The sequence below is a fragment of the Nicotiana tomentosiformis genome, chromosome 9 (assembly GCF_000390325.3).
Source record: "Nicotiana tomentosiformis chromosome 9, ASM39032v3, whole genome shotgun sequence".
NCBI classification, from domain to species: Eukaryota; Viridiplantae; Streptophyta; class Magnoliopsida; order Solanales; family Solanaceae; genus Nicotiana; species Nicotiana tomentosiformis.
In genome coordinates this window covers 65,424,879-65,569,057 of record NC_090820.1, presented here as the reverse complement: position 1 = coordinate 65,569,057, position 144,179 = coordinate 65,424,879, and the positions used below count along the sequence as shown (strand labels likewise).

At 39.2% G+C, this 144,179-nt stretch overlaps 2 protein-coding genes and 2 long non-coding RNA genes across 5 annotated transcripts; 1 reads left to right on the top strand and 3 right to left on the bottom strand.

Moving 5' to 3' along the window:
- Positions 1-59,793: 59,793 nt before the first annotated feature.
- Positions 59,794-60,741, bottom strand: LOC108947514 (uncharacterized). The gene is made up of 3 exons (XR_001971990.3): positions 60,101-60,741; positions 59,952-60,009; positions 59,794-59,847 (listed from the first exon to the last, which is right to left on the bottom strand). It is a non-coding gene; the product is annotated as an uncharacterized lncRNA (long non-coding RNA).
- An 8,405-nt stretch (positions 60,742-69,146) lies between these two features.
- Positions 69,147-69,683, bottom strand: LOC138898907 (uncharacterized). Its single transcript, XM_070185015.1, has one exon. It carries the CDS (start codon positions 69,681-69,683, stop codon positions 69,147-69,149), a length of 537 nt encoding a protein of 178 aa, XP_070041116.1.
- An 11,108-nt stretch (positions 69,684-80,791) lies between these two features.
- Positions 80,792-96,156, bottom strand: LOC117275770 (uncharacterized). The gene is made up of 3 exons (XR_011410872.1): positions 95,287-96,156; positions 92,851-95,212; positions 80,792-81,094 (listed from the first exon to the last, which is right to left on the bottom strand). It is a non-coding gene; the product is annotated as an uncharacterized lncRNA (long non-coding RNA).
- Positions 96,157-97,878: 1,722 nt separating this feature from the next.
- LOC104092193 (nuclear matrix constituent protein 1-like) lies at positions 97,879-119,883 on the top strand. 2 transcript variants are annotated; one of them, XM_070185584.1, is made up of 8 exons: positions 97,879-98,449; positions 98,594-98,803; positions 108,392-108,645; positions 108,756-109,026; positions 109,130-109,213; positions 116,302-118,316; positions 118,911-119,133; positions 119,231-119,883. In XM_070185584.1, exons 1-8 carry the CDS (start codon positions 98,186-98,188, stop codon positions 119,474-119,476), a joined length of 3,567 nt encoding a protein of 1,188 aa, XP_070041685.1. In that variant the 5' UTR covers positions 97,879-98,185; the 3' UTR covers positions 119,477-119,883. The 2 variants fall into 2 exon arrangements, with proteins under 2 accessions (XP_070041685.1, XP_070041686.1); XM_070185585.1 differs by lacking the exon at positions 118,911-119,133 and having other exon boundaries at positions 119,193-119,384.
- Positions 119,884-144,179: the final 24,296 nt, after the last annotated feature.

The following is a 144,179-nucleotide window of genomic DNA, read 5'->3' as shown; positions in this document are numbered from 1 at the left end:
TCTACATTTGTTGTAATAATAACATTTTTCTATAAATAATTGCATTTATTATATTAGTTATGCCAAAATAGCATTCTATATTTTTATAATGTTGAGTTATTAATTTTTAAGCACTTTATTTCATATATAATTTTTTTTATTATTTAGTAAACGTTTTAATACATTTGTTTTAATTATTTTAGGATATTTGAAAGGATGGCCCAGGTCATGCTATTATTGGACCAAAACAGTGGCCCAAAACCACCAAATCCTTAGCCCAGCAGCCCAAACTAAACAACCCTTTTAATTCAACCGGGTCGCAACTCATTAACAACTCGCCCCGCTTCCCCTTTTGATCATGGCCGTTGATCTTAAATGATTAACGGCCCATAATAAACTCCTCACTGGACTTATATCCCACCCCACTAAACCCTAGATATATTTTCCCTACCAATCACCTCTGCATTCTCTCTATCTCTCTCCTCTCTTCTCAAAACCCTAGTCGCCTTATCCCCCAAGTCCTCTCTGAATCCTACTATACTATGGAATCCTTTCATGATTTTCTTACCTTATTCAACTACTACTCACGCATTCATGGTGTTACTTAGTATTTGCCAAATTTTGGCAAGTATTGCCTTTCAAAATCAGGCCTGATTGACTCTGATTTTGTGAAGATCTGGGGAATGTTTCGTCGATATACACTATACAATGAACGATTCATGGCCGTTGGACCCCACTAGGGTTTGATATTTCTTTAATCTCTTTTACCGGCTCTGTTCAAGTCCTGATATTATATCATGCATAGTTAGCTAAGTTGATTCATGGTGTTTTCTTGGTTCGTAATTAAACCTGATTGATGTTTGTTGCACCTTGTTTTGATTTCTTGCACTAAAAATCTTAGGATACTATGGTCCTGCTCAGAATTGCTTCAACGAATCTCTTCCTGCTGAATCTTTTGTGCATAACTTGTTGTTTCTCTGCAAATCATGTGACAATGTTGTCTAAATGCTTAGCCTAATATGCTCTCCTGCCATTGCCAGCCTTAATGTATGCCCATTATATGTGTCCAACCTAAATGATTTCTAACCATTATGCATTACTGGTTACTTATATTTGTTGCTTGTATGAGTCTAAAATTCCTTGTTAGGACTCATATGTCTAAAGTCCCCTTTAGGTTAATTCTGAACCATGCTTTACTTAGAAATTCTACATAACTTTGTCTTGTTATCTCTTAGACTATTTTCTGGGAAATATAACATGTGTATGTTGTGTATGCCTATTGAGACTTTCTGTAATCTTGTTTGTATGCCTTTTGTTTGGAAATCCCTTTCCCTACAGCCTTAGGGGCTAAGTGCTTAGATTTCAAAGTTGCTTAATTGGCCTAGCACATAGTTTGTCACTTGTATTATTACGACTAGTTTGGTATTCAAATCAGTAAGCAAGGCAATTGTTTAGGCCTGTTGTTGGGCCAGTTTGGTACTGAGAGCTGAAACATATCAACAACCATCCGGAGTATGGGCATGCTCACAAGCATCCCTAATTTAATTTGTATATGTATTAGGCCCAGAGTTGATTTCAGCTTGTGATCATTTATTTGAGCTTGTAGTACTATATTTGGGCCAGTAATAATTGTAAAAAATGAATAATGAGGGAGTTAGTGAAAGTGGGGGGCTGGGATACTTTAATTCATGCATGAAAGGGTAGAATACATGCCTATAAGATCTAAATGCTTTACTTGCTACTCTCTCAACATGCTCTATCTCGGTATGTTGTTAGACAACATGCCTATGGGATCTCGTTGAGTAGTCAAGAATTTCTTACCTTTTGCAATAATGTGGCTCACCTAGAAAACATGTCTATATGACTAATGAAACAAACCTGCATTAAAACAGCTTATTTCCAAATCTGACCATCCAGGGACCATGCCTACAAGACTTTGATTGAAATTACTAATACTGTTATCCTTATCATATTGTTGTCCAAATGATATGCCTATAGGAATATAATGAAAGCAGTGTATGTTCTCAGTTACTTTGTTGCCCGGATATTATTATCTAGATACCATGCCTATAGGATTTCCCTATTCATTTAGACATCATGTTTATAGGATCAAAGATAAAAAACTATGTGTTTTCTTTGATCCCCCAGTTATGTCGTGAGTCACCTAGAGATCATGCCTATAGGGTTTTAATAAACCATTTGTTAAAATCAGCAGTTTATAGGACCTAATATTAACTCTTGAATCAATCAACCATATAGAAATCTTGCCTATAAGTCTTGAACCATTCAACACTACACCACATCAAATCTGCCTACCTATAGCCGCTCACTTAATAATCCAGAACATTGTTAGCATGAGCCTATAACTATTTGCGTGCATCTGTGTCTACGTGAGGAGGCCAATTAGAGCCTTTAGCTGTTAACTATGTACAGTCATTGGGCTCTTAGTTTTTATCATTTTAGCATCCTAAGTAATGTCTAGAACCACCAAAGTAGTAGGTTCAAAGACCCTTGGATCATAGGCATGGGACGGGTAAAGCACGCATAGGATGCGACGTAGAAATGGACTACAAAGCTTTAGGTAAATAACTTTAAGATAGTAATTGGGTAGGAGGAGATGATAGTCTTTGCCCACTGATTAATTTGAGCAACCCTTACCTCTGAGGGAGTTGCGAAGTATTATTTATAATGCACTGGGTGATCCTTTAGGCTAAAAAAATTAGGACCCCCCTTATATGGTTACTACTTGTACACTTGTTTATTTGAACTTAGATCAAACTAGGTTGTACCTTGTAATCCTCAAAAGATTGTACCAATCATCTATTGATGTATAATCCATTTCTTTCATATGTGCAATCTCTTTTAACGCTTGTTTCACATTGTAATTAGATATTTAGACTTCCTATCTTTCTTTAACTTATATGATCACATAGGATAAATTATGAATCAACAATCCCACATAGCATAAAATTCGACCGGGACCCATAATTGTGGACCTTGAAGAGTGCCTAACCCCTTCTATTTGGGGTAATTTGAGCCCTTATCCAATCTTTGGTGACACAGACTAGTTAAAATAGAGTTAATTGCAAATAGGTGCCCTAACTCACCTTAACAATTATTAGGTGGCGACTCTTCTCTTTTAATACCCATTTTAAAGACTTGTCACATGTCGAAGGCGCGACATCATGGTGACTCTAATGGGTATATACTTAGGCTCTTACCATAATGAAGTTTTCGCTTGTGTGGATTGAGTGATTATTTGACTTCCTTCATGTACATCCCTCTCCCTATTTTCTTTATTTGCTTAAAATTGCTATATCATGTATCTCCCGTCCATATCTCCCTTATTTTCTTCATTTAATTACGTTCTCAAACTTTTCATAAGCTATGCTAACTTCTCTCGTTTGTCTTTCCTTTTCCCTTCTTTCTTTTGTTTATCTTTATCGCATTATTTACTATTCTTAAGTGCATTCATCATGCAAAATACCTAGCAATGTGTTATTATTTTTTTCATAAAGCATGCTTTTAACATCATACTCTACTCGTTTCTATTATAAACATAGCGGTGCTTTATGAGTGTCTGTTCATCCCTAAAAACACCCTTTTAAACCAGAAAGGCTTATTAGCGGTAGACTAGTCGATCATCGGTCCAGTCGACAATCACATGCCTTTCCCTCTCAAGTCCTCCATTTGAGAGTATCAGTCTAGACCCTTCTAGAAACCCCACTCTGATTTGAAATGTACATGTATCATGTTAATCCTAGTGTGGACTGAAACATCATTGACGCATTAATCCACTTAGATAATCCTTGTCCAATGTCCAAAGGGAATTTCACAATCCCAAAGGACACAACCATATTATGTGCATTACTTGGAGAAAACATGCCAACATGTTGACCGTTATTGCGTAAATAGTCAAATATGAGGGGCAAAGAGATAACTTTTATTTGTTTGCAGAAAATGAAGCATGAAATTCCCATGTTTGGCATGGGCCAAAATATCCCACCTCTGCTGATTGACTGGTGGAATGACCTTGCACCATATGACAGAAACCACGTGAGAAGGGTTTTGGGTAACTTTCCATCTTTGCTGAACATTCGACCAATTAGAGAATTAATTGAGGCAGCCACTATGTCTTGGGATGAAAAGAGAGCTGTTTTCCGATTTGGCAATACAAAAATGACTCCTCTTCTAGAAGAGATAGGGGATTTTGCCAAATTGCCATGGGATAGTCCAGGTTTGTTAATGCCAGAAAATCGCACTCCACGCGATTTTCTAAAAATGCTAGGGTTCAAGAAGAATGATGAGTTGGTTTTCTTGAAGAAATCCTACATCCCTTACAAGTTTCTCTATGAATAATATGGGCACAACAAGTCATACCGCTTATATCACGAGGAGTTATCTATTACCTCTTTGGGTTGGGTCCACCGCCGAGTTTATGTCTTCATAGTCTGCTTGTTGGGTTTGGTAATTTTTCTAATGCAAGGAGGGAAAATTCACACTCGCTTAGCCATGGTAGCCATGACCGTGATAGGAGGTATTGAAGGGCAAAAATACACTATCATCCCTATGATACTAGATGAGATTTACTGAGTCTTGGATCGGTGCAAACATGGGTTTGGATATTTCGAGGGTTGCAATATTCTACTACAGGTTTGGCTGCCCGAGCATTTTTAGAGGGGAAATTACTCCTAGGAGCTCGTGTGTAGACTACTGAATGACTACATCGCCAGTCATCATCGAAAGAAAATGATGTTTTCTCCAGATAGGTTTGCAACGCCTGGAAATGTTGTAGGTTGGGTACGTTTCTTCAGTAATCTAATAGACTAACAAGTGCATTGGATGTTCGAGCGGTTTCCTTATCATCGGGTCTAAAGGGACCACTCACTTAGTGCTAATTGGGTTGTGAGGCATCTACCCTTACAATCCTATAAGGGTAATGAGGCAAGCTGGGAGGAAGCAAGTCATACCTCATGTTTCCAATATGGTTCAGTATAAAGTAGACTTCAAATAAGATGTTATTCCATTCAAATTTTAGGCCCAACACATGTGGAACCAAAGGATCATCGTAGACGGGGAGACTATGGAACCAGACAAGTACCACGCTGGTCATATGTATTACTGCCTCTCATGGTTGGAAGATGACATAACCGGGGACATCAAACCGGGGGTTAACCTGAAAGAAAGAGTCATAGATGAGGTGGTTGACGCTTAGGTAAAGTACAAGAGGCTACGCAAAAGAGTGTTGGAATCTGAAGCCAAGTATTTGGAACAGCAAAAAGTGGATATGGAGGAAATCATAGAACGGAAGGAGATTTCAAACAAGTCGATAGATAGGTTGGAGCATTTAGAGCAACGGTTGATGAAGCTAGAGGGGAAGATGAGAAAGAGACTTTGGGATTGTCAAGGTATGGGCTACGATGAAGGAGGGAAGCTGGTAATGGCTTACTTACGACTCGATATGTGTGACCTGGAAAGTGTGATTGGTGTAGCCAATAAGACAATGAATGGAGAAGGTCCTTCTGGGGCCAAATAGATTAGGATACAATGTTCTTTATTTCTTTCAAGCTGGATTACATTAGATTTCGATGTAATAAGGCTTCATGCTATTAGTGGTTTCATATTATTATTTCGATTGGTTTGATTTATTTTCGCATTAATGGAATGAGGCGACGTTGGCATAAATTTTCTCCAAGTCTATTTGTTGCTTAGGCCTACCTCGGGTACAATGAGGTCCCCATTTAGGACGCGGATTATTGCATGACCTTATGTGCTACCCGCTTAAATATCGCAAACACTCTTCATTTCGTCTTACTTTTGTATTTCTTTCTTTGATTATTCCCATTCCAATGGTTGGTTCGTGCATTCTTGCATCACCAGCATACCGCACTAGAACTAGAGGTCTGCCATCTCCTCCTCCACCTAGAGACCCCAAAAGCAAAAACAAAGGCAAAGGGAAGATAGACGATTTGAGTGGTTATCGAAAAGACAATCCTCCCATAGCAGAAAATGACGAAACTTTAGAAGGAAGAAGTACGCCAGGACAAAATAAGTTTGTTCTGCAATTGGAGCATAAATCTTGTAGCTATAAGGTTAGCTTGAGCAGGTCTAAAATCTATCAAACCTTTCCCTTACTCTGAATGTCCCCAATATCTACCATCAGAATGCTACCATTCAAAATCAAACACAACCCCAAAACACAAAACATCAAAATCCACCACCCCTAGCTCTACAAAATCTTCCCATAACGCACTAATAGCACAACCATGCACCCCGTTAAAACCTTAACCCTCCACCACTACAAATACCTCATCAACACCATCATCACATGACCAATACCCGCAAACAACTACTTATCATACCCATCAGAACATGCCACAACCTACCCTCAATACACCTCAGACCTTAATCAATGATCACCCATATACTCGGGTTCCAAGAACATAACAAGGCAACCCGATATACGTAGAAACCCTACTACACACCCCACATCAAACGCTATACATACTTGAACCAACTGAGAAAGACCTGCCCATCCGGAATAGGGCTGAAGAGTTAAAGAAGTTGACAGGAAGAGTCCAGAGTGTTTAGGGTGCAATAGGTGTTGGAGGTTTGAATTATGAAGATTTGTGTATCCAGCCAGATGTGGAACTATTGGAGGGTTACAAACCTCTTAAGTTTGAAGTTTTCGATGGCACCGGTGATCCTAAGGTGCATTTAAGGACCTACTATATTAAGATTGTAGTAGTGGGCAAGAATGAACAAATATGCATAACGCTGTACATGCGAAGTCACATCGGGGACACTTTATCTTGCTACATTAGTCAAAATCCGAAGAAGTTGGCAAACTGGGTAAGTATCAGATCCGACTTCATAGATAGATTCATGTTCAACACAGAAAACTTGCCAAACGTTTTCTATATGTAGAACCTCCAGAATAAGCCAACAGTAATTGTCTGTGAGTATGCTACTCACTGGAGATCAGAGGCTGCCAAGGTGAAGCCGTCACTAAAAGAGGAACAAATGAACAAATTCTTTGTCACAGCTCAAGATCCAAAGTACTATGAAAGGTTGATGGTAATAGAGAATCACAAGTTCTCCGACATCATCACATTGGGAGAAAGAATAGAAGAGGGAATCAAGAGCGGTATGCTAACTAATATTCAGGCGCTACAAGCCACAAATAAAGCCTTATAGTCAGGAGTCATTTCAAAGAAGAAGGGAGTGAGTGCCGTGACGGTAGCCTAGGGCCCTAAGTTTCCCTTTACCTATCAGACACCTCCACCAACATATCAACCCTCACCTCCAAAATACCACTACCCCGCCACCACCTACCATACATATAATACCCAGCCTATATATTACCATTCATCTCCTCCTGCCCATCAAAACTACCAAAAACTGCGACCAAACTTCGACCGCAATACCCCAAGAAAATACACCCCTATCACCAAACCCATAGCCCAACTATATGAGAGACTGAAGGGCGCTGGATACGTCACTCCCATTCTTGTAGCTTCCATTGAAAATACATCTCAATGGGTCAACCCCAACAAAATGTGTGCCTACCATTCAGGCATGAAAGGATATACTATTGAGGAATGTCGCATGTTGAAAGAAATGATCCAGACATTGATTGACACCAAGGTTATACAGTCAAAGAAGTTCACTTCAAATGTCTGTACTAACCCTATTCTTAATCATAGAGGTGGGGGAGCGAATGTGATAGAAACTAATGAAGAATAGGACGAGGAAGGATCCATCGGGCTTATCCGAGAGAAGGACGCTCCCAAAACATCTCCTGTAACCCTCTTGCCGATTCTAGTTCAAACCAAGGCACTGTTTGAGGTCAAGGTAGCTACGCCTTTTGTCACGCCCCAAAATCGAGGAGCGCGACCGGTGCTCTACCGAGTGAACCCGACCGAGCAAGCCTATTAGATTCCTTCTACCCAAACTCATTCATGAATAAAGAGAATATATGTTTTACTTAATTAAACAATAAAGTGGTCATGTTTGCAATTACCAATTTCTTACCATAAGTTTCACCATTTTTAAAGTCTCAAATGGACAAGTAATACAACCACAACATAGCATAGTTTGTCTTTCCCAATACCAATACACAACCCACACTATGTCTACGGGGCCTCTATAGATAAAGAAGAGTACAATGATAATGCCGGCAAGAAGGCCCCGGCTATACCTCAAACAGAATACACAAAGTACAAAAGCTTTATGACCCCAGAATGAAGTGGGGCTCACCAAGTCAGCTGGAAAGAAGGTGCACTGCTATCACTGACTAATATCTCCTGCTGTGGAAACACCTACATCCATTGAAAGATTCAGTGCCCCCGAAAAAAGGGATGTTAGTACTATCGAATAGCACTAGTATGTATAACTAAACACTCTCTCAATAGAATGACAAATAAGATTATCATAATATCAATGAAAACCTTAATTAACATCAAACCTCAATTTAGGATCAAGAAAGTGTTCAAATTAATTTCCATATGTCACATTGGGAGATTTTTAGTATCTATACACCATTGTCCACAATACCAGTACCATTATTCACCATACCAATACCACTATTCACAATAGCATTATTCACAAAACCAGTATCACTGCACTCTTAGCACGGAGTCCGATCACGACCCGATCAGCTAGGCTATCACAGTAGAGATATCAACCACAACTTATCTCAATATCAATACCAACGTTTTTAACACGGAGTCCGATCACGACCCGATCGGCTAGGCTATCCATTAGGGACATCAAACACAATCACAATTTCAATTACAATTTCCAGCACAATCACCACCATGTATGTGACATGGTGTCCGTTCACGACCCAACCGGCTAGGCTGTCTTATTTGAGACATCAACCTTTTTATATCAATCGTCGCATTTCATAATACTTTTACATCTTTTCATTTCATTGGCACTAGTGGCCATAATTATAAAGATCATTCTTAGCACGTTGGCCATATTCAGTATTTCATGATCGCATTATCAATTTCAAATATCATCCTCATCATCAATAACAAACACAATTCATATCAAAGTGGGTAGTACATATGTGAGCAATTTAGAGTCTAATGTACATAGAGATATTTCACAAAATTTGGCATAATAGCCTTCATTTGAACTTGACCTAAAGTCGAAACATTATTAATGCACAACCCATATTTTAACACATCCTAAATTGGTAACATAATATGAATAGAGCATTTTGGATGCTTGTTGAACATATATCTTTCAACCCAATCTTACTCAGAATAGCCAATTTCATAATGAATCACTCGGGACTTACATAATTTACATGAATATCGTGGGATTCAATTATAAGAGAATAGTTTAGCCAACATAACTCATTTGAGCTTCCTTACATTCTAAATGTTCCAGAATTCTTAGCAACTTCAATCTATCGCAGAAATATAACAAATTGAATCAAAATTAGGAAGGTGATCATGGTTCGAGCTCATTTGAGCATTGTTTTTCAAGCACTAAGTGTGAATTAAGGTTGCAAGGTCCCTTTTATGGAGAATTCCATCATCCCACAACCCAATCTTTACCATTTTTAGCTCAACAATCTTCCTACTCCCTTTGATAACACATGCATGTAAAATAAACAACTTTGATGCCCAAAAATTATATTGCTAGTTACCCATTTTCAGAAATTTTGAAATTACGGTTTAGGGTGTAGAATCTTACCTCTAGGATGAAGACCTAGTGAGCTTCCCTTATTAATCTTCCAAAACTTGAGCAAGAATTGAATAAAAAATATTGAAGAACACCTTCTCACTCTAGGGCACTCTCTCTCACTATAAAATATCAGATTATGTCTCAAAAATGACCCAAAGAGAGTATTTAACGAAATAGGGTCGGGTTTTAAAAACCCATAAATGGAGCTCCAGAACAAGGTATGTGATCGCATAACCGATATTGGGACCGCATATCGGCCGCATAATTGGTTACAAAATGGCCAAAAGAACTGTCTGTGTATGCGGTCAATATGCAGTCCGCATAACTGTTATGCGGTCACATAATGCACCGCATAACAGTTATGTGGTCGCATAGTCGACCGCATAGTTGCTTCTAAGAGACCCAATTAACTGCCTCACTCTGCGGCCATTATGCAATCCGCAGAGTGGTTCTGCAGTCACATAAAGGACTGCAGAAATGCACTTTTCCACCAAAAAATTTCCTTTACTTTCCGGTGCATTTCTACAATCCTCTAACACGTAAGCGTATTCCGGCACCATGAAACATTATTTTCTTTGCAAACTTTACCGGGCTTTACACTTAAATACTTCAAAAATTTTCGGGGTGTTACATTCTCCCCCGCTTAGGATCATTCGTCCCCGAATGAGGGTAAAACTCCGTCATTAGCATCTTATGCAACTAAGTTTATTTCATACCATATTCGAGCAACCCCAAATTTGACTAACTCCCAAAATCTCCAAAACTTTCGCTAGAGTTTCCCCTTGTAACTAGGCCTATCCACCTGACAGAGAGCCCCAGAAACACATCCTAATAACATATACGTATTCCAACGAAGTAACATAATACAAAACAACACCAAATGTGGTCTCATAAGCCATATATATCCAGAAAGGAACACCCTTAATGCCAATTGTTCACATGATATAAAATTCATAAAAAGTAAATCTTATAATTTTTCCTAGATCACAATTTTAAATACATGGTCATTCAAACAAATAAGGATACTTTTTCTTCATTTCTTCCTCGGCCTCCCAAGTAGCCTCTTCAACCTGTTGGTTTCGCCACAATACTTTCACAGAGGCAATTTCTTTATTTCTCAATTTTCGGACTTGCTGATCAATAATAGAAACCGGAATCTCTTTGTAAGTCAATTTCTCATTTACCTCAATGGTCTCAATAAGAACAATGAGTGTCGGATCTCCAACTACTTTCTTCAACATAGACACATAAAACACCGGGTGTACTAATGACATCTCAGGTGGTAGCTCAACCTTGTACGCCACCTTACCGATCCTCTGAGTGATTTTGTATGATCCGACATACCTCGGACTCAATTTCCCTTTTTTACCAAATCGCATTACCCCTTTCATGGGGAAAACTTTCAAGAATACCCAATCATCTTCTTTGAACTCCAACTCCCTACGACGAACATCCAAATAGGATTTCTGACGACTATGAGGAGTCTTCAACAGCTCCTTAATGATTTTAATTTTTTCCACAGCCCGATGCACGAGGTCTGGCCCTATCAACTCTTCTTCCCCAATTTCGAACCACCCAATGGGAGATCTACATCTCCTACCATATAAAGCCTCGAACGGTGCCATTTGAATGCTAGCGTGATAGCTATTGTTGTAGGCAAATTCTATGAGTTGTAAATGATCATCCCAACTACCTTTGAAGTCTAGAACGCAAGCACCCAACATATCCTCAAGCGTCTGAATAGTCCTATCTGCCTGCCCGTCAATCTACGGGTGAAAGGCTGTACTAAGATTCACCTGAGTACCCAAACTTTGCTGAAATGTCTTCCAAAAATTAGCAGTGAATTGTGCCTCCCGATCAGAAATGATAACTGGGGTGCCATGCAACCTGACTATTTCTTTGATATACAGCTGAGCATACTGCTCTGCTTTGTTGGTAGACTTAACCGGCAAAAAGTGTGATGACTTCGTGAGCCGATCCACAATCACCCAAATTGAGTCAAACTTGCGCGAAGTGCGCGGTAATCCTACCACAAAGTCCATATTAATCATCTCCCACTTCCATTCGGACATCTTGCCACAAAGTCCACCATATTCCTCTTCATATCATTACACCAATAGACTTCCTTAAGATCATGATACATTTTTGTAGAACATGGATGCACGGAATACCTAGAAGTGTGAGCTTCAGTCATTATTCTTCCCCGGAGACCACCCACATTTGGAACACAGAGTCGCCCTTGGTACCTTAGTGTACCATCATTCATGCTAATATAATAGGCCATGGTCTTATGTTTATGAATCCCTCTTTCAATTTCACCAAAAATGGATTGTTATATTGCTTCTCTTTTACTTCCACAACAAGCGATGATTCAGCCCTATTTTGCATAATTACCCCTCCTTCACTAGAGTCCGCAAGACGAACTCCCAAACTAGCCAATCGGTGAACTTCTTTGGCCAATGGCCTTTGATATGCCTCCAAGTGTGCTAAGATTCCCATAGATATTCGGCTAAGAGCATCCACCACAACATTAGCCATCCCCGGATGGTATAAAATATCAATGTCATAACCCATGAGTAATTCAAGACATCTTCTCTGCCTCAGATTCAATTTCTTCTATTTGAAAATATATTGAAGGCTCTTATGGTCCGTGAATATATCCACATGGACCCCATATAAATAATGACGCCAAATTTTCAATGCAAATACCACCGCCGCAAGTTCTAAATCATGTGTTGGATAGTTCTTTTCATGATTCTTTAGTTTTCTAGAAGCATAAGCTATCACCTTCAAATGTTACATTAATACACATCCAAGCCCGATTTTTGAAGCATCACAATATACCACAAATCCATCTATACCCTCTGGTAGAGTCAACACCGGTACCATAGTCAATCTTGCTTTCATTTCCTGGAAACTCTTTTCACAAGCATCTGACCATTGGAACTTAATTGCCTTCTGCATCAATTTAGTCAATGGAGAGGAAAGAGTAGAAAACCCCTCAACAAACTTTTTGTAATATCCAGCTAAGCCTAAGAAATTGCGAATCTCTGTTGGAGTTGTAGGCCTCGGCCAATTCTTCACAGCTGAAATTTTCTGAGGACCAACCATAATTCCCTCACTAGAAACTACATGACCCAAGAATATGACTGATTCAAGCCAAAAATCACACTTTGGAAACTTTGCATATAACTTGTGCTGATGTAGGGTTTGCAGAACTACCCTGAGATGGTCAACATGGTCCTCCTGACTTTGCGAATATACAAGAATATCGTCAATGAACACTATCACAAAGGAGTCAAGGAATGGCTTAAAAACACGATTCATAAGATCCATCAAGGCCGCTGGAGCATTTGTTAGCCAAAAGACATAACTAGAAAGTCAAAATGCCCATACCGGGTTCTAAAAGCTATTTTCAGAATATCCCATTCCCTGATCTTCAATTGGTGATACTCGGATCGTAAATCGATTTTGGAGAAGTACCTGGCACCTTGCAATTGATCAAACAAGTCATCTATCCTTGGCAGTGGGTACTTATTTTTTATTGTTACCTTATTAAGCTGCTGATAGTCAATACACATTCTCAGTGACCCATCTTTCTTTCTTACAAAAAGGACCGGTGTGCCCCATGGCGACACACTTGGCCAGATAAAACCCTTTTCTAACAAATCTCTCAATTGTTACTTTAGCTCCTTCAGTTCTGTTGGTGCCATTCTGTAGGGTGGAATAGATATAAGATGCGTGTCTGGCATCATATCAATCCCAAAATCAATCTCCCTTCCTGGTGGGATCCTAGGGAGTTCATCCGGAAAGACTCCCAGAAATTCATTCACAACAGGCACACACTCAAGTGTAGGTGCCTCAGCATCAATGTTCGTAACCCGGACCAAATGGTAAATACATCCCTTGTTGATCATTTTCGTGGCCTTTAGGTAAGAAATAAACCTACCATTTGGCACTACATCATCACCCTTCAACTCAATAACTGTCTCATTTGTAAATTCGAACCTAACAGTTCTGGTTCGGCAATCAAGCTTGGCAAAACAAGAATAAAGCCAATCCATCCTCATTATCACATCAAAATTGACCATTCTCAATTCAATAAGATCGGCCACGGTGTCCCGACCACGTAACATAACAACACAATCCCTATAAACCCACGTGGCTAAAATAGACTCACCAGCCGGAGTAGATACAGAGAACGGCTCATAAAGTTATTCTGATTCTATCCCAAATTCCATAGCAACATAAGGTGTGACATATGACAAAGTGGAACCGAGATCAATAATAGCATATACTTCATGAGATTGGACAGTCAATATACATGTGACAATATCTGGAGAAGCCTCTGAATTCTGGCGACCCCTCATAGCATAGAAACCGTCGGATCCTCCCTGCTGCACCACACCCTGCGGATGTTGGAGTGCCTTGAGCTGGAGGAGGTGTTGCGGATGTAGTAGCTGCAGAACTAGTTGGCTGTGCCATGCCCCTGCCCACACCCTTATGGAACAAATGACAATCCCTATGAATGTGACTCCTCAATCCGTATTCGTAGCATATGGGTAACTCCATGTAGCATATTCCTAGGTGCATCTTTCCACACCTAGGGCATGGGGGCTTCTTCTACTTCTTGAATCTACCACCATGACGACCCTGCTCATTGGATCCCCTGTTGCCCTGACTGGGCCTGAAACGGCTCCACTGCTGCTGCTGTGATGGCCCTGACGACCCACCTCTGAATGTTGACCTCCCACCACCTGAAGAACCACCAAAGTTGCCCGTAGACCGGGACTTATTACTACCCTCTCGCTCTATTATGTTCCTTTATTTGCGGGTCTCTGTGGCTTGATAGAATGCCACCATCTTTACATAGTTCATATCAGAATTCAAGGCTACTGTAATGGCCTCATTAATTACCAAGGGACTAAGACCCTACACAAATCGGCGAACTCTAGCCTACATAGTGGGCAGCATGTAAATAGCATATTTGAACAAGGACGCGAATCTTATATGGTAATCCCACACACTCAGGCTACCTTGTCTCAAGTTCTCAAACTCAGCATCATTAGTCTCGGCATGCAAGAAATGATCAATGAAGGCATCAGAAAACACACCCCAACTCGCCGGAGGGCTCCCTTCTTCGCGGGATTCCTCCCATATTTCAAACCAAGAATATGCCACCTCTTTCAGGTGGTAGGAGGCCAATTCCACTGCATCTGTTTCAGTAGCACGCATAACTCTGAGAGTCTTGCGTATCTCATCAATAAAATCCTGGGGATCTTCCTCTGGGTTAGTACCCGTCAACACTGGATGATCCAACTGGAGAAACTTGTTCACCCTGGAACCAGTAGAACCCCCTCGCTGACTGGAAGAAGTGGGTGCAACATATGACCTCTGGGTCTAAGAAGCCAATATTTGAGCCAACATCTGTATGGCTCTCCTAAGATCAACATCAAAAACACCAGAATCGGAAGCTCGAACTGGAGGTGGAACTGGTATATTAGTTGGAGGGACTATTGCACCTTCAGTAGGTGTAGGGACAGGTGCAGTCTGATCAGTTATAGTAGAGTCAGGCAGTGTAGTAACTGGAGGAATATTCTCACTCCTCGGGTTCTCACCCGCATCATCAATTATATGATCAATTGTTACTCCTGGGGTGACATTGGCTCTTTGCCCAGTTCTTGCATTCTTCTTAGGCGCCATGTAGTGAAAATTAGAGCAACTCAGAACTTAAAGGGGGAACAATCTTACAACAAGCTTTATCGCACGATCAAGAACATGAAAGAAGGGTATTATTCCTAAATGCCCATGTAGCATCCTAATTATAGATGTGGTCGACAACATACCGATAATAAGGACTCTACTAGTCACGGCTTCGAGACATCCTAGGATTCTTTAAAACCTTAGGCTCTAATACCATGTTTGTCACACCCCAAAATCGAGGAGCGCGATCGGCGCTCAACCGAGTGAACCCGACCGAGCAAGCCTGTTAGATTCCTTCTACCCAAACTTATTCATGAATAAAGAGAATATATGTTTTCCTTAATTAAACAATATAGTGGTAATGTCTGCAATTACCAATTTCTTACCATAAGTTTTGCCATTTTTAAAGTCTTAAATGGACAAGTAATACAACCACAACATAGCATAGTTTGTCTTTCCCAACACCAATACACAACCCACACTATGTCTACGGAGCCTCTATAGATAAAGAAGAGTATAATGATAATGCCGGCAACAAGGCCCCGGCTATACCTCAAATAGAATACACAAAGTACAAAACATTCATGACCCCGGAATGAAGTGGGGCTCACGAAGTTAGCTGGGAAGAAGGTGCACTGCTATCACTGACCAATATCTCCTGCTGTGGAACCACCTGCATCCATTGAAAGATACAGCATCCCCGGAAAAGGGGCGTTAGTACTGTCAAATAGCACTAGTATGTATAACTAAACACACTCTCAATAGAATGACAAATAATACAAATAATATTATCATAATATCAATGAAATCCTTAATTAACATCAAACCTCAATTTAGGATCAAGACAATGTTCAAATTAATTTCCATATCTCACATTGGGAGATTTTTAGTATCGATATACCATTGTCCGCAATACCAGTACCATTATTCAGCATACCAATACCACTATTCACAATAGCATTATTCACAAAACTAGTACCACTGCACTCTTAGCAGGGAGTCCGATCATGACCCGATCGGCTAGGCTATCATAGTAGAGACATCAACCACAACTTCTCTCAATATAAATACCACCGTCTTTAACACGGAGTCCGATCACGACCCAATCGGCTAGGCTATCCATTAGGGACATCGACCACAATCACAATTTCAATTACAATTTCCAGCAGAATCACCACCATGTGTGCGACATGGTGTTCGATCATGACCCGACCGGCTAGGCTGTCTTATTTGAGACATCAACCTTTTTATATCAATCGTCGCATTTCCTAATTCTTTCACATATTTTCATTTCATTGGCACTAGTGGCCATAATTATAAGATCATTCTTGGCAGGTTAGCCATATTCAGTATTTCATGCTCACATTATCAATTTCAAATATCATTCTCATCATCAAGAACAAACATAATTCAAATCAAAGTGTGTAGTACACATGTAAGCAATTTAGAGTCTAATGCACGTAGAGATATTTCACAAAATTTGACATAATAGCCTTCATTTGAACTTGACCTAAAGTCGAAACATTATTAATGCACAGCCCATATTTTAACACATCCTTAATTGGTAACATAACATGAATAGAGAATTTGGGATGCTTGTTGAATATATATCTTTCAACCCAATCTTACTCGGAATAGCCAGTTTCGTAATGAATCACTCGGGACTTACATAATTTACATGAATATCGTGAGATTCAATTCTAAGAGAAGAGTTGAGCCAACATACCTCACTTGAGCTTCCTTACACTCTAAATATTCCGGAATTCTTAGCAACTTCAATCTATCGTAGAAATATAACAAATTGAATCAAAATTAGGAAGATGATCATGGTTCGAGCTCACTTGAGCATTGTTTTTCAAACACTAAGTGTGCATTAAGGTTCCAAGTTCCCTTTTATGGAGAATTCCATCATCCCACAACCCAATCTTTACCATTTTTAGCTCAACAATCTTCCTACACCCTTTGATAACACATGCATGTAAAATAAACAACTCTCATGCCCAAAAATTATATTGCTAGTTACCTATTTTCAGAAAATTTCGAAATTAGGGTTTAGGGTGTAAAATCTTTCCTCTAGGATTAAGATCTTGTGAGCTTCCCTTCTTAATCTTCCAAAACATGAGCAAGAATTGAAGAAAAACTATTTAAGAACACCTTCTCACTATAGGGCACTCTCTCCCACTCTAAAATATCAGATTATGTCTAAAAAAATGGCCCAAAGAGAGTATTTACCGAAATAGGGTCGGGTTTTAAAAACCTAAAAATGGAGCTTCGGAACAAGGTATGCGATCGCATAGCCGATATGCGGACCGCATATCGTTCGCATAATTGGCTACAAAATGGCCAAAAGAACTGTCTGTGTATGCGGTCACTATGCGGTCCTCATAACTGTTATGTGGTCGCATAATGCACCGCATAACAGTTATGCGCTCGCATAGTCGACCGCATAGTTGCTTCTAACTGACCCAATTAACTGTCTCACTCTGCATCCATTATGCGGTCCGCAGAGTGGTTTTGCGGTCGCATAATGGACCACAGAAATGCACTTTTCTAGCAAAATGTTTCCTTTACTTTCCGGTGCATTTCTACAATCCTCTAACACGTAAACCTATTCCGGCATCATGAAACATTATTTCCTTTGCAAACTTTATCGGGCTTTACACTTAAGTACTTTGAAATTTTCCGGGGTGTTACACCTTTCACTGTGATGGTAGCTCATTCGCCCTCCTACAAATCTGATGTCGTTCTATATGATTATGTAGCGTAGGCAAGGTGAAAGGGAAAAGCCAAGATGGAAGAGACGGGTGCTGCACAGGGAACGACCAGAACCGACCGGGTTTACACGCCAAAAATTCTTGGAGGAACTAGTAAAGAGACCGCACCGAAACCACTTGTTATGGAGATAGGTACTGATGATCTTTCGAGGAAGGTGCAAGCGAGGGAGTACTTTGTTCTCGGTCACCTAAACAAGACATAACGCAGACCTTTCCTGGTTCATACCCGAACCAGAATAGCACACTTGGCCCATTATTTCTCTACCATGGGGTAGAGAGACTGTTTTCGTTACATCCTCGGCTCCCTCCCTCCAAGAAATCCCCACCTTGCTCTTCGAGTCACCCCAAGAGCAAGGTGAGGATTTGTTGGAGGGAGGGAGCTGAGGGTCTATCGGAAACAGCCTCTCTACTCCAGGGTAGAGGTAAGGTCTGCGTACATATTACCCTCCCCAGACCTCACTAGTGGGATTATACTGGGTTGTTGTTGTTGTTGCTAGTAAGGGAATGTCACGACCCAAATCCCAACCTGTCGTGAAGGCGCCTATCACATTACTAGGCAAGCCTACAATCACACAATAACTATGTATTTTAAATTAAAAACACAGTTTAATAAGTTCAACAGTGAAAAATCTCATAAATAACTAATAAGAACAACTGCGACTCAACTATAACAATCCCAAAATATTGGTGTCACCGAGTACGTGAGCTACTAAGTGTCAACACAGTCTATATCTCTAATATAATTGTTTGAAAAATAGAACAATACTGAATAAACTGAAAGGAAGGAGAGCCAAGGTCTGCGGGTGTCATAGCAGCTACCTCAATAGTCTCCAAGTAGATATTTCACCAAATCTAGCAACCACCACGTCTAGATGTACTTGGATCTGCACACGATGTGCAGAGTGTAGTATGAATACAACCTATCTAATGTACACAATAAGTAACAGGACTAACCTTGAGCTGAAAGTAGTGATGAGCTCAGAAAGATACAGTCTGAATCCACATAATGACAGTAAAGATATAACATGGAATGACGGTAATAACTCATAGAGCTTCCATAATCAGTTTGTACACAGTACAAAAATTTAGACATGCTTTTGAGTTCTACAATTTAAGCTTAACACTGATAAAATATGCCGAGTACAATTAGCATGTGGAATGTTACATCTCTATCACTACATGTCAAATATGCATGTCAAATGCAATGCATCACATTGATACTCCTAGGTACTCACGCTCTCAAAGTACTCAATATGTTTGTCTCAACTCCCACTCATCACACACAATCCCCTAGCATTGTATGGTACCTACGCTCACTGCTGGTATATCACACTCCAGATGGGTGGATTCTGCCCAAGTGTAAATATAAAGCCAACATGGCCTGCTGCGACATGCAGCCCGATCCCATAATAAGTCAATAAAGCCTTTTACGGCTTGCAGCCGAATACCATAAATAAGCCAATAAAGCCTGTTGCAGCGTGCATCCCGATCCCATAAATGAGCCAATAACGCCTGTTGTGGCATGCATCCCGATCGCATAAATATCACTAATAATCCGGCTCTCAGGACCCAACTCAGTCATCAATCTCTCCAGTCTCACGGGCTCACAAATCTCACACCACTCATCCCGAACAACGATAATATGATGTAACAGTAAATGATAGCAGAGACTAAAATATGATATGAAAATAAATGAATATGATTGAGTTTATAATTTCAATTTAAGCAAATAACTCAACAAAAAAATGACCTTAGTGGGTCCCAAAAGAATAAGCATAAAGCCTAACAAGCACGTAGCATATCCTTCAATATCTGAATGGTGCGCTCGGACTGTCCGTTTGTCTAAGGGTGGAATGTTGTACTCAAATCAAACAGAGTGCCTAACTCTCGATGCGCTTCTCTCCAAAATTGCGATATGAACTACATGCCCCGATCATAAATAATGGATATTGGCACATTGTGAAGGCAAACAATCTCACGGATATGGATGTCAGCCAACTACTCTAAGGAATAGGTAGTCACAATCGGAATAAAATATGCAGACTTAGTCAACCGGTCCACAATCACCGTAATAGCATCAAATTTCTTCAAAGTCCGTGAGAGTCCAACAATGAAGTCCATGGTGATACGCTCCCATTTCCACATAGGAATATCAAGCATTTGAAGCAAACCGCTCAGCCTCTGAAGCTTGTATGTCACCTGCTGACAGTTCATGCACTGAGCTACAAAATCCACTATATCTTTCTTCATTCTCCTCCACCAATAGTGTTTCCTCAAGCCCTGATACATCTTTACGGCACCTAGATGAATGGAATACCACAAATTGATCCTCAAACTCCAAATCTTACTCTCCAATCACTGGTCCAAAATCCCCCAAATTTCACCTTAAAAAACTTATTCTAGGTATAGAAAGCAATGGCTATTCAAATATTATTGGACAAAAGTGATAAACAAAATAGCTTACCTCTTGATTTGTAGTGAAATCCCTGCCATACATCACCCTTAGCCAAACTCCCCAAGTCAAAATATGAAATAATACTCTAATCCTCATTTTTAACTTATAATTGTCTGCCCAGTTACCCGTGTTCATGAACGAGGAAATAGCTTCGCGTTCGTGAAGCACAAATAAACTTAGCTACCAAAATCCTCCTCGCAAACACGACACACCAGTCGCAAATGCGATGACTAAGAACACATCTCTTCACGATCACAACCTTGGCCACGCGATCGCATTGAACAAATCACCTGCCACATAGGCCTGACCTCCCTTCTTCACGAACGCAACCCACTACACGCGTTCATGATTTACAACTTTCAGAACTCTTCGCGATCACGGACCTTCCCCTGCGATCGCGTTTAAGGAAACCAGAACAAGACATAACAGAAGTCCTATAAGTCCAAAATGAGTCGAACATTATCCGAATCACACCCGAGGCCCTCGAGACCCTATCCAAACATATCAACACATCCTCAAATACCATACGAACTTAGTCGAAACCTCAAATAACATCAAACAACATGGAAAGCAGGAAACACAACCTAATTTAAGCCTAATGAACTAGTGAACTTCCAACTTCTAAAATCAATACCGAAACACACCAAACCCACTTCGATTGACCTCAAATTTTGCACACAAGTCATAAATGACACAACAGACCTATTCAAACTCACAGAATCAAAATCCGAGCCTGTTATCAATAAAAACAACTCTCGGTCAAACTTCTCATTTTTCCAAACCTTTAACTTTCCTACTTTCGTGAATTCGAGCCAAAACGACCAACAGACCTCTAGATAAAAATCCAAACATACTCCTAAGTCCAAAATGTTACACCCTATATTTTCTTACGTAAAAGTATGTCGTAAGCAAACTAATGTAAAACCCAAAATGGGATCATCTTTGAAAATATAAAATTTAAGTTAATCATGTTACCTCGGAGGTTACAAATATTGAAGATCATGACAACAAGTACAAATAGGGTTGGAAGGTTCAGATGCTAAAGGAATTGAATAAATAATGTTTCGTCGATAAGTTGGGAATGTTATAACATATACTTTTGGGGTGAGACTAGGGTGCTTAACATGATAAGGAGGTTATGTTATGAGTTATGTTAGTCCTATGATAGTCGTGTGTTATGTTTTGAAGTCAAGCGAGTTGTGGAACAAAAGCCGATGAAAGTCATCATAAGTTTTACTGAAATTTAGGTCAAATGTGACTGTGATTTTCTCCCAATATACTTAAGGTTACGGGGTGTTACACCCATCAAATTGAATAACTATGAGTCTATTTTCTAACGCATTAAATTGTTTGTCAATACAATATCGGAGCAGAGAGATATATGCATTTTTGCGAGACTGCTCAAGCTGCTAGGTGACAAGTAGGCGTGTCACCTACTTGCTTAAATGCGAGTCCGAAAATGGGCTAATTCAGGTCATCCAAAGAGGCCTTTTAAAGGCCTACTTCCTTCATATATTATACAGATAATAGGGCATAATAACCAAACATAAGCTTTTCAAAAATCCTCCCAAATATTGCCCACAAACCCTAATTGATTTTCTCTCCCTTTCAAGTTCTAATTGGAGGTAAAACCTTGAGTTTGAAGAACCAAGCTAGGAGCTGAGTTATCCAACAAATAAGGTAAGTTTATTGCTCTCTTTCATCCATTGTTTTCTACTGTAAATGCATGGTAAGTCGTTCTATATTTGTAAGTCATGGGACGGTGATCGGAATCCATGAATTCGAGTTATTCACTTGTAGCGGACTGTATCATGGACTGTTTTGTGTTGCTATTGGGCTGTGTGTTTGTATACTGTCTAAATCGGGCATGTCAGATTTCATAGGCATGAGGAGCTGCCTCAAGAGTAAGCTCATAATAGACTAGGCTCAGGCTCAATGGCAGAGTATGAAGTATGAAATCCGAAGTGCTCGTTGAAGATCGAGACCGAGCATGACCGACTTCGAGTAGGGCATAATATCGGAATGGCGAGATATTAGCAACCGACCGAAGCTCTCGGCAAAAATCCTAGAACAGATTGAATCAAGCGGTTATTGGCGCCAATCATGGGATTTGTTTCCGTTATTAGAACTGTACCTTATTTAGGATTCCTCTACTATATAAAGAGGGACCCCATTCATTTGTAGAGAGGATTGATTGACTGAAAAACATATACAAAAATACTGCTCTCTATTTCACTTACTATTCATTACTATTCATCATTGTTTATTTTCTGTTCTTTACTATTCTTCTTACCCGACATCGAGACCATCCCGAATCGAGGTCGAAAGCACTGCTAGAACACTGGTTTGATTTATTATTCAGATTATCTATTCAATTCCTTGTTTATCAATTGGTATTGGATTAAATCACGTATCCTTAAAACCACTAAATAAGTTTAATTGTTACTCGAATTTTAGGGTAAACAGTGTTTTACTACTATTTTTTGGAATTTTGGAGGAGTAAGGGTGTGGAGAAACACCACATAGATGTAGGGTGGTGGGTTGGTCGTTCGTCGTAACATTTTCGGGCTGTTTGACACTACTACGGTGGTCGTTTTGTGTATGAAAAGATTGGGGTATGTTCTGCTGTTTTGTAGTATTTTTTGGTGTATATAAGGTTGGAACATAATGTATATATGTTGTTATTGTTGTGTTCTTGTGTTGTTGGTGTTATCTTGAATTTGGAGTAAGTAAGGATTATAGGGGAGATGTTGCCCATTTTAATACAAAATAAGCTTGTCGTTCGTTGTGCGATAGTTGTACCTTTCGTAACTTAATGATATTATTATTATCGTTATTGTAGATTAAGGTGCGAAGAGGTGAGTTTAACTTAGTGATTGGAAATATTGTGATAAGGTAGGTTAAGGCTAACCCCTTCCTTCATTTTGGCATGATCTCGTAACTACATGTGTTTGATAACGAGGCATAAAGAGAAGTTCTTACTCCCGAATTTATATACATTATCCTAGTCTCATAAATTACAATATTCTCCCATATCGGGACTTTATATTCAATTAAGTATTTTCTTCTTCCATTCAAGAGAGCAGAGGGTCTCTATATATATATATACACTATTACAGTATTTTCACCACCATCGAGCAATAATCGCTGGGCAGGCCCCTATTGGGCAACCTCTGATCATATGGTAAGTTATATACCGAGCCTATTGTGGACGAAAGCCTATGAGCGAGCTAAAATGGCCTAGATACCAAGCCTAGTATGGTCGAGCACTTATGAACGAGCCTACAATGGCTGAGCAGTTACACGTACCGAGCCTTATAGGGCCGGACACTTACTTTACTTACTATATTGAAGGAGTTGAGTCGGTATCAGTAGGTAAGTATGTCTCCAGATCATCTTTGACTCCCAGTTACTTTCAGTTATTATATTATCAATTCAGTTTCAGCTTTAAGTTATTTTATTATCTTACACACTCGGTACATTATTTCGTACCGACGTCCCTTTTCTGGGGACGTTGCATTTCTTGCGTGTAGGTTCAAATAGACAGATAGGTAGACCTCCTCAGTAGGTGTTGCCCGAGTTCAGCCTGATCGGTAAGATCCACGTACCTCGGATTTGCCGGGTCTAGGGTTTAGTGTACATCTTTTGTACGTATGTATATATGTTATGGGTAGGTTGGGGCCATGTTCCAATCATAGTACATCCATAAGTAGAAGCTTGTGGATATATCATGTAAGTTAGTGCAGTATGTTGGGCTTGTATGCCTGGTATGTATATTTTGTTGGTTTATCAACTGTAGTAGTTATGACGGCCTTGTCGCACCAACTTTATATTAATGTTTAGTCAGCGCTAGTTTCCATTCAATTTTATAGTTTGCTTCGCAAATTGTCTTACAATGTGGCCCCATTGCCAAATTATGATATTATATGTTTAGAGTCCCTTAGTCGCAAGTTGGTACGCTAGGTTAGGTGAGGCGTCGGGTTCCGATCTCGCCCCCCATGTTTGGGGCGTGACACAAAATCACCATACAAAGCTATTGGAACCATCAAAACTCCATTCCGGAGTCGTTTACTCATAAGTCAACATCCAGTCAACTCTTTCAACTTAAGCTTCCAACCTTGGGACTAAGTGTCCCAATTCATAACTACAATTTAACATAGAATAAGCAATGAATGGGGGATTGGATCTACAATACGCAAAACGACCGGCCGTATCGTTACATTCTCCCCCTATTAAACAAATGTGCGTCCTCGAATAGGTTTAGAATCATACCAATAGGTGTGGATAGATGCTCCGCACCTCCGACTCCATCTCCCAATTAGCCTCCTCGACTGGATGACCTCTCCACTTTACTTTCAAAGAAGATATATTCTTTTATCTCAACTTTCGAACCTGCCGATGCAAAATGGCCACCGACTCCACATCACAAGCCAATTCTCCATCTAATTGAACCGTGCTGATGTCCAAAACATGACACAGATCACCGTAGTACTTCCAAAACATGCATAGATAAAACACTGGGTGAACATTCGATATACTATGAAATATGCGGACTTAGTGAGTACTTCAGTATTTATTATTTACGACTATGTGAGGCAAAGTGTTGCTATTTATAGACATTGTGTCACGCCCCAACCTCGGGAAGCGCGACCGACGCTCAACCGAGTAAACCTGGCCGAGCAAGCTTGTTAGATACTTTTTACCCAACTCGCCCGTGATCAAGAGAAGACATGATTTCAATAATTAAATAGTTGGAAGTTTATATGTGCAATACTAAATCGTCTCATTGGTTACATCATTTTAAAGTCTAAAAATACACACATTTTTGTGATTCGAGTGGAATAAGAGATCAAAACACAACATAATCTGTTTAACTTTTCTAGCACCCATGTACAACCCACTAGTGTCTACGGAGTCTCTAAAATATACAAAAGAGTGATATGATAGTGACGACAATATGGCCCCGACTATACCTCGAGATGTGATAATAATATGAACAAAAGATACAATACGTGACCCCGGAATGAAGTGGGGCTCACCAAGTCTGCGGGGAAGAGGATGTACCACTATCGCTAATCAACACTGCCTGCTATGGAAGCACCTCCATCCATTTAAAGATGCAGCGCCCCCGGCAAAAGGGACGTTAGTACTGTCGAACAGTACTAGTATGTAAAACTAAACACCATCTCAATAGAATGAATAATAATATAAGGGGGGGGATAATCAAGATTTCAATAAGAGCTTCAAATAATACTAAAACATTAAGTTAAGGATAACATAAGTTTTGAAGTCAATTTACATGTTATTAGGTTGGGTGATCTTTTAGTGCCGATATACCATAATTCACAATACCACCGTATTCTTACATGGAGTTTGATCACGACTCGATCGGCTAGGTCATCTCATTTGAGACATCAACCATAACCACAATTTCAATTATCATTTCCAGAACAGTCACCACCATGTGTGCGGCATGGCATCTGATCACGGTCCGATCGGCTAGGCCGTCTCTCCCAAGACATTACCTTTTTCAGTCAATCATCTCACATCATACTTCTTTCATATCCTTTCGATTCATTGGCAGTAGTGGCCACAATTATAAAGTCATTCTTGGTACTTGGCCGTATTTCATAATTTCAGTTCCCTTTTCCACATTCAAACATCATTATCATTATCAACAACAATAAGGCTTTCCATTCAAGACATTAAATTCACATACGACCAATTTGGGAATCTTAGGCACATAGAGGTTTTTCAAACAAGTTGGCATAACAACCTTTATTTCGGTTTTAACTTGACGTCTTAACATCCCTAACACATATTCCACATTTTGAATACATCCTCAAATAGCAAGATGATATGATGAAGCATTTAGAATAAATATTGAACATACATCCCTCAACACAAACACATTAGGAATATCCAATTCTATAATGATCAATTTGGGACTTACACCAATTACATGAACACCGTGGGAATCGATTCACAAAAGAAGGGGGTTTAGCCAACATACCTCAATTGAGCTTCCTTAAACTTTTAAAACGTTCCGGAATTCTTAGCAACTTCAATCTATTTTAGAAATATAACAAGTTGAACAAAAATTAGGAAGATGTTCATAATTCTAGCTCATTTGAGAACATTATCAAACATTAGGTGTGCATTAATGTTTTTAAGGCCCTTTTAGGAAAGATTATATCATTCCCCCAACCAATTCTCTACCATATTTAGCTCACAACCTTCCCACATACTTCAAGAATGCATGCATGCAAGATAACAACCCCCACACCCAATAATTGTCTTTCTAATTATCCCCCTTTTAGTAAATTTTTGAAATTAAGATCTAGGGCATAGATTCTTACCTTTAAGATGAGGAATTTCTTGATAATCTTCAAGGATTGAGCAAGAATTTTTGGATATTAGGTTAAAGGTTACTTCCCCACTCTAAGAACTCTTTCTCACTCTAAAAATATCAGAAATATGCTAAAAATGGACTATGGCATGTGTTTTAATGAAATAGGGTCGGGTTTAAAAACTCCAAAAATGAAGCCCCGAGACAGGATCTACAGTCGCATATGCGACCGCATAATGGATATGCGATCCGCATATTGGCCGCACAATTTGATGCCAAAAACTGGAAAAAATATGTCTACAGTCTGAGGTCGTTATGCGGCCGCATACCTGTTCTGCGATCGCATAATGCGCCGCAGAACCTCCCTCTGCAACAATTCTAAGGCTGATTATGCGGTCAAAGTATGGCCTGCGAAATGGTTGTGCAGTCGCATAACTGGCCGCGGAATTGACATCAAAAATGGCCCAAACAACTGCTTCACTCTACAGCCATTATGCGGCTTGCAGAGTGATTATGCAGCTGCATAATGGGCCGCAGAAATGCCTATTTCTGCCATATATTTTCCTTAAAATCCTAGTGCACTGTTCAATCCGAAATTTCTGAATCGTGGTGAGGTTGTAAGCCACGAAGAATTTCTACTATTATTAACCTCTACGCCTACCCCAACATCACAGAACCCCGATTTTTAGGAAAACTTTCACGGGGCCTTACACATTGGCCATGTGGTGCATGCATAGTATATTTTCTGGATGCGTGCATGTTGGTTTTAGTCTATGTATGGAAGAGACTCTGGTAAAATTTTCCAAAGTCTCTAAGAGTAAACATTCAAGGATGAATGTTCCTAAGGGGGGAATGATGTTACACCTTATATTTTCGTACGTAAAAGTGTGTCGTAAGCAAACTAATGTAGGACCCAAAATGAGATCATCTTTGAAAGTATATAAAGTAAGTTAATCATGTTACCTCGGAGGTTGCAAATATTGAAGATCATGAACAACAAGTACAAAAGGGGTTCGAAGGTTCAGAAGCTAAAGGAATTGAAGAAATAATGTTTCGTCGAAAGTAGACAAGTTGGGAATGTTATAACTTGTACTTTTGGGGTGAGACTAGGGTGCTTGACATGATAAGGAGGTTATGTTATGAGTTATGTTAGTCGTATAATAGTCGTGTATTATGTTTTGAAGTAAAGCGAGTTGTGGAACAAAAGTCGATGAAAGTCATCACAAGTTACGTTCATAAGTTTTACTGAAATTTGGGTCAAATGTAACTACCATTTTCTCCCAATATACTTAGAATTACAGGGCGTTTCACCCATCAAATTGAATATCTATGAGTTAATTTTCTAACTCATTAAACCGTTTGGAAATAGCACATCGGAGTAGAGAGATATTTACGCTTTTGCAAGACTGCGCAAGCTGTAAGGTGACAAGTAGGTGTGTCACCTACTTGCTTAAATGAGAGTCCGAAAATGGGCCTGTTCGGGTCGTACATAGAAGAATTATAAATGACTATTTCCTTCATATATTATACTGATAATAGGGCATAATAACCTGACATAAGCTCTACCAAAATCGTCTCAAAAATATTCCACAAACCCTAATTGATTTTCTCTCACTTTCAAGTTTTTATTGGAGGTAAAACCTAGAGTTTGAAGAACCAAGATAGGAGATGAGTTATCCAACAAATAAGGTACGTTTACTGCTCTCTTTTATCCATTTTTTATACTGTAAAATCATGGTAAGTCATTCTATATTTGTAAGAACTTACGGGACGATGATCGGAAGTCGTGAGTTCGGGTTATTCACTTGTAGCAGACTGTTTTGTGTTGTTGTTGGGCTGCGTGTGTTAATACTATTTTGTGGCATTTGGAGGAGAAATGGTGTGTATAAATACCACATAAATTCAGGGTGGTGGGCTGGTCGTTCATCGTAACATTTTTGGGTTGTTTGACACTACTACGGTGGTCGTTTTGTGTATGAGGAGATTGGGGTATGTTGGGCTGTTTTGTAGTATTTTGTGGTGTATATAAGGTTGGAAAATAATGTATATATGTTGTTATTGTTGTGTTCTTGTGTTGTTGGTGTTATCTTGATTTTGGAGGAAGTAAGGATTATAGCGGAGATGTTGCCCATTTTAATACAAAATAAGCTTGTCGTTCGTTGTGCGATAGTTGTACCTTTCGTAACTTAATGATATTATTATTATCGTTGTTGTAGATTAAGGTGCAAAGAGGCGAGTTCAACTTGGTGATTGGAAAGATTGTAATAATGTATGTTAAGGCTAACCCCTTCCTTCATTTTGGCATGATCTCGTAACTACATGTGTTTGATAACGAGGCGTAAAGCGAAGTTCATACTCCCAAATTTATATACATTATCCTAGTCTCATAAGTTACAGTACTCTCCCTTATCGGGAATTTATATTCAATTAAGTATTGTATTCTTCCAGTAAAGAGAGCAGAGGGTCTATATATATACAGTATTATAGTATTTTCACCACCATCGAGCTATAATCGGTCGGCAGGCCCTTATTGGGCAACCTCTGATCAGATGGTAAGTTATATACCGAGCCTGTTGAGGCCGGGCGCCTATGAGTGAGCCCATCATGGCGGAGATACCTAGCCTAGTATGGCCGAGCGCCTATGAGTGAGCCTATTATGGCCGAGCAGTTACACGTACTGAGCCTTGTAGGGCCGGACACTTATTTTACTTACTATATTAAAGGAGTTGAGTCAGTATCAGCAGGTAAGTATATCTCAAGATCATCTTTGACTCCCAGTTTCTTTTAGTTATTATATTATCAGTCTAGTTTTCACTTTAAGTTATTTTATTATGTTACATACTCGGTACATTATTTCGTACTGACGTCCCTTTTCTGGGGACGCTGCATTTCATGCGTGCAGGTTCAAATAGACAGATGGGTAGACCTCTTCAGTAGTTGTTGCCCGAGTTCGGCCTGATTGGTAATATCCACGTTCTTCGAAGTTGTCGGGTCTAGGGTTTTGTGTACATCTTCTGTATGTATGTATATATGTTATGAGTAGGTCGGGGCCCTATTCCGATCACAGTACATCCATCATTAGAGGCTTGTAGACTTATCCTGTAAGTTAGTGCAGTATGTTGGGCTTGTAGGAATGGTATGTATATTTTGTTAGTTTGTGAGTTGTAGTAATTATGACGGCCTTGTCACCCCAGCTTTATATTGATGTTTAGTCAGCGCTAGTTTCCGTTCAGTTTTATATTTTGCTTCGCAAATTGTCTTGCAATGTGGCCCCATTGCCAAATTATGACATTATATGTTTAGAGTCCCTTAGTCGCAAGTTGGTACGCTAGGTTAGGTGAGGCACCGGGTGCCAGTCTAGCCCCCCAGGTTCGGGGCGTGACACAAAATCACCATACAAAGCTATCGAAACCATCAAAACTCCATTACGGAGTCGTTTACTCATAAGTCAACATCCAGTCAACTTTTTTCAACTTAAGCTTCCAACCTTGGGATTAAGTGTCCCAATTCATACTGAAACATCCCCATAACCAAACCAACCACCCCGAAAAGTTACATAACCACAATTTAGCATAGAATAAGCAATGAATGTGGGATTGGGGCTATAATACGCAAAAGGACCGGCCGTGTCGTTACATTCCCCCCCTATTAAACAAATGTTGGTCCTCGAACAGTTCTAGAATCATCCCAATAGGTGTGGATAGATGCTACGCACCTCCTACTCCATCTCCCAATTAGCCTCCTCGACTGGATAACCTCTCCACTTTACTTTCAAATAAGCTATATTCTTTGATCTCAACTTTCGAACCTGCCGATCCAAAATGGCCACCCACTCCACATCATAAGCCAATTCTCCATCTAATTGAACCGTGCTGAAGTCCAAAACATGACACGGATCACCGTAGTACTTCCGAAACATGCATAGATAAAACATTGGGTGAACATTCGATATACTATGAAATATGCGGACTTAGTCAACCGGTCCGCAATCACCGAAATAGCATCCAATTTCTTCAAAGTTCATGGAAGTCCAAGAATGAAGTACATGGTGATACGCTCCCATTTCAACTCAGGAATCTCAAGCCTCTGAAGCAAATCGCTCGGCCTCTGATGCTCATACGTCACCTACTGACAGTTCATGCACCGAGCTACAAACTCTGCTATATATTTCTTCATTCTCCTCCACCAATAGTATTTCCTCAAGTCCTGATACATCTTTGCGGCACCCATATGAATGGAATACCACAAATCGACGCTCAAACCCCAAATCTCACTCTCTAATCATTGGTCCAAAATCCCCCAAATTTCACCTTAAAATGTATAATTTACGTGTAGAAATCAATGGGTATTCAATATTATTGGACAAAAGTGATGAAAAATAGCTTACCTCTAGATTTATAGTTAAATCCATCTAAAAAATCACCCCCAGCCGATCTCCCCAAGTCAAAATATGAAATAATACTCTAACCCTCATTTTTGCTTTTAATAGCCTGCCCAGCTGCCCTTCTTCGCAAATACGGAAATAGCCTCGGGTTCGTGAAGCAAAAATAAACTCAATTTCCAAAATCCTTTTCTCGACCGCGACATACCAATCACGAACATGATGACTAAGAACACATCTCTTTGCAATGGTGGCCCTGGCCACGTGATCGCATTGAAATAATCACCTATCGCCCTGGGCCTGACCTGCCTTCTTTGTGAACATGACCCTCTACATGCGTTCATGATGCACAACTATCAGAACCCTTCGCGAACGCGTCACTGTACTTATGAACGCGTATGTGACGACCCGATAGGGTGTTTTGTATAATTGCGCCCCGCTACCCCTTTTTATGCTTCACACATGTGCGTTTATGATTTTGTGACTTGTGGTGTTGGTTTGTTTCATTTTGGGAGGTGCTCGCGTTGATTTGGACCCTTGATTCTTGACTTATAGGTTTAAATTAGAAAATGTTGACCAAACTTTAAATTTTGTGAAAATGACTCCGAAACCGTGTTTTGATGAATCTGATAGCTTCGTATCGTGATTTTGGACTTGGGCGTTTGCTCGGAATTTTGTGTGTTGACTTTTAGCTACTAAGCTTGGAATTTGATTTTGGGACTTGGAATAGGTCTGTTATGGTATTTAGAACTTGTTCGTAGAATTTTTGTGCCGTTTGGAGTTGATTTGATAGGATTCAAACATTTAATTGAAAATTTTGAAATTCTTGAACTTTACTTTGAAATTCATGCATTTTAGTGTTCGATTCATAGTTTTAGATGTTATTTTTTTGTTTTGCTCACGCGAGCGAGTTCGTATGATGTTTTTAGACTTGTATGGATGTTTGGTTTGGAACCCTGAGGGCTCGATGAGTTCCAAACATGTATCGGAATGGTTTTGAACTGAAAATGAATTGCTGGTGTGCTGGTGCTCTGTTATCGCAATTGCAAGCACTAGCCTCGCAATTGCGAAGGCAGACAAATTTGGACTAAATTCGCAATTACGAACATTTTGTTCGCTTTTGCGAAGTACACAGCTTCACAATTGTGAAGCCTTTCTCACAAATACGATGATGACTTAGGCTGTCAGGGTTCGCAAATGCGAGCCTTGGTCTGCAATTGTGAGGGTTCACAAATGCGAACCCTGTGTCGCAAATGCGATATCTGCAGTTGGTTAAAGGGATGGGAGACGGAATGTTTGAACTCATTTCCTCATTTTTGAACCCCTAGACTCAGTAGGAGGCAATTTGGAGAGGGTATTTTCACCTACAAACCTTCGGTAAGTAATTCTAATCTATTTCTAATCATATTCCATCAACATATCTTAGATTTTAACATCAAAATCATGTGAATTAAAGTGAAAATTTGTCAAGCTTTTGAAAAATAAGAAATTGAGTTTTGAGAGTCTAATTGGACTCAGATTTTGAAACTAATCACATATATGAACTTGTGGGGTCATGGGTAGTCAGAATCTACCATTGGACCCAAGTTTTGACCGAGCAAGCCCCGGGTTGACTTTTGTTGACTTTTTATGAATATTGTAAAGATCGTAGCTTTATCTATTGCAATTGATTTCCCTAGCATTTTTTGATAATATTAAGTCGATTTTGGTTAGATTTGAGTCGTGTGGAGTAAACTTTTAAGGGAAAAGCTATTTTCGTGTGTTGAATTGGCCTAGTTGAGGTAAGTGTCTTGCATAACGTTGTGTGAGGGAACTACCCCTTAGGATTGGTATTGAGTTATTCATTTGAGCTATGTGAAACCCGTGTACGCAAGGTGACGAGTGAATACATAGGTTGTATGTGGTATTTGACCAGTTTAGGTTACGTTAATTGAGATGTCATATCATGTTCTAGTTTCTCATAGTTAATCTTTTCATATTTGTGTTAGTCTATCCTTACATGCCTTAATTAACTTGTTTAACACATGTTCTACATCCTACTTGATAAACTGCTCTCATGCTTTAGTTGAACTCGTTGCCTCTGTTATTATTACATGCTATCACTTCATTGTTAGTTATCATTATTTGAAGTTGTTGTTCATTTTATCTCCTTCATTCTTTATTAGCATTGCTTGAAATTTTTATTCATGTTATCTCTTTCCTTGTTGTTTTCGATTATTTCAAGTACTTGTTATAAGTTATCTCTTCCATTGTGAGTTATTCTTGTTTACTATCGTGGTTGTGCATTATCTCTTTGTTGAGTTGTTGGTGTTGAGGTTGTGAAAGTCGTTATCACATTGAGGCGAAATTATTATTGTTGAAATATCTTCCTTGTTGGGCATTTTACATTCATTTTATCTTCCTTGTTGGATATTTTATATTCATGTACCCATTGTGGTGGAGCCATGGGCTATTGTTGTGAAAACATCGATATTGTGATTGTTTTAAGTTGTGATATATGCGTACTTGTGGTGCGAGTGTTATTGTGATGTGATATTGACGCGGTATAAGGCTTGGAATTAATGCGCATGCGGTGGCATAAGGTGGGACTTATGTGCGTGTTGCTTGTAGGCGTGAAGCCACGCGGTGTCATAAGGTGGGCCAAAGTGCATGTAGCTATTTCTCGCAAACGGTTTTCAAAACCTATTTCAATTGTAAAGCTCGCACGGCAGTATAAGGAAAGATTGTGATTGAAATTGAGAAATGTGAATACGAGGTGGTACCTCGGTTGTGATTCTTTACTTGTATGAGGTGGTACCTCGGTTGTGATTCTTATTGTACACGAGGCGGTACCTCGTTGTGATTCTTATTGTTTATCTCATTTTGCAAGTAGTTTTGTGGGAACGTTCTTGTTGTTTGTTTTTCCATGTTTAGTGGTTGTTGTACGTATATGATAATTTTGGTTCGCTTTAGCTGCTTCTTTTATGTTACTTCCATGTCTAATTTCCGGTATTAGTTCATGTTATTATCTTGATTCGTATCAGTTATTTCTCCCTTTTCCATTATTATTCGTTCTTATCATTTTATTCGGTTTATTTATATCCTAGTAGGTATCTTGACCTGGCCTCGTTACTACTCTACAAAGGTTAGGCTTGATACTTACTGGATACCATTGTGGTGTACTCATACTACGCTTCTGCATAATTTTTGTGCTAATCCATGTGTGTCTGCCGTGCCGGATGATAGAGTTGATTGAGTTGCTTCTTTGGAGACTTCAAGGTATAGCTACTCCTCGTCTGCATGCCTTGGAGTCACCTTCCCTTTTACACTTGTTTACTATTGTAGACAAGGCCCCTCTATACCTCAAAACACTATACCTAGTGAATAAGAGATACAAGACCCCGATATGAAGTGGGGCTCACCAAGTCAGCTGAGAAGAGGGTGTACTGCTATCACTGATCGATGTCACCTGCTATGGAACCACTGCATCCATTAAAGATGTAGCATCCCCAGCAAAAGGGACGTTAGTACAAATGGAATAGTACTAGTATGTAGAGCAGACAAAATAATGTAAAAAGGTAAAGTAATCCAAAAAGAGGTAAATGAGACACACCAAGAAGCTATGAAACAAACCATATGATTGTACGCAAGTGAGCCACACGAGCCATGATATGGGATACAACCAGTATAATATAAATGTACACTATGTACCAACCAAGTACAATGAAAATGGTACCTATTGTTCGTGCTAGCTATGCGTCTCGCTAGACCGTCCACAACCGTTTCTTACTATGAACCTATGCGTTTCACAGACCGTCCATAGGGTTCATTCGTACTATATACCTATGCATTTCACAGACCATCCATAGGGTTCATCTATGCTATGCACTTATGTGTTTCATAGACCGTCCATAGGGTTCATCTGTACTATGCACCAATGCATTTCATAGACTGTCCATAGTGTTAATCTATACTATGCACCTATGTGTTTCATAGACCGTTCATAGGGTTCATCAATCCCATGCACCTATGAGTTTCATAGACCGTCCATAGGGATCATTTGTACTATACACCTACGTGTTTCAAAGACCATCCTTAGGGCTCATAACACATTATCATGCACATGACTATATGTAAGCACAAAGAGACATGAGTAACATTACATTTAAGGTAGTAAGTTCCCGGATCATTGGAATACTTCATGCTCATCATGAAGAAACATAGCTTATTACATTAGCACATGTATGTTGAATCAATGAGTAGATTTCAATGGCATATGGACCCAATTCCTTTTATTTAAGGTTCATCATCATTTAGCATAGGACATCTCTCTTTCATCTGGTTATGTACTCATTTTTCATTTTAAGGTCATTAGCAAAGTTCATGATTCTTGGGGACATAACATCAAGGTCATTTGCATTTATTATTTTAGAAGCATACCTACTATGATTAAAATCCCTGGAATGACTTAATTTTAACGTCATGCTTATTTGAAAACTTGAATCTCTTCAACATTGCCATGGGTCATCACCAAACCTTAAAGGTATTTAAAACATTAGGAATCATTGCTACAGCCACTCGAGTAATACGAGCTTGAGACAATAAGAATTTATCTAAAAGGGGGGAGCATAGGGATTGTCCTTGAAGCATGAGTTGGACTTATAAGCATTGGATAAGTTAATCATACTCGAATTATTTTCCAGCAATGAATACAGAGATGGTAATCGAATCATGACTTGAGTATGTAGACATTATGTAAGTCATCCTTTTGAGGCAATTTAAGATACTGAGAATAGGAACTTGGATAAACCATGTTTGGGGGTTCATGAGGGATTCATGGAATCAGATTCTACGGAAAAAGTTTAGCCAACATACCTTGCTTGAGATTTCCTTAGATTACAACAACGTCCCACACTCCTAACAACCTCAATTTATATAAACATAACCAAATTTAATCATAGTTAGGAGGGTGTTCATAGATTTAGCCCATTCTGACATGTCAACAAACACCTAATATGCGAAATCGATTACAAAGTTCCATTATAGAAATTTCTCTACCCTCACAATGGATTTTCAAGAAGCCAACCAATATACAATATCCCTATAACACCCATCAACCACCATATCATGACCAAAGCCGGAGGGCCACGACTGGCACCCAGGGCCTACTCAACCGAGCGCCACATACCTTATCCTTATTTACTACCATACTTGTCACAGGCCATTACAGGCCACATCAATATATATAAGCAAAAATATTAAACTTAACTCTCATAACAAATTTAAAAAGATTTATATAGATACATAGGGGCCGACAAGGCCGTTGATATGTCATACCCAAAACTATACACAAGATATTGTCTGTAAAACCTCTAAAAAAAATATGACCATAATATGTAAGTCAGGACATGGCTCCCGACACCCTCATAAAACAAAATAACATATACAGAACCCTAACTCGGCAACACTCTAGGAAGAAGTGGAGCTCACCAACCAAAAGCTGATATCTAGATGCAGTCTATAGTAGAGGGTCCTCACCTCGTATACCTACAACGGCATGGCATGAAGCACAACCCCCCCAGAAAAAGGAATGTCAGTAAAAAGAATATACCGAGTAAGTAAGGCACGAATGAAACATAACAATAAGACACTTTTACTAAGAGGGATAAGAATCAACCTACAACATCTGACCCGCCGCTAAGGGCCATAAGATGCATAATACGTTCAATCTCGTATATAAATATATATATATCTATAATACCATAGTTCTTAACACATCATTATCATGATGTTAACTGCCCAACTAATCAGTGGTAACTTCCCGAACGGGTGTAGCGCGGTGGTAAATGCATGACTGCCCGACCGGCCGTAGCTCGGTGGTTAATGGGTAACTGCCCAACCTGCCGTAGCTCGGTAGTAAATGCATGACTGTCCGACTGGCCGTAGCTCGGTGGTAAATGCATGACTTCCTAACCAGTCATAGCTCGGTGGTAAATAAAAATGCAGATAACATTATATTCTAAACATTAACATCAATATCGTATGCCTCAATAGGGACTTAGAAACGTACTTAGACATGCTTTGATTATCATTTTTTTACAGGAATAAATAACGTAGATATCTTTAATTACCAAGAGTAGAATCCCTTATACAATAATATTACATTTACGTTTTATTACTTGGATCATGCCAAAGGAAGGAATGATTAGCCTTAATATACCTTAATTACTTATACGAGCTCGTAGAAGATCGCCTTTTTAAATTTTCCCTATACCTTACTTCAATTGAGATAATTTGATAAAATGGACCTCCAATTAAGACTACTGTTCTTCTTCGCGAAAATAGAAAGATGGAACAAGACTTTACTTGTACTTCATTAAATTGAAAAGAAGAGGAATGTAAATTGCTAGTTATGGATTTATAAAGAAGGTAAGGAAAGGATATGATGCAGCATTAGTTGTCTTTGGCGGTGGAACATGACTAGTTAGATAAAGATGCAACTTTTTAAGAAAGTTGGGCACGTGTCTACTACAACAAATTTATACATATCACATTACTTCATGTAGAGGTAATGGAATATATGTAAGTGTATGGTATAAATAACATAAAATATTATACTCTACAATGCACACTACATGAATAACTTTGACTCATTAATAAAATAATGTATGACTACTTATTGACGCCTATGTAATTTTATCAAATCTAGTTTTTGTCAACCTAATATCAAGAGCACAAAATTTTTTGTACTATTAATTCTAAAATGGGTAAAAATATAACTTTTCTTATGAGAAAGTAATTTCTTTTCTTATAATACATAAAATATTCTTTAAAAGTTTCCTCGTATCATGTGTCTAACTAAAACTTATCAAAAAATATTATACTAATAACTTTTGATAATCATATGTATCCAACATTTACAAATAAATGTTTCTCTTAAAAGAAAGTACCATATCAATGCAATATATAACATTTTCGAAATTCAATAAACTTACGGGGTCTTACATCTATACCTTCATGTACGACCTTAATCTCTTCCAACTAACATGGTCCTCGAATGTTTAAACTTGCAAGATGTACATGACATACTCATCAATTACAAATACATCTACCTCCCCGGGCAATACTCCAATGAAACAAATATCAGGCTCTCACGAGGTTATGACATCGTCCCTGCTTAAAACTACTTCCTAATCCATTCGTCACCTATGGGTATGTTAATCTATCTTCTAGGCGTTGACACCTACTAGTTGTAATCTTAATAAACGGGTTCATAACTTTCTATTCCATTATACTAACATTCCCAAAATCTAGCGTACTATCTGTGCTTTCCTCCCTTGGGTATTAGAGCTATCAGAGTTCTAACTTCTTAATATCCTAGGTCACTCCCCTCTCCTCCCTTAGTCCTCTATCCTCGGGTTCTTACTTTGCTTCTAAGCTAGCCTTGGTTTCCCTCAACTCTTCAGGCGTAATGCCAACTCACTCTTATATTAATCATATTAACTGGCAATTTGCGTTAATAAGATCAAACATTACCCATACTCACAGTACCTAACACCTCATCCGGTGTAGCTTCGGGGTCCTGATGACCTACTAAAGCATACATGCAGTTCTGACTACCGTCGGAGCTAGATGCTCCACCCCTGCCTCTACCTCTACTAGCTGATGCCTGAGGGCCTCGCTCTAGAGAGCGTATTGAAGAGGAGGAGACTGTTATAGATCTGGTGGGCTGAACCAGCCCACCTCTGTCCTTCATAGGACAATCCCTCCTATAATGACTAGGGTCTCCAAAGGTATATCATACATTAGATTCTTGACGACATTGTCCAGAATGAGTTCTACCGCATTGACTACACCGTGGAGGAGGCACCCTCATAACCTTGAAAAGGTCCTATTTCCTCGTTGCGACCTTTATGGCCCCGACATGTGCCCTTACGAAGGAATCTGCTAATATGACAAATGAGTCGATGGAATTTGGTGGCAGGTTGTGATACCAAATCATTGCTCCCTTCGAAAGGGTCTCTCCGAATTTTTCAACAGCACGAATTTGATTTCATCATTCTCTAAATCGTTACCCTTGATGGCGCATGTATATAAAGTAACATGCTCGTTGGGATCGGTGGTCCCATTTTATTTGGGTATGTCTGGCATACGAAACTTCTTTGGAATAGGCTTTGGAGCCGCACTTGGAGGAAACAACTATTGTACAAACTTCTTCGAATCCACCCCTTTCAAGATTGGTGGTGCCCCCGAAATTTGATCAACTCGAGAGTTGTATTTCTTCACTTTTTTATCGTTGGCTTTGATTCTCTTCTCCACTGATTCAATTCTTTTGGTGAGCTCCTCGAGCATTTTCATTACCACAGGATTAGTCCCCGATTCGTTACCATTCAACCTTTCCGGTACTGGCTCGGTACGGCGAGTAATTTCTGGCTCGACCCTATTCGGAGCTCTATGTTGATTTTGTAACTGAGCAATAGTGGCTTGTTGAGCCTGAAACATATCGAATATCACTTGGAGACTGACTCATTCGTCTCCTCTGTCCTATGTTCCTTGGCCACTAGATCGGCCTTCTCTGTGTACACTCCCATCGAGATCTGCGCCTAGGTCCGCGTTTAGAGCAACGTGCGAGACATCGACTGGGTTGACAACCGATGCTGCCCCGAGATTAGCCTGTGGCACCTCGACTCCTGGAGCGATCACATTTTCGTTTTCATCATGGAATCCGAGGCCATTGTCATCGTGTGTGGGTGCGTTTTGTGAGTTTGACATGGTTTAACCTGAAAGCAAAGACACTTGACAAGAACAAGCATAAAATAGTGTGTATTACCAGAATCAGTACTGAACAATCACTATTATCCTTGGCCCCACGGTGGGCGCCAAATTGTTTACCCTAAAATTTGAGTAACAATTAAACTTATTTAGTGGTTTCAAGGATACGTGATTTAATACAATACTAATTGATAAACAAGGAATTAAATAGATAATCTTAATAGTAAAATAAATCAAACCAGTATTCTAGCAGTGCTTTCGACCTTGATTCGGGATGGTCTCGAGGTTGGGTCACAAGAACAGTAAAGAACAGAAAATAAACAATGATGAGCAGTAATGGATAGTAAGTGAAATAGAGAGTACCGTTTGTATCTTTTTCCAGTGAATAATGTCCCTTACAGATGAATGAGGTCCCTCTTTATATAGTAGAGGAATCCTAAATAAGGTACAATTCTAATAACGGAAATAAATCCCATGATTGACATCAATAACCTTTTGATTCGATCTGTTCCGGGATTTCCGCCGAGATCTTCGTTCGGTTGCTAATATCTCGCCATTCTGTTATTATGCCTTACTCGAAGTCGGTCATGCTCGGTCTCGATCTTCAGCGAACACTTCGATCTTCATGCTCCATACTCTGCCATTGAGCTCGAGTTTGGTCTATTACGAGCTTACTCTCGAGGCAGCTCCTCGTGCCTATGAAATCGGGTATGCCCGATTTCGACCGTATACATATACTAAATATCTTTGACATCTAATCTGTATGAGATACAATCCATTAAATTTTCTTCACAAAGTTTCCACACATGGAATTTCATTTTCTTATTCACAAATATAAAAGAATATGTGCTTTGGAAGCGTTACTGCTTAATATTATAAAAATTAATAATTCCAAGGTCCTTTACAAAAACAAAAAAATAGTTCCTCATAATAGTACTTTGAGATTTTTCTTCAATAGACAAGAAACTTGAATATATAATAGGATACATTATAGATCTATCATAAATAGCACACCAAATGCTTATGTTTATCATTCTTTCACTTTAACTTTGTTAAGACTAACCCATCCATAAATAAAACGGTGATGTAAACTTCCTAGAAGAAACCGACATTCTATTGTTGTCATATAATTTAACTACTTATTTAGTAAGTACTATTAGGGGTGCCAAAGGATCTTTGAAAATTGATTGAACTTTACAAATCAAACATTATCGAACTGATTATTAAGTTATATTGTTAAAAAAAATAGATTTCGATATAAATCTATAATCGTACCAAAAAATTAGGAGAGATTATTATTTTATTTAAAGAGAAAACACTGAATCAAATAAAAATTATGTGTATAAAATATATTTTTACATCGTTTAAAAATAAAGAAGCATAAAAAGTATGAGAGGCCAAAAGTATTTTTTTGTCAGAAAAGTATTTTTTTAAAATTTAATGTATATGGCCAAGATATAGAAGTATTTTTGAGTAGAGCAAAGGTAATTTTTCTGCTTTTGGCAAGAAGTTATAAATTTTAGCTTCTTCCAAGAAGGAGAAGCAGTAAATTAAGTTTTCAATATAAAAGTTTCCTTACGATAAATTAATATTTTTTAAATAATCCTTCATTAATTTAAAATTTTTCTTTTCCTTTTTTATTTCTACCATCCCTTTCTTCCTAGGACCTTGGTTAGGTTCATTTAGTTTATTGAAACTTGTGTGTGAAGTTCGATCATGATCTAGAATGTCTAAGTGTGATTCAGACGCGTTCGGCGAAGTTTGAAAGTTAAAAGAAGGATTTTGATCGTCGATTATGCTGCACGGACAACTCACGTGCCATAATCATAACATCTGCACGAACAAGTCACATGCTCTCAATCCAGTATATACGAACAATAGATATCAAATCACAAACTCATGGACTAAGAAAAAATAGCATGCTAAGGTGTATGCATATGCGATGCCATACAATAACGAGTATCATACTCAAATAGGATATCACAGCCTATACATGGTCTCTAGCATGATTCAAGAAGTTCACGTAGTCATACAAATGATTAAACATGAATATTATAAAGTCCACAGTTTGAACAAGGCATAATAGAAGCCTAAGATCTAATCCGGTCAAAATCATATATAGCACCCGCAAATACGCTCGTCACCTCACATATACGTCGCTTCTCACACATTCCAATTAGACAAATAAGGTCACTTACCAAGGGGTATTCCCTCACTACACGATTAGTTAAGATAAGTACTTACCTTAAACGAGCAAAACTCAAAACTCCAAGAATGCCATTCCCTTAGAAATCACCTCCAACCGGCTCGAATCTAGCGAAAACAAACTCAATAACGTCAAACAGGATATAGGAATTAATTCACACAATAAAGCATCAATATTTAATCAAATTCTCAAAAATCAACAAAAGTTAACCCAGGTCCTCTCGGGTACACCATCGAGAAAAGTAAGGATCGCGTGGCCGGCCGTGGCATCGATCATACGATCGATGTTAGGCAGTGAAAAACAATCTTTGGGGAATGCCTTGTTTAAATCCTTATAATCTACACACATTCTAAGTTTGTTCCCTTTTTTAGGGATTACAACTACATTGGCTAACTATTCGGCATACTTCACCTCCCGAATAGACCCTATTTTGAGAAGTTTAGTTACCTCGTCCTTTATGAATGCGTGCTTTACCTCGGACTGAGGTCTTCTCTTCTGCTTCATCAGTTTGAACCTAGGGTCCAGGCTTAGCCGATGCGTCGTTATCTCAGGTGGGATCCCTGTGATGTCTAAATGGGACCAAGAAAAACAATCTATGTTATCAATAAGAAATTGAGTAAGCTTTTTCCTGAGTTCGGGGTTTAATCACGTTCCCATGTATACCTTTCGCTCAGGTAGATACTCGATCAATATAACATGTTCTAGCTCTTCGACCGTTGATTTGGTTGCGTCAGAATCTTTGGGGAATTTAAAAGTTCGAGGGGTCAGAAAATCCTCCTCTTCTTCTTCTATCTCCTGCTTCCTTGATTCGGTCTAGGCTGGTGGCTATGATTGTTATTTGACTTCCTGTTTACTTTTGATGCTCGACCTTTCCGAGGTTGATAGCATTGATATTGTTGTTACCTCATTGACCGCAAACATTTCCTTTGCAGCATGATGCTCCCCATATACTGTTTTTACACCGTTCGACATCGGGAATTTCATCATTTGGTGGAGAGTCGAAGGGACTTCCCTCATATTGTGGATCCAAGGCCTTCCGAGCAGGGCATTGTACCTCATGTCGCCCTCAATTATGTGGAACTTGGTATCTTGAATTTTTCCAGCCACGTTCACTGGTAGAATAATCCCCTTTAGTTATTTCACTGGCCATATTAAAGCCATTTAAGACTCGAGTTGCGGGTACGATTTGATTTTGTAGGCCGAGCTGCTCCATGACCTTCGATCGGATGATATTTGCCGAGCTACCTGGATCCACTAAAACACGCTTAACTTGAACTTTATATAATAAGATAAAAATTACCAGAGCGTCGTTGTAAGGCTGAGAAATGCCTTCTGCTTCTTCGTTGTTGAATGATAAAGTTCCTTCGGACACATGATCTCGGGTTCATTTTTCCCTAGTGATTGATACCTTAGTGCGTTTGAATATGGGTCCCTGTGGAATGTCGACCCCACCGACGATCATATGAATGACATATTGGGGTTCCTCCTGTTCATTTTTCCTGTTGGCGTCCCTTTCTCTGAAATAATTCTTAGCTAGATCACTGAGGAACTCTCGAAGGTGGCCCTCATTAAATAGACGGGCTACATCCTCCCTTAATTGCCTGCAATCCTCGGTCTTGTGACCATGCGTGCCATGATACTTGCACATCAAATTTGGGCTTCTTTGGGAAGGATCGATTTGTATGGGTTTGGGCCACCTAGTATCTCTGATCCTTCCTATTGCCGATACAATGCCCGATGCATCGATGCTAAAGTTATATTCCGATAACCGAGGTGCCTCTGTGGGATCGGCATACTTGCCAAAACCACTTTTGCTCATAAGTCCCCGAGAATTCTGTACTCGATCACTTCTTCGATCGTTCCGGGAAAAATTGCATCCTGAACCATTGTTCCTTCGATCTGCGGTATATGGTTGATATCGGTCCCTGTTCGACCTTGGCTCCCTGTCGACGTCCCTCCGATTTTTAACTGTCAACCTGTTTGGATATACTTAACCAGAAGGGGCTCCTAATTGGTCATCCTCAACCCTGATCTTTGACTGATATCAATTGTGCACATCTGCCCAAGTTACAGCTAGATACTCAATCAAATTTTGTTTCAACTAACTTGATGCTATCAAACTCTACTCGTTCAACCCTTGGGTGAAAGCCTGAACGGCCCAATCATCTGTGACCGGTGGCAACACCATGTGTTCCATTTGAAATCGAGACACGAACTCCCTCAGCATTTCGTTATCACATTGTCTTACCTTGAAAAGGTCCGATTTACTCGTTGCGACCTTTATGGCCCCGGTGTGTGCCTTTACGAAGGATTCTGCTAACATGATGAATGAGTCGATGAAATTTGGTGGCAGGTTGTGATACCAAATCATTGCTCCCTTCGAAAGGGTCTCTCTGAATTGTTTCAACAACACAGATTCGATTTCATCATCCTCTAAATCGTTACCCTTGATGGCGCATGTATATAAAGTAACATGCTCGTTGGTATTCGTGGTCCCATTGTATTTGGGTATGTCTGGCATACGAAACTTCTTTGGAATAGGCTTCGGAGCCGCACTTAGAGGAAATGACTTTTGTACAAACTTCTTTGAATCCATCCCTCTCAAGATTGGCGGTGCCCCCGGTATCTTATCAACTCGAGAGTTGTATGTCTCCATTTTTTTATCATTGGCTTCGATTCTCTTTTCCCCTTATTCAATTCTTTTGGTGAGCTCCTCGAGCATTTTTATGACCGCATGATTAGTCCCCGATTCGTTACCATTCGACCTTTATGGTATTGGCTCGGTACAGCGAGTAATTTCCGGCTCGACCCTATTTAGAGCTCTATGTTGATTTTGTAACTGAGCAATAGCGGCTTGCTGAGCCTAAAGCATCTCGAATATCACTTGGAGACTGACTCCTTCGTTTCCTCTGTCCTGTGTTCCTTGTCCACTAGATCGGTCTTCTCTGCATACACTCCCATCGAGATATGTGCTTAGGTCTGTGTTTAGAGCAACGTGCGAACTGACATCGACTGGGTTGGCAACCAGTGTTGCCCCGAGATTAGCCTGTGGCACCTCGACTCCTGGAGCAATCACATTTTCGTTTTCATCATGGAATTCGAGGCCATTGTCACCGTGTGTGGGTGCGTTTTGTGAGTTTGACATGTTTTAACCTGAAAGCAAAGACACTCGACAAGAATAAGCATAAAATAGTGTGTTTTACTAGAATCAGTACTGAACAATCACAATTATCCTTGGCCCCACGGTGGGCGCCAGACTGTTTACCCTAAAATTTGAGTAACAATTAAACTTATTTAGTGGTTTCAAGGATACGTAATTTAATCCAGTACTAATTGATAAAAAAGGAATTAAATAGATAATTTGAATAGTAAAATAAATCAAACCAGTGTTCTAGCAGTGCTTTCGAACTTGATTCGGGATGGTCTCGAGGTTGGGTCACAAGAACAGTAAAGAACAGAAAATAAACAGTGATGAGCAGTAATGGATAGTAAGTGAAATAGAGAGCAGCGTTTGTATCTTTTTCCAGTGAATAATGTCCCTTACAAATGAATGGGATGCCTCTTTATATAGTACAGGAATCCTAAATAAGGTACAATTCTAATAACGGAAACAAATCCCATGATTGGCGTCAATAACTGCTTGATTCGATCTGTTCCGGGATTTTCGCCGAGATCTTCGGTCGGTTGCTAATCTGTTATTATGCCTTACTCGAAGTCGATCATGCTCGGTCTCGATCTTCAGTGAGCACTTCGATCTTCATGCTCCATACTTTTCCATTGAGCTCGAGCTTGGTCTATTACAAGCATACTCTCGAGGCAGCTCCTCGTGCCTATGAAATCGGGTATGCCCGATTTCGACCGTATACATTGTTATTTCCTACCTTGTGCATATTTCTCCACTAGTACAGTTGTTGGATACCTTTGATCTGGTTTGAGGCAGCTTTGATATTCAGTTGAGGTGAGCCAACCACATTGATAACGTTGTAGCATTTCTTTTTTTATCTTCTAGTTATTCAGTTGTAATCGGGCTATTCTCTAAATGTCACGATCCAATTACCACCATAGGTCGTAATGGCACCCAACATCGTCGTTACGCAAGCTAACACTGAACTGTCAACTTAATTATCCATTTTATTGTTGTTGAAATCATGGGTTTCATTAAGTAAATGAAATTAAGCGTAGAAAAATCATAGAGATATGAAGCATTAATAAAATATAAAACTAAATGGTGACAATATTAGGTAAAAATCATAAACATCTACTCGAAATTTTCAAAATCTGATGTCACAAATGCACGAGTAATCTAGTAGAATATACAAATCACTATAACTATTGTCTGAAAAAAATAGACAGAAATGATAAATATAACAAGAATGAGGCTCCGGGTGCTGCAGATCGAAGGAGGGGAGAGCAGCTCACCAGAAGGCCTCCGGGTAGTGCGTATGCACTCCCATATGACCGCCTGAAGTACCTACCTTAGTACCTGCACAATTAGTGCAGAAATATAGTATGAGTACGTAAATCAACGCGTACCCAGTAAGTATCTAGCCTAACCTCAAAGAAGTAATGACGAGGGGTCGACATCGACACTTACTAGTGGTCCAATAAATAAAGTACATGAATTATTAATAAGCATGAAACACAATAGTAATAATGAAATAAGAAACTGTAACTAACATGATCCTTCAACATAATGATAGTATGAAATCCTCAAATATCATGTGTTATCTCAAACAGATAAGGAATATCAACTAAATGTCAAGTCTCAAATCAAAAGGGAAATCTCATTTATATTCTGACTCCTTGCGATATTGCGCATGAATTATGCCGATGTCGTACGGCCCGATCCCTAATAATAGTATATACTGCCTAGGTCGTATGACACAATTCATGGATGCATCTCAAATATAATGCTGAGGTCGTACGGCGCGATCCATAATGCTATTTCATAGCACTACCGAGGCGTACGGCCCGATCAACAGGAATAGAGATTTGTTTCGTACTACGGGTCAAATAAATGCAACACAAGGATAGGAACATGAAGAGATCATGATTTTTACCGACAATCAAGTATCCCGCCAAAAACTCAAGGTAATGAGGCTTGTCCCAACATAATCTCTAATAAAATTTCAATTATAAATTTAAGTAATTAAACTAACAAGTTGAGTTCAAGTATGTCACGACCCCAATTTCCGTCCGTAGGATATCGTGACAGCACATAGTCTCTAAGACTAAGTAAGCCTAACACTTACTAAGTAAACAGAAGAATTAGACCATCAAAAGAAAAATACGAGATAAAATTTTATACAAGTTACAATTCCCAAAACTAGTAGTACAAATAATAAGCTCTACTGAGTTTGCTAAGAGAATCTTTAAGTATAACTGTTCGGAATGGAAATCAAACACTACAAAAAAAAATCAGAAGGTGACTCTGAGGCCTGCGAATGCGATAATAGGTTTACCTTGAGTCTCCACAGCTCGACCAACCAGCTAATAATCAACAACAACCGTGGCACCTGGATCTGCACAAAAATATGTAGAAGCGTAGTATGAGTACACCACAGCGGTACCCAGTAAGTATCAAGACTAACCTCGGTGAAATAGTGACGAGGTACAGTCAAGACACCTACCGGACTAAACAACCTGAACAAGTGTGAAGGTGAAATAATAGAGGAAACAATATTAATATAAAGCTAAGCAGGATAAGGAACGCCGATTAATACTTGCAATGATACTCTAATAACAACAATATTTAACAGGAAGAAGTCAGGTAATAATGTTGTAAAGTAAACTAGACACAGTCTAAGTCAGTGAAACCAAATAAAAAAAAACCAGCAACAACTCAATAAGAACAACCGCTTTCACACCAGATTTGTTCAAGCATTTCCATGAGGTACCGAACCTCATAATCACAACTCACGGGTCCTAATTCTTGAACCCTAATCACTTAGAACCTTGTGCCCACATTTCAATCCATGACTGCACGGACGACTCATGTGCCAAGAGGAAAACTCTCACACAGAAGGCAAGTAGACAAGAGTACATGTAATGGTCAATAACATCAGGACTTATCTCCTTAAATAGATATGGGTGATTCATCTATGTGTATGCTTGTGCAAGTGTTCTACCACAATTCAAGTCCACAATTAAGAGTGGAGATAAGGAATGGAACATAAGAAACGATCACCACGAAATATACATTGTAAATAAGACGACAATGAAGTGGAGGTAACGACAAGCAGAACAAGATTAACTACATAGAACTAAGCAAATAGAGCAACACGGAGGAAAACAATTAGTAGTATGCTAAGAAAAACAACAATCAAAGACAAGTGCACAGAAAAGGGGAAATGACAACAGAGCCCTCTCGAGGTACCACCTCGTAGTCTCAAATCGTAAAATGAATCACAACGGCATGGCAGAAACCTCGTGCAAACAATGACAACCGCACGGCAAAAACCTCGTGCCACAATAACAACCGCATAGCAGAAACCTCGTGCCATAATAACAACCTCACGGAAAAAACCTCGTGCCACAATAACAACCGCACGGCAGAAACCTCGTGCCACAATAACAATCGCACGACATAAACCTCGTGCCACAATAACAACCGCACGGCTGAAACCTCGTGCCACAATAACAACCGCACGGTTGAAACCTCGTGCCACAATATCAATCGCACGGTAGAAACATCGTGCACACAACACTGAATACAACAACAACGATGACAATAACACAAGAATACGGTAAGTAAATCAACTCAGGAACTCCATAACACAAAGAGGCGAAAGAACGAACTCACAAGGAAAGACACAACAGGAAATAATGGTACAACATAGCAATAGCTCAACAGGGAAGAGATATTGTGTAGCAATGATTCCACATAAGTAAAATTCAACGATAAGAGGGATAACGTGAATCAATGACTCCAATTAAGGGTAGGTCAACCATGATAAGGGATAACAAAACTTCAATTAGGGTTAAGCAATTACGGAATAAATTCAACAAACTCAATTAAGGATAATCAGATTATGGAAAGGATTATAATAACATCGACTAATGATAGGCAATTACGGAAATGATAGCATATCAATAAAAGAAGCAACAATTTCAGTTAAGGCACATAAGAGTTTTAATCGGCAATAAGGGTGGAACATGAAGCAATTAATTCCAAATAAAGACACATAGAGGTAAAACTAATAAATGGGGGATTTACACATATCTAATGAACACAAGAACCTAAGATCCCTAAACGGTCAAATTTCCATAAATAATCCCGAGCACGTACTCATCACCTCGCGTACACGGACTTCACACGACACAATTAGCACCAAAAGCTCACATCCTAAGGGGTAGTTCCCCCACACAAAGTTAGGCAAGATACTTACCTCAAAGAAGCTAGACCGTTACTCTAAACTGACCTACTCGAATAAAACAACCTTCGGACGGCTCAAATATAGTCAAAATAACTTCAATTCATAAATTAAACTCGTAGAAGACAATTCCGGATAATAAAGCTTCTATCTTTAACAAGAACTAAAAGTCAACCCAAAAGTCGAACCCCAGGCCTACATCTCGGAACCCGATAAAATTTACAAAACCCAAACATCCATTCCGATACGAGTTCAACCATACCAAAATTATCAATTTCTGACATCAACTCGTCCTTCAAATCATTATTTTACATTTTGAAAGATTTCTACAAATTTTCCCCAAATTTCCAACTTAATTCACTAATTAAATAATGCAAATAGCAATGGATTCATGAAATATAATAAGATACGGGTATAGAACACTTACCCCAATGAATTGCTTGATAAACCCACAAAACATCTCCCAAAACCGAGGTCTACAACTCAAAATATGTTGAAAATATCAAACCCTCGACATATATGTGTTCTGCCCAGCGCTCTTCAAATTTGTGCACAAAAATGCCGCGCTTGCAGCCTCGCTTTTGTGAGAAAAATACCTCATATGCGGCCTTCACTTGAGAGCCAAGAGATTGCACCTGCGATCCAATAATCGTATCTGCAAATTGCGCAGCAGCATGACCAATACCGTAGAAGCGGACGACCACCTGGAACACAAATCGTGCATCTGCGATCGACCTTTTGTAGATACGAGCTTGCACCTGTGCTCCCCTCTCCACAGAAGCGACGCAACAAGACATACACCAACATCACAGAAGAAACCAAGAATCTCGCAGAAGAGGTCACGCACCTGCGCACCAAAACTCGCAGGTGCAGCGCACCAGAACCAGCAGCCCAGAACTTTCCTAAGTCCAATATCCAAACCGTTAACCATCTGAAATCCACCTGAGGCCCCCGGGACTACAACCAAATCTACCTACATATCCTGTAACAATACACGGACCTACTCGAGGCCTCAAATCACATCAAACAATGTTGAAACTACAAATCGCACCACGAATCAAACTTATGAACTTCCAAATCTTCCAACTTACAAAACTCATGCTGAATCATATCAAATCAACCCGGAATGATGTAAAATTTTGCAAACAAATTCCAAATAACATAACGGAACTAATCCAACTCTCGGAATCGCATTCTGACCCCTATAATCCACCAAGGTCAACTTTCGGTCAAACCTCTCAACCTTCAAAAACTTCAACTTCCCAATTTTCGCCGAAATGCTTCAAATTACCCTACGGACCTCCAAATTCAAATACGGACTCGCGCCTAAGTCCAAAATTACCATACAAAGCTGTTGAAATCATCAAAATTTCATTTCGGAGTCGTTTTCTCAAAGGTCAAACTCCGGTCAACTCTTTTCATTTAAGCTTCAAAAATAATAATTGTTCTTTCAATTAAATCCTGAATCATCTGAAAACAAATCTCGACCACACACGCAAGTCATAATATACATTATGAAGCTTCTTGAGACCTTAAGCCTCCGAACGGGACATTAATTCTCAAAACAATCGGTCGTTCGAAAATTAGAAAGTTCTAAGTCTACCCGGTCAACCTTTTAAGCCGTCGAACGGGACATTACATAGATTGATTTATGTAAGTAATACAAATATTGCATGGTAAAGTCCTAAGTCTACCCGGACATAAATATGACTGGTGCTATGTACGGACACTCGTCGCCTCGTGCGTACGTAGCACTCACAACAAGTAGCACATAAAAATTTAAGCACCTAAGGGGATACTTTCCTCTTACAAGATTAGGCAAGAGAATTGCCTTGCTTCCAAGCCCTTTACTCGGCTCTCAAACCTCACTAGTCGCCTCAAAACAATGCCGAGCAATCCGAAACTAGTCAAATGACGCATAAATCAATCAATATATGTTCAAAAGTTCATAATTTAATTATAAGAGTAATTTTCCAACCCAACTCAGAAAGTCCATAAAAGTCACCCCCAGACCCACGTGCCCCGATTCTGAATATTTTTGTAGATAATTGTTACCCATGACTTTACGAACTCAAATATATAATTTATACCCATTTTCATAATTAATTTCGTGGTCAAAACTCATTTTTATTAAACCCTAGGTTTTTAATATAATCCCATAATTATACTAATTTCTATGTTAAAATCTACCCATAATCAATGTATTTAACTTACATTAGATAGAAATCGCTCACCTTATAGTGCTTGATAAAAATCCCCCTCCAAGAAGCTCCAAAATCAGCCAACACAAATGAGGAATGGGAAAAATGAGCCTGCGTCCTGTAATTAAAAAGTGTTCTGCGTAGGTATTCCTTCTTTTCAATCGCGACAGGGGCCTCACGAACGCGACGGGGGCTTCACGATCGTGAAGGCTATCCTGGCCTACCCTTCATGAACGTGAACGTCCCCTCATGAACACGAAGGCCAATTGGCCCAGCTCCTTCTTCGCGATTGCGGCTTCCCTCTCGCGAACGCGTAGCTTCACTATCCCAAGCCTTCGCGAATGTGACTCCACTAACACGAAGGCGAAACAAAAAATGCCTCTAGTCTAAATAATTCATCGCAAATGTGAGACCCCCTCTACGTTCGCGAAGAAGGAAATCAGTACCAGAAAATTTGCTAATTTGAACTAGTTCCAGGTGGTCTAAAACACACCTGAGCCACCCAGGACCCCGGACAAATGCACCGACACATCCATAAATATAATCTAGACCTACTTGTATTCTCGAAACACATTAAACAATATTGAAACCAAGATTCTCACCTCAAAACAAAATTAATCAACCTTTGAATTTCAAACTTCTTCCAACTAGCTCCGAATGCGACGAATCATACTTAGACAACTCGTATGATGCCAAGTTTTATGCACAAGTCACAAATTTCTATACAAACCTATTTCAATACTCGGAATGCAAAACAGACATCCATAACACCAAAGTCTACTTCAAACAAAATTTAGAAAACTCTAAAACCTTCAAGATGCCAACTTTTAACAATAAGCACAGGTTCGCTCCCGGTCTAACCGAAACTCAATCCGAACATACACCAAAGTCCAAAATCATCATACAAACCTATTGAAACCTTTAGATCCCGGTTCTGAGGTCTTTTACTCAAAGTGTTTACTCAAGTCAAACATGGCCACCTTAGGCCACTATTATGGAACTAAGTGTTCCAAATTTAACCCGGACCCTTTTAAAACCAAACCAACCATCCTCGCAAGTCTTAAAATAGTAAAAGCACATACGGGAAGTCTTAAATATTGGAATGGAAATCTAAAAAGTAAAACGAATGATACGGTCATTACACTAAACTCTTGTACTCACTTACAATATAGATGTTCCTTGAAAATATATTAGGTATTTGGGTTGATTTCATAATCGTACTATTATTATTGACTTCCAATGTTCAATGAGAGATTATTATTATTATTATTTCCTATGTTTTAAATTCTCTTTGGTTATGAAAATATTTTGAGTTGATAAGAGAAAGGCTTACTTATTGGGTAGTCAATTTTTAGGTTATAAAGTCTTGCGAGTCAAGGAGTGTCTTAGTAAAATCTTGGCGGAGCTACAGTGGAGAAAGAGTGATCATCCGGACACCCTTCGCGGAAAAATTATATTGTGTATATAGGTTAACTATTATTTTGTAGGAGTATATATTATATTTTTAACATCCTTTAAACAACAGAAAATTGTAGCCCAGCGGTAAAGCGTGTTCAAAATTACCTAGATTTCTCTAGTTCAATTCCCACTTAACTTTACTAGGATTAGTAAGGTAATTTCTAGACCCCTTACTTGTCCTTTTTCTTTTGATGTTCTCTTATTATTAAAAAAAATTAGCCCTAGGTACTTTTCCTAGTGAATATGCCTAAAAATAAATAAGACTACCGCTTACGGAATTTTGTTTACATTAGTGTGGGCCTACCTTTTTGTTTCGAAAACCAAGACATTACAAACAGTGGTCTTTACTGGATTTGACTTTATTTTTTTAATAAAAAGTTTTATAATAAGTAAATCTTATATGTGATATAAAAATTATCAACGACCCAATTCCCACAATAGGTCGTGATGGCGCCCAACGTCGCCGTCAGATAAGCCAACTGTGAACTACCAACTTAATTATTTATTTTATTATTTTGAAAATCGTGAATCTTATTAGACAAGGATATTAATTCATTAAATATCGTAGATACATACAACTTAAATAAAACATAAAGTAAAAGTATGTCAATGTTAATCAAAACCATAAATAAATTCTAGAACATCACCAAGACCCGGTATCACAAGTGTATGAGCGTATGCTAAAGAGTGCAATAAATAATACAACATTTGTCTGGAACATAAAATAGACACGATAAAGTAAATAAATAAGATGGAGACTCTGAGGGTTGCAGTGCGTAGCATAGAAAGCAGCTCACCATAAAGTCCCCTCAGCAGTTGCGCCTACACTCTAGGATGACCACTGAATGAACCTGTCAGATCCTACACGTTTAGTGCAGAAGTGTAGCATGAGTACGTAAATCAACGCGTACCCAGTAAGTATCTAGACTAACCCTGGAGAAGTAGTGACGAGGGGTCGACATCGACACTTACTAATGGTTCAATAAATAAAATGCAGGAATCATAAGCATGCATGAAATATGACAGGATCAATAGAATAAGGAACAGTAGATAACGAAACCCATTAGCAAAATATCATCAGTTTACAAATCCCCAAGTGACACATGCCATCTCAACAAATAAGAACTATCTACTAAATATCCGATCTCAGGTCATAAAGAGAATATCATAAAATTTCCAAGTTCAATCAAGAGGGTAATCTCGTGGGTATTCGGACTCCTAGCAATTTTACGCACAAATTATGCCGAGGTCGTTCGGCCCGAGCTATAGTCGTGTACATACACTGCCGGGGTCGTACGACCCGATCCGTGGATGCATCTCAATATATACCGCCGATGCATTCGGCCCGATCCCCAGAAAATAGCAAAGACTTGACGGGTCGCTGGCCCACTCACGGATATGTGTGAGGTGAGATTCAGGAAACTTTTGGACAATTACGTACAACACAGAAGAAATCTGTTAAAGGAAGTGTAATCTATACTGCCACTCTATTAGCTAACCATATATCACAATTTGTACGACTGTACTTTAAACAAGTCTAGTCTCAAATAAAAGCATAAATTAAAGTAATTAAACAGGAAATGGTAACGCAAATATTACATTTAAAACATGGCGTGAGTCTAAGTCTACCCGGACCTAATCATGAATTCTAACATACGTACAAACACTCGTCACCTCATACGTGTACCCCACAATATGTAGCACATAACAAATACAACACCTACGGAATAAATTCCCCCTCACGAGGCTAGACAGGAGACTTACCACGCTTTGAAATTCCACAACCTGCTCCAATGCCCCTCTAACACCTCAAACCAATGCCCATCGATCCGAAACTAGTCAAACAACGTGCAAATCAATCAAAATATACTCCAATGCTTATAATTTAACAATTTATAATAAAATTCCCAACTCCACTCGAAAAGTCGACAAAGTAAACCCTCAGGCTCACGTGCCCAAATTCCGAAAAATCTTGACAATAAACATTATCCATAATACCACGAACTCAAATATATCATTTATTCCTAGTTCCATGTCTAATTTCGTGGTCAAAGCTAAAAAATATAATTTCTAGGTTTTTTTTCAAAATCTCACAATTTCTTCAAATTTCCATGTTTAAATCTAAACATAATCCATGTATTTAACTTACAACAAGTGGTAATCACTTACCTTGGGTTACTTGATGAAAATCTCCTCAAAATAGCACCCCAAATTCGGCCATCCAAGTGCAAAAATGGGAGAAATGAGAGCCAAGTTCCGACTTAAAAACAAGTCTACCCAGGTCCTTCTTCTTCGCGATCGTGTAAATACCCTCGCGATCGCGAAGGCCAAAAATCAGCTGACCAAAAATCCTTCTTCGCATTCGCGTCCCCCACGCCGCATTCTCAATGCCTCCAGGTCCTGATGCTTCACGTTCACGTCACTGAGCCGCATTCGCGAAGGCTTAACACCTCTAGGCCCCCAACTCCCTATCCTTCAACGTGTTCGCGACTCCCTGTCGCATTCGCGAATGGAACCTCAGCTTCTTCTCCACGTTCGCGACCCTTTTGTTGTGTTTGTGATGAAAATTTCCCACCAGTAAAAAAACCTTCTTCGCGAACGCGTGCATCCCTTCGTGTTCGCAAAGAACAAAACCATACACCAGCATCAGCAAATCACCCAAACTTGGTCTGAACCCACCCTGAATCACACTCGAGGCCCCCGGGATCCCGTATAATTTACACCAAACATTCCCAAAACATGACATGAACCTTCTCGAGGCCTCAAATCACCCCAACAATATCTAAACTATGAATAGACGATCAAGATACTTCTTTTAACTTTCAAACATTCAAACTTTGACGAAAGCGTCCGAATCATATCTAAACATTCCGGAATGACGCCAAATTTTATGTACAAGACACAAATCACGATACGACCCTAGTCCAAGGGACAGAATCCCAAACATATATCAAATACATCAAAGTCCACTTCAAATTAAACTTAGAAATTTCTAAAACCTTCAAAACGCCAACTTTCCATAATAAGCGCTGAAATGCTCCCGGACCATCCGATACTCAATCCGAACATACGCCCAAGTATGAAATCGTCATACGAAATAATTGGAACCTTCGAATCCCGATTCCAATGTCATTTACTCAAAAGTCAAACCTTAGTCAACTCTTCCAATTTAAAGCTTCCGAATTGAGAATTTTCCTTCTAAATCAACTCCGAACTTCCCAAAATTAAATTCTGATTATGCGTACAAGTCATAAAACATGAAGTGAAGCTACTCAAGGCCTCAAACCGCCGAACAAAATGTTAGGACTCAAAATGACTGGTCGGGTCATTATAAAAATAAATGTTAAAACTCACTTTTTAATAAAAGTTGCTTAATGTTTATGTAATGCCTCGACCGGTTTTTTTAGTTCTTAGATCCTTGTTCCCCTATTTAATACTTCCCGTATGTACTTTTACTATTTTATGACTTTGGGGGATGGATGATTTTTGTTGTAAAAGGGTTCGGGTTGAATTCGGAACACTTAGTTCCTTAATAGTGGCCCAAGGTAACCTAGTTTGACTTGATTCAACATTTTGAGTAAACAACCTTAGAACTAGGATTTGAAGGTTCCAATAGGTTTGTGTGATAATTTTGGACTTGGACGTGTGCTCGGATCGAGTTTAGGGTAATCAAGGAGCGTTTCGATGCTTAATGTTGAAAGTTGGCACCTTGAAGGTTTTAAATTTTTCTAAATTTGATTTGAAGTACACTTTGGTGCTAACAATGTCCGTTTGGGATTATGAGATTGTGAATAGGTTCTTGTTATGATTTTTGACTTGTACATAAAATTTGACATCATTCTAAGTTGTCTAAGCATCATTTGTCACGTTCGAAGCTAGTTGAGGAAGTTTGAAGTTCAAAAGTTGAATAATATAGTTTTAGGGTGCGATTCTTAGTTTCAATATTGTTTCTGGGTTGGTGCATTTGGAAGGGGTTCCGGGTGGCTCGGGTGTGTTTCGGACCACCTGGAGTTAAGTCCATAATGCAGAAATTACTGGTACTGGTTTCTTTCTTCGTTAATGTAGAGGGTGTCATGCGTTCGTGATGAAGGATTTGGGGCAGAGGTGTTTTTGTTCTTTGCATTCACGATTATGGGGATGCGTTCGCGAAGGCTTAGGATCTGTGGCCTTCGCGTTCGCGATGAGAGGTTAGCGATCGCATAGAAAGGACTCGGTCTGGGGTGTCAACAGGTTGTTGCCCTTCGCGTTTGTGAAGGGCAAGTCACATTCGCGATGCTTGGGCTAGTCTAGCCTTCATGATCGCGAGGACCTGGTCACGTTCGCGAAGAGACTTTTCTAGGCCTTGGCAGATTTTTCCTTCAAGATCACGAAGAAGGACAACTGGGCAGAACACTTGTTAAAAATCGGCACTTAGGCCATTTTCTTCATTTCTTGGCCAATTTTAGAGCTCCTTGGAGAGGAATTTTTACCTAGAAATTGAAGGTATGTGATTTCTACCTAATGTGAGTTTAATATAATAGATTATGGGTAGATTTTAACATAGAAATTGTAAAAATTATGGGTTTATGTTTAAAAACCTAGGGTGGTAAAAATGAGATTAGACCACGAAATTGATTATGGAATTGAGTAAATATTATATATTTGGGTTCATAAGATCATGGGTAATATTTATCTACAAATATTTCTGGAATCCGAGCATGTGGTCCTGGGGGTGACTTTTAGGAACTTTTCGATTTGGGTGGGATAATTACTCTAATAGATGAATTATGAACTTTTGAGCATATATTGATTAGTTTGTACGACTTTTGACTAGTTTCGGGTTGCTCGACGATATTTTGAGACTATTAGTGTGGTTTGAGGCCTGGAAAGAGGACTTGGAAACAAGGTAAGTCTCTTGCCTAATCTTGTAAGAGGGAATTATCCCCGTAGGTATTTAAATTGTTATTTATTACTAGTTGTGGGTGCTACGTACTCACGATGTTACGAGAGTCCGTACGTATCTAAAATCAAGTTCATGTCCGGGTAGACTTAGGACTTTATCATGCAATATTTGTATTATTTGAACTCAACCTGTTAGTTAAATTACATGAATTTATACTTGAAATCTGATTAGGGATTATGCTAGGCCGAGTTTTTATTACCTTGAGTTTTGGGCGGAATACTTGATTGTTGTTAAAAATTATGCTTTCTTTGAGTGACATCCTTGTGTTGTAGTTGTCGAAGAGTTTCTCTATTCTTGTGACTCGGACCGAACGCCTCGGCAGTATATTTGAGATGCATCCATGGATCGGGTTGTATGACCTCGGTAGTGTATGTACATGATTATTATGGATCGGATCGTACAACCTCAGCATAACTCGTGTGTAATATTGCTAGGAGTCCAGCTATACATGATATTTCCTTCATGACTTGAGATTTGATAATTACTTGATGGTTCTTATTTGTTAAAATGGCATGTGATATTTGTGGATTTTAAATTGATATTTTGTTAAAGGATCTTTATTGTTTCCTATTCCATTATTATTGTTGTATTTTATGCCTATTTATAATTCTTGCACTTTATTTATTGACCACTAGTAAGTGTCGATGTCGACCCTTCGTCACTACTTCTTCGAGATTAGACTAGATACTTATTGGGTACGCGTTGATTACGTACTCATGCTACGCTTCTGCACAAATTATGCAGGTACTGAGGCAGGTACATCTGGTATCCGTTCAGGTGCGCATCCACATAATCCGTGGACTTAGTGGTGAGTTGCTCCCCCCATGCTCCGATCTGCAACATCCGGAGTCTCTTCTTGTTGCATTTTATATTTCTGTCTATTTTATTTTAGACAATAGTTATAGTGGTTTGTATATTCTACTAGATTGCTCGTACACTTATGATACTGTGTTTTGGGATGTTCTAGTAGATGCTTATGGTTTTTGCCTTATATTATCACCATTTCATTTTTATGTTTTATTTATGCTTTATATCACCATGGTTTTCTATACTTTATTTCTTTATTAAATAAAATTCATGATTTCAAAAGTAATAAAATAAGAAATTAAATAGATAGTTCACTATTGGCTTGCCTAACGGTGATGTTGGGCGCCATCACGGCCTATAGAGGGAATTGAGTCGTGACATTTTCATAAACAAAGAGAACTTAAAATAAATTAGCTTGCAAATGTTCAAAGAAACAAATTTTGGTTCTGGGCCTCTCTTCGTGTCGCTGATGTTGTGCCATCGCTGCCCGCTACTGCCAATAAAAGCAAATTGTCTAATAAACCAACACATTAAGCTTAAATAAGTCTAACAAATTCAAAATAACATAATTTGAATCAACTTAAATATGAATTTCTGGAAGATGTTCAAGACAAACCCTAATATGCTTCCTTAAACCATATGTGTCATCCCTCTTTGGATGAACATTAAAGACTCGACCACAGTGTTTGCACTCTACTTTGCAAACTTCTTCGTTCCTAAACATGTGAGCACACTTTAGGAACACGAGGCATGATTGAACTTGAACCTAATAAAAAATAAGATAAAATCATAAATTAGAATATAATATTTTGATGATAAAAGAATAAAACTACAAAAGTATATCCCCAAACAAATAGGCATTAAACATACCACTCAAGTTGCAACTATACATCAACAATGCTAGTAGTGCTTCCATTATTTTCCATATCTAAAGATAATTCGACCAAATATGGCATACAACATAAACAAGTGGAATATATTAGTTTGAACTAAAACACACACAAAATATTAAAGCTTACCAAGTTCGAGTTCCTCAAGATATTCTCACTCTTCTTCAACACTAATAGGATTTTTCTCTTCTCTAAGCCAATCTTGAACACAAACAAGAGTTTGCACATATTTAGGAATCAATGAACTCCTAAATGAATCAAGAATACGGTCACCGGTGCTAAACACACATTTCGAAGCCACACTAGAAATTAGAATAGCCAACACATCATGAGTCAACTCTGAAAGAATAGGAAATCTAGGAGCATGTGTTTTTCACCAACATAAGATATCAAATTCTTCACTATAAGGCTCTTGTTCTTCACAAACATATTTATCAAACTCCGATGTATTACCCCCACTTCCATTGTCTTCCTTTTGTTTCTTCAAGTGAAGCTATGTCCTTAATGATGTAGTTATAACACTCCCACTAGATGTATTAGATGTGTTATCAGATGCAGTAGATCTAGATGGAGATTAAGGACAAGATCTTGTTGAATACTTTTTTAGATACTCTTCAAACAAATAATTCATATAAGCATGTACCTCATCATTTATTTTCTTCCCGTTTTCCTCCCCAAAAAGTTCATCAAGTTCAAGACTAACATATTCAAACTTGTTACATGGATCCAACACGGAAGCAATAAAAATCAATTTATTCATCTTTTCAGGCTCACCCTAATACTTCTTAAACTTTTTCTTGCATCCGCTCAGCCATTTTTCACAAATTCTCATCCTCGCTAGTTAAACACATTTTTAAATGACAATAAAGTTCAGATGCATCCTCAAAATGAGCATTACAAGTGACATAACGTGAACCTGAAACTTTTTTGGTGAGTTCGTAAAATCTTGCAAGAAACTTTATCATGTTCCTCACATTCACCTAATAATCAGATTCAGGAGGACCTGCACTACTATCGTCTTCACAAAGATGAGAACAAAGATAAGCAGAAAATCCATCATCAAAAAGATAAAACTTGTCAATGTCCTTTTCAAATTACTGAACTGTATCCAACATCAAATAGGTGGAATTCCACCTAGTAGTAACATCCAAACACAATATTTTGGTACATTCTACCTTTACATGTGCACAACATTGTTTAAATTGTAAGGTCCTTGTAGGTGATGATCTCACATACCTCACAGTGTTTCTAACACGTGTGAAAGAAGTATCAATTTATTTCAGACCATCTTGCACAATTAGATTAAGTATGCGAGTCATGCATCTCACATGAAGATTCTTACCAATCATCATATTAGTTTTCCTCATATCTAACTTTTTTGACAATTCTTTGACTATGACATCATTTGAAGAAGCATTGTCCACGGTAACAGTGAACACCTTGTCTAATTTCCATTCAAGCAAACAATTACAAATACCTTTAGCCATCTCTTCACCCTTATGACTCGAGATAGGGTAAAAATTTAGTATTCTTTTCTACAACTTTACTCCCTATTGTTGCGGCCAAACGCACACGTAAGTATACGCGGTCGTCAAGTAATAAAGTGACTAGAAGTCGGATGTCGAATCCACGAGGACTTGTGATTAACTATTAACTAAATTAAACTATCCTAATTATATAAACAAGAATTAAACCTAGAAGTATTTGACTATAAACTAATTAAAATAAAAGAAAAACAAATAGTGAATGTTGAACAAAAGAAGAGCATATTTTTATGTTATCAATGTGATGAAAATGATCTAGGGTTATGAGCTATCTAACAATCCTATTGTATTCTTCAATTGAATTGGCTAACTAATTTATCTAGTTTATTGATTGACAGAGTTAATATTGCTTATAAGAATCTGTCGAATTCTTACTCGCCTATTCAAGCTAACCTAATGCCTATATGTCTATGGAGTTAGAATTAACAAGAACGCATTTATAATTCATGTACATCAACCAAGCAAGGCAATTAGGTATATGTCTATTCCAACAAGTACATAGAGGTAATATAATATAGTCATCAATCATAGATAAAACCACCTTGGTGCATATAATAACTAAACGTACGTTTCTAAGTCAACAAAACCAACATATAAAGAAGATGTGCAATAAATCAGGTAAATAACCAAGAAAATTGCAAGTAAAGATGAAATGCAATAAACAAATCAAATACTGGCCAGACTTTCCACAGAATCTCAATAATCTAACCAAACCACTGATCGGTGTTTCTTCAAATCCGCGTGTACACCATCAAGAATAAACATGAGAGGGTGACCCTAGGGGGATGGATGTATATCCACATGATGCACGGACAACTCACGTGTTGCACGGACAACTCGCATGCCAATAATATCAACCGCACGGACAACTCACATGTTGCATGGATAACTCACGTGCCATTAAAATCAATATCTCGGATCCGCACGGATAACTCACGTGATGCACGGGCAACTCACGTGCCAATATTATAATTTGTCCGGTGCAGTCACAAACTCAATATCACATCCGCCAGGCGTGGTGACATCCTCAATATTACAATACACCGGTGTGGTCACAGGCTACCAGTCCAATCCATATCACACAGAAAGCAGATATACAAGAATATAAGTACAGGATCAATGAACAACAAGTTTCATACTCCTGGTGTGGTATAAGTGACATACTATGGTGTAGACATGTGCAAAGTGTGCTAACATAGCTATAGCTGGGCATATATCGGGTAAAACTGATAACCCAAACCGTTAATTATTTATTGGGTTATCAGTATTGGGTTATTGGGTTAACGGTTCGGTAACGGTTTAGAATTATTTTCACTATTGGGTTATCGGTTTGGGCCTCGGTTTACCAATTTTGTTAGTAGGTTAACCGATAACCCAATAAGAATTAATGAAATTACTACTTTACCCTTAAATATATACATATGCTAGGGCTTCACTTCATTCTTTCCTATTCTTTCTCAGCCGCATTCTTCAGTCTTCAGTTGCTTCATCTTTATTCTTCATAGACCTTTCTAGTTAGTCCTAGTGTAAGTCTTTAGTCTTATACATTAGGCTTTTAATTTATATAACAAAATTCATCTTCATATAGGGATTTTTGATTGTTAAAGATTCTTTATTCTTTTATTTTTGTTTCTTAATTTTGAGAGCTAACGTTGTGCAGCTTATACCTACTACCAGTTTCTTTTTTCAGGTTAGGCATTTGACAAACAATATCCAGTTTATCTTGGACTGTTTGGAGGTAATAATGTTGGACTAATTATTTATTATGTCAGTTAAATCTTTCTATTTGTGGAATTTTTAAGTGGATGTTCAAGTTCTTGCCTAAAGTCATTCACTTTCATGTTTTTGTGTGGCTAATTTATGTTGTGCTTTGATTTTAGTTGTAAAAAATTGTAATTTTTACTGTGTTTTGGTTAATTTTAGTTTACATGGGAGGTAATAATGTTAAATTTAATTGTTTGTTTACTGTTTCTTTATGAGTTTGCTTTTGTGCTTTGATTAGTTTTAGCAATTATGACACTTAAATGTTTCTATATTTAGAAATTTTAAGTGGGTATTCAAGTTCTTGTTTAGATTCAATAAATTTCGTGTGCCTTCAAGATTGGCTTCAGAGTGAGCCACTACCAGTAAGTGTTGAGGAAGATTTAGATACAAACTAGAACAAGGTGATAAGATTTTAATTTGTTTGGTTGTATATTATTTTTATAAATAGTTTGTTTAATATTTTTGTTGTTTGACTTGTTAATATATATTATTCTCTTTAGATTTTGCCAAACTTGGAAAAGAACCTTGCGATGATGATGTGTAGAATCTTAGATAGTTATGAGTTGAAACTTTGGTAAGTTCATTATTCAACTTTTATAGTATGCAACTATGCATTGCTAAGAATTGATTTGACTTAATATTTTTTTCTTTTTATGTTTAATAGGTGTAATATTGCCTCGACTTCGTGGTCACAAAACTACCTCACCTGTTTGGAGTTACTTTGAAAGGATTGAACAACGTGATGATGGATGGTGGAAAGTAAGATGTAGTCATTATCATCTTGTTTTTCATTACAGTTCACAATAAAGTGGTACTAAGTCCTTAATGAGGCATGTTGGGCGTTATTTGGAGCGCAATTTGGTGAAGCCTATAAGGATTGAGTAGTTGTTGTCTTGTTAACTTGAATTTGACATGTTAGTACTATATGTTTGAACTTGTTAATTTTAAGGTGAAATTGCTACTACTTTGTATCATTATTAAAATATATTTGGACAATTGTTGTTGAAGAATTAGTACTATTCCAGTTGTGGCCGCTGGATAGAACGCAGAAATGGGTAGTATATACAATATGTGAATTCTTCTCTTTTTTGCTTAACTCCATTGAATTGTCTTCTCTTTTTTGCTTAACTCTAGATTGAGTTATCTTATTGGGTAAATCGATAACCGAACCGATAATGATCGATAACCGTTACCCGATAATTGATATCTTATCGGTTCGGTTATCGGTTTATCAAATTTATAAACCGATAACCGATATGCTAAACCGATAATATTCATAACCGAACCGAGCGATGCCCACCCCTAAACATAGCTTATCAAGTTTAATTAGGAGATTAACCTCTATGTAACCTCAAACATGGTACAATAGCTCACAAAAGGGGTACAGATAGGGGAAACATCACAGTATGAAGCTTAGCAATCAATTCAAGACATATCATAGCCTAATCACTAACCCCGCGCATGAATAAATGACGTGGTGCACGCACATGGGCTTAACCCCACACACGTGCGCCACCCATAGCACGTAGCTATCACAAATAACTAAAGCAACTAGTGCCTCAACCAAGTTTAGGTAAGATACTTACCTCAAGCAAGCCAAATCAATCCTCTAATGAGCCTTTCCTGCATGAATCAACCTCCGGACGACACGAATCTAGCCAAAATAACTTACTATCATCAATAAGCCATAGGAAATGATTCCAAACGATAAAGGTAAGATCTTTAACCAAAATCAAAAAGTCAACCCTGGGCTCGTACCCTGGAACCCGACAAAACTCATAACTTTTGAACACCCATTCCGATACGAGTCCAAATATATGTGTTTCATCCAAATTCGACCATCAAATCATCAATTTATACTTTAGGAAACTTTTACTAAAATCCCCAACATTTTCACTTTAGTTCACCAATTAAATGCTAAAATCAAGGTTGCAATCATGAATAATGAACAAGTTCGAGTCAAAAAAACATACCCCAATCTAAATCGTGAAAATCTCTTCCAAAATTGCCCAAATCCGAGATCTACAACTCAAAATATGTTAAAATGACTAAAACCCTCAAAAATAGAGTACTTATGGTCTACCCAGGCATACCCTTCGCGATCACGGAACCAACTTCGAGATCGCGAAGCACAATTACACGACCTTGAAAAATCCCTTCGCGAACGCGACATCCAAGTCACGAATGCGATGCAGTCAACATCTAAGCCTATGTAAACGCGGTCCCACCCTCGCGATCGCGAAGGCTAAAGGCCTAAAGCTCCCAGCCGGCCTCCCCTTCTACGCAAATGAGTCTCCCCTAATGCGATCGCGAATGACACTGACTCCCAAAGATACGTGAACATGATCACACCTTCGCGAACACCAAGAACAACCTGCCTGCCATAAAATATACCCTTCGCATATGCGCCTGCCCTGTTACGATCGTGAAGAAGAAAACTAGAACTAAGAATCACCAGTTCCAACACATAGAAAAATGGTTCGAAACTCATATGAAACACATTCGAGGCCTTACTCGAGGACTCAAATCACACCAAACAACATCAAAACCATGAATCGCACCTCAATTCAAGTCTAAGGAACAAATCCAACTTTCCAAATTCAAAACTTACGCCGAACAAGCCTAAACAACTAGGAATTACCTAAAATTTTGCATCCAACTCTGAAATGACACAACAAACCTATTCCAACTCCTGGAACCAAACTGAACCCGATATCATCAAGGTCAACTCTCGGTCAAACCTATCAACCTTCCAAACCTTCAACTTTCCAACTTTCGCTAAAAAGCACCAAATCAACCTACGAACCTCCAAATCCGCATTCGGACATACATCTAAGTCCAAAATCACCATACGAAGCTATTGGAAGCATCAAAACTCCATTCCAGGGTCATCTGCACAAAAGTCAAACTCCAATTAACTCTTACAACTTATACTTCCAACCTTGAGACTAAGTATCCCAATTCACTCCAAAACCTCCCCGAAACTAAACCAACTACTCCAGCAAGTCACGTAACCACAAATTCACATAAGCAAAGCATCAAATACGGGAACGGGCTAATATACTCAAAACAATCAGTTAGATCATTACATTCTCCCCCTCTTAAACAAACTTCCTCCTCGAACGAGTCTAGAATTATACCTGGTCTCGAAAAGGTGAGAATATCTGCTCCGCATCTCTTGCTCGGTCTCCCAAGTAGCCTCCTCGATCGATTGACCTCTCCAGTGAACCTTCACCGATGCTATATTCTTTGACCTCAACTTTTGCACCTGCCGAACCAAAATAGCTACTGGCTCGACAACATAAGTCAAATCCCCATCCAACTGCACCGTGCTGAAGTCCAAAACATGTGATGGATCACCATAATACTTCTGGAGCATAGAAACATGAAGCACTGGGTGAACTCCCGATAGACTAGGTGGCAAGGCAAGTCTGTAGGCCACCTCTCTCAAGTACCTCAAAAGGACCAATATACCTAGGGCTCAACTTTCCCTTCTTCCCGAACCTCATCACACCCTTTATGGGCGAAACTCTGAGTAGAACCTTCTCACCCACCATATATGCAACATCACAAGCCTTCCTATCAGCATAAATCTTCTGCCTGGATTGCGATGTACGAAGCCGCTCCTGAATCAACATCACCTTCTCCAAAACATCGCGAACCAAATCAATACTGAATAACCTAGACTCTCCAGGCTCAAACCAACTAGCCGGAAAATGGCACCGCCTCCCATATAAGGCCTCATAAGGGGCCATATGGCTACTTGACTGATAGTTGTTGTTGTAGGCGAACTCTTCTAACGGAAGAAACTGATCCCATGAACCTCCAAAATAAATGACACATGCACATAACATGTCTTCCAAAATCTGAATAGTGCGCTCGGACTGCCCATCCATTTGGGGATAAAATGTTATACTCAGCTCGACCTGTGTGCCCAACTCGCTCTGCACTGCTCTCCAAAAATGTGATGTAAACTGCGTACCTCAATCCAAGATAATAGACATGGGCACACCATGGAGGCAAACAATCTCCTGAATATAAATCTGAGCCAGCTACTCTGAAGAATATGTAGTCATGACTAGAATAAAGAGTGCAAACTTAGTCAGTTTGTCCACAATGACCCATACTGCATCGAATTTCCTCAAGGTACGCAGAAGCCCAACTACAAATCCATAGTGATACGCTCCCACTTTCACTCTGAAATATCAAGTCTCTGAAGTAAAATAGGTCTCTGATGGTCATACTTCACTTGCTGACAGTTTAAAAATCGAGAAACATACTCAACAATATTTTTCTTCATCCTCCGCCACCAATAGTGTTGCCTCAAGTCATGATACATCTTCGTGGCCCCCAGATGAATAGAATACCGCAAACTATGGGCCGCCTCAAGAATCAACTCTCGCAACCCATCTACATTCAAAACACGGATCTGACCTTGTAGCCTCAATACCTCATCGTCACCAATAGTAGCCTCTTTGGCATCACCATGATGCATTGTGTACTTCAGTACAAGCAAGTGGGGATCATCATACTAACACGCCTTGATGCTCAAACAAGGACGACAGTGATACAACACAAGCAAGAACTCTGCTGGACTCTGAAATATCCAATCTCATGAACCGATTGGCCAAAGCCTCAACATCCAATGCTAACAGTCTCTCCCACCCTAGTATATAAGCAAGACTCCCATGCTCTCAACCTTCCTACTCAAAGCATCATCCACCATATTAGCCTTTCCCGAGTGATAAACAATGGTGATATCATAGTCCTTTAGTAGCTCTAACCACCTCTGTTGCCTCAAGCTCAGATCCTTTTACTTGAATAAGTGTTGGAGACTCTTGTGATCTGTGAACACCTCACAAGACATGCCATAAAGATAATGCCACCAAATCTTAAGCGTGTGAACAATGGCTGCCAACTCCAAATCATGTACATGATAGTTCTTCTCATGAGGCTTCAACTGACGTGAAGCATAAGTAATAACTCTACCTTTCTACATCAACACACACCTAATTCTAATCCGTGAAGCATCACAACAGACTATATAAGAACCTGACCCTGAAGGTAAAACCAAGACTGGAGCTGTAGTTAACGAAGACTTGAGCTTCGGAAAGATCTACTCACCCTCATCAAACCACCTCAATAGGGACCCTTCTGCGTCAATCTAGTTAACGGGGCTACTATAGATGAAAACCCCTCCACAAAATTGCAATAATACCGGACAACCCAAGGAAACTCCGGATCTCAGTAGAAGAAGACGGTCTAGGCCAAATCTAAACTGCCTCAAAGTTCTTCGAATCCACCTTAATACCTTCACTGGACACCACATGGCCCAAGAATGCCAATGAGTCTAGCCAAAACTCACACTTGGAAAATTTAGAATATAGCTTCCTCTCCCTCAAAATCCAGAGCGCGATCCTCAAGTGTTGCTCACGATCCTCCCGACTGTGAGAATATACCAAAATATCATCAATGAAAACTATGATGAAGGAATCAAGATAGGTCTGAAATGTGTTGTTCATCAAGTGTATAAAAGTTGTTTGGGCATTGGTCAGCCCAAAAAACATCACCAGAAACGCATAATGACCATAACGGGTCCTGAAAGGCGTCTTTAGAATATCTGAAGCTCGGATCTTCAATTAATGGTACCCCGATCTCAAATCAATCTTCGAGAATACCCTAGCACCCTTAAGTTTATCAAATAAATCATCCTTACGTGGTAGTGGGTACTTGTTCTTGGCAGTAACCTTGTTCAACTACTTGTAGTCAAAGCACATCCCCATAGAACAATCTTTCTTATTCACAAATAGTACTGGTGCAGCCCAAGGTAACACACTAGGCTAGATGAAACCTTTATCAAGAAACTCTTATAATTGTTCCTTCAACTCCGTCAACTCTACCGGTGCCATGCGGTACGGTGGAAAAGAGATGGGATGAGTGCCTGACACCAAGTCAATACCAAAATCATTATCCCTGTCGGATGGCATGCGCGACAAGTCTACAGGAAACACATCTGGGAACTCCCTCACTACTGGAACTAACTCAAAAGTATGAGCATAATCACTAATATCTCTCACGAAGGCTAGATAGGCCAAACACCCCTTCTCAATCATCTGTTGAGTCTTCAAATATGAAATCGCTCCACTTGTAACATGATCCAGGGAGCCTCTCCACTCCAACCTCGACAACCGTGGCATAGCCAATGTCACGGTCTTAGCGTGACAATCAAGAATAGGGTGATATGATGACAACCAATACATGCCCAAAATCACATCAAAATCTACCATGCTGAGTAGTAATGAATCAACTCTAGTCTCATAACCCCCAATGGTCACCACAGAAGATCGATATACACGGTCCACCATAATAGAATCACTTACCGGTATAGACATATAAACAGGCATATCTAAATAATCTCGAGGCATATCCAAATAACAACCAAACTATGATGACACATATGAATAAGTGGAACCAGGGTCAAATAATACTGAAGCATCCATGTGACACATCAAAATAATACATGTGATCATGGCGTCGGAAGTAACTGCCTCTGGCCTGGCAGGAAATGTATAGCAACGGGCCTGACTGACCTCCCCCTCTGGGCGACCTCGAACTGACTGAGCCCCAACCCTAGCTGGCTATTCGGGTGGTGTAGATGCTGGTACTAAAATCATAGGTTGCGAGCTCTACTGTGGACCCCTACTCAGAAGTCTGGGGCAATCTCTATTGAGATGACTCAACCACACTCAAAACAACCCCACCTCTGACAAAGTTGCTGACCTTGATAATCCAAATAATTGCATGTGGAACCTTAAGCAGATGGAGTACAGTAAGAACTCTATGCCGGCATCATACTAAATGATGACTGAACTAGCCGAGTGTTGTATAAGATGTGACTAACTGATAAAACATGAGGAATATGACGAGCTACGTGAGCATTCTGATGGTAGGCTATAATCTCGTGTGTTAGTCACTTATTGCACTCTAATTTACTACACTTTTATTGTGTTTGAGCTTTAATCGCTAGTGTTTTGTAGTTATTATGTGTTTTATGCCTTGTACGAGTGATTCCAAGCTATGTAGATGTATGGAATGAATTCAAGCTATTTGGATCTTTGAAGTCTGAGTAAAATCCTAAGGGAATAAGCCGGGATCGCGTTCGGGGGTCGAGAACCACGTCTGGATATCAAAAAGTAGGGAAAATTCTGTACACTGAGAAATCCCCACAGTCGCGGCACGTGGGGTGCCGCGCGTGTGTATTGTTCTGCTGCCTGACATATTCTAACTCTCTGAATTTCCCCACTAATGCCCCGCATGGCGCGTCGCCCCATGCGGCGCGCCTGTACAAATTTTACAGAGTAATTGTCCTATTTCGTGAAGGAAAAGGTGATTTCGTTGGGTCCGACCCTGCTTGGTATAAATACATGGAAAACGTTATTTTTGAGGACTTTTGACATATTTGAGACCTAGGGAGGCTAAGGAGTATTTGGAGAAGCAAAGCACAAGGAGTTCATCATTCAATCCTCACTCAAGACCCTTGTTTGGATCGTTTTATGTTTTCCTTTACTTTAAACATATTTGTGATGAATTACTCCATATCTATAGAGTAGTTCTCTTTAGGGTTTGAGGGATTTGGTGTATTGATATTTGTTTGTGGATTATAACTCTTAGTTTTATGTATTGAATCATTTTGGATGATTTAATCGTTGCATCTATATTCACGTGTTCATGTAATCAAGAGAGGCATGACTTGTGATATCTTTGCATTATATTGTTGGTTGAGTTCATTAGTTCTTCTGAGTAATCAAAAGAGGCTAGTTGAATCATTAATTAAACCTAGTCAGGAGAATAATCGAGAGAGGTTCTCCTAAAGAACAATCCACTACGTATTCTTGCATATCTTCACGTGCTTAAATTGGTTCATCTTGTGAGGTTAAAACTTAATCGAGAGAGGAGTTTTTGTTGAATGTTTGAACTAATAATTGAGTGAATTTGAGAGACTCACTTGAACTTTAGAAGTGAATTATCTAGAGTTAGATCCCAAACAATTATCTTGCACTTATCCTATCAAAACCCTATCTTCTCCCATTGATATCTTTCTTTGCTTATTCCTTACTTCGATAGTCATTAGTCAATAGCTCTAGATTCTTAGTTAATTGTAGCTTTAATCACATAAATCTCTATTGTTGATCATCTTGGATAGCAATTAAACTAGAAACTATGAAAATATTGTTTCAATCCAATCCCTGTGGATATGATATTATACTATACTATCTTTGACTAGGGAGAATAATTAAAGTGGTATTTTGCGTTCGTCAAATTTTGGCGTCGTTGCCGGGGATTTGCAATCAATAGTGTTTGAAATAGTTTGTAGTGCTAATGCAGGAATTTTTATTTTTATTTTTATTTTTATTTTATTTTTTTCTTTTTACGTTTGTTGTTCTTTGACTGTGCGCAGGTTGCAGGTTTAGAGTGGTGCATGACTAGAACTTCTGCGGAGGAAGTGCTACCATACGAGCCGGAAATTGAAAAACAACTGCGACAGTTGAAGAAGGAAAGAAATCTCACCGAGAAAATAGAAAAGGTTGGGCAATCCTCAACCAAAGAACTCATGGCTAGAAACGATGAAGATAATGTAGATTTGGCTGCGAGAGAAGCAGCCCAGCGATGAGAACAAGCTGCATGGGCTGCTGAGGAAGCAGCTATTAGAAATGCGTAGAACATCTATGAAGAAGAGAGGGGTTTCAGACTTAATCAACATCAACCCTTATCGGGGAGACCACTTGGCGATTATGCTAGACCGGTCTACAATCAAGGTTTATCCAGTGTTCGACCACCTCCAATTGCAGCTAATAATTTCGAGTTGAAGCAACGGTTGCTCCAAACCCTTAAAAATTGTTGAGTCTTCAGAGGGAAGATGAACGAAGATCCAAACAACCATCTAATGGACTTCGAGGAGATTATGAACACCTTTCAATACAATGGTGTGTCACAAGATGCAGTTTACTTAATGGCATTCCCCTTCACACTCAAAGATGATGCAAAGTAGTGGCTTCGAAGCTTACCTAATGGATCGATTCGAACATGGAATGAGATGACCAGAATATTTTTGATAAATATTTCTCATCATCTAAGACTGGCAAGTTTAGAAGAGAAATCCATAACTTCTGCCAGAAAAGATACTGAGATTGTGTTTGAAGCTTGGGAGAGGTTTAAGGAAATAGTCAGGAAGTGCCAACATAGCAGAATTGAACTCTGCATGCAACTCCAGGACTTTTGGGATGGATTGGCACCGGCCTCACGTAGAACATTGAGCAATGCAGTTGGAGGCCCTTTGATGAAGAAGTCTCCGGAAGAGATAGTCACAATTCTTGATGAGTTGTCTGAAGATGCAAATTAGTTGCCTTCTGAGAGTGCTGAAAGAAGAAGATCGACAGGTGTTCACCACGTTGATGCTAACACATCTGTGCAGGTACAGCTTGATGTTATGGCTAAAGAAATACGGAAGCTGACCTTAGCTACAATACAAAGTGAGCCTCATGCAACTTGTGATATATGTGGAAGAGGAAATCCTACTCATGAGTGTCAAGCCTCAACTGAGGAAGTGAATGCTGTGGGAAATTATAATGCAATGGGTCAGAGGCACCCAGGTTTTTCATGGAGTTCACCTGGAGGTACTGCAAATGCGTGGCAACAAAATAACTCTAGACCTCAGGGACAAGGAGATCCAGTCTTCCAAAATCAGCAGAGGCAGCAGTTTCAGCCTAAACAGTCCAATTAGCCTGGTCTAGAAGATCTAATGAAGGCCTTCATTATCAAGACAGATTAGAGGTTGGACGCTCACGGGGAAGCTATCAAAGAATTGGGAACTGGTTTTTGAAACATGGAGAGACAAGTGGGACAGATTGCAATAAAATTATCTGAGAGAGTCCCAGGTACTCTGCCAACTGATACTGAGAGAAATCCCAAAGAAACAGTGAATGATGTGACCTTGAGAAGCGGACAAGTGTTGAAAGATACCACTCCAATCCAAAAAGAGGTGGTACTTGAAAAGGAAAATGGGAAGCAACTGAAGAATGATATTGATAAGAAGAAGAAAGGCAATAAGGGAGCTGCCAAAAAGAAGAAGGAGGAAACATCGAGAAGGGATGAATCTAATGAGAGCGAGCATATGCATGCTCTACCTTTTCCTCAAAAGCTATATAGAGAAAAGCTGGACAAGCAATTTGATTGATTTATGGATATACTGAAACAGGTTAATGTAAATTTGTCATTCACAGAAGTGCTTTGCAAGAAAGTGAAGTTTTCCTAACAGTTTTGTAGCCTCTCGAAAATAAGTATAGACGTCTCTGTACCGATCCACAAGACTCTACTAAACTTGCTCATGACCCATAAAACCTATAAACCTAGGGCTCTGATACCAACTATCACGACCCAAAACCACTAACTGGTCGTGATGGCGCCTAATTCACTTGCTAGGCAAGCCAAGCATAACAAAGACGAATCATAATAACAGAAATGACAAAAATAATACAAGTCTAAAGCCTCCAACATAACATAATGATGCCAATGCATGATAAATCCCCCATAACTGGTAAAAACAGAGTCATGAGCTCTAAATCGAAAGCTACAGTTTAACATGCCAAAAACACAATAGTGTCTGAATGAAAGACAACAGTACATAAAGGAAAAGAGACGCCAAGACTGCAATCGAGATGCAGTTCCACCTCGTCTCTCCAAGATACTCAACAACAAACCTCGCTACTAGTGGCTCAAGGAAATTACAAGTAAAGATGAAATGCAATAACCAAATCAAACATAGGCCAAACTTTCCTTAGAATCTCAATAACCAAACCATTGATCAGTTTTTCCTCAAATCCGCGACTACACCATCAAGAAGAAACATGAGAGGGTGACCCTAAGGGGATGGATCCATATCCGCACATTGAACGGACAACTCACATGCTAATAATATAAATGTCACGACCCAAAATCTACTATAGGTCGTGATGGCGCCCAACGTCACCGCTAGGCAAGAACAGTGAACTACCAACTTAATTATTCATTTTATTATTTTTAAAATTATAAATATTATTTAGATAGAGAGGTCAGTGCATTAAAATAAATCATAGTTACATACAATTTAATTAAAATAATAAGTAAAAGTGTATCAATATAGAACAATCCATAAAAAAATTCTAGAACACCCCCAAAACCCGGTGTCATAAGTGCATGAGCATCTACTAGAAGGTACAATAACAATACAACATCTGTCTGGAATACAAGTTAGACAGGAAAATGTAAATAATTCTTATGGAGACTCAGCATGTTGCAGATCGTAACATGGGATGCAGCTCATCGTAAATCATACCTGCACAATAAGTACAGAAGTGTAGCATGAGTACGCAAATCAATGCGTACCCAGTAAGTATCTAGCCTAACCCTGGAGAAGCAGTGATGATGGGTCGACATTGATACTTACTAGTGGTCCGATAAAATAACTACAGTAGAAAGTAAATAAGTATGATGCATGGTAAATAAACATTGTAAACAAATATAAGTACGTAGCACGATCCTCCTCTGAACAGTAAACACCAGCTCTCAATTATTGTCTACCTCCTCAACCGGAGCATATATATATATATATATAATGGTCCCCACCAGATAGGTCGTCACAACTCAAATCAGGAGAACTTATGGATACACTGGCTTCTTGTCAAATATTACGCATGATTCTGCCGAGGCGAATGGCCCTATCCCATAAGAATATGATACTGTCGAGGCGAACGGTCCGATCCCATAAGAATATGATATTGTCGAGGCAAACGGACCAATCCCATAAGAGTGTGTAACATAAACATGTCGAGGCGAATGACCCGATCCCATTAGAATAAGAAGCTTTAACAGGTCCTTGACCCCACTCACGAATATACGTGTGAGTATGAAATTTAAGGAAGCTTACCTCGCTCCGAAGTTCCATAACCGGCTCTAACTCCTCTCTAAAACCTCAAATTGAATGCACATCGATCCGAAACTAGTCAAACTGTGTGCAATTTAATCAAAATAAACTCCAATGCTTGCAATTTAACAATTTATAATAATTCCCAACTCCGCTCGAAAAGTCAACAAAGTCCACCATCGGGCCCACGAGCCCGATTTTCAAAACATTTCGAAGATAAACTTTACCCATAACGCCACGAACTTAAATATATGATTTATTCCAAATTCCATGTCCAAATTTTGTGGTAAAATCCAAAAACATAATTTCTAGGTCTTCTACCAAAAATCCCACATCTTCCACTCAAATTGTTGAATTAACAAGTCTAAGTTCGTGTATTTAATTCACAACATGTAGAAATCACTTACCTCATGATTGACGATGAAAATGACGCTCGAAATCGCTCCATAAGTTCGCTTCCATGGAAGAAATGAAGTGAAAATGAGCCCAAATCCCCGCTTTTAAAACCACACTGCCCAGAAAATCCCACTTTTACGTCTTAAATCTCGCACCTGCGAGAACCCAGTCCAGGTCGCCGACCGCATCTGCGGTTCCTGTAGCGCTTTTGCTCTCACGCTTCTGAATTGCTTCCACCACAGGTGCGGTCTCGCTTCTGCGGCAAAGCGACTGCATCTGCGGTCCCAGCACTGCCCAACCAAAATCTGCTTCTACGCTTGCTTGGCCTCTTTTGCGGCGTCGCATCTACGGCCCTTTTTTCGCAGGTGCGATTGCATCAGTACATTCAGCAATACAACAAGGTTCCAAATTGATCTACGACTCATCCGAAACATACCCGAGGCCCCCGAGACCCCGTCCGAACTTACCAACAAGTTCCAAAACACGATACGGACCTAGTCGAAGCCTCGAATCACGTCAAACAACATTAAAATTATGAATCGATGATCAAAACCTTTCTTTCAACTTTCAAACTTTTTAACTTCAACGAACGCGTCTGAATTATACTTAAACACCCTGGAATGACGACAAACTTTACGTGCAAGTCACAATTCATGATACGAACCTATTCCAGGGCTCGGAACCCCAAACAGACATCGATAACACCAAAATTTACTTCAAATCAAACTTAAGAAATTCTTAAACTTCCAAAATGTCAATCGTCCATAATAAGTGCCTAAATGCTCCCAGACCACTCGATACTCAACTCGAACATACGCCCACGTCCGAAATCATCATACGAACCTATTGGAACCCTCAAATCTTGATTCTGAGGTCGTTTACTTAAAAGTCAAACCTTGGTCAACCCTTCCAACATAAAGCTTCTGAATTAGGAATTTTTCCATCCGAATCAATTTCGAACTTCCAAAAATTCAATTTCGACCATGCATACAAGTCATGATACATGAAGTTAAGCTACCCAAGGCCTCAAACCGCCAAACAACACGCTAGAGCTCAAAATGACCGGTCGGGTCGTTACATTCTCCCTCACTTAAACATACGTTCGTCCTTGAACGTTCCAAGAACTGCTCCGGAGTTGCCCCAAAATCACTGTTCAACACTTTGTACACCTACCCGTGCCACCCCAACCCAAGTGAGCACATTAGCTCGAGCCAGACTCAAGATCCTCCCTTTTATTTTTACCAACAAGCCTTAGGTCCAAATTCCAACCTCCGAATTTCTCTACAAGACCTGATTCTAACATATGAACGCAGTATCAATCTCCACACGCTGAACCCACACATGATCATGCACCCATGCTGAGATCACACAATACACCGCAAAACTCATTTGCCCATGGTAACCTCCTCCAAGCTCAACAGTTGCAAATTCATTGACTCGATGCCAGTAGTACACCTCATAACCCATGTAAGCCCGGTCTCAGTCCTCATAATACTGCAACGATGAAGGGGATGTGCAGGAACTCATAACCACCCATCAATTCAATAACTCACAGATTTTCTCCGCTTGACAAGAACCGTTACCTCATTCTGAACTGAATAGTGACATTATCTCTTTAATACACCTTACATAAATCTTATCGCACCGATTTAAGGTCTAATAATTTTGTCTCACCTAGTACATGTTGCTTAGGTAATAAGCCACCTCGAACACTGAAGAAAATCTCATATGATGCCATCAATGCGCCAACAAGCTACAATTCGAATATGACTCATAAGGAAGAATGAGCTCTAGAAAAGAACTACCCAGCCCGCATAACGAATAAAATGACTGAACAGATGTTATGAACCTTTCTCAGAGAATGAGAAAAAAAATACACAAATATAAGTATAGCGAACCATACTCAACATCTCACTGTTGTGGCGTGCAACCCGATCTACACATGATACCGTTGCGGCGTGCAACCTGATCCAAACATGACAATGTTACGGCATGCAACTCGATCCAAACAACATACCAGACGCGATGTGCCACCCGATCCATACATAACAATAAATAAGGAAATACCCATAAAGCCATAATGTTTATACCTATGAAATACCGGAATATCGACCACAAGCACACCAAGTGCAAAAATACAACCCTGGGGAGACAGATAGCGACAAAACTTGAGCTCGACTAAGGTGCAATAACGACAAGCTACACAGAACCACAACACACGTGCGAATAATCAAGTCATCTCACAACCCACATGGTATATTAGAGTATTACAGATAATAGCTGATGACAGGAACAACATCCAACACCCGAAGACTCCTCCATAAGCAGTGTTATGCTGAATGAACACATCTGACCCGATGTAGAGCATACAATTCACATTAGTTCTAATAGCGGACCTCAAGCTGGTTCCGCTCATCCTATACTGGCCAATAACCTTTTAAGGATCCACAATGACCATATTCATAACACATAAGAGCAGCCGTCAAATCTGGAACAAACTCCCACAGTGCACAACCAAAGGAATATAGCGCCTCTCAGTCATAACCTCTCCCATTGGCGACAGTACCAAACCTCCATACCTGATTTAAATCTCTAATAACCTAACGACTAACACGGCAAGCTTATACGATCTTCTTGTGGGATATATCCCCACAACCTTCCGCACCAGGCAGTAAAATTTGAACATTAATGGCCATCGACCACGTTATTTCCATAGTGCTAGTCAAGCTTCCGCATTGCAATACCCAACACTTCTTTCACAAAATGGGCTATCCTCATACTTCCCCAAATTAGTTCCAACATACTCTAAACATCTAAAATCTTCCCCCGCTCCTCCGAGCTTGTGACATTCTTATCAAAGCCGAACTGCAACCTTGATCCTCAACTTCCAATTTCTATACCGCTCACTGCACCTACCATACCGCTACGTGAGAGTCCAAGAATTTCATCACAACCCCTGAACCACCAGTATAATAAACACTTCATCGGCTAGAACCCTTTTCACTCCACTTATTTCAGAAGAACAATTGCAACATGCGACCGAATTCCCATGACCGCAGAAAATGCAAACATCCGGTCGTAGTCTAAACTGCCATAACTCTTCTGGAACCCATCTACATATCACATAACCATCAGCATCAAATACCTCCAAATCAATCAATTCATGGAGGTTGTTAAGCCCGCACGTATAGCCACAAATCACTTGTATATCCTTAACACACCGAAGGAACTGATCATTTCCACCACTATGCTAGTCTAAACCATTGCTAACTAGTCCAACTTCTTCCAATTTACTCCTGACTTGCCTGCGAAATAATAGTAGCTCCATTCAAACACATAGCAGACCTCAAACAACACTCACACCTAGTAACCCAGATCACAAGACCACACCATCTCAATACCCATGAGCTATCTCATACCCTCCTTAGGAACTCAATAGTATTTCCAACTGATACACCAGTTCTAAAAGACCTCTTGCGAATTCGAAGTTATTTCTCCCATTTCTCTAACACTGCACCATAGACTCGATGATAACATAGAAATTCCCTAAGTATTCTTCATACTCTGCTGCAAAACTCGGTCCTCAGCCACCTAACGAACCCAAAGTCTTTAAACGTCGTACCTTAATTCTTGAACCCACTAGAACTATTATTGAGAGTCACCCACTCTGACCTGGTCCCGAATATGTAACCAACTTCTAGTGCGTTGCTAGCACATGAACATTTTCAAAGAAGCAATCGGATGAATACTTTCCCTTATACCTCACATCCACAAAAAGCATAAATTATGAGTCATCCCCAACACATGCACATAAATCGATAAGGTGAAATGTAACACATATACATCAAATTCCTCTTAGTCATAACTAATCCACCAATGCACCGATAACCAGAAACTACACAAGCACACCGCCACGTACCTCTCTCATAGACGGTGGGCTCCCCCACTTAGCTTTACGCTACAACCACCTAGATCCAGACCCTACAACGACCTCTTTTTCCCAGTTACCACGATCCCCCACCATTACTCGGCCAAATTTCTCATGAGTTCTTGTTGGACTAATCATAACACATCCCGAATTATCTGCCCCAATCGTACACTCGACCTCCTAACCATCGTACCATCTTCTTCAAGCGATCCAAGCTCACCTCGTAGCACATGCATCCCATGTTGGGCAGAAAGTAGACTCTTTGTAGGAACCTCATCAAAAATCATGCAAGTGCTAACCTGCTCATAAGAGATAGCCCACTTGTGTACCCTCATCTCGACCTCCTCTCACTTCATTGTTGTAGTTGCATCCATCATGAAATCAACTAACGTCCCTGGGTTCACACTGATTCGCCATCCGTAAGAATTCCCTCATTCATTAACATCACCCGGAGGCCCAATAATATGTTATCAAGCCCTTCTCGCCACATCCAAAACTTCTTACGCATAGAAATCGCCTTAGAGATCATCTCCTTCAAACCATCAACACTGGAAATGTCGATTCGGTCCTGAAGTCGCAGCACACAACCATCTCAGATAACTTCCTCTTAGGTTCCATCTCACCACACCGCGCCTATAAGCAAACAAATGAAACCCAACCTGCCGATGAGCCTCAACGCATTCAATCAAGGACGGCGACACCACAATAGTAGCAAGAGTTCCACCAAATTCGGAGATATCATATCTCGATTGTAGGCAACACAAATACTGGGCTGAAATGATAGAACACCCCTTCATACGGCGACGATAATAGCCCATTCGAATACGCAGGGAGAAATATCTTGCACCACATATGCGGTATCATTACAACTCCTCGATGCCCAATTGATAGCAAGCACTCCACATCGTATAAGAATGGATAGAAAGGAAACGAAGGCAGACTCAATGGAATCAAATTGCACGACGAGGAATCAAGAAGGGAAGTTCTCCTAATAGCCATGTAGCCTCTCGAAGATAAGTACAGACGTCTCCGTACCGATCCTCAAGACTCTGCTAGACTTGCTCATGACTCGTAAGACCTAAGTAAACCTAAGGCACTGATACCAAGTTGTCACGACCCAAAATCTACTATAGGCATTACCGCTAGGCAAGCCAACGGTGAACTACCAACTTAATTGTTCATTTTATTATTTTTAAAATCATATCTTATTTAGATAGAGAGGTCAGTGCATTAAAATAAATCGTAGTTACGTATAATTTAATTAAAATAATAAGCAAAAGCGTATCAATGTAGAACAATCCATAAACAAATTCTAGAACACCCCCCAAAATCCGGTATCACAAGTGCATGAGTATCTACTAGAAGGTACAATAACAATACCACATCTGTCTGGAATACAAGTTAGATAGGAAAATGTAAATAATTCTGATGGAGACTTTGCATGCTGCGGATCATATCAAGGGATGCATCTCACCATAAAGTCCCTGCAATAGCCGTGCCTTTGCGCCCAGAAGACCACCAGAAATATATACCTACACAATAAGTACAAAAGTGTAGCATGAGTACGTAAATCAACGCGTACCTAGTAAGTATCTAGCCTAACCCCAGAGAAGTAGTGATGAGGGGTCGACATCAACACTTACTAGTGGTTCGATAAATGAAGTACAGTAAAAAGTAAACAAGTCTGAGGCATGGTAAACAAATAGTGCAAACAAATATAAGTACGTGGTACGATCCTCATCTGAATAGTAAACACAAGCTCTCAATTATCGTTTACATGTTCAACCATATATATATATATATATATATATATATATATATATATATATATATATACACACACTTGTCCCCACCAGATAGGTTGTCACAACTCAAATCAGGAGAACTTACAGATACACTGGCTTCTTGTCAAATATTACGCACAATTCTGCCGAGGCGAACGGCCCGATACCGTAAGAATATGATATTGTCGAGGCAAACGGCCTGATCCCATAAGAATATGATATTGTCGAGGCGAATGGCCCGATCCCATAAGAAAAAAATATTGTCGAGGCGAACGGCCCGATCCCATAAGAATATGATACTACCGAGGCGAACGACCCGATCCCATAAGAATATGATACTGCCGAGGCGAACGACCTGATCCCATACGAATATGACACTGCTGAGGTGAACGGCCCGATCCCATAAGAGTGTGTTACATAATCATGCCTGGGGCGAATGGCCCGATCCCATTAGAATAAGAAGCTTTAACGGGTCCTTGACCCCACTCACGAATATACGTGTGAGTATGAAATTTAAGGAAGCTTTTCGATGAAAACGCACAACGCGAGAGAAATTTGTAAGGGAAGCACAATTATTCTGTAGCTAATAAAGTAGCTCATCAAACCTCTACAATAGCGTGTTTATCACTCTACGCAAGCCTAGTTTCAGGTCGTAACGTGAAATCAAGTAACTAAGCAGGCAATAATAACTCAAACAGTACAAATAAAGTATGGTGTGAATCCTAGTCTACTCGAACATACTCATGAATTCTAGCATGCGCACGGACACTCGTCACCTCATACGTGCGCAGCTCCTACAACATGTAGAATATAACAAGAATATCACTTACGGGGTAATTTCCTCCTCACAAGGTTAGACATGAGACTTACCTCGCTCCGAAATTCCATAACCGGCTCCAACGCCTCTATAACACCTCAAGCCGAATGCACATCGATCTGAAACTAGTCAAACCATGTGCAATTTAATCAAAATATACTCCAATGCTTGCAATTTAACAATTTAAAATAATTCCCAACTTCGCTCGAAAATTCAGCAAAGTCAACCCTGCGGCCCACGAGCCCGGTTTCCGAAAGTTTTCGAAGATAAACTTTACTCATAACGCCACGAACTCAAATATATGATTTATTTCAAATTCCATTTCCAAATTTCATGGTAAAATCCAAAAACATAATTTCTAGATCTTCTACCAAAAATCTCACATCTTCCACTCAAAATGTTGAATTAACAAGTCTAAATTCATGTATTTAATTCACAACATGTAGAAATCACTTACCTCTTGATTGACGATGAAAATGGCGCTCCAAAATCGCTCCAAAGTTGGCTTCCAGGGAAGAAATGAAGTGAAAATGAGCCCAAACCCCCGCTTTTAATACCACACTACCCAGAAAATCCCTCTTCTGGGGTTCCAAGGTCACTTCTGCAGCTTAAATCTTGCACCTGCGAGAACCCAGCCAGGGTCGCTGACCGCATCTGCGGTCCCTGTAGCGCTTCTGGGCTCACGCTTCTGCGTTGCTTCCTCCGGAGGTGCGGTCCCGCTTCTACGGCAAAACAACCGCATCTGCAGTCCCAGCACTGCCCAAACAAAATCCGCTTCTGCGCTTGCTTGGCCATTTTGTGGCGTCACATCTGCGGCCTTTTTTCCACAAGTGTGATTGCATCAGTACTCAAGTCCTTCAGCCATACAACAAGGTTCCAAAATGATCCGCGACCCATCCGAAACACACTCAAGGACCCCGGGACTCCATCTGAACTTACCAACAAGTTCCAAAACACGATACAGACCTAATCGAAGCCTTAAATCACGTCAAACAACATCAAAATTACGAATCGACCATTGAAACCTTTCTTTAAACTTTTAAACTTCGACAAACACGTTCGAATTATACTTAAACACCCCGGAATGACGCCAAACTTTACGTGTAACTCACAATTCATGACACGAACCAATTACAGGGCTCAGAACCCAAAACGGACATCGATAACACCAAAATTCACTTCAAATCAAACTTAAAAAATTTTAAACTTCCAAAATGCCAACTGTCCATAATAAGCACCGAAATGCTCCCGGACCACCCGATACTCAACTTGAATATACGTCCAAGTCCGAAATCATCATACGAACTTATTGGAACCCTCAAATCCCGATTTCTAGGTCGTTTACTCAAAAGTCAACCTTAGTCAACTCTTCCAACATAAAGCTTCCGAATTAGGCACTTTTCCATCTGAATCAACTCTGAACTTCCCGAAATTCAATTCCGACCACGCGTACAAGTCATGATACATGAAGTGAAGCTAGACAAGGCCTCAAATCATCGAACGACGCACTAGAGCTCAAAACGACCGGTCAGGTCGTTACAATTAATATCTCTAATCCGTACGGATAACTCATATGTTGCACGGGCAACTCACGTGCCAATATCACAATCTGCTCGGTGTGGTCACATGCTCAATATCACATCCACCATGCGTGGTCACAGGCTCAATATCACAATTCGTCCGGTGTGATCACAGGCTACCAGTCCAATCCATATCACACAGAAAGCAGATATACAAGAATACATATACATGGTCAATGAACATCAAGTTTCATACTCCTGTACTGGTATAAGTAACATGCTATGGTATAGACATGTGCAAAGTGTGCTAACATAGCTTATCAGGTTCAATCGGGAGATTAACCTCTGAGTAACCTCAAACATGATAAAATAGCTCACAAAAAGGGGTACAAATTGGGGAAACATCACAACACGGTGGCTCGGTCCAACACCTGGATCTATACAATTAAGTACATAGTGTAGTATGATCACAACCGATCCCATGTACTCAGCAAGTATCAAAACTAACCTCAGCGAGGAAAATAGAAGCAAGAATTATTAATGATTCTTGATAATCACCTGCACAGTTCATAAATTCCAACATGTATAGAATAGTAATATGATCAAGTCATGAATCACAGATAAAACCACCTTGGTGAACATAATAACTAAACGTACTTTGCTAAGTCAACAAAACCAGTATATAAAGAAAATATGCAACAAATCAGGTAAACAGCCAAAAAAATTACAAGTAAAGATGAAATGCAATAACCAAATCAAACACTAGCCAAACTTTCCACAGAATCTCAATAATCCAACCAAACCACTAATCAGTTTTTCCTCAAATCCGCGTGTACACCATCAAGAAGAAACATGAGAGGGTGACTCTAGTGGGATGGATCCATATCCACGCTGCATGGACAACTCAGGTGTTGCACGGACAACTCACATGCTAATAATATCAACCGCACGGACAACTCACATGTTGCATGGACAACTCATGTGCCAATAATATCAATATCTCGGATCCGCACAGACAACTCACTTGCTGCACAGGCAACTCACGTGCCAATTTCACAATCTGCCCTGTGTGGTCACATGCTCAATATCACTTCCGCCATGCGTGGTCACAGGATCAATATCACAATCCACCCAGTGTGGTCACAGGCTACCAGTCCAATCCATATCACACAGAAAGCAGATATACAAGAATACATATATATGGTCAATGAACATCAAGTTTCATACTCCTGTACTGGTATAAGTAACATGCTATGGTGTAGACATGTGCAAAGTGTGCTAACATAGCTTATCAGGTTCAATCGGGAGATTAACCTCTGAGTAACCTCAAACATGATAAAATAGCTCACAAAAAGGGGTACAAATTGGGGAAACATCACAACACGGTGGCTCGGTCCAACACCTGGATCTATACAATTAAGTACATAGTATAGTATGATCACAACCGATCCCATGTACTCAGCAAGTATCAAAATTAACCTCAGCGAGGAAAAAAGAAGCAAGAATTATTAATGATTCTTAATAATCACCTGCACAGTTCATAAATTCCAACATGTATAGAATAGTAATATGATCAAGTCATAAATCACAAATAAAACCCTTGGTGCACATAATAACTAAATGTACTTTGTTAAGTCAACAAAACCAGCATATAAAGAAAATATGCAACAAATCAGGTTAACAACCAAAATAAATACAAGTAAAGATGAAAGGCAATAACCAAATCAAACACTGGCCATACTTTCCACAGAATCTCAATAATCCAACCAAACCACTAATCAGTTTTTCCTCAAATCCACGTGTACACCATCAAAAAGAAACATGAGAGGGTGACCCTAGGGGGATGGATCCATATCCACACGCTACACAAACAACTCACGTGTTACACAGACAACTCGCATGCTAATACTATCAACCACACGGACAACTTACGTGTTGCATGGACAACTCATGTGCAAATAATATCAATATCTCCGATTCACACGGACAACTCACGTGCCAATATCACAATCTGCCCGGTGTGGTCATAGGCTCAATATCACATCCGCCATGCATGGTCACAGGCTCAATATCACAATACGCCCGGTATGGTCACAAGCTACCAGTCCAATCCATATCACACAGAAAGTAGATATACAAGAATATATGTACATGATCAATAAACATCAAGTTTCATACTCCTGGACTGGTATATGTGACATGCTATGGTGTAGACATGTGAAAGTGTGCTAACATAGCTTATCAAGTTCAATCAAGAGATTAATCTCTATGTAACCTCAAATATGGTACAATAGCTCACAAAAAGGGGTACGGATAGGGGAAACATCACCGCATGAAGCTTAGAAATCAACTCAAGGCATATCATATCCTAAGCACCACTCCGAGAATGAATATATACTACGGTGCACGCACATGGGCTTAACCTCAAACACGTGCGGCACCCAGAGCACGTAACTATCACAAATAACTCAGGCAACTAGTGCCTCAACCAAGTTTAGGTAAGATACTTACCTCAAGCAAACCAAATCAATCCTCTAATGAGCCCTTCCAGTGTGAATCAACCTCCGGACGGCTCGAATCTATCCAAAATTACTTAATATCATCAATAAAAGCATAAGAACGATTCCAAATGATAAAGCTAAGATCTTTAACAAATATCAAAAAGTCAACCTCGGCCTCACACCCCGGAACCCGACCAAACTCACAAATTCGAACATATAAGTCCAAATATATGTGTTTCATCCAAATTTGACCTCAAATCGACCATCAAATCATCAATTTATACTTTCGGAAAGTTTTTACTAAAATTCCCAATTTTTTCACTTTAATTCACCATTTAACTGCTAAAATAAAGGTTGTACTTTTGACTAATAAACAATTCTGAGTCAAAAACACTTACCCCAATCCAAATCATGAAATTCCCTCCAAAATTGTCCAAATCTGAGCTCTACACCTCAAAATATGTTAAATTGACTAAAACCCTCGAAAATAGAGTACTTATGCTCTGTTGAGCCATACCCTTCGTGATCACGGAACCAACTTTGCGATCGCGAAGCACAATCAAACACAGCCCAGAAAAGGCCCTTCGCAAATGTGGTCCCACCCTCACGATCGCGAAGGCTAAAGGCCTGAAGACCCCTACCGGCCTCCCCTTTACGCGAACGCGTCTCCCCTCATGTGATCACGAAGGCCACTGCCTCCCAAAGCTACGTGAACGTGATCATACCTTCACGAACACGAAGAACAACCCGCCTGCCATAAAAAATACCCTTCGCCAATGCGCCTGCTCTGTCACAATCACAAAGAAGAAAACCAAAACTGAGAATCAGCAGTTCCAACACATGGAGAAATGGTCCAAAACCCATCCGAAACACACCCAAAGCCTCCGGGACCCTGTCTAATCACACCAACCAATCCCAAAACATAACACGGACTTAATCGAGGCCTCAAATCACACCAAACAACAACAAAACCATGAATCTCATCTCAATTCAAGCCTAAGGAACAAATCTAACTTTTCAAATTCAAAACTTACGCCAAACAAGCCTAAAAAACTCGGAATGATATCAAAGTTTGCATACAAGTCTAAAATAATACAAAAGGCCTATTCCAACTCCCGGAACCAAAATCTGAACCCGATACCATCAAGGTCAACTCTCGCTCAAACATATCAACCTTCTAAACCTTCAATTTTCCAACTTTTGCCAAAAAGTACCAAATCAACCTACGAACCTCTAAATCCACATCGGGGCATACGTCTAAGTCTAAAATGAACCATAAGAAGTTATTGGAACCATCAAAACTCCATTCCGGGGTCGTTTATACAAAAGTCAAACTTTGATCAACTCTTACAACTTAAGCTTCCAACCTTGGGACTAAGTGTTCCAATTTACTCCAAAACCTCCCCGAAACTAAACCAACCACCCCAAAAAGCTACGTAACCATAAATACACATAAGAAAAGCATCAAATGGGGTAAATGAACTAAAATACTCAAAATGACGGTCCGAGTAGTTACACATACTTTGATAGTACTTTAGCTACTCCGACTGCTCAAAAGTTCATTGGTAGGTGTGAGAAGATACTACTAGATATGAGTATAAAAGACACACATGGGGTAGCTTTCACCACCTTTCAACTATCTAGGATATCTAAGTCTTGGTGGTTTGTGTACTAGAGGGGGCAGACAGGTTGGATCTCCGCCGCTCTCTTGGAATGAATTTGTATCCCTGCTTATAAAGAAGTCTATCCCTTAGAGTTAGCTTGATGATTTGAGAAGTAAATTTGAGTACTTGAGCTAGGATTATATGATGGTATCTAAGTATGATGATGTTCACAAAATTGGAATTGCCATGCACACTATTTAATCCCTACTAAGTGAGACAAGGTTTCATGACTTATTGATGGTTTGAGGTACAAGATTCGGGTTATGTTGACAATTGAAGTTTGTAGTAGTACTTACATTAGTGTTGTGGATGTATTTATTTGCATCAAGCCCATGCAAATATAGGAGGATGCTAAGAGAGAGAGAGAGATAACATATCCTTCTAGACCTGCTAGTAGTGTTTCATCTAAGGGCAAGGGCGGTCATGGTTAGGGATCTTCTAGACCAACCCAATCAAGTTCACTAACTACTATTAGTGCATTACCGGCGCGTCATGGCCTACAACAGTAGTATAGACGAGGTGAACCACCTCTGTCTGGACATTCAACTTGTATTTCTTGTGGTAGGGACATCCAAGTCCATGTAGGAAGGAGAGAAAGGAATGTTTCACTTGTGGTGATTTTGGAGACTTTACTAAAGCTTGTGGTCGGGGTGTTACTACGGAAAGACGTCAGCTAGACCAAAAGGTTCATCAACTACTATTCAAACCCCAACTCATCCAGTTAAAACTACTACTAAGACTACTCAAGTAGCTGGTAGACAAGGAGCTCATGATATATGGGACCTTTTCATATCTTTGCAACGGTCAAACATGATGCTGATGCACCCAATGCACTAGTTACAAGTATACTTTCGGTGTGCTCTCACAATGCATTTGTACTCAAAGATCCGCGATCTACTTATTCATATGAGTCACCATACTTTATACCGTGCTTGGGTAGAGATTTTGCTTATCTCAATGATCCTTTTGATATATCCACTCTAGTGGGGGCGTCCATTAGAGTGGATAGAGCCTGTTATAGGTGTGTGACTTCTATTCAGCACATTGACACTATAGTTGATCTTATGATCTTGAATGGTGGATTTTGACATCATCATTGGTATGGATTGGTCGGGGTCTTGTTATGTGATGCTTAATTGCATTATGGCCGGGACTTCCTTTAAATTACATTACATGCGTCTTAAGTTGTTTAGGGTAGAGTAATTTTATTATATTTACCTATAATCCTTGAATAAGAAATGGACGCCAAGAATATTTTTAACAAATCCGAAATAGATCAAAGCAGTAATGAATATCTTTTTCTAATATAAATTTTATGTGCAATCAAGAACATAATTTAAGGATTCACTCACCGGGCGCCTCGCTAGTTGGGTGCAGGTCACTGGCCCCGAATTTGGGTCATGATATTATATTAAAAATTATGATGCTTACATTTAAATGGAATGCTTTATAGTAAATGAAGGTTTTGATGGATTCAATTCAAATGTTTATATGAAAGTATATACTGGAGCTACTATAGACATCTGAGTTGAGTGTTCATCTCTTCTTTAGGAGGCCTTCACTCCAGAACCACACTTGCACGTGTGGTTATTTGATACCTTTTGCGGTCTTATACTTGATACCATTCGTAGTCTTACTCTTGATTCTTTTGTGACCTTAATTGATGCTATTAACTTGGCTTTTTATTGTGCCTTCATGGTAATATCGGCTGCAAGCATTTCCCACCTTTCTATGTGATTCAAGATAGGTCATAAGTGCCTATTTTACTTAATGGATATGTCATAGTCTTACAGTATCCTCCCAACCATGTATGATTACATTGATCGCCTGACTATACATTTATGCTTTCAAATGTAACATATGAATTTGGGATGTTGTTATGAATAAAATTGTTCGTTGCACTTTTTCCATGACTTGCCCCAACATTTAAAGGCAATCTATACTTACTATGTTTATACTCATTCTTCTTATCTTATGTATTTGGATACATATATTGCTCATGTCTCTACGTGTTGATAACCACTCTCCTTATATATAATGGTGAGCCTCATACTCTTTTGATAGTGGCCTATAAAGACTTTTGATATGGTGTATTCATCTTAGAGGTTTCGTGATATATCTTATGGGTCATGTATATATTTTTGACAATTTATATTACGTTACCCTCGTGGAGAGTATTTTGGTTGTGATGATGTCTTAGGGCCACTTGTTGACTTCTTGAATATGTTTTGAATTATAAAAGTCTACATGATTGTATGGGGCTACCTGATACCCTATTTTGAATGTGTTTAATAGTACGAAGATGCTCGAATCTCTAATATGCATTTCTGACTTATGTTGTCAAGTAAGGTATATGAGCTCGCTTGATGGGGCACTCCTATTTTAGGGCGTGCTTTGAAATCCACCAAAATTTGTGATTTAAAAAAAATAAAAAATATTATGAGTTATTTGAATTCTTTTTTGAGAAAACATTTTGATATCCAACCGTAAAAAAAATGACCAAAATGGTCCTTAATGTATGGGTTTGGGTCATTTTAACCCTAATATATCCCCTTAAATGGTATATTCCTTAATATATGTGAAAAGATGACATATTTGATCCAACACCCTAAGGGGTCATTTGGCTTGAAGATAAACTATGCTGGGATTAGTTATACTGGATTAGTTACCCTGCTATTATTTTTTATTAACTGTTTGATATGTTGTATTAATCTTGAGATTGTCAATTATATCATTTTATTCTGGAATTACTATTCCGCCCTCTAGCAGGTATGTACGAGTAAAAATTGGTGTGATCAAAAAGTCCCACGTGGCAATTAAGATCTAAAAATCAAGTGATAGGACCCACTGCCAAGTTCGGAAGGTCCTGAGATTATGGTCATCGAAGGATTAAGTATTCCAAAGGTGGATGAATAAATTCGGAGATTCAGTCGACCTTATCTGTCGATTGTGGAATCAACATTACGCTGAAATGGAAGCCATTATCAAGGATCTGACTCCCCACTACCTAATCCACTAGCGTGCTAGCTCAAAACTCGGAATGGTAGCTATCTTCCTACCGCTATAAAATTTGCCCCAACTCTCCAAGGAGGGATCATCGAAAATCAAAAGGTGAACTCTCTCTAAAACAAAATATCATCTTGTGCTAGTCTCTTCCTCTAAGCTTTTTAATTCAATCATACTTGCGATCAGAGATCGCTCGGGCTTGGAAATAAAGAAGATTTTCCCCGTTGCAATGTTCTTTTAAATTTATTTCGTTATTTATTGTTTGTCTTTATTTATTGTCTACAATTGTTTCAAATCAAACGAATTGCTAGTGGCCCTTGAAAAATTATAAATTTAATTGCTTAATCTCAAACCAGAGAAAATTTATATAAACATATTTCATTCATGTATAAAAAGGGGCCCGTAACCGGGGAGTACAAAAATGCATAAGGAGAACTATGGACTCGGACTATGGTCAGGGGCTTTAGAAGCGGAAGTATAAGGGGAATTCAGGTCGTCATTGGTTGTCGAAGGGGCTGAGGAGTCGGGGTCAATCTCTTCCCCCTTTTCGTCTTCATCATCAAAGCCCTCCTCTTCCAAATTGGTAATTAGCCCCTGCATGTCAGGGGAAGGAAGTCCAAGCAGTACCCAAAGCTCTCTTGCCTCGACCTTAAGCTGAGAAAGCACGAGAGGAATATCTGGTTCGCCGATATGTGCCTCATGAAGGGTGTTAAGGCGAGTCTCCACAATTTTCCAGGCCCGGTCGATGACCATTCTCTTCTGTAAGTTGACGAAGGCCTCTTGAGCAGACTCCTGATCTCGGTTATTGGCTTAGGCCCTCTCCACAATTGCTTCCCACTTGGACCGTAGGCCCTAAACCTCGGCCTCTAACCGAAAGCAATCTTTCCTCGGTCTCACTTTCGTGCTTGTCTTCAAAGCCAGCTCCCCTTCGAGGGTCGAAATTATATCGGAAGCCCTAGATCACTCAACCCGGAGGTAGGCTCGCTGGCCAAAAATTCTTGCATCCTTTGATTGGCACTTCTTTCTGTGGCTTCTGTCCGCTCCTAAAGGGCCTCTTTCCCAGCTCTAAGCTCCTCGACCTCCTTTTAGAGCTTCTCATTTTCAACCTTCAATAGCTTATCATACCTCACTACCTCCTTGTCCATGGCCAGATCAAACCGAACCTTTTTTAGAGCCCCCGAGGAGAGGGCAACAAGCTGTTTAAAAAGATATAAAAGGAAAGAGGCTGATAACTCCAACAATGCGAGTAAAAAAAGAAAACTAACCATAATGTACTTTACCTTGGCGGCTTTATGGGTTATCTGAATCACTAGTGCCTAAGCATTCAAAGACTCCATCTGAGCACACTCGTGCTGATTCAACAACTTGGGGAGTTGTACAATCATAGGCCAGGGATCCGTGAAGACGTCGGCACTCCCGGGTAGGGAGAGACTAATAAACCTTTGGTCATCAATGGTTGGGCATGACGAACTGCCCGAAGCCTGAACTTGCACCTCGGAAGCATCTCTCGAGGGCACCCTCTCATCCGTAGGCGGCTCTACGTGGGAAGGTCGACCTTCAAGGTTAGGGGGTAGAGTGCATCAACCCTCCTTACCTCAATTTGGCCAGGTTGCCCGACTATCAATCCTTATTTTGGGATCAACTCTGCCACCTCCTTAGGCCTTAAGTCCATGGGATGAGGGGCCTCTTCATAAGATTCGACCATGATGGGCTCGGATAGGACCGACTTTTCCTCTTCAACCCTAGGGAGAGTCGTTCTTCTCATAGAAACCCGCACCCTTCAGGGAACAACGAGGAGGGGAAGTTCTGAGGAAGGACCGGCATTATCTCCTCGCGACACTTCGGAAAGTAGCCTAGTGTCATCAGTGACATATGGAAGATCTGTTGGTGCTTGTAGTTGAAAGGGGACTACACTCTTCTCGAGCCCCACCCCAGCAAGAATATCATTCATACTAGCAAAGAAAGAAAGTGATAATTTCAAAAGGAAAATACTCACAACAAGAGAAGAGGTTTACAATGGTATAATGATCGGATGCCGCCGAGCTCAACATCGATGGACTTCCAAGTCCTCGAGCATTTGTTTGAAACCTGCAAGATCTTGGACACCCAATCCTCGATGTTGGGAACTCTCTCGAGAGGCATCGCTACAGATGCAAAATTTTTTTTAAAAAAAAAGGCAAAAAAAATGATTTAAACTAAAATAAAATAAGGCAATTCGCACACTTATGATTGTTGTTCAATTTCTCTGTAAACCGAATCTTGTCATTTGTGTGAAGAATCTTGGTCGGAACAACCAAGTATCTCTTGAACAACCAAAAATCAAAGTCATCCTTGCTATCTGAGATGAGGGCATTCGAGCCTCGTTGCGTCATGTTAATCACTCCCCTCGGTAGATCTTATGGGGATACAGATGGAGCAAATGCTGGTAAGTTAAATCTACACTAACTTTTTCGTCTAGGTGGCAGCGACACATAATGAGCTCCCAGATCCGAGGGCTAATTTGTGCAAAGAACAATTTGCATGGGATGTACATTTCAACAACCACGCTGTCAATGGGAAGAGGAAATTCCATGGAAAAAAAGGTACGTGGTGATAAATGAGTGTCCGCGACAATGAGTGGTTAACCTTTCGGCCTCGCGGGGATGATCAAGAACAAGGCCCGTTTGGTCCTCCCATCCACAATCCTTCCGAACCTGGCGAAGGATTTCATTAGTAATGAGAGTAGGGTAGATGAAAATAGGGACATTCCGATCCCCTACCAAATTCTCCTTGACATTGAGGTCGTTGACATTTTTCAACTACCTGGGTACGATATTAGGGACCGTCCTCTCTAGATAAGAAGCCAAATCCACATTTTTGGTGGTCCTTCTCCTTTTTGGTGATGGAGGGAAGGTACAAACCACCGTTTTTTTTATATCGATGTTATATGGAGTTTCCTCCCATGCATAGAAAGGAGAGGCAGACGACGACTATTCTAAGGAGTGATAATTTTGAGAATCCATTAAACAAAGATGAAACTTGGATTTTGAAGAAAGTGTTTGAGTTGGGAAAGAGAGGATAATCGAAAATCAGAAGAAATTTCAAGACATGAAGGCTGAAAAGGATGAGAGAACGAGCAATGAGCCATCATCCTTCTTTTATACATATCCAAACAGTACATCCCCAAACAAAAATTACAATCGGTGTGACCACGTGTCGGTCGCATTAAATGGGCATACCGTCAAACGTCAGGTACTTGAAAGGATGCCTGACAGAACGCCGCATCTTTTCAAGTTATCCCTCTAGAGAAACATTGAACCTAGCTCGAAAGAAACAAATACTGAGAAAATATTTCGGTGACCATGTGAAGTCGACGTCATATGAGCACCGCTTGTCGCTCCACGCGTATGCTCTCTCGGGGACTGCGATAGGACCCATCGAGGCTTGGAGAGGTACAACTAATGCAATTCGGCATCACAATTTGTCACGAAAGGAATGAGAAGATTAAATTCAAAAGTACTCTTCATATAATTAAAACAAGTTTCATTACAAGACTGTGGTATAACCTCAAATAAAACAAACACAAAAGAAAGAAACATAACTTAGCTAACTAGGGAACGCCTTAAATCTCCTATGCAGTAGAACTACGCCTTCAATGGTCCCCACCTGGAGACTGCGAACCACAAGATCCATTCCAAGGGGTCGAAAGGTCAAGACGCGAACTTGGAGGTTCTCCGTCGCCTCCCTCTAAAGGGCCAACGAACCCCTTATTACCTGGAATCCCCCTTTGGGAGAGGTTGTGTTCAGATCAAATTCAACTACCTCCATGGACCACCTTGTCTTGTTTATCTCATCCTCCAGATCGGAAATCCCTGCACGAACACCCTCCAATGTGGATAACTTGGACTTAAGGTAAATACCATTCTGCGCCAACTCTGATTGCAACTTCAAGTGATCGAGCTCTTTGGCCACATCATCACTCTCTACTTGTAGCCTCGCCACCTCAGCCTGCTGGGCATCAGTGAAGTCCTTCCATGATCTGAGGGTCTACTCAAGGTACAACGCACACATCTTGGCCTGCACCAAGTCATAAGACAAAGTGGTATCCTCATCGGCCAATCGACTTGTGCTTTCTTCTCAAACAAAGATGCCTCTAAACTATCGATCTTGCCACTGTACGTGGTGATCATCTTCTCGACCTCCTTCTTCAATTCCTTTAGCTTGTCCTTGTTCAGGAGAGCTAACATCTCATAAGTCTTTTTGTCCAAAATCGTCGCGAAACATCAAGCTTCCCAGTCTTTGGCATGCCGCTTTAATCACTCTATGGTTCTTTGATAGAATGAGAACCTTCCTTTGATCCGGTTCGAGATCAAATTCTCCTGCACAGAAACAACTTGGCCTTATAAACAAAAAAAACAGAGAAGGCAAGGAGATAAAAGATTAGAGATATTACTCGGAGTGTACAATAAAGTTTGTCATCAGCCAGTACGGTTCCAGATTGGGCAGAAAAATCCTCCCTCTCCAAGGGACATATCAAGCATTCCATCCATGCCTTTCCTTCTCCCGAGTGATTTAGAAGGTTAACCCCCACCTCACATTAGTCAAAATTGGACAAACACCAGTGCTCGTCGAAGAACTAGTAAGGGAGGGAACAGAGCAGAAATGTGCAATGGATGAAGACAGAGAGGTCTCTCGGAGGGCTTGGCCACAACTATCCCTTTTCCACGGTCCAAGGAAGAGGGTTCGCCTCTCGCTGACTCTAAAGTAGGGGACTCCAAACCGTGGTCCCCGGTAACTTTTTTTGATGACTAAAAATTAAAGGGAGAAAACTGTCTGACCCTTTTCGGGGCAGAGTCAACGGAAGAGGGAAGCCTTATCAACACTTGCAGAGCAGCCTTCCTTAGTAGGATGCCTAGAAAGGAACATGTAAAAAAATGTGTCACAATAAGAAGCCCGAAGAGTTGAAATGCAGTTGGTATGGACCCTTAGCATGATCCTTGGTTCGCCACTCTGAGACCTCAGATATAAATCTCCAGGACCTCTCTCAGTTGTCAGAGAGGATGCCAATATTTTTTTGACCCACTCTTTAATGTCCGGAATACCTTCCGGAGCTACCAACGTTCCAGCCGAAAGAGGAGAAGGAAGATCGGAGCAATGAAAAATAAGAAAATGGGGAGGGTAAAATAAGAAATGCTAATGTAATAAAGGAAAGTGTACTTACGTCTGTCATTCCACCTCTCCGAAATAGGCATGTCTTCGGCTTGACCAACTCATGAGTGGGGACTGCAACGAAAGGATCAAACCACCCCCTATCGTAGTCATCCTCGGCATCCACGGGGATTCGATTACCTCAACTAGCCATCAAAATAATTCTCCCCCTAGGTGGCTCGGAAGCAAATAAATATAGAAGGTGAGAGAGAGAGAGAGAGAACGAAACATCGACTACACTTACTAAGAAATAGAAACACGCTACAAGCCTCCATACATTCGGCCCAACTTGGCCCAAACACACGTTGATATAACGACAAAAGTCAAAGATTATAGGATATATCGAGGGTTCGAAACCAAATGTGAACAAATAAGTATAGATGAAAGAGAAACCTGGCCTGTGGCTGGAAATTCTTTTGCTCGCCCGAGGAACGTGAATAGAGACATGATCACCACATCGACAATCATAAAGGATTAGGGGAACATGTTCTTCACGGACAAGGAAATCTATATTTTCAACATGTGAACTCCCACATTGCACTGTCGCCTTGTTCTATGCTTCAATTACTCCCTCATAATCCAACTTTTTGGGAAGAACCTCCAAGACCGTGGGCTCAGAGGTCTGCTTCCCTCCTGGCGGAAGTGGAGAAGTACCTCTGGCCAAAGGCGTGGAGGGGTGATCATCCATTGAAGGAAAGCCAAAACCTTGGGAATCCATGTGAGTAACAAACAAAGGGGTTGAAAAATGACAGCAAGAAAGACAGAGAAGAAGATCAGAGAAGGAATTTTGAGTTGATTGGGAGGCCCATAACCCGATATATATAGGCGGGAGAATCCTCCTCCTGTAACCACCAAAATCAGGTAAAGTTCCCTATCATAAGTAGTTATCATTGCCTAGGAACTGTAATAGGTGGGAAAACCGACTGAAAACAACCATATGTCCTGGCGTATTAAGTATGGACAGTGCGTGAGTCGCGTGAGTCCTAAAGATTGAGTTTTATTGAAACTCTTTCTAGCAAATGAAGAATTCTCTGCAAGATTGACTCCTACTAAGGAAATAAGACTGTCACTTATCGAGCATTCGTCATCGAATCGCCCGACAAGTAGGATGACTAAATTACGCTCTCCACATGGCGTGACAGAAAAGTCCCACATGGAAATTAAGATCTAGAAATCAAGTGACGGAACCCACTTCCAAGTTCAGAAGGTCCTGAGATTATGGTCATCGTAGGTCAAGTATTCAAAAATGGACAAATGAATTCGAAGACTTAGTCAACCTTATCCGCAGATTGTGGCTATCAACGTTACACCGAAGCGGAAGCCATTATCGAGGATCCCGCTCCCCACTACCTAATCCACCATCGTGTTGGCTCGAAACTCGGAATGGTAGCTCTCTTCCTACCGCTATAAAAGTCGCCACAATGCTCCAAGTAGGGATCATCGAAAATTAAAAGGAAAACTCACTCTGAAACAAAATATCATCTTGTGCTAGCCCTTTCTTGACTAAGCTTTGTAATTCAATCATACTTGCGATCAGAGATCCCTCGGGATTGGAAATAAAGAAGATTTTTCTCTGTTGCATCGTTCTCTATTTCGTTATTAATTGTTTGTCTTTATTCATTGTCTGCAACCGTTTCGAATCAAACAAATTGCTAGTGACCCTTGAAAAATACTAATTTAATTGTTTAATCTCAAAATAAGTTTTTAGGTCAAACAAAGTATAAGGTATTATTTTTAATCCTGAATAATTTATTTTATAATTAATAATCAAACAACGGATAAGAGGATTCCACAATTATTTTTGCTTATCTAGGACGCCCAAATCTATTAGTTTCACTCTAAACCCGTCAAAACTAACGTTTTGGTCATTTTATCTCAAACCGTAGGAAAGAAAAGAAAAGAAGAGAAGAGAGGGAGGAGAAGAAGAAAAGTTAGGGGAGTGTTTAACCAAAGTCCTTTCCAACATTTTGATTGAAAAAGAAAACGGCGAGCGCTGACCTCCTACTACACTCTTGCAATTTTGCACTCAACTGTTTCGTCCTCAAGAAAAGTTGCATGGTGTTCATCGGCCAATAATAGTCATGTCTCATTAGGGTTTTGCTTTAGAACAAGTTGGATCAATCCATCCGGCAATTGACTGTGTGATGTTCGCTCAAGAAAGAAAGGCGTGGGAGGCGGTACCCGTAACACCACCAAGAAACGGTAAGGGCAAGGCAGTGGCTTTTGCAGATGACCACGTTCCTCCTCCTGTGGGGCTCTTGAGTGAGAATGCTCAAAGGAATTTGGGAGATACGGAAAACATTGACGATTGGAGGAGATTCAAGGAAGTTGGATTGCTAGACGAGGCTGCAATGGAAGGCCGCGACCGCCAAGCCCTGCTCCTAAAGATTGCCAAGCTTGAAAAAGAGGTAAAACAACTAAACTTATGGTGTATTTATTGGTTTGGAATGTGAAATAAGTATATTTTCTTCTTTCACAACTCTACTGGTGGATTGAATTTTTATTTACAGGTTAACAATTATTTTACCCTAATTGTTTGCTTTTATGGGCAGCTTTTTGATTATCAGTATAATATGGGGCTTCTATTGATTGAAAAAAATGAATGGACATCCAAGTATGATGAACTTAGAGAAGAACTTGCAGAACTACATGAATCTCTCAAACGTGAGCAGTCTGCTCATTTGATTTCCATTGCGGAAGTTGAAAAGAGAGAAGAAAATTTGAGAAATGCTTTGGCTTCTAAGAAGCAATGTATGGTTGATGTAAGATCTTTAATTCTTTTGTACCTATTCTTCCTTGCGCTATTTGTATTTTCAAATATTTTAACAGCTTCATATTTCTTTTGCTTTTTGTCAGAATATAACTGTAACTCTAAACATACCCAACCATGTACCTTTATGCTAAGATTCCTGACTGTTAAGTTCTTGTTGATTTTATCCTGTTTGTTTGACAGAATATATGAATACTTTGTGCAAAACCAAATTTTTGGTGGCATTTCGTTTTCATTTTGCTTTAGTTTTTGAAGTGTATTACTTTGTTTTTGAAAACCAAAGTAAGTATGTTCTGAAAACTGAGTTTGACTTGGTTTATGCTTTTAGGAACCAAGACACTTTTCTTTCGGGGAAACTAGTTTTACTTTGTCTGCAATTTGTGATATTGAACTAGGGAAAACAATGCTTATAACCAAATTTTCCTACTTATGAGACTGGAATGTGTTTCTGCATTTGGATTCCAAGTCTGGTAATATTTGCCAACATAATTCAGAAGTTTCTCATGATAGCAGCTAGTTTATGCAGAACATGATCTTTTGCAATCTTAACTCGCAGCAATTATCAATTTAAATGTAATTTTATGGTACATTAACATGTTGCAATCATGACCCAACAATGTTTTGGTTGCTCGACACACGGAATCATTGCTGTATAATTCTGTCTTATCTGATGTTTCAATATGCTATATTGTAGGCTGTGAAACTTGTGCTACTATGCTATCATGGTTCATCTTTTATTTAGACAAGGCCTATCTATAATTGGTGGTTAACATTGAAATAGTTTTGCATTAAGTTCAGTATCCTTTAAATTTAATGAAAAAGGAAACACGAAGGAGAGGCCTTCGTGTTCTTATGGCGGTTGGTTTTGATAGCTTTCTTCGCCCCAACTTGGTGAATCGCATCTTCGCACAACGATATTCTTTCTTTCTGTGCTCCTTACTGTTCTCGCATTCGACAGTTGGGGAGGCAGTGGTAGAAACGAAGCCGCGAACTCTCAAATACGAGATTGGGCCCCTCACTTTGGTTAAGCTCTTGATGATGCCTACATTGACTTTCTTTAGAAGGCGCATCAATGGCTTTTTCAATGATCCGGAGCATATAAAATAACAAATTCTAAAATCTTTAGGTTTCTTGTTTCAACCGAGGCTACTTGTGGAGATGTCTGCTTACTTGCTCGATGCTGAAGGAACTCATTATATTCCCCTTCAGATAAAGAAAATCCCTGGTTACCTGTAGTCTCGGTCTGAGTAAGAGTAACATGAGCGTTTCTGGTTGGTCGACCTAGTAAAGAATAGCACACTTCACGAGTGAGTCCAAGTTTATTATAATAAGAACACTTGGGTCGATATCTCCCAAAATGACCTCCTCATTGTCGATTCTCCATAGCCTGAGATGTCCGATTTTCCATTGTCTGAGATGCGAGAATAGAGGAGTCAACAGTTGGTGGTGAGACCACTGTGTGACTGGGTGGCGCAACAAGACGAAGCAATCGAGAGAATAATTCATCAACGGTAGGAATTGAAGGACTAGCCAAAATTTGGTCTCTCACTGAGTCAAGGTCATTAGGCAGTCCAACAAGTGTAAGAACTAAAAACATCTTCTGTCGCTGCTCTTGTTGTTTTTCAACTCTAGCAGTGACTCTGACATCAACTTCTCAAATTCCTCTATAACTGCCTGCACCTGTCCCAAGTAGGTAGACCAGTGTTTTTGAGAGCGAGAAGCGCAAAAAAGCGATAGGGGCTCGCCTCGCTTTAAAAGCGAAGGGCAAAGCGAAGCGCACACTTCATTGAAGTGAAGCGCAATTCTTAAAAAACATAATGTAAACCTTGCAAAAAGACATTATAAATAATCAAAAAGTTCAATTTAAAAAGTTAAAAGTAGGTACCACAAAATCCTCCATAAACCGTAGGACAAGCAAAATCAAAACCACTAAATTACTAGAATCAACATTTTATTCTTCTGCTCTTCTTGTTCTTCTTCAAGATTGTCAAAATCTTGAATTCCTCTATTATCTTCATATTGCTCGTCATCTTCTTCTTCCCCTCCTCTTCCTCTTCATGATCACTTTCATCTTCATCAATTAGGGATAGTGATCGACTTGTAGTAGCCACACTTTTTTCCTTCCTATTCGAGCTTGAACTTGAAGTATTCTCCCTTAAACCATAAGGGTTCTCCCCAACTCCACTAGTATCCGCAACATCACCCCAAGTGAAATTAGAGTCGCCTTCAAATACTTCTTCATCTTCACAATTTTGGGGGACTCCGGTTAGCCACTCATTAGCCTCATCAATATTGTCCAAAAGAATTAGATCAATTAGATTGCGGTGGTTGTAGAGACGCCTCAATGCTCTATTGTATTTTATGAACACTAAATTATGGAGGCGCTTCAAGGTTAGTCGATTCCTCTTCTTTGTATGAATCTGCAAACAAGATGTGTTAACTAATTAGTAGGAGTTAGGACAATTGAGATATAATTGTAAAATACGAAATCATTCTTTTTAGTTCTCACGTATTAAAAAATGCTCTAGTTCCTTTCACATCCAGATGAACTACAAGTTAAATTTAGAACTTTAATGGTGAAAGTCTGTAAATCCGGAGTCTCTGCACCATATTGGTCCCACCACTCAACTATAGAAGTGGAAAAAAAATATTCAAGAGTTAATAAGTATAAAAAATACATTAAAAGTTAAAGCTATAAAATATAGAAGCACTCGATCACTTGGCGACTTCGTCTTTCTTTTTTTAATAGTCAGTCGCAGCTTAAAAAGTCCTTCACCTGCTTTGTAAATAGCAAACCGATCTACGATCTTTTCTTGCAAGTCTTCATCTGGGTTCAACTTAATAACGCACTTATGGAATCCCTTCCACACTTCTTTAGCCAGTGAATTATTCTCATACTGATCATAAAAGAGTGACGAGTTCAGAATAAGTCCAGCTGCATGCAAAGGTTGATGAAGCTGCTTCGTCCATCTTGAATCAATGATCTGAAAGACCTTTGCATATTTTTGCTCATCGGTGAATGATGCTTGAATAGCCTCCTTGGCCCTATCCATAGCTTCATAGAAGTAGCCCATTGGTGGTTTTTGCTCCCCATCCACCAAACAGAGTATTCTACCTGGTAGACATATCCAATTTCTATTTCTTTACGTCCAAGATATCACATCATAAAAACGAGATATATCATTAGTGTATAAAGTACGAGCCTTCTCCTAAACTAAATAACATGTCTGGAATCAATCGATCGCCACAACAAACTACATAATTGAGCATCAATTTTCTTCCAGAGTGCTTTGGCCTTTTCATCTTCATAACTAGTCTTCTTGGCTAGATGATCTTGAACTCCTTGACCTTGCATCACAACTCAACGGAAGAAGCCCAAGCTAAGTAGTTTGAATTTCCCATTAAGGGTTCCGAAGTAATCATCAAACTTGAATTTCCAGAACTCGTGCTTTTAGAACCAAAAACATCCAGTCCCAAAGACATTGTTGGACCAAATAGCACAGACAATCAAGAACAATAAAAAGCTCACAAGAACAGTGAAGAAAAAAACACTGTATATCGCCGGAAACTGAACAGTCACCGAAAATTTTGCCGGAAAATAAAAAGGTCATCGGAATTTGATGTAACTTGGATGGATAGACTCAGAATAGCCTCTCGAGCAAGCTATCCAAAAGAAGTTTTGTCAGAAACTGGCCGGAGGGCAGCTCACGCCCCGGCGCATGAGGAGATCTCGCCGGAATTGTTTTCCTTCTGGTCGGCGCGTGGGTGGGGGGTATTTTCTGGCGGGGTTTGTTGGGGTTTGGTCATCGGAGGGTGTAGGACCCTGTGATGGTGTTGGTTTTAGCACAACACTGAGAGAAACATAGGTGACGCAATAACAGCCTAGAAGTCGCCGAAAATTGACTCACGGCGACTGTTTGGCGGAGTTTTCGTTCCCGATGTTTCTTACCAACGCTCTGATACCGAGAAGTATAGCACGGAAAAGTTTTATTGATTATGTCTAAAGTGCTGGATAATGCCCTATTTATATACAATGATTACATAATAATAAGTATCTACTTCTCGATGTGGGACATTATACATTACTAACTATTTAACAATGCCCGAATTTCAAATTCCCATTCTTTCTCGGATGAAGGGAGTAAATGCTGGAGTTGGTGTTGAAAGTATTGAATTACTTGTGCGATGTATCCATAAGTTTATTAGTAGAAATTCCTAGATATTTTAAAAGTCAGTGAAATTATCATAAAGAAATTATTATTTAGCCTTTAGCCTTTTGAGATGTATAGAGTATTGAAATATTATGGACCCGGATTATTTATTTTTGATAATCAGGGATTCATACAGCGTCTTCAACTTGCTTGGGATTGAGGCGCAGTAGTTGTTGTTAGCCTATGAGATCTTGCTTTGACTTCATATAGTCCTTTATTCTAGTTCCATGAACAGTAAGTTTCTTTTAGGAGTTAGATTTGATTTTTGAGAAAAATTGTGAATACTTTATTACAATTAACACATGAGAAAGGTAAAATATTTTGTGCTAAGCTAGCCAAACAGGTTTGAGCATTCACCAAAATGAACTAGTACAAGGCTTGCTAGCCAACGAATCAACAAAACAGTTTAGAAATGATTCCAATTTGAGTAATTGGGTTTCTTCTATTTTACATCTACCAAGAATCTACCTTGGCTGTCATACAAAATTTGTGCTGTAGATGGAATCATCATTTATAATTCAAACATCCTTATTTCAACACATTTGAGAAGCAATTTTAGTAGCCTTCTGAAGGGAGCATATCTTTCCTTGCATTACCCTTTTTACATTTTTCTTTCTCGATTAGTCTCCATTATTTACTCGAGACATCTCCAACCAAGTTAGATGAGAACGACATTAGGAGTAACATAAAAAAGCCTAAGTAGATCCTAAGTCCACTAGTAACTCTTGTTTGGTTATGATGAAGACTTGGTAGAACTTGCACTAGCGATAGCCTTTTGTACTTCTGGCGTTCATATAGACAATTGTCATAACTTGACTTTTTGTTTGTTCTAGCGCAAACTACTCCAAAATTTCAAGAAATGTCAGTTGCTCTATTTTGCTGGTAGTAATTGTTGAGTGCATAGGATGCAAGGTTATATAGAAGAACAAGGTTGGCTAGGTTGTATAGCAGAACAATCTACATTCCGAGAACCGCAAGCCCAATCAAGGCATTCTAAAGGTGAGCTTCAGACGCAGAAACGAAGCGATGCGCCAAGTACCATTTGAACTGATAATGTTTGTATATGTAGCAACACCCTTCCTGTTGTAATCAAGGTTATATACACCAGTTCAAATGTTTGCATCCGTAGTCATTTCTAAAAACATCCTTCTCAATGAAATCAAGGTTGTATACACTTGTTTGGTCTTGAAAAAATAAATCCCAATTCCTCTCGAATTCTAAACTAGGGTTCCTTTTCTCATTGAACTCCGAGTAAATGCATTAATTGCATGTTCTGGCGGAATTTCCAGTATTGTTGATAACATGTATCAAATTTGTATTGCAAGTATGTGCATTATCTCTTAGTTGCAAGCTTGCAGCTTTCTCTTTTGGAGATCCTTTAGATGACCAACTTGTCTCATTGATATTTAGCACTATTAAAGAATAGTTGATAGCATCAAGCTGGGCAGCAAACATGTTTGTGTAGAGTAGCCTAGTGTTTGGATCAATCACTTAGGAGGATGCCTTAGATATAGCATAGTCTAGCGACACATTGCTCGAAGAATCCCTCTATGCATAATATGGATATATGACGATCATAAAAGGTGATTGTTTCTCTTCAAGGAATTTCAACGCAGGTTTCAGAAAAGGCATGACTACTAGTAAATGCCCCTGCACAAGGTGGGAATGACGGGGATATTGTGGCCTAGGTGTTGCATTCGGTTTTTTGGTTTGGTTTTGCACTTTTCGGTTTCGTTTTTTTTTTGGTTTTCAGTTTTGAAAAAGTGCAATCCAAATCGAACCAAAATAAGTTTGGTTTGGTTCGATTTTTCTCTTTTCTGTTTGGTTTTTTCGGTTTGGTAATTCGGTGTCATGTAAAAACTTTAACATAATCGAATACTCTAATCACAGAAAAAGAATAAATATCATAGAGAATGAGAAGTAATAACATCAAATATCTTAAATATATTTTTTAATCTAAGTCACGGGTAAAACTTAAAAAACACAATACTTAAAAGTATATAAATACATGACCAAAAATATAAAATCTAAACTATAATCCAAGTTCAAATAAGATTAAATCTTGCTTGCCAAGATACACCATGTTGAACCATCAGTCTTGAACATGTCACGGGTAAAACATATTCGAATACTCGAATCACAGAAAAAGAATAAATATCATAGAGAATGAGAAGTAATAACATCAAATATCTTAAATATATTTTTTAATCTAAGTCACGGGTAAAACTTAAAAAAACACAATACTTAAAAGTATATAAATACATGACCAAAAATATAAAATCTAAACTATAATCCAAGTTCAAATAAGATTAAATCTTGCTTGCCAAGATACACCATGTTGAACCATTAGTCTTGAACATGTCTTCAGTTAAGAAGCTTTCAATCTGAAACAAAACAAAAAAAACTAAGTCAAAGTAATTGCTTATATGTCTTCACGGAACATGAACTTGCATATAATCGCTACAAGTGCAACCTTTACTCTCTTCTTTTTGAATGAACTGAACTAATATTTCTTAGCTATGGATGAAACAAAAAACTAATGACAAGTTGAGCAAATTGGATACATTGACTTACAGTTCTTTCTTCGTAGCCATATGTCCATTACAGATGCATCTCTTCTATCATTGCTCAAATCTAAAGAGAATTAAAAAAATGACATCAACACATGTATATAAACCATCATAATAAAAAGCAAAAGAAAAACTTTAAATCTTTACCATTTTCAAGTTGCTCAAGATAATCCAGATCCTCCTCTAATCTAACAGCTTGAGGTCTTTGGGGAAGTCCTGATATGCCTAATGTAATATTGCTGGAAGCAGTAGATGATGGAGACTGAGATCCCAGTGAACTTCTCTTCTGATATTCTTCAACAAAGAAACCATGTACTCCTCCACTTCATCTCTTATGTTTTCGCCTTTTTTCTTCCCCGTACATTTTCACGAGTACAATTGCCACATAATCAAATTTCAAATGGGGATCAAACACACATTCAATGAAGATCATCTTATTCATTTTGCTGGATCCCCCTAATACCTGTCAAATTTCTTTTTCATGCTTTTTGCCATTTCACTCAACTCTGTATCTTCATTTTTCATCAATTGATTCAAAAAGTAATTAACTCCCCTAATTTTACTGAAAGTGAACATTCGATGTGATGTATAGTGAACTCGAAATCCTCAAGGTAAGGGTATAAAAAGTTTCGAGATTAATTTTCCCATGTGTCTTACATTCTCCCAATCACCTCTTGCAAGTGAACTTGCGGCCTTTCATCCTCACAAGGATATGTAAGAAGATAATTCAACAACCCGATATCAAGACAACTATATCTTACAATGGCTTTCTCAAACTGTTGTGCTGTAACCAACATTAAACATGTGGAATTCCATTTTGTAGGAACATCCAAACATAATGTTGTCTTACATGTTATCTTTCCAATGTCACAACAATCTTTAAATCTTTTACACCTCGCAGGAGATTGCCTAATGTACCTTACAACTTCCCTAACACGTTTCACTAAATCACCAACTTCCTTCATACCTTCTTGAACAATGATATTGATTATATGAGCCATACACCTCCATGAAGGCGTGAACCATCCATCATATTAGTTCCCCATTTACTCAATTGTTTAGATAACTTTTTCACTGTGGTATCATTCGAACTAGCATTATCAACTGTAATAGTAAAAACATTCTCCAAACCCCAATCATGCAAACACTTAGTGATCACATCAGCCATATCATCACTTTTATGACTAGAGATCGGATGGTTAGGACATACATTCTTCGGTGATGGTTAGGACATAATAATCTGCTCAAGGTGGAGCATTTCTGTTAAAAGATGCAATAATGGGGAGATAGAGGAAATGAACGGCTTTCTATAGATGATAGAAAGCTTCTAAGTTAATACCAGATAGGATAGTATGGAATAAACATACGGATGACCCTTTATCGGTGAAGTCTGGATATATAATTTTGTTCCAAAATAGACAACAAGAACATGTATAGCCATTGTAATTGATATGGAGAGACAAAGCACCTTACAAGGTAGAGTGTTTTCATGGCTAGTAGCTAGAGAGGCTTGCTTGATCCAACAGTCTACAAGAAGAGGTTGGCATAGTACTCATTCATAAATTGCAAAATCACAAACCAGATTAGTACATGCTGTTTCAATTTGCTTGAAGTCAAATGGTGCTTCCAGAATCTCTTCGAGACCTGCTACATTTTTGGAATAGAAGAGGACTACAAAAAATGACTAGAAGTTGTGGATCACTGTACCAAACGACCATATGGTGGATTCAGTAACAGGAAAGAAATCTGAGATACTTTAATGCAAAAAGGAAAATATTTGTAACTTAAAGCACAGATGAAATTGCTTTCACATGTAGATAGCTCTCTTATCCTTTTGCTGTAAAAAATAAAAATGAAATTGTACAGGAAATAGATAGGATGGCCAATTTTTTGAGTTGCTTTCACATGTAGATAGTGCACTAAGAAGCATATTGCAGATTGTCGTACTACTCAGTGATTGCACTCTCTGGGTGCTATTCTTCAATAAAAATTAATTACAATTTGTTATACCAAAAGAAACTTTCTTCTTTCCGCCCGAAGTACCTTGGAATTTTCCCTCTTTAGAGAAGTCTTTTTCTCCTCGCAGAACACCTAAACTTAGTTGAAGATATTTTTACTGTTTTCTTGTGGTATAAGCTTCCAAAAGTCAAAAGATTGCTGTGCTGGTTAGATAGCTCTCTTATCCTTTTGCTGTAAAAAATAAAAATGAAATTGTACAGGAAATAGATAGGATGGCCAATTTTTTGAGTTGCTTTCACATGTAGATAGTGCACTAAGAAGCATATTGCAGATTGTCGTACTACTCAGTGATTGCACTCTCTGGGTGCTATTCTTCAATAAAAATTAATTACAATTTGTTATACCAAAAGAAACTCTCTTCTTTCCGCCCGAAGTACCTTGGAATTTTCCCTCTTTAGAGAAGTCTTTTTCTCCTCGCAGAACACCTAAACTTAGTTGAAGATATTTTTACTGTTTTCTTGTGGTATAAGCTTCCAAAAGTCAAAAGATTGCTGTGCTGGTTAGATGGTCAATGCATTACCCAAAGGGTTGGGACCCCGGACAAAGCTTTTATTTATTTTTTCTCTAATCAACACATTTGTTGTTCAGAAAAGAAAATGGAAAAAGAAGAAACTGATACAATTATGATGAATGGACTGTTCTAAGATTATGCAGATTTGTTCATCTTGTAACATGTAACTAGTTGCATTTACGCATTTACAAAGTGCTTGATACTGTTTCCATGAGGTTTTTGTTTCTCCATTTTACTTTACCTTGTTCATGCAATCATTGTTGTTGCAGCTTGAAAAGGCTCTTCGTCAAACACAAGCAGAGCGTGGTCAGATTAAGCTTGCCTCTGAAACCGAGTTGGCTGATGCTAGAGCTTTGGTTGTTGGATATCACGACAAGTCTTTGGAAGAGCAAGGAAAGTTGCATACTGCAGATGCCAAGCTTGCTGAGGCAAATAGAATGAATTCTGAGTTGGAGAGGAAATTGCGTGAACTTGAAATTCGGGAAAGTGTGCTAAGAAGGGAGCATGCCTCCTTGACTGCAGAGTATGGCAGACAATACAAAGACTACAACTGAATGCTTTCTCCTTTTGCTTTTCCCGTTTTGGAGATATCTTGAAGGATTTTACTTGACTTCCTCTCTACTGTTTCATTAGGCAAGAAGTGCATGAAGCTAGATTTTCCAAGCACAAGGAGGATTTAGGGGAGTGGGAAAGGAAGCTGCAGGAGAAGGAAGAGAAACTATATGAAGGACGGAGGAAGCTTAACGAAAGAGAAGAAAAGGTGAATAATTTGGATGTGGCTCACAAGCAGAAGGAAATGAGGCTTGAAGAAGAGCAGAAAAGGATTGATTCATCTAATATAGCTCTAAAGAAAAGAGATGATGCTATAAGCAAGAAGGTTGCAGATATGACTAGAAAGGAACAAGTGGGTGTGAGAATGATTCTAATCCTTTTTTTCTTCTTCTTTTTTGTTATCCTGTTCAAATGTGTTAAATGGATACATTTAGTTATTTTTAGTACTATTGCAGAATATAGAGTCTTATAGAGCTGAATTGGAGATGAAGGAGAAGGAATTGAATTTTCTGGCTGAGAAGCTGAACTCTAGAGAAAGGGTTAGTTGAACACCTCATATTATCCTTCTGACCAGTGTTACTAATTGCATCTATTGCATCTTTGTTCCCCCTTCCCCTGCCTAAGTACAGTACTAAAGTTGCTTGTCAGATAGATAATTTTCTCTATGCTTGTTGTCATTCTTGCCTTAGGGGTTTATGGGTTGCCAAGTTAGACTGCAATTTGCATTATCGCAACCAAAAACTCACAGAGAAATTTGGAGTATTTTATTTGTCTTGGAACTTGTAAGCCATTTCTAAAGTTTTAGCTTGAAGATGGACGGGGGAGGGGCAAGCTGAGCAAGGTTAAATTGAAAATAAATTGTTTCTAAGAAAACCTCTATATATAGGTGAGTGAATAGTCCAATCCAGTATAACAGCATCACAATCTGTAAGAAGAACTTGGAAAAACATATACAATGTAATGTAAATTTACATATTGGAAGCTTGCTCCTTTTGAGAAATCAAGGAATAATGAGTGAGAAAGATGTCGAGACATCAATAATAAACATTAATTGGAAACTATGAGAAAGCCCGGAGAAAAATATATTATTCATGTATTAATTGTAATACAATGAGCCCTATTTATAACTATACATAATACATATCCTACTCCTATTTAACGTGGGACTCGCACTAATTACATATTAATATAGGTCTCGACCATTGTTTTGGAGAGCGAGAAGCGGAAAAAAAAGACGAGGCCTCGCTTTACCGAAGCGAGAAGCGTGAAGCGAAGCGCGCGCTTATTTCATGTGAAGCGCAATTTAATACAAGAGTTTTTCTTAACTACGTTTTTACCCCATAGAGATATTGAATTTAATACAAGCAAAGGGTTTTTTTTGTTTCCCACCATAATTTTGAAAATGAACGTTTAAATGCCCTTCAAAAGTATAAATAAAAAATATTAAATGGGCATAGATAAATGACCAAGAACTCAATAAAAATAACATATTAAGCAAATCTTTCAATTCTTAAATTAAGAAGTAAATAATAGATACTAAAACTAGATAGCCAATAATCCTCAAAAGTCAACATACTAAGCAAATGCAAAACCAAATCACAAAAGGAGCAACATCCTATTCTTCGATACGCCCAAGCTGGATCTTTCTTTTGGCTTGATGCCATTGAATAATACGATAGAATATACTACAATCACACACAAAAAAAAAAAACAGAACAGCTAAAACAGAAAAAAAAACCGGATCTTTGTTTTTTTTTTGGCTTGATGCTCTTGAATAATAAGATAGAATTTACTACAATCACAAAAAAGAAAAAAAACAGTAACACTTAAAATAGAGAAACAACCTAGAACAGTCTACAGAGATTAACAAAAAAATAGAGCAGAAGCAGAACATAGAAAACAAAGCAGAACAGGGAAAGGATGAACTGAGAAAAATAGAAAAGAAGAAGAGAAAAAAGAGAAGAGAAAATAGGAGAGGAGTCGAGAGGAAGCAGGTAAAGCAGAAGTGGAAGAGAAGAGAAGAGGAGAAGAAAGAGAAGAAGATAAGAGAAACTTACCTTGAGAGAAGAGGAGGAGAAGTCGCAAGGCTTGCAGAAGTCAGTCGAAGCAGATGTTTTGGAAGAAAAGGTCGCGTAAGAGTGTATTTGCAAAAATTTTACAAAAAAATCCAAGGCAGCCGTCGACCTCTCTTAAGCAAGAAAAGCTCGTTTAAGCGAGGTTGACGGCTGCCTTGGGTTCTTTTGTAAAAGTTTTGCAAATACACTCTTACGCGACCTTTTCTTCTAAAATATCTGCTTCGACTGACTTCTGCAAGCCTTGCGACTTCTCCTCCTCTTCTCTCAGAGTAAGTTTCTCTTATCTTCTTCTCTTTCATCTCTTCTGCTTTTCTGTTTAACCTGCTTCCTCTCGACTCCTCTCCTATTTTCTCTTATTCTCTTTTTTCTCTTCTTTTCTATTTTTTTCAGTTCATCCTTTCTCTGTTCTGCTTCCGCTCTGTTTTTTTTTAATCTCTGTTGATTGTTTTGGTTTTTTCTCTGTTTTTTTTTTCTTTTTTGTGATTGTAGTAAATTTTGTCTTATTATTCAACAACATCAAGCCAAAAAAAATGATCCAGCTTGACTGTTCTGGTTTTTTTCTCTGTTTTAGCTGTTCTGTTTTTTTGTGTGATTGTAGTAAATTCTATCGTATATTATTCAATGGCATCAAACCAAAAGAAAGATCCAGCTTGGGCGTATCGAAGAATAGGATGTTGCTCCTTTTGTGATTTGGTTTTGCATTTGCTTAATATGTTATGACTTTTGAGGATTATTGACTATCTAGTTTTAGTATCTATTATTTACTTCTTAATTTAAGAATTGAAAGATTTGCTTAATATGTTATTTTTATTGATATCTTGGCATTTATCTATGCTTATTTAATATTTTTTATTTATGTATTAAATTGCGCTTCACATGAAAAAAGCGCTTCGCTTCGCTTTGCTTCACGCTTCTCGCTTCGGTAAAGCGAGGCCTCGTCGCTTTTCTCCGCTTCTCGCTCTCCAAAACACTAGGTGAAATTGAAGAAAATAAAATACCTTGTATATAGAAATTTCTATGTCAGACCTTTTCTTTTTATCACCTTCTCGAGTTCTCCTCTTAATACCTTGTAAGTTTTTCACATAATTTTGACATATTTTTATAACTCTATTTTTAGATATTTGAATTAAATTTAGCTAAGTCCATGCACCCGTATCCATACCTGGATCCATACCCCCGAATCTTAAATTTTAGGTCATGAAGGATCCGATCTCTAAATTCACACCCGTATCAGACACTCGCACCCGAGTCCGAGTAACTTAGAGAATGATTAATATTCTCTCAGTCGTCAAAGGTTCCTCCCAAAGCATATCTTTAACATTCATAATTTGTATATGACCCTCAAGCTTAAACATGAACATAATAACATTCAAGAATAGCTTGACTTAATTGAAAAATAGCATTCAAGAATAGATTGCTAATCATATTGCGAGTTCATTTTCACCGTAAGCTAAAATATGTGCTTTAATAATTAAAACATAGTTCAAATACATGCGAGTATCCAAAATATGATCATGAGCTTCATCTTCGTAAACCATAGGCATAAACATCATTTTTACACCGTGAAACTTATACTCGCTCGCTCCCATAAGCACAATCCCACAATTTAAATCATATGCATCATTTATGCAAATTTGTCAAAATCTTGGAAGACATGCTATTTAGAGGAAAACACTTCTAGAAGACTAGATTTCCACCTGCCTCGATCCTTAACTAGCAAAATATCGCTACGATCTAACCATATACTAGGGAGTTCCAAGTGACTCTGTACCATCAATCACATGTAAATGGGACACCAGGAAACCCCTACCATCATGCATCTGCTATATACAACAACAACAACAACCGAGTATAATCCCATCGGTGGGTTCTGGGGAGGGTAGTGTGTACGCAGACCTTACCCCTACCTAGGGGGTAGAGAGACTTGTTTTCGATGGACCTTCGGCTCAAGAAGATGAAAAGAAACAATAGAACAATAACAACAAAAGCCAGTAAGATAGTATCAGCACCGTAAGAACCAGACAAATAGATGGAAAAAACAATAGCAACAGGCATTAACAAAAGCAACCAGAGCGGAAAAATAGTGTGAAAACATGTACTGCTAATAGTCTAAGACAAGACACTATTAGACTAGCCCTACACCCGGTACAAAGTAGAAAAACGCTCTATTACCTACTAACCTTCAACCCTAATGTTGGACCTCCACACCTTCCTATCAAGGACCATGTCCTTGATAAGCTGAAACCGCGCCATGTCCTACTTGATCACCTACTCCCCTATACTTCTTAGGCCGCCCTCTACCTCTTCTCATACCCGCTAAAACCAACCGCTCACACCTCCTTACCGGGGCATCTAGGTTTCTTCTCTGTATGTGCCCGAACCATCTAAGCCTCGTTTCCTGCATTTTGTCTTCCATGGGGGCCACACCCACTTTCACCCGAATATCCACATTCCTATTCTTATGCAACCTAGTATGCCCCCACATCCATTTCAACATCCTCATTTCTGTTACTTTTATCTTTTGGATATGAGAATTCTACTGGCCAACACTCTGCCCCATACAACATGACCGGTCTAACCACCGCTCTATAGAATTTACCTTTAAGTTTTGATGGCACATTCTTGTCAGACTAGACGCCGGATGCTAACCTCCATTTCATCCACCCCGCCCCTATACGGTGCGTGACATCCTAGTCAATCTCCCCATCCCCTCGATAACTGACCCAAGATACTTGAAACTTCCTATCTTGGGGAAGACTTTTGAATCAAGCCTCACGTCTATGTCCGCTTCCCCCGTCACGTCGCTGAACTTCCACTCCAAGTATTATGTCTTCGTCTTGCTCAACTTAAAGCCTTTAAACTCTAGGGTATGTCTCCATACCTCCAACCTCATTAACATCGCCTCGCGTCTCATCAATCAGAACTATATCATTAGCGAATAACATACACCATGGCACCTCCCCTTGAATATGGTGCGTCAATGCGTCCATGCTAGGCAAATAAGAACGGGCTGAGCGCAGATCCTTGGGTAACCCCATAACAATCGGAAAATGCTCCGAGTCATCTCCCACTGTCCTAACCCGAGTTTTAGTTCCATTGTACATATCCTTTAATCACCCTAGTGTATGCTACCAGAACACCTTTAGCCTCCAAACATCTGCACAGAACCTCCCTAGTGACCTTGTCATACGCTTTCTCTAGGTCAATAAACACCATGTGCAAATCTATTTTTCTATCCTTGTACTGTTCCACCAACCTCCTAATAAGATGGATAGCCTCCGTAGTTGAACGACCAGGCGTGAATCCGAACTGGTTCTCGAATATAGACACCATCCTCCTCAACCTCCCTTCCACCGTCCTCTCCCAAACTTTTATAGTATGAAGCAACTTGATACCCATATAGTTGTTACAATTCTGGATATTACCTTTATTCTTGTACAACGGAATCATCGTACTCCACCTCAATTCATCTGGCCCGGTCGCTCTGCCCCTTCTCATCTTACGCATAGCCTCCACGACCTCCTCAACCTTAATGCGCCTACGATACCTAAAATCTCGGCGACTCTCGGAGTGCTCCAATTCATCCATCACAATGTCTTTGTCCCCCTTTTCATTTAGAAGTTTATGAAAGTAAGTCTCCCATCTTCGCTTAATCTGTGCCTCTTCCATTAAGACTCTGCCTTCCTCGTCATTGATGCACCTCACTTGGTCCAGATCACGAGCCTTCCTCTCTCTCGCCTTGGCCAACCGGAATAACTTCTTGTCCCCGCCTTTGTCCCCCAGTTCTTCATACAAACGATCAAATGCTGCAGTCTTAGCCTCCGTGACCGCTAACTTCGCCTCCTTCTTAGCCTTCTTATACCCTTCTCTGTTTGTTCTCCTCTCCTACTCGTTTGTGCTCTCCACTAACTTCAAGTACGCATGTAGACTCTAAAGTCATTACCGATTACTACTTTGATAGTGGTTGTGATAAGGCCAGCCAATTTAGAATACAACTGTTGGTGCTATCTTATGCGTGCTTAACGTACGATCTTCTTTCTATTATTACTTCGCACTAAATGCGTTCAAGTGGTAACTCTGCCGTGATGTAACTTCTCAACTCCATACTTCTTGGAGAGTGTATATGACTTATAGTTCATTCTTGGTAGCACTACTCATGCACTTTCGCCTTTTCTAGTCTCTAAGCCAAAATCTTGCTCTGCATGCTATTCAGATTGTCACTACAAGGCAAGAGCATGCGCCCCTCAATTCAACCTTAGTCACAACCTTCAACTTAAGGCTATTTTCACACCTAAGGGTATGACCTTTGTCCAGGGGTTAGAAGAAAACTAAGAAATCTTTACATCCTTTCTTGGATGTTGTAGCATATAATTTCCATATCAATTTTCTCCTCTTGTTTCCATTTTCTTCTTTATTTCTCATTGTCTACAATGAGTTTCTTAAAAAGCTATAACCATTTCTCAAAACTCTCTTACTGCTAGTTCATGATTACGGCTTCACTATACGTCTATAATGTTGCTCTTGCCTGTCATGCGTAATCAGCTGCAGAGACTAACACCATGTAATATTATTTTCATTCTTTTTGATATGCTTGACCCATGAAAAAGAATCAGGCCTGCACGTGAAGGGGCTTGTTGAAAACATAATTAAATAAATAGATGAGATGGTCATACACTTCAACAAGTGTTGTTGGAAATAGAATTGACACACCATGTAATATTATTTTCATTCTTTTTGATATGCTTGACCCATGAAAAAGAATCAGGCCTGCACGTGAAGGGGCTTGTTGAAAACATAATTAAATAAATAGATGAGATGGTCATACACTTCAACAAGTGTTGTTGGAAATAGAATTGACACATGTTCCCAAACAATATAGTAAGGATGATACGCTTTTTAGTCGGTCGCCAATGTAGCAGGGAAATGTTCCGAATTAAGAATCATATATTTATAACAGACTAGTTTAATGTAGAAGTGACATTTATAAATTGCACCCAAGCATCCATTATGTATTTTGGACTGCTTATAGAACCTTCAGTGCAAGACTACCTACCTACCTTTGCCTCTCTTTAAGTTTATTATACCTCCACTGATTAGCCTATTATTTTGATTTCTTTTTTTAATTTTGTTTGTTAAAATTCTTAGTTATTCCACTTCTGAATTTATAATGAACAATTAGTATTTGTTCAAACAATCTAGGATGCTACGATTTCTGGTGGCTAACTTATTTTTTTTGCTGGTTAACTCGCTAAGCTTTTCTGTAATTGTTTGCTATGTTTGTCTAATAATGTGACTTGCCAATTTCTCTATTTATTTATTTAGAGGCTGTATACTTTATTCTTTTGCTTAAGCTTTGTAGTGATGCCGAAATACAGATGAATGAATAATTGATGCATTATCTTCATAAAAAATGAACACTTGATGTATATTATCTTGCTACTAAAGATATATACAAGTCAACGTAAAAAGTATTTTTTGTTCACTGGCTCAGGAGTTAAATGTGCAATATATTTAGTTTTGGGGCACGAGCTGATGCTAAATTTTGTTTTCAGGGGGAGATTCAGAAGCTTCTTGATGAGCATAGAGCTGCGTTTGATACCGAACAGCAGGAACTTAAGTTGAATCTGAATAGGAGACATTTGTTTGACGAAGAGTTGAGAGCGAAGTTTGATGGTTTGAAAGAGAGGGAACTGGAACTTAACCACTTAGAGGGAAAACTCAGAAAAAGGGAGCAATTTCTGGCAAAGGAGTTAGAAAAGTTTAAAGAGAGAGAAAAAGACATTGAGTGGAAGTTGAAAGCAGTAAAAGAAAAAGAAAAGTTTCTCAAAGCTGAGTTGAAAAGGCTGGAGGTTGTGAAAAAGGAAACACTATCTGATAAACAAAGCGAGCTAAATCTCAAAGTTGAGCTGTATCAGATGAAAGCTGATATAAGTCAGAAGGAAATCAACATTTCTGATGCAACTGAAAAACTTAAAGTTAGTGAAGCGGAAAGGGCTGAGCATCTTCGGTTGCAGATGGAGTTGAAAAGGGAGATTCAGAGGTACAAACATCAGCAGGAATTGATTTTGAAGGAGGGTGAAGATCTGAAAGAAGACAGAATGAAGTTTGAAAAGCAGTGGGAAGCGATGGATGAGAAGAGAGCTGTTGTAACTAAAGAGTTGCTACATCTCCAAGAAGAGAAAACGATGCTTGATGACTTGCGACATACTGAAGACGAACAATTAAGGAAAAATAAGCTTGCCACTGAGGATTATGTCAGGCGAGAGCGGGAAGCTCTTAAATTGGAGAAAGAATCATTTGCTGCAACAATGAAGTACGAACAATTATTGTTATCTGAGAAAGCTGAAAATGAACATAACATATTGCTTCGTGATTTTGAGGCTCGGAGAAGAGATCTTGAGACTGATCTGCAGAATAAACACGAAGAAATGCACAAAAAATTTGAACGGAAGGAAAAATCACTTCTTGACCGGAGAGAGAAAGGACTCAGTGAAATTAATTCTTTGAAAGAAGTTACTCAGAAGGAAATGGACGAAGTAAGAGCTGAAAGGATTAGGTTAGAGAATGAAAAACAAGAAATGTCATTGAATAAGAAGAAGTTGGAAAATCACCAATTTGAACTGCGCAAGGACATAGATGCTCTTGATGTTCTTAACAAGAAGCTCAAGGAGCAGCGCCGGCAGTTTGTGAAGGAGAGAAATCATTTTCTTGCATATGTTGAAAAGATCAAGGATTGTGAAAATTGTGGGAAAATTGCTAGAGAGTATGCCACTTGTAACTTTCCATTGGGCGAAATAGGTGATAATGAAGAGTCTCCTCTTTCTCTGCGGGGAGACAAACTTGGTGAAAAAATTGCTTCTTTTGGAGAAAATTTTGAGAGATCTCCTGCTGAGGTTGAACAAAAAGATTTTAATTCTAGGATTTCCTGGTTCCACAAATGCACCACAAAGATTTTTAGCTTGTCCCCGAACAGAAAAAATCTGGTAATGGATTCATCTTTGAAACCATGTGAGCCGTGCAAGATATTTGGTACAGACATAAGAGACCAAGATATAGCTGAAGACCCAAGTGTGAAGCATCTACCACCTGACAACAGTGTCAGAGGGGTGAGGCATACAACTGTTGATTATCAAAGTGACATGGATAGTAGAATACAAGAAGTTCCAGAGGAATCCGAGCAATCTGAGCTGACAAGTGGTCAGTGTAGACCTAGAAAAAGATTTGGAAAGGGAATTTGTCGAACACGCACTGTGAAGGCAGTGATTGAAGAAGCTGCTGCTTTCCTTGGAAACAATGCTGAACTACTACCAAATGACGAACATCCCGAAGATATCAGTGAGAGTAGGGGTGACTCTGCCATTGCTGGAAAGGCAGCAGCCACTACCGTCCCAAGGAAGCGGACTCGCGGACAAACTTCTCAAACTACAGCGACTAGAATTGATGCTAATGATAGTGAGGTTCATTCTGAAAGTGTCGCAACAGGTGGACGGAGGAAGAGGCATCAGCCATCCACTTCAGCTGTGCAAAATCATGGGGAGAGGCGTTATAATCTCAGACGACACAAGACGTAAGTTGCAGTTCTTTTAATGTGCATTAATGTGGGAGTGATATCTGCTGGTTGCTCCCGCTGGTGTATATAAGAAATTTGGAGGAGCCTGGTATGAATTTTGTTGTGCATGATTAATTCAGAAGCTTGCTTTTAGTCTAAAGCTTAATTGTGTTTATTCTCTTCGATTTGCTAAGTCTGCCATGAGTTCTTTTCAACTTACAATGGAAATGGAGTTGCCTAACTAGAATAGCTGCTTTTATATGTTGGCTATGAGAGTTTGATATAGTTCCTAAGGGAACATACACACTTTTCCTGATGCATGCGATGAAGCTCTTAAATCCGTAATGATCTGGGTAGTAAATGTCAACCCTGGTTTCGATGAAACTATGATGATTGCTGAAAGACAAGATTGCTGATATACCTGGGCATTTTCCTATCAGTTTCAGTTAGTGCAGACTTATCAACCGTATATTTCCTCTTAATCACTTTTGTTATTATTTGTGAATAAGAAAATTGAGCTAATTTAAACTTAACTTTGTCCGCAAAAACAAATATAGAGCTAATGTAGCTCAACTTGAACACGATTCTAAAATTATTACGATAAATGATCAGCATAGAAACGAAGATAGGCGATCAATCTGCAGGTGGTGAGAAGAGTATTGATGTGGAAATGGGTTATGAGGATCGTCCTTTGCAAGCAGCAGGAAAAGATGAAAGTGCTTCCTTTCAAGCAGTGGAAATAGGGAACGAGAATGGTAGCCAAACTTCCTTGATGCATGTTACATCATATAGGAGCACCAAAAATCAAAATGTGGCTGTAGATAGGGTTGTCAGGGTAAAGTCTTTGCTCTATGCCATCATGTTGTTTACTAAATATTTATTTGTTTATTCCAGGATGCCCCAATGTTCAACTTTTTCTTGATATGATGCAGTTTAAGGCACTGCAGGATGACATAGATGTAAATGGTGATGCAGCAAAGTTTGTGGAGAAGTGGGATCTAAAAGAAGAGGCAGATTATACTCCCGAACACTACGGTGAAGATGAACATAATGAGCACATTCTCGAGGATGACGAGTATGATGAGAGTAATTGTGATGAGGCCGATGGGAGTAATGAATCTGAGCACCCAGGTGAAGCGTCCATTAGTAGAAAGGTGTGGCAATTTTTTACATCATGATCGTTGTATCTTGAGCCTGTTGACATCGCACTTTTTCAATTTCGGGTGTATCATGTATGACAAATTCAAAATTAGTAAACCTGATAAGTTAGTAGTGTTAGGTACCCATAACTAGGTATTTGGATTGGCTGCTAACGGGGTCTATTCGTAATTCCTTTTTCTTGGAGCAGCCTAAATTCTAAGTTTATGCTTCATGCTCTCCCGATTTTAGATGACAGTTTTAGGTAGGGGGTAGCAAATGGGTTGTGTTTGGGCTGGTCACTCATGGGTCATTGCCCAACCCTGCCCAAAGTTCACTTGGGCTAAGATGAGCTAAACAATGAGTTGTAACCTAACTCGCCCAAATTGACTCAAATCTTTGCAATATTCTCAACTATGTTTTGGAATAAATGTCAATTCATGTCAAATGATTTCTTTCCTCAATTTGGATATAGAATTTTATTTGATAGTAGTTATTATCTTATAATACTAACAAAGATCAGAATAATTAAAAAGTAATAAAATTAAAACTTCCCACCGACCCCACCCCACCCCTAAATAGAAATGTTGTAGATGGAGTTTTTTCTTTTTTAATTCAACAAAATGAATATTATTATAAAATGATGTAGAAAAAGTATTTTATTTTATTTTAATAAAATAAGTACGTTTTTTTCATGATGTGGAAAAAATATTTTTTTTCCCACAAAATGAGTACTTTTTTTTCCTATTGTAGAAAAAAATATTTTCTTTTAATGTTGTAGATGGAGTATTCTGCCTAATAATTTTAAATATTTAAACCAACCAAACACAGAAAAATTAGATAATATTTTCGCATATGAGTCAAGGTAGAATTTTAAAATTGAGCATTTTCATGGGTCAAGATTGGGAATCATCATGGGTTCATTTGGGTTGATGATTTTTGATGGGTTAATTTGGGCTAGCCCAAAACAACCCATTTTCAAAATTGTTCTAGCCCAAACCCATTAAAACTTGGATGGATTGGACTGGTCAAATAGGTTTGGATTTGTTTTGCCACCCCTATTAACTGGACAAACAGTATGACGTTTGATAAAAGAAACGAAAATAAAAACAAAAAGAATTTCACTCATTTAACCTTTTTAATGTTTCGTTTTTTTCTTTTTCTTTTTCCTTTTCTCTTTCTTCTCACATTCACCGTAATTTTCATTTAGAATTTTGCAATTGTTTTCTCATTTTTATTCTTTATTCTTTTTCTTTTTTCGTTTCTTTGCCATTTGGCTCAAATTTTCTCGCCTTTGTTTTCTTTATTTTCCTTTATTTTTGGTTGTTTCCATTTGAATCAAACTCACCTTGTTTTTCTTCTTTTGTTTTCATTGATTTTTTAATCGGTGCCACTTTGTCATTATCGCTTACCATTTTTTAAATTTATTTTATGTTGTAGAGTACTCTTCAACTTTTTAAAAAATATATGGGCTTTCTAACTGAAAAATTTCTCTTGTTATTTTTTTCTTTTTCCTTTTCTGATGAATTGTCTGCATTTTTGGGTATGTTAAAATTAGTTTGAATGTTAAGGATTAAGATGTTGGGATACTTTGCAATTTGCACCCAACATATGTACTCTTTTGCAATTTACACTTTATCCCTTTGCCTAATGATTTGCACCCTAACTTTCTCACTTCCTTGCAAAATCACAAAAAGTCTTTTCATTTCTTCCAATTACTTACCATGGCAATATAGGAAAAACATAAGTGGTATTCTTCCGCCTTCTCTCTTACGTGTGCGTTGTTTAGGTTTAAGCATAAAACTGAAAGGCATGCCAGGACAAATTTGATTTACTGCGCACACGAGAGTATTAAAAGGTAAAGATAGCTTCAATTATGAATTAGATTCTTAAACACACTAGTTTATTATAGATAAAGCATGAATCTTTCCATTGAGAATTAAAATTAACAAATTACTAAATCAGAGCCAAAACACACTAGTTAATTGTGCACCGTTGATTCTTTGGGTGTACGTGATTGTTGCCAAATGCAGAAGGCAATCTACACGTATGAGAAAAGTAGAATGCTAGGATTCAAACCTATTACATAATGAGTTTTAGTTGTATTCTTGGCTAGGGATTAGACCTAAACCACGCACACATAAGGGAGAAGGGGAAGAACAGTAAAACTTTCACGGGCATCCTATTTGATCGCCCCATTTAAATCCACTTTAAAAAAGAAAAAAAAAGTTAACTAGTAACCAAAGTATAGGCAACTCCAAACTTTTTTCTCTTTTTTGTCTCTTCATCTTCTTTTAGTTGTTGTGAAAACAAAGGTGATAGTGGATTTACATGGTATTTGTAAGCAAGTTTTAAGGTGATTTATGATGTTTTACAATAATTAGTTGATGTGGCGCTCCTCTCTTTGCTACTACTTAGGGTTTCTTCTAGGTTTGTTAGATTTGTTGTTATTTTGACAAATTGATGATTGGGATTTGTTCTTTATCATATTTGAAAGTTATTTTCAAATTTGAGCTCATGTGGAGTAGATTTGGGTGTTGAATAGTGTGTTGCATTGTTGAAATTCGAATAATAAGTTTCCATTTCTAGGTAATTTCCACTTCAGACTAAAAAGTCTTAAGTGCATGAATTAGTTGCAATTCAAACCAATTAAGTGTCAAGTGCATCTTAAGTGCAATTTTTGTACTTCAGCCTAAAAAAGAAGTGCATGCAAAAATTAGTCGCACTTCAGACGAAAACTGTAATGACCCGACTGGTCGTTTTTCTTTCTAGAATCACGTTCCCCTAAATAAGACTCTCTGTATGTACTTTTACTATTTTATCACTTGTGGGAATGGTTAGTTCGGGTTTGAAAGGGTTCAGGTTGAAATCGGAACACTTAGTTCCTTAATATTGGCTTAAAAGGGTTAAGTTTCACTTGGGTCAACATTTGTAGTAAACAACTTCGGAACTAGAATTTGAAGGTCCCAATATATTTCTATGAAGATTTTGGACTTGAGCGTGTGTTCGGATCGGGTTTTGGATGACCCGGGAGGATTTCAGTGCCTAAAGTTGGAAGTTGGCTCATTGAAGGTTTTAAAGTTCTTTAAATTTGGTTTGAAATAAGTTTTGGTGTTATCGATGTCCGTTTGGAATTTTGAGCCTAGGATTAGCTCCGTATGGTGATTTAAGACTTGCACACAAAATTTGGTGTCATTCCGAGTAGTTTAAGTATGATTCGGCACATTCGGAGCAAGTTGGAAGAACTTGCAGTTCATAAGTTGATTCAATTTGATTTGGAGGGTGATTCTTAATTTTTATGTTGTTTTACACATTCTAAGGGTTCGAGCGAATCCGTCTTATGTTTACGAACTTGTTGGTATGTTTGGACGAGGCCCTGTGGGGCCTCAGGTGCTACTCGGATGATGCACATATCGAGTTTGAGCTTGAAATGAGCTGCTGGTGCACCTGTTCTGGTATGCCCGCACCTGCGAGCTCACAAGTGCAAGCTCTTGGCCGCAGAAGCGGTTTTGGGTGGGTGTCCAGTGGCCCGCAGAAGCGGCCTCGCTTCTGCGATGAAAAAGACCGCAGGTACGAGAAGAGGCTGGCCAGGCCTGGACCGCAGGTGCGCTCCACTTTCCGCAGAAGCGGAGTTAGCCAGCCTGGGCTAGGACCGCACCTGCGATGAATTTTCCGCAGGTGCGGTGCCGCAAATACGGCTCATGGTCCGCAGAAGCAGAAACGCTGGAGGCAGGGAGGTCCATTTAATACGAGACTTAGGCCATTTTGGTTCATTTATTTCACTTTTTGGGCGATTTTTGGAGCTTCTTAGAGAGGGATTTCCACCTAGCTATTGAAGGTAAATAATTTCTACCAAATGTAACTTAAATACATAGATTATGGGTAAATTTGAACATGTAAAATAGTGGAAATTATGAGTTTCGTTGAAAAACCTAGTTTTTCATAAAAATGGGATTTAATCACGAAAATGATTATGAAATTAGGTGAAAATTATATATTTGAGTTCGTGAGGTTATGGGTAACATTTATCTTCAAATATTTTCGGAATCCGGGCACGTGGGCCTGGGGGGGGGGTGAGTTTTAGGAATCTTTCAATTTGGGTTGGGTAATTACTTTAATAGTTAAATTATGAACTTTTGAACATGTATTGATTAATTTATATAACATTTGACTAGTTTCGGATTGTTTGGCACCGAGTTCAGGCTTTAGAACGAATTTGTGGGCCGGAAAGCGGGTTTTGAGACAAGGTAAGTCTCTTGCCTAACCTTATAAGAAGGAATTTACCCCATAGGTGATTTAAATTACTATTTGCTTCTAATTGTAGGGGCTACGTACGCAGAGGTGACGAGAGTCCGTGCGTAGCTACTAATTATGCTTATGTCCTGGTAGCTTAGGACCCAAATCATGAAATATTTGTAATGTTTGCCCCTACTTGTTAATTAAAGTACCTAAATTATATTGAAACTTGTTAAGGAATTTGTAAAGACCGAATTACACTTACTTGAGTTTTGGCGGGTTGCTTGACCGTTAACAGAAATTGTGCTACTTTGTGCATTAGCCTTGTATTAGCTTTTAAATCGGTTATTCATAAAGTATCCTCTCTTCTTGTGGAGCGGGCCGAACGCCTCGACAGTAGATAGATGCATCTATGACTCGTGTCGCTCGACCCTCGGTAGTGTACACATTATTCTGGATCGGTCCATATGACCTCGTCATAAATCGTGCGTGTTAATGTTTGAAGCCTGAACATACTTGATATTACTTTTCATGAAGTGAGAGATTATAATTTATTTATTTGTTATGAATTTACTTGGAATTAGTATGTGCTAATAGAAGACTCCTGGAATTTACTACTTGTTGAAAAATTATTTGACCACTGTTGTTATTGTGTTAATATCATTGTTCACATACTCTATGTCTATTTAGCATTCTCGTATTTTATTGTTAGCCCATAGTAAGTGTCAATATCGACCCCTCGTCACTAGTTCTTCGAGGTTACACTGGTTACTTACTGGGTATATGTTGTTTATGTATCCACACTACACTTCTGCACCAATTGTGCAGGATTTGAGGCAGGTGCATCTGGCAGTCTTACCGGCGCGCACCCCCGATACCCCGAGGCCTAGTGGTGAGCTGCTCTTCTGAGTCCGTTCGGTAGTACCCGGCGTCTCTCTTTTGCTTTACCTTCTGTCTACTCTATTTCAGACACTAGTTTAGTATTTTTGTATATTCTACTAGTAGCTCATACACTTGTGACACCGGGTCTTGGAATATATGCTAGTAGACATTCGATGGCTTTTGAGTATTTAATTCAATATACTTGTCCTTATATTTGTTTATGCTTCATTTTATTAAATCTTTCACCTCTTACTTACTTAATAAATAAAAATCAACTATTTCGAAACCATTAAAAAGAATAAACACATGGCTAGTTTACCGTTGGCTTGCCTAGCGACGACGTTGGGCGCCATCACGACCTATAAGAGAAATTTGGTTGTGACAACATGGTATTCGAGCACTAGGTTCATGTAGGTCTCACAAGTTATGAGCAATCCTAATAGAGTCTTGCAGATCTGTGCAGAAACGTCCGTACTTATCTTCGAGAGGCTATATGATATTAGGAAATTACTCTTTCTTCATCTCCTATCGTGCAATTGATGTTGTGCTAAGTATCTTTCTCTTATTCTCTCACAGACGGGAGAACGCACACGACAGATGTACCCAATCATGGAGGAGCTCCTCCCCCTGTTGCTAGAGGTCGAGGAGGGCTCCAACTCGTGGTAGAGGACGGGGACGTCCAAAGATGCCCCAGTTGTGCCGCCTGTGGATACAGTGGAGGATCCTATTATTGAGGAGCACGGTGATGTGCCTGCAACAGAGCCAACCCCAGTGGATTTCATGTCCGCACTGGGATTCCAGGAGCTCATGGGCCGTATGCTGCGGTTCATGGATTCTATGACTCAGGCTGGTTTATTTCCAGCAGACCCAACCACATCTCAGGCGGGATGGGGAGCACATACCCCTACCTCTCAGGCTCCAGGGCATGCGGCTGCCGTATATCAGACCCCGGGTGCACTACCCGTGGGTGGAGTCCAGCTAGTTGCGGCAGCTATACCTGAGCCTAGACAAGTAGCGGCCGGCGAGCCGCAGAAAATATTGGACAGATGGACCAGGCTACACCCTCCTGTCTTTGGAGGTGAGCGGCATGAGGACCCCCAAGACTTTATTGATCGGTGTAGGGACAGACTGCACAACATGAGGATATTGGAGTTCCACGGGGTGGCTTTACTACCTTTCAGCTGGAGGGCAGGGCCCATAGATGGTGGCAGTCTTATCTTCTCTGTCGACCAACAGGTTCTCCTCCCATGACTTGGGACCAGTTCACACGCCTCTTCCTGGATAGCTACATTCCACCGTCGTAGTTAGGTTGCCTCAGACCTTGAGGATGTTTTAATTCCATTTGGGTCATTGTTGACATGTTGACCAAGTCAGCACACTTCATTTCGGTTGTGACCACGTATCCTTCAGAGAGATTAGCCCAAATTTACATTCAGGAGATTGTTCGGTTGCATGGTGTGCATGTTTCCATCATATCAGATAGAGGCCCTCAGTTTACTTCGCATTTCTGAAGGGCAGTACAGAGTGAGTTGGGGACTCGGGTAGAGCTCAATGATCATGCCCAACTCTAGTCCTAAAAAGGATAAGCGGTCGCTGCAAATATAATCCGATCTAAGAGTCCGGAGTCGAATCCCACAGAGAACTAAGGTTTCACTATAACTGTTCAATATCACCAAGAGGGAAAGCTTTTAAGTTACTTAAACTAATTAACTAATGATTATCAAAAAGCATTAGAAGTTTATCAACTAAAGAAACTAAGGATTGGAGACAAAATTAAGGAGGCCTGGAGTTATGATTTTCTCAATTGTCGGAATCCTTCCTGCTATGTCTTCTATAATTTTGCCTAATTATGCTCTACTGATCATGACCACTCAACTTATCGCAATTCTCTCTCGAGCAACTACAATAATTTACTAGTCATATTCTCTCGAATTACGCTAGCTCGCACTTTTTTACCACTCACTATGATCACGTCAAAGCTTCGTTATCTCTAATCCCGCTTTCAAACCCGCAGTATTGATCTCTCATATACCTTAGGAGTGACGTTGTTAAACAACCACCTAAATATGTATCCTTTCTCAAGCAACACATAATAAATAGGCACAATCAATCGATGGCCATTCAATCAACTGAAATAAACACGTAGTTGAACAAGTAGATAAATCTAAAGGTTAAATTATATTAAAACATAACAAGAATTCATCCTCCAAGAGGTTCCATCCTAACTCTAGATAATAAATTAGTTACTCATTATAGTATGTAAAACTACAATACTAAAAGTCATAACCAACAATGAAACATAGGAAGAGGAAAGGAAAAACTTGTGGTTAAATCTTCCTCCTTGCTCCTCGCGTATTGTTGCCTCCTTGGGTGTTATCTTACCCTAAAGTAATGTCTCCCCTTTCAAAAGGACGTTTTATGATGTATTTATATCAATTAGGGTTGATGTGGGGCGTCCTTGATCTCTCCTAATTCGAAAAGGACACACTGAGTCGCGTGCTAGAGTTGATGCAACGCGCGACTTCTAGCACGCTCCCAGTTTTTTTTTTTTCGTTGTTCTTTCGCGTGCCAGGTCCAGTGCCAACCTCCATACTGCACTATTTTTTTGTTCATTCCCTAGGCCATTTCGTGCTTACTTTCATGCAATTCACCAATTGTGGCACGCTCCCAGGTCTTGCATCTCTACTCTTTTTGCATCAAATCATCCAATTCTTGCCAACTTCCATCCAAATTCATTCCTACACACAATAAACATGCAATGAGCATATTCTATGTTTATAAACATGTACTCTCCTGCAACTCACATAAGAAATAATATGCAAACATACTCAAAAACATGCATTTTTCATCATTTATCACTACCCCACACTTAAACTCTTGCTCGTCCTCGAGCAACTTAAAATTAAGTACATAGGCAAAACACATATTTCAAAACATACTCAAGCATCACACCAATGACAATGCTTTATATCAACTCTTAGAACCCGGCATAAGGACTTTTCATACTCTCCTCATTTTTATACCAATGCCAAGACTATTTAAAATATTTGTGTGACTCTTCTAACATCCTAGCCTCAAAAGTTGACTCCACTACATTCCTCTATATGACTCGCTTCTTGTGCCAACTAAAGATATGAGTTCTTTACCAATCCGTCGTAAAGCATGTGCCCTCACCAACAAAGCAAAGTAATTAGTCCGCACACTTAAATATGAATTCAAGTATAATTTTAGGACTCACATATTGAAAGAACTCGCTCACTCTCGCAAAGAAACTCATATGTAACCCAAGTTCGTACCATAGGCTTGCCCGTAGTGTAAGACTCGACTAATTTAAGCTGGTAAAATCTATGATTAAGTAGGACTTTATAGGTTGTAATGTAGGCTAAGGGACGGGTAGGATATATATATATATATAGGAAAATAGTGACTAACCCTCCTAAGCACTTTAATACATCACACTTTCAAGCACATTCTTGTCATGATCGATTCAATATTTTGCCGTGAAACCATACACAATTAAGCCTTTCTTCATTAAGTACATCAACATATAGCTACTCACTAGCCCAAACAAACATATGGGAGGTGTCATTCATTTTTCTTTTTTTTTTATTTTGTGTTTTGTTTTACACTTTCCTTAATTTGGTATTTCCGGCTAGTAAGACTTTTATCCACAAATGCACCTTGCCAGCCTTTTTATGGTTCCACTCAAAAGCTACCCAATCTTTTCCTTACTCTTTCTGCAACTTAAGTGCTTTCGGAGGTAAAGGGTGAACAAGATATGATTTACAACAAAATAGGGGTTGGCTCATAATGTGGGTGCCAAAGAAAAAGGTCTACATGCCCAAAAGGCTGACTACGAATGTTACCACTGGTACGCAAATAGGCTCAAGGGTCAATCAAAGAAATGCCTATATCATTTCCTAGACTCACATGACTTAATCATTTCGCTTCAACTCACACACGGGGAAAGTTCTAGACTTACAAGGGATGAACAAAGTACAACCAAAATCTCACCTCATACAATGCACATGACTTACTCAGTACGGCTCAGACCCTTCTCTCAAGTTAAAGCAACTAGCACAGTCATCATATAATCCAAACACTAGGAAGTAACAACATAAGTCAATAAATGATCCCAATATAGTCACAAGAACCAAGAAGAAAGTACTCAGTACAAATGCTCCACCTCTAAGCCCCGATATAAATCATGTCAAAAACATAGACACTCAAGTTCTTCTTATTCCATTATCAGTTTTAAAAAAAAAGAGTTTTTTTTTATATTTTTGTTTAGACTTTAAACCCCCAAGAAAGCTGTCTAGGAAGTCCATCGTAGGGAAAAGTTCAAAACCTTTTTTTGTTGAAAAGTTTACCTACAAAAGAAACTACTACCCAGTTCAAAATGTCATCCCTTGGAAAAGAACCGTGGCCATAAGAAAAACCAAGAGGTTTACCTACAAAAGAAACTACTACCCGGTTCAAAGAGTCATCCCTTGGAAAAGAACCGTGACCATAAGAAAAGCCAAGAGGAATTATTCCTACCTTATTATTGTTTTTTTCAACACACATAAAATAATACAACTAAAATAGCATAGGAAATCATCCAAACAGTTTCTTCACCCTACACTTAAAATTGTGCATTGTCCCCAATGCACACCCATAAATACAAGAGGGTAAAAGAAACTCCTTGGTAGGCAAAAGGCCGAAGCATTAGTAGCTCATAGGGTACTCAGACTTCTCCCAGGCATGACCCTTTGTGTGGGTACCCCACACTTAGTTCCAACGATCTAGCTTGCTGTGGCATCCTTCCAATAACTTTGCTTCCCATGCTCCTAGAAAATCAAAAACGACAATACAAAAATAATACAATAAAATAATTAAGAAGAAATTAAAAATAAAAGAAAGCAGTAAAATTGGGTTGCCTCCCAAAAAGTGCCCGATTTAACGTCGCGGCACGGCGTGAACCATTTTCTGTCTCCACCTTGAGCCTATGAATTGAACCCAAGTTTTGCTTCAAGTTTTCAGTTATAATCCAGGGGTGGTGTAACAAATGTAGTTGGCCCAAACAACCACTGTACTATTCTACACTTCTTCGCCTCTAGATGAGGTACGCAATCCTGTCTTTCTGGCATGAACAATTCCAGAATATAGGGACCTTGTTCCTCATTCCTTGATTCCTCAATTGGATCGAATGACTCTATTTTCATATCATCATCCAAACACAATGTAAAAAAATGATTGGAGTGAGGACCAATGTGCTCAAATACATAAACTTCAGGACTTTCAACATCCTCAACACCAATGACACTAGAATCAACAAAATTTGTATCCTCACTATCCTTGGCTGACTCTAGTATCACGTCTTCAACATAAACATCCTAAAATTCTAGTTGGCTCGGTTGTGGTATTCTACTCTAACCTCCTCCACCAGAGTGTCAACTGCTGACTCTAATTCATATTGTTTTCGGCTACTATCCACCATATTGAGTTGTTGAACATTCAAAGCTTCTACCATTTGACTCACTTGAGCCTTCAGGTTGTGAGTAGTTTCCTCTTGCCTTTGTATCCGTAATTGTGTGTCATTATTTTATTCCACAAGACACCTTAGCATATCCTTGATCTCTTTCGTGTCATCATCCCTGGGCTCTTTGTTCCTATTAACTTCACAAGAAAAAGTAGAACCATCATAGTAAGGGATTGGGGAGGATAATAAATATAAGCACAACCATAAAAGTGTCCATCTTGACCACTACACATATCACACGCATTCCACACATAAGATTGAGTTAGTGCACATAAATCTCTCTCAGGAACATTTTGATAATTCTTCCACGAGTGGTTTCCTTCGTAATATGTATAAGGATAAAAAGTAGAATTACCAACACCTAAACTCCCATAATTCCAAGATGTCATGTTTCTTAAATCAAAATTAAAAACAAAATAAAATAAAAGTTCAAACTTGAAATTAGCAATATTTACAGCTACAACTACACCGTTAGTTCCCCGACAACGGTGCCAAAATTTGATCACGCCCAACTCTAGTCCTAAAAAGGATAAGCGGTCGCTGCAAATATAATTCGGTCTAAGAGTCCAGAGTCGAATCCCATAGAGAACTAAGGTTTCACTAAAACTGTTCAATATCACCAAGAGGGCAAGCTTTCTAAGTTACTTAAACTAATTAACTAATGATTATCAAAAAGCAGTAGAAGTTTATCAAATAAAGAAACTAAGGATTGGAGACAAAATTAAGGAGGCCTAGAGTTATGATTTTCCCAATTGTCGGAATCCTTCCTGCTATGTCTTCTATAATTTTGCCTAATTATGCTCTACTGATCATGACCACTCAACTTATCGTAATTCTCTCTCGAGAAACTGCAATAATTTACTAGTCATATTCTCTCGAATTACGCTAGATCGCACTTTTTCACCACTCACTATGATCACATCAAAGCTTCGCTATCTCTAATCCCGCTTTTAAACCCGCAGTATTGATCTCTCATATACCTTAGGAGTGACGTTGTTAAACAACCACCTAAATATGTATCTTTTCTCAAGGAGCACATAATAAATAGGCACAATCAATCGATGGCCATTCAATCAACTGAAATAAGCACGTAGTTGAACAAGTAGATAAATCTAAAGGTTAAATTATATTAAAACATAACAAGAATTCATCCTCCAAGAGGTTCCATCCAAACTCTAGATAATAAATTAGTTACTCATAATAGTATGTAAAACTACAATACTAAAAGTCATAACCAACAATGAAAAATAGGAAGAGGAAAGGAAAAACTTGTGGTTAAATCTTCCTCCTTGCTCCTCGCGTATTGTTGCCTCCTTGGGTGTTATCGTACCCTAAAGTAATGTCTCCCCTTTCAAATGGATGTTTTATGGTGTATTTATATCAATTATGGCTGATGTGGGGCGTCCTTGATCTCTCCTAATTCGAAAAGGACACACTGAGTCGCGTGCTAGAGTTGGTGCAACGCGCAACTTCTAACACACTCCCAGTTATTTCTTGTTTTTTCTTTGTTCTTTTGCGTGCCAGGTCTTGTGCCAACCTCCATACTCCACTATTTTTTTGTTCATTCCCTAGGCCATTTTGTGCTTACTTTCATGTAATGCACCAATTGTGGCATGCTCCCAGGTCTTGCATCTCTACTCTTTTTGCATCAAATCATCCAATTCTTGCCAACTTCCATCCAAATTCATTCCTACACACAATAAATATGTAATGGGCATATTCTATGTTTATAAACATGTACTCTCCCGCAACTCACATAAGAAATAATATGCAAACATACTAAAAAACATGCATTTTTCATCATTTATCACTCAGCACAACCTTTCATCCGCAGATCGACGGGCAGTCGGAGCGGACGATTCAAATCTTGAAGGATTTGCTCAAAGCATGTGTGATTTACTTCAGAGGGCAGTGGGATCGATTCTTTCGTTTGGACGAGTTTGCTTACAACAACATTTATCAGTACAACATCGAGATGGCTCTATTTGAGGCTTTATATGGTCGGCGATGTCGCTTTCCCATCGGGTAGTTTTAGGCTGGGGAGGCTAAGTTATATGGTACTGATTTGGTGAAGGATGCCTTGGAAATGGTAAAGTTTATTCAGGAGCAACTTCGCACAGCAGAGTCCAGACATAAGAGTTATGCGGATTACAAGGCACGTGATTTATCATTTATGGTGGGCGAGAAGGTTCTCTTAAAAGTCTCTCCGATGAAGGGGATCATTAGGTTCGGAAAAAAGGGCAAGTTGAGCCCAAGGTTTATAGGTTCATTTGAGGTGTTGAGGCGAGTTGGGGAGGTTGCTTATGAGCTTGTCTTGTCTCCCAGTCTATCGGGAGTTCATTCAGTCTTCCACGTGGCTATGCTCCAAAAGTATCATACCGACAGGCCGCATGTGTTAGACTATAACACGGTTCAACTAGATGAGAGTCTGGGTTATTAGGAGGAGCCAGTTGCCATTGTTGACAGGAAGGTTCGCCAGTCGAGGTCCAAGAAGATTTCTGTGGTAAAGGTTCAGTGGAGGGGCCAACCAGTCGAGGAGGCAACTTGGGAGGCCGAGGAGGACTTGCGGAGCAGATATCCACATTTATTCGGCACTCCTGGTACGATTCTAGACCCATTCGAGGATGAACGTTTCTTTAAGAGGCGGAGAATGTAATGACCCGACTGGTCGTTTGCTTTTTAGAACCCCGTTCTCCTAAATAAGACTCGCCGTATGTGATTTTACTATTTTATGACTTATGGGAATGGTTAGTTTGGGTTTGGAAGGGTTCAGGTTGAAATCGGAACACTTAGTTCCTTAATATTGGCTTAAAAGGGTTAAGTTTGACTTGGGTCATAAGTTGATTCGATTTGATTTGGAGGGTGATTCTTAATTTTTATGTTGTTTTACACATTCCGAGGGTTCGAGAAAATCCGTCTTATGTTTACTAACTTGTTGATATATTTGGACGAGGCTTCGGGGGCCTCGAGTGCTACTCAGAGGATGCACAAATCGAGTTTGAGTTTGAAAGGAGCTACTGGTGCACCAGTTCTAGTGTGCCCGCACCTGCGAGCTTTTGGCCGCAGGTGCGAGCTCTTGGCCGCAGAAGTGGTTTTGGGTGAGTGGCCAGTGGCCCGCAGAAGCGGCCTCGCTTCTGCGATGAAAAAGACTGCAGGTACGAGAAGAGGCTGGCCAGGCCTGGACCGCAGGTGCGCTCCACTTTCCGCAGAAGCGGGTCCGCAAAAGAGGGAACCCATCCGCAGAAGTGGAGTTAGCTAGCCTGGGTTAGGACTGTACCTGCGATGGATTTTCCACAGGTGTGGCGCCTCAGATGCGGCTTACGGTCCAAAGAAGCAGAAGCGCTGGAGGCAGTGAGGTCCATTTAATACGGGACTTAGGCCATTTTGGTTCATTTATTTCACTTCTTGGGCGATTTTTGGAGCTTCTTAGAGAGGGATTTCCACCTAGCTATATAAAGTAAGTAATTCTTACCCAATGTAAGTTAAATACATAGATTATGAATAGATCTTAACATGTAAAATAGTGGAAATTATAGGTTTAGTTGAAAAATTTAGGTTTCGATAAAAATAAGATTTAACCACGAAAATGATTATGGAATTGGGTGAAAATTATATATTTGAGTTCGTGAGGTTATGGGTAACATTTATCTTCGAAATTTTTTGGAATCCGGGCACGTGAGCCTGGAGGGTGAGTTTTAGGAATATTCTACTTTGGGTTGGGTAATTACTCTAATAGTTAAATTATGAACTTTTGAACATGAATTGATTAATTTATATAACAATTGACAAGTTTCAGATTGTTTGGCATCGAGTTGAGGCTTTAGAACAAATTTGTGCTAGAAAGCGAGCTTTTAGATAGGGTAAGTCTCTTGCCTAACCTTGTAAGAGGTAATTTACCCCATAGGTGATTTAAATTACTACTTGCTTCTAATTGTGGGGGCTACGTACGCACGAGCTGATGAGAGTCCATGCGTAGATACTAATTATGCTTATGTCCCGGTAGCTTAGGACCCAAATCATGAAATACTTGTAATGTTTTCACCCTACTTGTTAATTAAAGTGCCTAAATTATATTGAAACTTATTAAGGAATTTGTAAAGACCGAATTACGCTTACTTGAGTTTTGGCGGGTTGCTTGACCGTTAACAGAAATTGTGATTCTTTGTGCATTAGCCTTGTATTAGCTTTTAAATCGGTTGTTCATAAAGTATCCTCTCTTCTTGTGGAGAGGGACGAACGCCTCAACAATATATAGATGCATCCTTGATTCGTGTCGCTCGACCTTTGGCAGTGTACACATTAATGTTTGAAGCCTGAACATACTTGATATTACTTTTCATGAATTGAGAGATTATAATTTATTTATTTGTTCGGAATTTACTTGGAATTAGTATGTGCTAATAGAAGACTCCTGGAATTTACTACTTGTTGAGGAATTATTTGACCACTGTTGTTATTGTGTTAATATCATTGTTCACATACTCTATGTCTATTTAGCATCCCAGTATTTTATTGTTATTCCATTGTAAGTGTGTTTGGCACCCCCTATTCACTACTTCTTAGAGGTTAGACTGGATACTTACTAGGTATATGTTGTTTATGTACTCACGCTACACTTCTGTACCAATTGTGCATGATATGAGATAGGTGCATCTGGCAGTCTTACCGGCGTGCACCCCCGATATCTCGAGGCCTAGTGGTGAGCTGCTCTTCTGAGTGTATTCGGTAGCACCCGATGTCTCTCTTTTGCTTTACCTTCTGTCTACTCTATTTCAGACAGTATTTTAGTATTGTTATATATTCTACTAGTAGCTCATACACTTGTGACACTAGGTCTTGAAATATATGCTAGTAGACATTCGATGGCTTTTGAGTATTTAATTCACTACACTTGTCGTTATATTTTTTATGCTTCATTTTATTAAATCTTTCACCTCTTACTTAATAAATAAAAATCAACTATTTCGAAACCATTAAAAAGAAGAAACACATGGCTAGTTCACCGTTGGCTTGCCTAGCGGCGACGTTGGGCGCCATCATGACCTATTGGAGAAATTGGGTCGTGACAAAAACAACCTTAAGGGCATCTTAGGTTTGGACACAGAGTTTTCCAACTTCAGACCCACTAAGTCTCTAAACAACAACAACAACAATAACAACCTAGTATAATCCCACTAGTGGGGTCTGGGGAGGGTAGTGTGTACACAGACCTTACCCCTACTCTGGGGTAGAGAGGCTGCTTCCGATAGACCCTCGGCTCCCTCTCTCCAAGAACTCCCCACCTTGCTCTTGGGGTGACTCGAACTCACAACCTCTTGGTTGGAAGTGGAGGGTGCTCACCACTAGAGCAACCCACTATTGTCTAGCAATATGAGTATAACTTCAATGGTGACCCCAAAGCTGAGTATATATGCAAATCCCTCGAAATAGTACCTTCTTGCAGGTAAAATAAAATTTAAGAATTGTGCCTTTTCTATTTTGCCCTCATAATAAGAAAACAAATATTTTTTTTATGATTTTACAAGAAACAAAGAAGATTAGGGTTCATATCATTTTAAAAATAGGGTAAGATGTAAACTGTAAAAAAGAGTGCATACCTTAGGGGTGCAATTTGCAAGGAATCCTATTTCTTGAATATATGATGATATATCTGGTGCATGCAAACAATCTATCTATATTTATTATAAAAGTTGAAACTCCATAATTAAAAGTTTAAAAGATCTAAAAAGCTTTCTAAATAAATATAAATATCCTACTTATAAACCAATCTTCATAATTTTTTCATGAATAGTTACAACCATATTTAATTTTAAAAAAATATATATTATCACTTTATTATATTAATAGTTGCTAGACTCCTTTGATTTATTTAATAAGTAATTGGTCTGATCTATTTTGTGAACCTAAAAAAAATCGATCTTGCAAATGTTAATTGAATATATGTCGTGCCCCGTTTTCTCGTGAAAGCGGGTTTCGACATTGTGACAACTCTTTTTTTGGAGTGGGAGATAGAGTGCTAAAAAAAGAGTCGCCACCTAATGATTTTTAAGGTGCGTTAGGGGACCTATTTTGCAGATAACTCTGTTTGACTAGTCAGCGTCACCAAAGATCGGGTAAGGTCTCAAATTACTTCAAAGAGAATGTGTTAGGCACTCTTCGAGGTCCACAACTGTGGGTCCTGACCGAACTTAAAATTATGTGGATTAGGCTTAGTGATCAAATAAGCAAAGCGAATATAAAGGTCAAAGAATTTTATTACAAAAATCTTAATATGAATATAGAGATACAACTATTCCAATTCTAATAGCAAACATAGAAATGAAGGGGGGGGGGATCCTAAGTTTTTTAGCCTAAAGAATCACCCCGTGCTACATTAATAATATTTCGCAACTCCCTTGGGGTAGGAAGTAACACATATTATTCAGCGGGCACAGACTATCATCTCCTGCTACCCGATTACTATGTTAGAGTTGTTTACCTAAAAGTGCTCTAATTCAATTCTAAGTCGAGCCCTATGCGTGTATTACCCGTCCCATACCTATGGTCCAGGAGGTTTTGGACCTCTATTTAGGTAGTTCTAGACTTTACCTAGGTTGCTCAAAATGTTTAAAAGCTAAGCGACATAAAAAACACGTAGGACTTCATATAAGGACAGATAAGGGCTCAAATTAGCCTCCACACTTAGGCAGCAAATGCACGCAGAATAATTTCTTATATCAGGCGTTTAGATAGTCTTAGGGACTGAGACAGAATTAGAGATCATTAAGCCCTACAACCATGATTTCTAGATGACCATGGATTCAAACATGCAGATAGTTTAAGGCGCCGCTTATAGACATGAGTCGTAAATAATTACGGTTATTGCATGCTGATTATTAAAGAAATAAATTATTAAACCTATTGACATGATTTCTAAGTGATTTTCGTAGTAGAGAACAATGAATAGATTGGAAAGTATTTAGAATTGCTCGTGCTTTTTAACAGTAACATGGTGAAACAATAAATAGTATTTGAAGTGTTCAGTATTAAAATGAGTGGAGATATCCTATAGGCAGGATTTCTAAAGAATGGCGATTGGAACTGATTTCCTATATTTAGTCCCTATAGACATGTTTTCTAGGTGAGCATCATAATAGCAATGACAATTAACTAATTAAAATCCTACAGGCATGATTTCTAATGTATTTGAAGCGGTTATGCAAATTGAAGGAGTGTTTACTTCCTATAGGCACGATGTCTAGAAACACGTAGCAGTAGACATAGAAGTAGATGAAGCATTTAAACTCATGTTTAATGGTATACGAATAGTGTGTGTGTGTGATTTTCCTAAGGATATGATTTCTAACAATGCACATAGTGATTGAATAGCATATATAGAAAGTAAATCACTGAGTCCTATAGGCATATTGTCTACCCTTTTTGTACACAAATATTAAAAATCTACCCATTCCCCATTTTTACTAACACTCAGCTGTTTATACAAAGTTATTATAGGCCCAATAATGAATTACAAGGAATTGTACAAACAATAATAGTGGATCTATAACAGGCCCAAAAGAAATACCCAGCATTGCCTGGGCCTCCAACAAAACTCCTTCACCAAATTAGCACACCCCGATTAACAGGGACTACATCTATCAGCAAACCAGAGATCAAAGGGAAAACCCAAACCAAAACAAGACAGCCACAGATTGACTACATGACCAAACATCGAGTTACCTAGAAATAATTTTTAACGGCTTATATGCTCAATAGATAGAATGAGGAAAGAATTGGGTATCTGAGATAACTCAGGTTTCAGAAGTAAAGAGAATGGCCAAAAGACTCCAAGTCCTAGAGTGTCATAGTTCACAAGGTTCTCAAATGGATCCCGAGCAGTGCTCACACTAGGGAGGTCAGTAGTAAGAGCCTTGGCAGCCTTGGCTTTCAGCCGGCTAAGAATAAGAGGTTCATAATAGCATAGGAAACATATGAGGCAGAGTGGACAATGGTTGAGGGACATGAGTTGAGGAAATTCACTTATAGATTAAAGTAGACATAGCAAAGTTGAGCATACAAAGCAGTTAATCAAACAGGTCGCAGGACTTAGAAACAAGTTCAACAGGATTTCAACACTTAGCAAAATAACAGATAAACATCCACATATTGAAAGAGTTAGGGGAGAAATAAGTTTGCGAGATTGACAGAAGTTATCATACACAGGTGCATAATACCAACAAGTTTAAATAAGGCACTGACTTAGAGATTTGAATACTAAAGGTCTTAGATATGTCAAACATGGTATGGAAACACAAGCTAAGATGGCCATTCTAAAGGTTTCAAATAGTCATTAAGGATATAAGACTAAGCAAAATAGAAACATGCTGTGAGGGAGTAGATCATAGTTGATAGAAAAGGTCTTAGCACATATTAGAACACATTACATATGCAAGACTATCATTGCAAAGATTCAAAACATCGTAAACTTCATGTCAAATAGAAAATGTAGGCATTCAGGTATTGACACAGTAGACTAATTAACTAAAGAAGGTCTAGGTTATGTCAGGAATTCATCCTAATATCATGAAACAGTTCAAAACATGGTAGGGAAAACAAGTTGAGGTGACTGTTCTAAAACCTCAAACAATCACTAAAGGGGTATGGGATCAAGTGAGCATACTGAGTGACAAAAATAGCATAGAAACAAGTCACAGGTTATTACAAATGTGAGGCATTCACTACAGAGATTCAGGACAAAGCAGGTAAGCATATTCATGAACACTCAGGAATCAATACACTAGCTAAACGAGCTTAGGAAGGTTTAGGTTATCCAAGTTAGACATAGATAATCTCATAACTAGCAGCATTATGAGAAGTTAAATGCTAAAAAGACTTAAAACAAGTGTAACATTAACAGAGTTGTGCATAAAAGTAACCCAGAGACACATTAAGCCATATATTTCAGAAGTGAGAACACATGCAAATCAGAGACACATAAAAATGAAATTGCAAAAGGTCAAGCGACTTACCAGTTAAACGGACAACAATAAAGAACAAAAGATCCACAAGAACCCAGAATCTATATGCGTCAAAGTTCCCAAGAGGTTCAAAAGAACCCCGGGCAATGCTCGTACCAAGAGAAATTTCGAACAATAGAATCTGAGTGGCCTTGGATTTTAGCCGACCAAGAACAAAGAGAATGAGGGAATCATAGAACAAAGTTCCAATTTTAGTGAAAGTATATCGATTAAGGTCTGTCCTAAAGGGGAACGGGGAGGGGTTTATATAGTAGCAAAATTGGATGAATAAACAAGGAAACAAAGTAAATAAAACCTAAAATAAGGAAATAATAACATGCAGAGTCAATAAAAAAAAATCGGATTAGGGAAAAATTAGGTAAACCCTAATTAAAAGAAATAGAAAATTGGCCGGAGATCTTGGCTAATCAGACCCATATAGCATGGTCATGATGCACATAGACAAGATATCATCCAGATTCAACCGATTAAAGTTGAACGACCAGATTCTGAGAGATAGTACTTGCCATGTTCAGGCAAGTACTAAGTGATACCATGGCCTTGCAGGTAATACTGAAAGAATACATCAAAGACAAGAAAATCATGGAAGGAATCCATGATTGAGAGGGATTTGAAGAAGAACGAGAGGGTGGCTAGGGTTTTTCTGTGGGAGAGAGGAGTGTTTGAGGGCGTCTGCTGAAGAGAGAATGGGGATTAGGGTTTGGGTGAGGGGATATAAGAAAAGTGGGGGAGAGTGTTGTGAGAATTGATCAACGACTGGGATTAAAATAGGCTGGGGTTGGTTTATGTAATGGGTTGGGGAATTGGGTCATTTGGGCTGATGAGGTTGTTGGTCTAGGGGTTTATTCGGACCTTAATGGTCCGAAATTAATCCTAATATTGGGCCAGATTTAAAATAGGGAATTAAGGGGAAATAATTTAATAAAAAAATAGTTAAATAAAAACATAAAAATGCCATTTATGCCAATTAATATTTTAAAACAATAGTAGAAGATTATAAAAATGTGAGATACTACTTCGACCTTGAATAAAATGACGAATTCAATAAAATTGTAAAATATAGGCTATTATTGCAAGATTGTGCAAATAGTTTAAAAATACTAATGTAATTATATAAAACGAAGTAAAAATATTTGAAACATGTATTATGGGTGCAAATAATAATTTTAGGTAATTAAGTCATCACAAAATAATTTGAAGGAGTAATTAATAGATATTCAAGTAATTTAAATGTAAGTAAAATCAATTTTGAAGCTCTAAAATTATGGAAAATTATAAAAAAAATGCTTGTAAACTAAATAATGATGCAAAATATAATATTTTGAAAGTATATATACTATTTGAGAAATATGAGGGAAAATTGGGTATCAACAGCTGCCCCTCTTTACCCGGGAATGATGAAAGAGTTGTCGGTTAAAGAAAATGATGACCAATTTTGGCCGAATTGAGTGAGGAATGATGTGATTTGAGAAAATAGAGGCCGAACCCTTGTTCGTGAGTTGCCTACATATCCCTGGTGTTGCAAGAATCAGGCCGTGTGTAGTTCGGAATCCAATGGTGAACGAGGTCGTTGGAGTTGCTATATGAGTTCTTGCATGTTTCAGAGAGGGTTCTTTTGGGTGGGATAGTATCGGATGAATTTATGAAGTCGTGAATGTGAATTTGAAACATTATGGATGTATCACAGAGCAAATATTTGAATGGTCATAGAGTAAAAGACGGGTAATTGATGGTGGTCGGTTATGTTTGAAGCAATTGCAATACGTGAACATTATGAACGGAAACCGGAGCGAAGATTGCTCCCGTTTGAAGAATGGTTACTTCCTGGATTACCTGCAAAACTTAAAACACGATGCATGCAAGTATATATGGAATATTGTGAGAATTTAACATGATGCAAATTCCCTTTGGACCATGAAAGTTGTCTTTGGATTGTGGGGGATGATGTCCTTAGACCATGACGTCCTGGGCCATGAATCATGTGATAAGGGATTTGCAAGCCATGAAATGATGTCCTCGGGCCATGAGGATGGTGCATCAGGACTATGACGCCTTTGAATAATGGCGTGCACTTTTGAGAGATCCTCAGGCCATGGAATGGTGTCTTCTGGCTATGAGGATGATGCCTTCGGACTATGACGCCTTTGGACGAAATGGCGATGTTTCAGCCCATGCAAAGATATGATATTTGGTCATATGCGAATATAGGATAAGATAAGGCTTAGTCTTATGTAAGATGAGGGCAGCGCTTAGCCCTAGGTGAACAGAGAATAATGCTATTTCTTAGATGGCGTAGTGGAGATAGTATTTAATCTTGAGGAAAAGGCAGTGCTTAGCCTTGTGCAAGAAGGGAGCTAGATCTTTGCCTCATGCAAAGAAAGAAACAATGCTTAGTCTCACGCGAGAAAGGCAATGCTTAGCCTTATGCAATTAGGGAGGCAATGCTTAGCCTCATGCAAAGAGGGAGACAATGCTTAATCTCATGCAGGGAAAGGCAATGCTTAGCCTTATGTAAGAAGGGAGGCAGTGCTTAGCCTCATGTAAAGAGGGAGACAATGCTTAGTCTCATGCAGGGAAAGGCAGTGCTTAGCCTTATGCAAGAAGGGAGGCAGTGCTTAGCCTCATGCAAAGAAAGAGACAATGCTTAGTCTCATGCATGGAAAGTCAGTGCTTAGCCTCATACAAGAAGGGAGGCAGTGCTTAGCCTCATGTAAAGAGGGAGACAATGCTTAGTCTCATGCAGGGAAAGGCAGTGCTTAGCCTTATGCAAGAAGGGAGGTAGTCTTAGCTTCATGCAAAGAGGGAGATAATGCTTAGTCTTATGCAGGGAAAGACAATGCTTAGCCTTATGCAAGAAGGGATGCAATGCTTAGCCTCATGTAGAGAGGAGACAATGCTTAGTCTCATGCATGGAAGCGCAGTGCTTAGCCTTATGCAATAAGGGAGGAAGTGCTTAGCCTCATGCAGAGAGGAGACAATGCTTAGTCTCATGCAGGGAAGGGCAGTGCTTAGCCTTATGCAAGAAGGGAGGCAATGCTTAGCCTCATGCAGAGGAAGAGACAATGCTTAGTCTCATGCTAGAAAAGACAATGCTTAGCCTTATGCAAGAAGAGAGGCAGTGCTTAGCCTCATGCAAGAAAACGATGAGTGATAGTGAGGAATTAAAGTATTTCTTAGCTGGAGATGCTTGCGCTAGATAATTTATTGTCTTGAAGTCAATGACTTGATGTGTCTGTGGATATCGTTGTCTTATTGTGCCTGCATCCAAAGAAAAATTGTGAGTTCTATGGGGGAAGGTTGGTTCGCGCTTTTGTTTTCTTGTTCTATCTTTGTTCCTGCCTTGAGATCCTATTTGAGTTACCCTAGGTAACATCTGGCTGTTATAGAAATAAAGTTTTCGAAAAAATATGCATGCATTAGATGAATATAGTTATTTGAAATATAGTAGTATGCTATATCAAGTAATTTAGCTGAACCGATGATTGTGACATATTTTAGAGACATTGCGACCTCCTTGCTTTAGAAATTTGAGGGTCCCCCTCAAAATTTTGCCCCAGTTTAAATGCAACCCTTTGACGGTTCCGCGTATGACGAAGTTGGCTGGACTTGCTTTAGAATTTTGAGGGTTTTCCTCAAATATTTGCCCCAGTTTCTGATCATGGCAAAAATGAAGATTTTATTAAGATGTGACCTAACCCACAGGGCTGCCTACGTATCCCCTCTTAAACGGGAATCAGGTCAAGCATAGTTCAGTTACATCAAATGAAGAAATGTAAGCAATCCTAAATATATTATCTCTTGACGGCATCTGAGTTGATAGGTTTTGGCCAAATCTTTTCGTCCATTTCTGCAAGTATGAGTTCTCCTCCTGTTAGTGCTCGATGAACCATGCAGGGACCTTGCTATTTGGGTGAGAACTTCCCCTTGGCTTCGTCCTGATGTGGGAAGATTCGCTTTAGCACTAACTGCCCCGGTGTGAATTGTCTCGGTCTGACCCTTTTGTTGAAAGCTCTTTCCATTCTATTCTTGTAAAGTTGACTGTAACATACCGCATTTATTCTCTTTCCATCAATGAGAGCCAGTTGTTCATAGCGGCTCTGTACCCATTCTGCGTCGCTGAGCTCAACTTCTTGTATAAATTTCAAAGATGGAATTTTTACTTCGGCGGGAATAACAACTTCAGTACCATAGACCAGCAGGTAAGGAGTTTCCCTTGTTGATGTGCGAATTGTGGTACGATATACAAGCAAAGAAAATGGTAGCCTCCCGTGCCATTGTTTGTAATTATCTACCATTTTCCTCAATATCTTCTTGATGTTTTTGTTAGCGGCTTCTACAACTCCATTCATTTGCAGCCTGTATGTTGTGGAGTTCTTATGCTTGATCTTGAAGGTCTCACACATGGCCTTCATCATATCACTGTTAAGGTTGGCGACGTTGTTGGTGATGATTGATTCTAGTACCCCTAATCGACAAACAATGCGATCCCAAACAAAATTTGCAATGACCTTTTTAGTTACAGCCTTATAAGATGCGGCTTCAACCCATTTTGTGAAATAGTCTATGGCCACTAGAATGAACCTATGCCCATTTGAAGCAGCATGTTCGATTGGACCGATGACATCCATTCCCCAAGCCGAGAAAGGCCAGGGTGCACTTGTTGCTTTGAGTTCATTGGGTGACACTCGTGTCATATCAACATGTATCTGGCATTGGTGACACTTCTGGACATACTTGACACAGTCTGTTTCTATGGTCATCCAGAAATATACTGCTCTTAGTATTTTCTTGGCTAAGACAAAGCCGTTCATGTGTGGTCTGCAAGTTCCGGCATGTATTTCCTCGAGCAATCTGGATTCTTCCTTGGCATCGACACATCGCAACAACCCTAGGTCTAGAGTCCTTATGTACAGAATTCCTCCGCTTTGAAAAACGTTGTTGGCTAACCTTCAGAGTGTGTTTCTAAGTGTGATTTGCGTGCTCCGGGTACTCTCCTTTTGCCAAGTATTCTTTGATGTCATGGAACCATGGATTTCCATCACTTTCTTCTTCAACATGAGCACAATAAGTTGGCTGCTTATGAATTCC

Excerpts from the sequence above, each read along its gene's own strand:
- LOC138898907 (XM_070185015.1), bottom strand. The coding sequence starts at position 69,683 with ATGCCTGTTTATATGTCTATACCGGTAAGTGATTCTATTATGGTGGAC.
- LOC104092193 (XM_070185584.1), top strand. The coding sequence starts at position 98,186 with ATGTTCGCTCAAGAAAGAAAGGCGTGGGAGGCGGTACCCGTAACACCA. Across the intron at positions 108,646-108,755 it reads CATGCCTCCTTGACTGCAGA|GCAAGAAGTGCATGAAGCTA; the intron begins GTATGGCAGACA and ends CTGTTTCATTAG. Across the intron at positions 109,214-116,301 it reads AGCTGAACTCTAGAGAAAGG|GGGGAGATTCAGAAGCTTCT; the intron begins GTTAGTTGAACA and ends TTTTGTTTTCAG.